The sequence below is a fragment of the Calypte anna genome, chromosome 22 (assembly GCF_003957555.1).
Source record: "Calypte anna isolate BGI_N300 chromosome 22, bCalAnn1_v1.p, whole genome shotgun sequence".
NCBI lineage: Eukaryota > Metazoa > Chordata > Aves > Apodiformes > Trochilidae > Calypte > Calypte anna.
The window spans coordinates 428,112-543,913 of NC_044267.1; the positions used below are offsets into that span (position 1 = coordinate 428,112).

Below are 115,802 nucleotides of genomic sequence, written 5' to 3' on the forward strand. Positions count from 1 at the left end.
GGGGATTTTGAGCACCCTGCTTGGTCCTTGTGCTGCCAGTATCCACCCACTGTCCATCCACAGTGTCACAGTTCTGACCTGTGCCTGCAGGGCAGAGGAGCTGGGGAGTACATCAGAGAGGTTGGAAGGCAGGCAAAAGGATGTTGTTGACAGGAGTGGAGGGAAGACCATGAAAGCCATTATAGTAAATTCAATTTTCTCTCTGTGCATTTACCCTGAAGTAACTCTGAGCTGATTTGCTGCCAGGCTGTAGGAGACCTGTGGGAAAACAAAAGCCTGATTTGTTCTGTAGCATGGATTCATAGGAGTACTTTGGGGTTCTCCACTGATGCCTGGGAAGTAACTTGCCAGTGCCTATTCCCTAAACTCTGCCTGGTCCTGCTCTGCAATGCAGAATTGGATCCTGGACTGAGAGCAAGAACTGTCACCCACTGCTGACATGCACACTCTTCCTGAGTTAAGATCAGGGTAAGCTGATCCAGGATCACTATCCTCTGGTCCCATTTTTGCTTTGTTTCATTTCCACCTGTGCTTTTGTTCCCTGTCCCTAAACTCATAGAACTGTGACATTACAGAATGGTTTGGGTTGGAAGGAACCTTTAAAAACCATCTAGTAGAACCCTCCAGCTGTGGGCAGGAGGTCTCAGTGTGTTCTGGAACGGTGGTCAAAGTGCAGGGACTGGCTCCTGCCTGATCCCCACTGCTGTGCTGACACCTCACAACTGGGAGAGCAGTGAAGGGGAAGGCACAGATGTCTTCAGGCTGCCTCCTGTGTTGCTACGGTGTCCATGCCTCACATCCTCCTGAGTAGGGAACCCTCATGCACTTGCTGGAGCAGTTGGAAGGACCTCAGTACAGCAGTGCTGACTCTCCTGGACACTGGCTTAGCCTCTGTGGATGCTGAATTTGACTCACTGAATGTCTCAGCTGGAGGAAATTTCAAGCAACGTGACTTGGAGAGCCAAGCCTGCTGTCCTGAACTCCCCACAGCAAGGGGACTTGAGGACATGTCCTGGTCTGTCAGACTCATGATCACTCTGCAATAAACTGCAAAAGGTCTGAATCTTGCCTGGGGTAGCAAGGGGAGGTGTGGACAAAGGACTATTTTCTTTGGCCTAAGTGCAGTGTCCTAAGTGTCCCACACTGTGGAGCTGCATTTTTAAAGTACATGTGGAGGGCAGGAATGGTGGGGACTGGGTTAGGGAAACAGTGGTGGTAAAAGAAACTGTGTGGGAGCTCTGTTACTTCTAGACATGAGTTGCCTAAATGAGACTCACAGGGTAGGTTTGTGGGAGAGATTTTGGAAAAGCCTTCTGTGGCACAGTGGGGTTGCACCAGTCTGGGTACCCATGTGCTGCAGCACAGAGCTCTGGCCTTCCTGGTGTAGCATTTTATCTTATCCTAAGAGGGAGGTAAATGAGTTGTTGTGAAGCCATTGCAGATGTATCAGGGCTGGTCCCTGGCTGCTGATGTGCCTAGAGATAGGACAGTTTTGTCTGTACCTGTGCTGTGGTGATGGTGACCACTGGAAGCTCTGTCCTGATGGGAGATTCCAAGTTGCAGGTGTGTGTTGGCACCTTTAAGAGCAGAGCTGGAGAGAGTGTAATTTGTTCAGATCCCATTCTTTGGAGAAGGATTCATCCAGGCTGTGGAGAGGAGCAGTTGTACTGGATTTTTGCTGGTGGCAAGGAAAGTTTCACACACCATGACAACTCCTGTGTGGTAGCTGACAGAGCTCTGGGTTCCAGGGAGGCTTTGTTCCCAAATTTTCACAGCTGAGGCTATGGAAAAGTGCTGATACTGCAGACTTTCAGTAGAAAAGGCCTGCTGGGAAAAATAAATTTGTTATCTCCTTCAATTTTAGAACAATAGTGAACTCCCATTAGCTCTGCTAGGTAAGTGGAGCTCTGTCCTCACTCGGGTGCTGCAGAATTGCTCACCTTCCAAAGCAGTGTTTGGGTGAGTATTGCTGGGACTCTGCTTCCTCATCCAGAGGCATCTTATGTAATTGAAGGAGACCTTAGGAAAAGCTGCTGTGCAATGAAATAATTCTAAATGCTGATCACTGAAAGCAGGGCTGTGGGCATACAGCAGACGTGCACATCTCTTCTGAATCATTCATCAATTACACTTAAATGGAACCCACAGGTTTCAAGATTTCAAGTGTATTTTCTGCAAACCTGAGGGACCCACCAAGCTTCTTGCTGATCCTCCTCATTTTGTTAATTCTGCCCTGTTGTGTGCCAGGTCTGTCCAGAGATAAAACCTGAATGAGTTGCCAGCTTGCAGCTGACTGTGGTGTGAACATCAATTGGAATGATTTTAATTTTTTGTGCAAACCTTCCTGCCTTGTTATTGATATTGGAGCTGTTCATCAAACTCCAGAGTATGTCAGTGTCAAATCACAGGTGTACAGCTAGCTTTGTTTCTTGCTGTGAACACTAAAATAGAGACTTCCTCCTCTCCTCTGTGAGCTCCCTGCAGAACTCTGGAAACCTGGCAGGTCCACTGCAGAAGCAGGTGACAGAATTGTATACTTCAGAGTGCCTGGAGGTTGAGGGTTTTTACTGCTAGTCCAAACCCAGGAGAAAATATTTTGGCAAATGTGAAGAGGTTTGCAGAATTGGTTTCTACATTCTTGTCAAATTGCCTGAGCTAGCAAAACCGAGCAAGATGCTCTTGGTGAGGACCACGGCATCTAAATACACAGCAGACCTGAGAATAATGATACATGGAAAGCTTGGGGTGAGATCAGAGCTCTTGTTCTGCTCGATACTCAGCAGCAAAGCAGAAGATTTCTTTCCAAGAGGAGCAGAGTGCAGCCTGCCAGGTGGGATGATGCATTCATCTGCTCTCACAGGAGGTCAGTCTGCACTGCCTCCAGGCATGCACTGCATCCAAGTGCTGGATATCTCTCCATCTTGAGATCCCTGAATTAACATAACATCTAGACAGCTCAGTGGATCTCTATTCTTGCTGTTACAGCAGGACCAGTGGGGTGCAATAGAATCAATAGCTAGGGTGGGCTAAATGAAGCCTGATAAGGGTCTTGTTACATCTTTCAGATTGGTACCTGCCTGAGTGAAAGCAGAAATATGCACCCTAAGCAGTAATTAAGCAGTGATTTGCCCTTGGCCCATATTATGGGCATAACGCCAAACTCTGAGTTCCCAGAAGTGGGATTTTTTAGATTCAGGCTGAGTTATGTGAACTGCCTGGTCTCCAACGGGGGAAATGAGTGGATGTTAAGCCTGTGGGCAAGATGTCTCCTGGTCTATTGGATAGAAGAGCTGGATGCAGAGGTTGCTGAACAACTTGTACCTGTGCAGAAATCTTTTTTGCAGCCAGCTAGCGCAGAACTAAGCAATAGCATAAACGCTGGGCCATGAATATTCCTTTCCTTTGGGATCTCTGCAGCTCTATTTCCTTCACTCTGGGAATCTCTCTCCCTGAGTTTTTGTTCCTGAACGAGCATAAAATAAACGTGTGATGAATTTTCAGTCGCATTGCTTGGTTCATCCAAATGATGAGCAAAAAGAACACCTTATGACTCATGTCAAAAGGTGCCAGAGAAGCTATGAAGCTGTCTGCCTGTGCAGGGGCATTCAGGGAGGGGCAAAGGGCTGCCTAAACATCCAGATCTGGGGCTTGGACCTCTTCCTCTCCAGGAACTAAACTGTGGTTATGCTGGCACATGCCAGCAGTCTCTGCATCTCTAAAATCATGCCTTTAGAGGCAACAGTGCACAGTTCAAGAACCATAACCTGAAGAACATCTATTCAATGTGTATTTCTGAATTTCCTTTGGGAATTTTACACCTTAAATATGATGTATGATGATGAAACATTTTCCTAGATAAAGAGTATGACCAGGGCAGATTATGTCTATTAACTGACAAGACAGTTGTCAGAGGAAATGGGTTAAAGCTCCACCAGGGGAGGTTCAGATTAGATATTAGGAAAAACGTCTTCACAGGAATGGTGAGGCATTGGAACAGGCTGTCCGGGGAGGTGGTGGAGGCACCATCCCTGGAGGTGTTCAAAAGATGGGTAGATGAAGAGCTACAATGGGTGGTTTAGTGGTTAGGAGTTGTAGGGTGGATGGTTGAACTCAATGATCTTACAGGTCTTTTCCAACTTTGATGATTCTATGATTCTGTGATTCTAACTACTGAGCTTTGCAAACTCATAGGGTTTCTTCCAAGTTTTAATTTGTCCTGTGCTTCTGGGTGCTGGTTTTCAGACTGCTTTGGGGAGAATTACTGTTAAATTAGCTCCCCTCTACTCCCCATAATAAAGGAGGTGGAGAGGCAATTAGGGAGAGAGTAAAGTCTGGAAAACCTGTGCACAGCAAACCTTTGTCCCCCCCCCACCTCATAACATTACACAGATCCTCTTCTGACAGAAAGATGGAGAACAAGTGTCAGTGTGGGCCTTCCACATGCTTCCTCTGTTGCTCAGGGATGATGATTCCAGCATTTTGGAAGATGAGGGATTAGCCATCTGAGAGATGAGGCACCAGCAGCTCCTGTGGCCTCCCTGTGAAATTATGGATCATCAATCCAGGAGCCAGAAATGCCACAGGAAGGCAAGCCTCAGCCCTGCTGTGCTCGAGGACTGCCTGCTCTGAGCTAAGCACTGCAGAGCATTGTTATCTGCTTATTTATGCCTACATCACTGCTGTTCCCTCTTAACCAGAGGAAGCAGCCTGACAGCAGCACTGCTTGTCATCCCAGCTCTCTCCTTGCATGAATCTGAGTACCTTCCATTATCCATGGCTGGGCAGCAGCAGCGGAATTGCTATGGATTTAAATTATTCAGCTTCTGTTGCTGAGTCAGCTCTAATGCTGCATTCACAGGTCTTAAGATAACAGATTGTTGACCAGAACCAGGGACTCTGGCTGCTCCTTGAAGCCTTGCTGGGTGGCAGGAGCATGGGGAGTGTTTTCCTCTGTAGGCAGAAAGGGGATATGACAAACCCACAGCAAGTGCTCAGAGGAGCAGCTCTGCTTCATGACTTCAGCCCTGGACCCATCGTGGCATCGTTCCTCAAACTGCTGAGTGCACCATGGGCTGCACTTCATTCCCTGAGCAGAAGTGTGTGCAGGTTCCTCAAAATATTGAAGCTCACTCTTATATAAAGTGATTTGCTCTTCTCCAAGGTAACATGCTTACTGTTCTGTGCTGCACACACTACACTGTTCCCTTAAATGAAAGGAAAAGAACAGCTGAGGACAGACTAGCAGCAGCCAGCAAAGTGTCTGGGGCTCGGAGATCATTTCTCTAGTTACATGGGAGATAACAACACAGAGGAAGGAGCCTTGCATTCCTTCACAGCCATATCATAGTGCAGCTGAAGAGTTTCTCCAAAGGTCAGAGGCAGAACTTTGTATCTTGAAAAAACACAAGACTCTCTGCAGCTGAAGGAGTATTTTTCTTTAGAGACCTCCTCTTCCTTCTAAAATTCTGATGGAGATCTTCTCTCTACCCCATCAACTGTCTGCAATTGCTGCTGGAATTAAATGTTTTTACCTCTGTTGTAAACCTGGAATGCAGTCAGGGCTGCTGAGGCTCATCCCTGGAGCTACTGCAGGACAGGAGAGAGAGAAATTATTTTTCCTTTGGGTATGATAGACATAGCAGCCAGGGAACAGCACTTAAAGTGTTTGTCCCTCAGAGGAGCTCTGACCTGCAGACATCAGAGGCTCTTGAATTCAGGCCCTTTTCTCATTTCTCACTGCTCTGCCTCAGAGGTGGGGACTTGGGGCAACTCCTTCTCCCTGCCCACCAGTGCTCACCACCACAGTACCCACAGCAACCACAGCCCTTTCCTGCTCTGCACACAGGGGTTTCCCTCCCTCATCGTGCTGTGGCTGTGGGTATGTGATGTGCACCAGGGAAACCCAGAATCCCAGGCTGGAGCCAGAAGATGAGCACTCATTTAGCAAACAGATGAAGCAATCTCATGGGCACTCTTCTACTGCTTTTTTCAGAGGTGTAGTAGAAGATAACCCCAAAAGGATTGTAGGGCACAGGTCTTGTTTCTAGGGCTTTGCCAAGTGTACTCGTTACCCTGGTGGCTGCAGGACCTGGAGAAAATTTACACTATGCTAAGACAGCTACTTTGAATAGGCTCATAAGTTCTGGCTGGTAAGGTCCCGTCTTCAGGGTGCAGATGACTCATATTTGCATTCATGCCATGCAGTTATGCAGGGGAGGAAAAAAAAATAAAAAAGAGAAGAAAAAGAAAGCAGTCTCTGAGACACTGATGATGTTGCTCTGTAGGTTCAGAGCAGCAACACTTTTTACAGCAAATGTAGTGTGCCAGCCAGCAGCCATGGTGCCCATCCTTTTGACAATGCCTGTTTGAGCTCCACCTGAACTGGAGGTGGAGTCTGTTACAGCTCAAACACCAGAGAGATCCCAGACTTCCAGGGAAGTGCTGAATTGCACTGGACAAGGGGAAGGTGTTTTCCTTAGACTGAGGTAAGGACTCTGCTTTGCTCTAATGCTTCAATATAGCCTTCACTCAGCATAAAATTCTCAATTTCTATGTAATGCAAAGCATTTTTGCATCCTAACAGGTACTCTTGATTGACTTTTCCTGCCTCTGAGCTGATGTAAGCTTGCCCAGTGGTGGGCTGGGCTGTTTTATAGGAATTCCCGAGGGAGATCCAGCTGGCAGAACCATTGTTTTTTTCTCTCTGAAGCTGCAGGTGTCACAAGCCATATTTATCTACATGCTGACCAGGCCCTTCCAGGTGTGGTCACCTCATGGCCTTGCAATCACTGGTTGGCTCCAGTGCCTGGGAAGAGGTGCCTTGGCCTTCTTGAACCTGTCATGGTCAAGAAGGGGCAGGTGAAGAGTCACCAGACACAGAAGCCATGTGGCTTCCCTCTAGTCCCCCAGCTCTTTGCCAAGATGTCCCCAGTCGAGTGTCTGGATCCCAGATGGGGTTAGCGAAACAAAAGCAGAAGGACGGTGAGCAGGGCTCTGCGGTGTGTCACGAGGAGAGGGTGGGAGGGGAGCGGTCTCCAGGAGGTCTGTTCCTCTGAACAACTGGTGTGACTCCCTTGCGTGTCTTTCAGAGAGGGCATGCACCAACCAGTGTGGACCCCTTGCCTTCTTGCTGCAAGCAAGGATCTCCTGAAGCGATGCTGGAGCAGGAGTCCACTGTGCAGGTAGCAGGGGGGAAGGGGCGCGTGCGTTGTGTCGCAGTAGGCCCCGGGCCCTACAGAGGGCCTGGAGCTGCTGTCACCAGACTTCATCTGCCACTCCAGTTCCATCTCGGTGTCCTTCCCTTGGGACTGTGCCAGCCAAGGTCTGCAGAGACCAGTGAGCAGCCTGGGGTCTTCTCCTAAGTGCCTCTGGCCCAGCCTGCTTTGTGCAGCACAGACCAAGAGACTGTGTGGTTCTGGCCACAGAGCTGTTTAATTTTGCTTTGTGTTTCTGAAGTTTCATCTTTCCTTGGGCTGCTTGAAGAGCAGGGTTCATGCACGTGGGCTCCTCCCTGTTTACAGCTCACGGGCATGTTTATGAAGTGTGCCTCAGGCATGACACTCACTGAACACTCCGTGTCCAGCCTGGCAGCTCTCCCAAAGCCCCTGACGTGGGACAACCTGTAATCTCCAGACTCCAGGCAGGAGCCTCCCCGTTGTGCCGACATGCAGGCAGGCAAGTGCGAGTGGTGATAGGGTGCAGTCCCACTGCTGATAAACCTCTTTCAGACTGGCTGCTCACACTTGGTTTGGCTGCAGTGCTCAGTGTAAGTGGGTTGACCAGAGCTGCAGACCCTGGCTGTCCAGGGTGAACTGACCTCGTCCTGCAGCGATGCCATGCCTGCGTTACTTGAGGGTGAGTACTTGGGCATGGTAAGGGGCTCGCTGGGAAGCACTGGAGGGGAGAGGCATCAGGTCAGTGCTCAGGGTGTTGGTTCACACCCAAGAGTTTTCGGTATGTCCTGGCCAGTTAACGTGGACTCAAGACTAGTCCAGAGAAAATGGCCCTTGTCCCCAGAAGATTGCAGCTAATGGACCACAGAATGGCAGGGAAAATTGCTGCCCTTCTTAGATTGCTGGGAACTTGCCTAAAGTCATGCTGGGAGCCCACGGCAGTGCCTGGCATGGAATCCAGGAGGCTCAGTCCCCCTGCTGCTGTATGTGCCTTGACCTTCTCACCACTGCTTTGTTGGCTGAAGGGAGGTGCCCCCAAGAACTGGTTTTTTTTTTTGTGCTATTGTAATCATAAATGTTGATTTCTGTGTTATCATCTTTCTTATTTTACCCACCCGGAGCTGTGGGACAGGTGCAGAAGATGACGTTTCTCTCTAGGCACAGTGCTGCACTCACTCTGCTGAGAAGCAGGTGGCTGTGCTGCTATGGCTTTGCTGGCGTGTCCTCACCAGGGATCAGCTGGCAGAGATGAACTGCCAGGCCTGTGCTTCAGGTGCTTTCCTGTCAGTGCTTTCTTCCCTGCATGGCTTCCGGAGGCTGCCCCCCACGTGCTGGCCAGCCCAGCCTGCTGAACGCTGCCAGCAGTAAATCCACTGCAGCCCTGGCATGCAGACCCCAGCAGAGAGCCCCATCTCAGTGCTTTTGCTAGAGCCCTCTCAGCTCCCCCGTGTTCAGTGCACACACAGAGCCATGTCACGGTCCAAGGAAGGGAGTGCATGAGGAAAGCAGGGGATAAAAAGCAGTTACAGTGCTGCTGCATCTCTCCCAGCAGCTGCAAACCCTGCTAGGTTGTTAGAAGAGGTGTAGTGCCTGAGCAAAAGGCTCTCATGTATTGTCTTCAGTCACAGTCTATGTATTTTCTGATGAAGTAAAAATAGCTTTTCTTTTTCAGGATATGCAGAGAGCAGAGGCTCCTGTTAACATCAAAGGAGTGACAGCTTTCCTCTGGGTATATGTGGCCTCAGCTGGCAGGAGCAGTAGCTATGTCAATTCTTGCCTTGCTCTGGCTCTGTGTGAAAGGAACAATGTCCTGGTTTCTAGATCTCTGGACCATCCCCTGTTCCTCTCTCCACTCATTGCTGCTGGACCTAGCACTGTATTTCAGCACTGGGGGAATGATGGTTTGCAAATGAGAGAACAAGATATGGATGCTACTAAGAAAATCCATTAGTTAGAGGTGGGAAATGACAGAGGGGAGGTTCCATAGAGGCCGTAGCACCAGGGGCCCTTATCAGAAGGATCAGTCTGCTGAGTAGGGGCAGCTTCTAAGTCCTTGCTCAATGCAGATAAAGCTGTTTCTGATATCCACCCTCCTCACAGTCCTGAACCTGTTCCAGCTTCAGCAGCTAGCAAACGGGAACTGTGAGGGGGGGAAGAAGGAGCCAAATGGCAACGGAGATGCTGGCCATGGTATCTGACCATGCTCAGCAGGGACCGAGTTAACCTTGGCCCTGAACTGCACCACCAGAGAGAGTCCAGAACTACCTCTCCTGTTAAGAGTGCATAAGAACAGGCTTTCTGAAAGCTAGTTACTCATGATGATGTAAGGATGGAGAACTGTGCATGGCTGAGGAGCCAGCAGGTGCCTGCGCCTGAAAGCATGCCCCCTCTTCAGTATTTTCACAGTGCTCATTGCCTCCCCACAAGCCTACCAGGTCCCTCCTCCTTTTGCTTTGGGATTTCTACTCTTCTAGTAGTGCTGAGTTCTTTTCCTTTCTGAGTTCTTTCCCTGTGGCCAGGGGCATGAGAAGATCTTTCATTTCCCGCATGCCCGAATTCACCCTCTGCGAGATGGTCAGACTCCCCCTTGCCTTCTGATCTGGGTGCATAAACCACTGTGGTACCTACCTTTGGGAGGCCTGGGGGTATTGTGAAATCTTCACTCAGCAGAAAGGAGCGTGGACATGGGGTCTACTCCAGCTGAAATGAGAACAAACTCTCTTGGCAAATGCCTTCCAGGGATGACCTATAGTGCCTTGACTCTGATAAGTCCTATCAAGATCTGTGGCTTGCCCTAAATCATGTGGGCAGAGCTGAGGGTGATTAGAGGATAGAATTTGGGAATATGGATTTACCCTTTTATCTGATGAATTTTCCAGATGCCTTTGCTTTTCTCTTTTATCTGGGTTTGCAGTATGTGCCTTGTAGATGGTTCTCTGTGCTCTGCTGGCTGCCTGCCTGAGGCTTTGCTGCTGTGGCCTCTCTAGAGATGCTGTGCTCTGCTGAATCCTGTCTTCTCAGAAGGCAGAAACCTGCCAGTAGGTTTTGTTTCCACTGCAGGGACCACTGAGAGTGTCAAGTTTCTGTGAATACAGAGAAGAGAGAAGGTTCCTATAAGGCAGGCAGTGTAATTTCTGTTTCTGGGCAAGCTGAATCTCTGATTCAATTTTTCTGATCTTCCCTGGTAATCTTAGAGAGACCCAAGGTGCCATCTTTGACTGATCTTAATCCTAGCAGCTAGTTCAACGTGTTTCCAGGACTAATTTATTCTTTTCATCTGATGTGAAAAGATCCAGGTTAACACCTGCAGACCTGGGCAGGGTGATGCAAGGGATGTCTGCAAGGCAGGGAGATCCAAATATGGCAAAGCTGCTCTCTTGGGACTTGCTGGAGGCAGAGACTTGTTCAAAAGGGCACCCAGGCCCTTCCTTTAGGTATCTTTGGCCCTCAGACCTGTGTGCACATCCTTGCAGCAAAGGGGTCCATCCTCCTCTGGAGCTCCTCAGCTAGGAGCCAGCTCAGCCCTTCCTCTCACCAGGTGCAGTATAAACTGGGTTTATAAGGGGTTGCAGTCAGTGCTTGGGCTGTCTCGTTGCTCCAGCAGGAGACCTGCAGATGGAAGGGACAAAAAGGCAGATAAAGAGGTCAGTGTAGCCCAGGACAAACATGTGCATTTTGCCAGTCTGGAACAGAGTGGTGACTTGCTTCTTGTCTGTCTTTGTGTCCCAGAAAACGCTGTGAGATCAGCACAAGCCCCTGTACTCATTTGCACTTGGGAATGATCTACTTGCAGCATTTAGCAGTTTGTACCGGGAGAGCTCTGGACAAACGTGGGCACCTCTCACCGAAGGAGGCGATGCTGAGACCCTCCCTTCCTTTATCAGTGATGTGCAGAAGGAGCTGCTGGTAGCTCCTCCCTGGAGGCAGTGAGAGCAAGGCACTGCCAGAAGAGATTAGAGCAGTACTGTGACCATAGCCAGAACACAGAGCAAGATTACTGAGCCTCTGACTGCAGCCCTTGAAATCCAGCCTGATCCTCAGGTCTGGGAGAACTTGCCTTTTATTGCCTTTTGCCACAGCTACAGGGCCTGGTCAGGCCCAGGCTTCTCGTGTTGGGGGGTGCTAGGACATCCATCCATGTGAATAGGAGCAGAGAAGCTACCAATGAGGACCAGGAGAAGGAAAAATTTAGACTGTCAGCAGACAAGGAGAGGTTTTTCTTGAAAGAAAAGAGAGGGAGAAAAGAAGCACTGTCCAATGTGCTGTGCTCTGTTTTTTGTTTTTTTTTTATGTAAGGCCTTGGACCACTTGCTAATTTCCAGATGTGAGGCTTCTCCCTCAGGGAATTGCTGGCAGCAGCCTCCTGACACTTCACAGCTTGAATGTCCACAAGTCTGTGGAACACAAAGCCTGCATGGAGGACTCAGCAGCCGTGTTAAGTGTGCAGGAGGTGCACAATGGCAGTGAGGCAGTTTATTTTCTCCCCTGGGGATAGCTCCTTCCTGGAGAATTGCTAGGAAGGCAAAGGAGAACAGAAAGAACCACTGCAAATGCCTAAGAAAGGAAAGCCAGCAGAGGTAATCTCTGCATCTGGAAGAAGTTGCTGTGTATCCTGGGGCACATGGAGAGCAAATAACTGTGTGTGTGTGTGTGTACAAAATCTGGGAGTGCATGTAGTACACCCATGCTATGCTTTGTGCTCACTGGTGGATGGTCACTGTGCAGTGTGTGTCTGTGTCAAGTACATCAGTGTTCTGCTGACTGGGATGTGTGTGTGTATCTCTCTGATACACACATTTGCTTATGTCCACAGGGTCTCCGCATTTCTTGCTGTCACTGCTCCCTTTTGCTGAAATCCAGGGGTCAGCAGTGATCCAACCCATACTTCAGTTCCCTCACTAATCTAGTGTTGTCTTGCTCTCTGTGAAATCCCAAAGTAAAGCGAGCTGTTGTGAATGACTGTCCCCTGAGTAAGAGGTAGGCATGACATCAGAAGGGCAACATGAGTGCAGGTCTGTTTCTGCTTTTACCATTTGAGCTGAGCTAACCCTTCTTCTCTGGCTGCATGTCTTTCTAACTGCTGGTGTCTGATGTTCTGCATCTCTCTGTGTATCCCAGAAGGGTGCACACTGAGCAGGGGAGCAGGAGGAAAATACCTCTGCACAACTCAAGCCACAGCACATTCTCCAAGGTCCTGGCCCTCAGCATCCCACGGGGGGAGAGGGAACTTCGAGGGCTCTCCTGTGAGGCAGGTTTTACCTGTGAAATTCCAGGCCTCTGGGCATATCTGTGGGGCTGCTCTTTGCTGTTCCCGAGGTGGTACCTGCAGCTCTGATCTGCTCCCTGTGCTTGGCAGCAGTCATCTGCTTTCTGGAGGCAGCTTGGTATTAAATATCCTGTCTGACACAATAATGGAGAGAAAATGAACAAATTCCATTAGTGGCTGGCGATCCCTGCAGGGTCTGCATTGGAGCAAGCAAGGAGCCTGTATTTTTAGATAGAATGCAATGTAACTTACTGGCTCTCTCAAAGCTGGGGAGTCGATAACCAAGGAGGGAGAGAAGGGACACCAGGCTCAGGTTTCAGCTGAAGTGCTGGACTATGGCAGCACGAAAGGGCAGGTCCGGTCCAGAAGTGGCTGTGAGTATACCATGCACTTCTCCTTCATGCCCACAGAGACCTCTGCTTTGCTTTCCTGCTTGCTTTCTGCCTTGTAGCCTCTGCTGCTGGGCATGCAGGGGCTTTGGGAGCCCCTCTGCTCCTGGAGCCTGTAGGGTTTCACCATGGGTGTCAGAGCCTGGCTAAACTGTGCTTTGGTTTCCAGGGGTTCTGCTGTCAAAGGGCCGTGCTGTGGCTGGCATGCTGGCAGCATAGCTGAGGTGCTGCCCTCTCACTGATCCCGTTGACCCGACGTGCAGGGGCTTCTGGCAGGGTCTGGAGTCAGAACAGCTCTTTGTCTTCCACCTGCTGCTTGAAGCTGTCACCGTTTCCTCGCCAGACCCCAGGGTTCAGTGCACAAACCAGCTCTCCCAGCCACGGTGCTGGTTCTGCCCTCTGTCCCCCGGGGTGGGGGATCCCCTACGAGCCCAGCACAGTCCCCGCCACATCTCCTCTGTGCTCCCAGCCCTGCACAGAGCTCTGCTCTGACTCTCGGGGCTCTCTCCGAATGGACAGGCCTCTCCTCTGAGCTGGGATCTGTGGTGCCAGCTGGCTCCAGAGCCCATGTCCTCAGCACGTGTTCCCCCCGCAGGCGGAGGCTGCGCAGCGGGACCGGGCACGGTGCTGCCCTCCAGCCCCTGCCCCGACGGCTGCCCCTGAGGGGACGCAGCACCCGGCAGCTACTGCGGGAGCCCAGGCGGAGCTTTGCAGGGGCACAGGGGGGGTCAGGACACCCTTTTTGTCGACATTGATTCTGCAGGGGGGAGTAGGGCGATGTGCCCAGAACGTGGCTGTTCTCTGGCGTAGCAGGGCTGGGCAGAAAAGATGGGCTGGGGGCTGGGCAGATGAAGGGCAGCAGGAGGCAGCTGAGCTGTGCTCCTCCGAGGTCCAAATTTGAATGGTTGAGTCTGCAAAGAGAAGGGCAGAGAAGAGCCCTGAATACACCTGATGCATCAGCCTGCCTAGGGCTGCTCCAGTGCTGTCCTCTGTGTCCATGCTGCTCCCAGCTCCTGTTCCAGAGTTCTCTAGTCCTGAGTGCCCTGCCCCAGACATGCTATGGGCACTGCAGGGTGGCCTGGGATGTCTGTAGGTTCTGATTTCCTAGTGGAGCTGAAGGCAAAGGAGCATGTCCTGCACCCTTGCCATGGATGTCCCACAGGACTTTGCTGCAGAGCCCTTTGTGATAGATGTAGCAGCAAGGCACAAGCTCACAGTTACCACTCTGAGGTCCCAGCCTCACAGAGCCACACCATTCCATTTCCACTGTGTTGTTCTCCACCCTCTGGTGAGCCATCCCATAGTCTCCATTCACTGCTTTAAGCTGCTGAATAGTGTTGCTCAGAGTACTGCTCTGCCTTGCCTGGGTGGGTCTGTTTCAGAGGTGCAGGGAGGCACCTTTTTTTTCTGTCAGAAAAGAGATCTGTGACTTTCCTGGCTGTGGGGACGCAGCTAGGGTCATTGTCCCTCTAACTCAACTCACCACCGTGGCTTCCCACAGTGGCTGGGATGAGCTGCAGTCCCTGGCTGGCTTTCCTGCCCCATCATCTGGAATGTTCTTCACTGTAAGTCCAGGTCTCAGCCCTGCTTCTTCCTGCCTGATTTGGGGCAGCTCCCACCTTTTCCAGCAGTTCCCACCTCGACCTGCCTGGCCTCTGCCTTTTCTGCCTGGTCTCTGTAGTCATGTTCCTTCAGCCAAGTGAAGAGTTGGCCCCATGCTGGTGATGGAGGAGAGCAGAAGAATTCTGAGACTCATGCTTTTTCTTTTTTTCCCCCAAGGCTGATGCTGCAACCAGCTTCTTGAGAGCTGCAAGATCTGGGAATCTGGACAAAGCCTTGGATCACCTCAGGAATGGGGTAGATATTAACACCTGTAACCAGGTAGGTGAAACTGACAGGGATCCTAGTACCATCTCTAGTTCACCCATCAATGTGCCAGTCATGGCAGGGCCTTCCTTACCCTGCTCCCACAGCATGGAAGTGGAGATATGTCCCATGTCTGCTCACTTGCTCTGTTCTGCATAGCTGATTGGAAGCATCTGCCCTGATCCCACCACCTTACCTGCCATGGAGCAGATTATAAGTTGGTTGGTGACACATTGCCTGGCAGAGGAATTTTAAAAACTGTGGGAGAGGTTTACGAGAGTTTAAAAACTCCCTTTCTGTGCCTGGTGTGCCTGGCTCCTGGTGAATCATAGAATCATAGAATTGGCTGGGTTGGAAGGGACCTCAGAGATCATCGAGTCCAACCCTTGAACCACTGTTGCAGTTGCTAGACCATGGCACTGAGTGCCACATCCAGTCTCTTTTTAAATATCTCCAGGGATGGAGAATAAAAGCATGCAGGGGTGGCACAGAGGGGTGTTATGTTAGGTGGAGTGCTGAGGTGATGCTGCTCTGCAGAGCTGATGCCCAGGACCAGTCTTTGGGGCAGGGAGGGCAGCAATAGTGTGGATGTAGTTCTGGGGAGCCTGGCAGTGCTGGCTGAAGTGTAGCAAAGGGCATTAGCAGGTAAGCTGAGAGGGATGTCTGAGGCTCCTTTAGGGTGATAAACAATTGGGACAGCTGGAAGGGGCTCATTTCTAATGACAAGCCTAAAAGCAGAGGGAGGATTTCTGTGTCTGCTGCTGCTTTACCTCTCTAGTGCAGAGGAATACATGGTTCTGGAGAGGACTCTGCAAAGAATTAAAGCAAGACACCCAGCCACAAGCTCTAGATGGTGGCTTTGAACCACCCACTTCCCCACCCAGAGAGCCAGTCATTCATCAGCTCTCTCCACTGACTGGCTGTCAGTCCCGTTTCCAGACATTTCTGATGCTGGTGGGGGGATATAACACCTTGATGGAAGCACGTAGCTGCATCAGTATGAGACACTTCTCTTAGTGATGTCTTTGCACTGGTTCCTGCCATCTCCCTGAGGTTAGATGGCACTTTGGGGTTTCCTTCTGAGGAATATCAGACCTGTGGGAAAGGTCCAACCTCACATGTCCTGTATCAAATGAAGAGGGATATATGTGGTCAGACCTATCCCACAGGCCCTGTATTCTTACTCAAGTGCAGAGACCTTGACATGCCATCTGATCTTCATCCCACTGATTTCATCCCCTTCATTGCTGCCATCTGCATCAAGTGTCTTCATCATCCATTGTTCTCATGTTTCACATTCCTGCATGTTCCCATCTCATCCATGGGGAGCTGGAGGCCTGAAGATGAGCTGCAACAATCTTCACCAAGAGGGAACAGCACTGTGCTGGCACATGGGAGCCAGGAGAGCTGTTGGGTGGCTGGTCACAGCTATGGTGGGTTGTCCAGGTCAGGGCTCAGCTTTGGTCTGGTGCAAAGCCTCTCCTTTTGTGGTTTTCTGTAGGGCTGCATTTGTAGCATTGACAGCCAGCAACCAGGATTTCTGGGAAGCATCAACAGCACTTATTGAGGGGGATACAGCACCTCTCAATCTGAGCACACCCTGTGGCAGTTTTAGGTCAGAGGAGCTGTCAAACCAAAGCAAATGTGCAAACCAACCTGTACTGTTCCTGGAGCAGAAATATCAATGGGCCACTGGGAAATTACCTTCTGCAAACACTGTGTAAAGCCAAAGAATAATTATTCCTCACAGGTTTTCAGCACTCCAAAGGTTATTTACGAATCCCTCATGTAAAAGGGCATGGTGCTGAGGAGAGCAACTGGGCGCCTGTGGCCTCACACTCCAGGAGTTTGCTGTGTGAGTGGAACCAAGAAAAGGTGTGTGTGTGCCTGTGGCCACATACCCAGTGTGTGGGTGCACAGAGATGAGGGTGTCAGTGAGCAGACGGAGTTGTGTAGATGTGTCTTACTCAAAGAAGCTTGGCTTGACCCAGGGGATGGGCTCAGTGCAGCCAGGCCTGGCTGGGGAGCATTTCCTTTTCTGGTTGAGTTCTGTAGATGTTGCAGCATTCCCACTTCATTTACCCCTAGAAGCAGGAATTTTGTGCTTGAGGCTCTAGGGGACTTTGGAGCTTGTGTGCTGAGGATGCTTGTGGATTTTTAGGTTTTTGCTCTTTGTGCTGTAATCAGAGTTGAGCAAAAGAATCTGTGACTCTTCAACTATGATACCGGATAGCTGGTGCTTTGAGTGAGAGAGGATATTTTATATTCCCCTACCTATGTTCTAGTGGGAATGAAGCAATTCTGTGAAGTGACCTTCTAGTGCTTACAGAAGCCAAAACAGATGGTTGAAAGGTGGAGAATTTGGGCAGGACTGTGTGCTCCTGGGGAGCTGGTATCTCTCTGCCACATGACAGCATTACGTAGGGGTGAGTAAACATAGTGCTTCCACCTGGAGAAGTGAGGAACAAGGGAAGTTTGCCTTGTGCAGAATAAGTAACATCTGAAACTGTCTGCAAGTATTTAACCTCTTTGCCAGCAAATATCCCAACCCTTTGGTTCACATCTGCAAAGCAGAACACAGTGTCAGAAATAATGGAGCACAAGCTGTCTTAGCAGCCTCTTGTGTGCTGACTGGCCCGACACATCCTGCTGACAGCCCAGGGATGCTACAAGGACATCCTGGGGAGCCCCAGCAGGTGATTAATGCCCCTCTCCCATTTTTGCTCCTTCCAGAATGGGCTGAACGCCTTGCACCTGGCCTCCAAGGAGGGCCACGTGAAAATGGTGGTGGAGCTGCTGCACAAGGAGATTGTTTTGGAAACAACGACCAAGGTAAGGACAAGGGAGCTTGGTCACATTATTCATGTCTCCCTCCCTCCTTTCCTTCTCCCTCCCTCCACACCCTGCCATTGCTGCCAGACACAGCAGCAGCAGCTGAGCTGTGAATCACACTGATTGCTCAGCCCCTGGAAAGGCTGTGCTGCTGGGCTGAGCCCTGGGGACCAGGCTCTGATTTCACCACTGTCAAAGCCATGCTGGGCACCTCCATGTGGGTGGGAAAATCCTCTCCACCCTTTGGGTCCATGGGGGCCACTGTCAGCTCAAGAGGGGATTAACAGAAGACACAACATGAGCTAGTGCTGTCTGCACTCCCATCTCCTCCTGGCCCCAGAGCAGCCCCTGCTTGCTGCAGCACTGAGATGTCCTTGGTACCACTGTCACAAGCCTGGAGAGCTCTGGTGCTCTGTAAATAACCTGTCATTCTCTCCTTGCATCACCGGGGAGGGTGTGGTTCTTGCTCTGTGACAAATGAGGACAGTGTGATGGAGCAGGGCTGACAAATGAGCATCCTCCAGCACACTGTGAGAGCAGGAGGGGGCCTGGGTGACACCACCAGTGCTCTGGCAGGGCTCAGGCCATGGAGTAGAGCCTGGTGATCTGCCACCCCACCCAAAGGCACAAGTCAGAAGAGCCTGTGTCTGCATTTTCCAGCCTGCTTACCATCCCTGAGCTCTGCTGGGATGCCTTGCCTATCAGAGCACAAGCTCCAGTTTTGCCTGAAGGCTTCCAGCTCAGCTCCCCCCTCCTCCCTCCCCTCCTCAGCTCTCAGTGCTGGATCCACTGAGCCTGACAATGCATACAGCTCTTGCTGCCAGTGACTTCATGCAGAAGATGAAATCACTCTCTTCCCTGGCCAGCAAACGTGAAGGTGTCTGCCTGCTCTGTAGTAGGGATGGGGCACAGAGCAAGAGCTGTACAGCCCCACAGGCTTCCCCTGGCCAGCTGCTCCATTTGCACGTGTGTTAGCACATGTCAGAACCATCTTTCCCTGGCATCCTGGGCTGCTCCAGTCCCTGAGCTCTGCTCCGTGATGTCTTTCAGAAAGGAAACACAGCCCTGCACATCGCTGCCCTGGCTGGACAACAGGATGTGGTCCGGGAACTCGTGAACTATGGAGCCAATGTCAATGCACAGTCACAGGTAGAGTAACCAGGGCTGGGATGAGCAGAACACCCAGCATGCCAAATGGTGGGTTCCCTCATGGGGAGAACTGTGCCAGGCAGGGACATTTCAGCAGCTCTTTACAGTTTCTCTCTGGTCCTGTTCAGGGGTGGAGGCTGCTCTGCCAGACCCCTGAAAGAAGAGTGGTGGGGAGGGAATCCTGAGGAACATGGAGTGACCAACATGATCTCTCTGCTGAGGGGTCCAGGCCAGCACACACAAGCATGCTGAACTTCTCTTGGGAGAATTAAGGGACGATGCTCCCTGAAGCAAGAGAACATAGTGGCAGTGTCTCCTGGGCTGACCATTGCTGTGAAGCATCCTCTGTTTTTTTCTGAATGTGGGGAGCCCTGGGATCCAGCTCTCTAGAATTACTCCACTGATGGCAATGTTTTCCTTTTCCCCACTCACACTGTGCATGCTTTTGCCCCAGTTCAATGTGTGTGTGTGTGTGTTAATGGGGTGTAGGTCTGCAAGGAGCCCAGAAACTTGAGAAAGAGTTGTGTTGATGTGCACAACCCTGTGTTTGCAGAAAGGCTTCACACCCCTCTACATGGCAGCACAGGAAAACCACCTAGAAGTTGTCAAGTTCTTGCTGGAAAATGGAGCCAACCAGAATGTAGCCACAGAGGTGAGATCCTTGGGAAGGGTCTAGGGCCCTGTCTGTTGGGGCTGCTGTTGGATGTGCCGGGTACTTCCGTGGCTCCTTGGCTCTCCCCCTCTCACCTGCCTCTCCTTGGCAGGATGGCTTCACACCACTAGCTGTGGCTCTGCAGCAAGGGCATGAGAACGTGGTTGCTCACCTTATAAACTATGGGACAAAGGGTAAGGTTCGCCTGCCTGCCCTGCACATTGCAGCCCGCAACGATGACACCCGCACAGCTGCTGTGCTGCTGCAGAACGACCCCAATGCTGATGTCCTCTCCAAGGTATGTTGTTTTCTTATCCCATTTCTGGGAGCTTTCCCATGTCCCCAGGAAGAACAGCAGCTTGGTATGCTGTATTTATACGTCCTTTCATCAGGGACCACGTGTATGGCTGGGCTGATCCCTCCTTCTTTCCCCTAGACTGGATTTACCCCCTTGCACATTGCAGCCCACTATGAGAATCTCAGTGTGGCCCAGTTACTGCTGAACCGTGGAGCCAGTGTCAACTTCACACCCCAGGTGAGTGCACAGTGGAGAGGCTGCTGGGGCTGGTACTGCTCCAGCAACAAGAGGAGGATGCTGTGCTGGGTATACTGGTGAGATGAGACCACACAGAAGGTAGCACACTTGATGCTTGTCTGGGGAGCTGGCGTTAATAATCAGCATGAACCTTTTCTGCTCTCTCCTCTGGCTGCAGCCAAGCATCCCTGGAAGCTCTTGGACCTTGTGTCCAGGCTGAGGAAAAGCTGGTGCTGTCACTGCAGGGCAGAGCTGATAGCCCCTGCAGTTGGTGTGCCTCTTCCAGACCCAAGGGCACAGCCAAATCCATGAACTGGTGTTTTCCTGCGAGCTTTGTGCAGCTTCTTTCTGCAGCCTTTAGCTGCAGGCAGGAGCAGGTGTTCACCCTCTCTCCCAGCCCTGTCAAATAAGCTGTTTCCCTGCACCACCCCCTGGCAGGGATTTTGCTCTTCCCTGCCCTCTGTCCTTTGTTAGCTCCAGGCTTCCTTGCAACTCCATGGGGGAAAGAGTCCTAGTCGCTGCCTCTAACAGAGCGTCTGCTGTTCCTTCTTGTCAGAACGGGATCACCCCCCTGCACATCGCCTCCCGACGGGGAAATATCATCATGGTGAGGCTGCTGCTGGACCGCGGTGCCCAGATAGAGACAAAGACTAAGGTGAGACAGCTTCTGAATCACCAGCAAGTACAGGGGACATCCCCTCCCCGAGCCCCGCACCTCCAGGGAGCTCTGCTGTGCTGCACTGCTTGGTGCCTGCCCTGTGAACATCTTGCTGAGTGTGGGAGAGAAACTCCTGGGTGCACTAAGGGCACACACCAGGTTTTATGCTGGTACAGGAAAGGAGAGGAGAGGAGAGGAGAGGAGAGGAGAGGAGAGGAGAGGAGAGGAGAGGAGAGGAGAGGAGAGGAGAGGAGAGGAGAGACTGCATGGCCAGTGTGTCCTGGGGGATGAAGCCAGGACCAGTTTTGACTTCTTTTGCACACAAGTCCAAAGCTCCTGTTGCTCTCCTGCCTGAGGGGATCCCGTCCCTTCCTTGCCCCTGCTGAGCATGGGAACCTTCTCTCTCCCCAGGATGAGCTGACTCCTCTCCACTGTGCAGCTCGCAATGGACATGTGCGAATTGCAGAGATCCTGCTGGACCACGGAGCTCCCATTCAAGCCAAAACCAAGGTACCTATAGGACCCAGTGGGCTGCGCTTGGTGCCAGGTCCCAGGGTAGTACCTGGCAGGGGGGTGGGTAAGAAGCTGTACACAGTTGCCAGATGACACCCTTGGCTGGGCTGGGGGTGAATTTTTGGGCTGCCAAGGGGCAAGAAGCTTCTTTACCTCCTCTGTGGCCCTATCTGGAGCCCTTTGCCTGGGGGTTTTCATGCTTCAAAGGGACCAGCCCAGGTATGGGGCTGGCCTGGTGACAGCCTGCCCCCCTGTCTCAGTGAGGGGGTTCAGGCAGTGCCTTGGGGAACATGTCATCCTTCCTGCCCCAGAGCTGTGACCAGGGGAGTGAGGCAGGGGCTGGCTGGGATCCCAGTCCCCTCCTGACCCCTCTCTGAGTCCCTGCTCCGTGGTGGCAGAATGGCTTGTCGCCGATCCACATGGCAGCACAGGGTGATCACCTGGACTGCGTGCGCCTGCTCCTGCAGTACAGTGCAGAGATTGATGACATCACCCTGGACCACCTCACGCCCCTGCACGTGGCTGCACACTGTGGCCACCACCGTGTGGCCAAGCTGCTGGTGGAGAAGGGGGCCAAACCCAACTCCCGAGCCCTGGTGAGTGAGAGGAGGCGAGCAGAACTGGGGCAGGGCAGAGCAAGGGTGTGCTGGCAAATGACTGTCTGTCTGTCTGTCTGTCTGTCTGCAGAATGGCTTCACACCCCTCCACATTGCCTGCAAGAAGAACCACATCCGGGTGATGGAGCTGCTGCTGAAGACAGGGGCCTCTATTGATGCTGTCACGGAGGTAGGTGTGCTGCAGCCCAGCCCCTCTCCTGATGCTGCCTGTGCTGGGCAGGCAGAGCTGCAGGGGATGGTGGTCCTGTTGCCTCTGCTGGTCCCCAAGCACCTTATTCCTAGTGGCTCAAATCTCTTGGCAGCTCAGACTGCTTTCTCTCCACAGTCAGGCCTGACTCCCCTGCATGTGGCTGCCTTCATGGGGCACCTGCCCATTGTCAAGACCTTGCTGCAGCGTGGAGCCTCTCCTAATGTCTCCAATGTGGTGAGTCCCAACCCTGGCTGGGGGAACTCAGCATGGCAGGAGGTGGGGATTGCCTAAGTCATGCTCTTTCTGCTCTCCTGAGCAATCCCCCTGCTTCATGCAGGCAGAAGGAAGCAGTGAGGGCTAGGTTAGGTTGTGGGCACTGCTCTCCTGTGCTCAGAGCAGAGAAATGACTGCAGAAAGGCAGATCCTCTCCTACCCCTCACGGCTTTATCTCATTCTTGATGCAGAAAGTGGAGACACCCCTACACATGGCAGCCAGAGCTGGACACATGGATGTGGCAAAGTACCTGCTGCAGAACAAAGCCAAAGCCAACGCCAAGGCCAAGGTAGGTGCAGACAGTCCAGCTCCAGAAGCAGTTGATGCTGATTACTTTGCTTTCTCCTGTCCAGACCCCAGCGTGACAGGGCCTGTGCAACAGCAGGAGCAGGGACATGGCATGCCTTTGGCATGGCAACTGAGGGACTGGTCTAGGACTGCCGAAACATCTTCTCTGCCTCCCACACAGGATGACCAGACTCCTCTGCACTGTGCTGCACGGATTGGCCACACGGGCATGGTCAAATTGCTGCTGGAGAACAACGCCAACCCCAACCTGGCCACAACAGCAGGGCACACTCCTCTGCACATCACTGCCAGAGAGGGGCACGTGGACACGGCCCTGGCCCTGCTGGAGAAGGGGGCCTCGCAGACCTGCATGACAAAGGTAGACTGCTGTGCCACTGGCCCTGAAAGTGTGACCCGGCTGGGCAGGCTGGTGGCAGTGTCCCTGTGACAGCAGGGGCAGCCTCCTCCTGTGCCACAGCATGTGCCAGTGCTCTTCTTCTCATCCCTGGACGCCCTGTGATGGGCTGCCTTTCTCCTCAGAAAGGATTCACCCCTCTCCACGTTGCAGCCAAGTATGGGAAGGTGGATGTGGCAGAGCTGCTGCTGGCACACGAAGCTCACCCCAATGCAGCAGGGAAGGTGAGTGCTGCTCCTGCAGCAGTGGGAGGAATGGTGTGGTGTGGTGCAGGGACAGTCTCCCACTCACTGGTGTCTACCCTCTCCCCTCTCCAGAACGGCCTGACCCCACTGCACGTGGCTGTGCACCACAACAACCTGGAGATCGTCAAGCTGCTGCTTCCCAAGGGGAGCTCCCCGCACAGCTCAGCCTGGGTGAGGCTGGACTGGGTGTCCCTGGGGTGTGAGGATGTTTCCTGTGTCCCGTGCATTGCCCCACAACCCTGACACTCAGGGTGCACGAAGGACCCTCTGCACCCACCTCTCCCTTGCACCAGCACCTGCCGGGCGGCCTCCCTGTTCCCGCAGACGGGCTGTGACAGGGACAGTGCCTGCCGTCAGCCTTGTGGCTGTTGCTTGGGGATATGTTTCCATGGCAAGCCCTGCGGAGCAGCGCTCCTGTCTGGCAGTTTGGGAAACCACACACGAATGTTTGCAGGCAGCAGTGAGTCAGAAACCCACGGGCTGGCGAGAGTCGCCCCGCCCTGCCTGAGCGTGGGGAGCATCCCCCCGAAACGCAGCCTGGAGCCCCGGCTCCCGCACTCTTTGCAGCGGTTTTACCCTCAGAACAGACATCGAACTGGTGGTGATGGTGCTCCCAGCCCTGCCGGGTGGGCATGGGGCACACCGGTCCCACCGCCATCCCCCGCGCTCTGCCTCACCGCCGCCATCACCCGGGCACAGGGTGCCTGCTGGCTGCCAGCTGCTCCGCGCCGCCAGTGCTCGGGTGCCTGCAGTCCCTGCCTGAATACCAACCCTGCACACTGCGCCTTCTGCTCCTCAGCCAGACACGTTCTGGAGGTGTCTGTCTGCCCTGGCCTCTTGCAGCCCCAGGTGGCCAAATGCTGCTGCAGAAATTCAAGTGTGGAAAACTCCAGGACGGGTGATGCCAGGCGAATGTGAAGCAGGAGGTCTTTGAAACCCCTGCGTCGCCTGAGCTTGGCCACAGCACCAGGGCTAGTTGCTATCAGGGAGATGGTTCTGGTGTGAACCTGTGTCCCTGAGCTCTGGAGGTGACTAGGAAGGGCAGGCTTAGCCTGGAGAGGCAAGGTGGCACACTCTGTCCCTGCTGGTCTGCTCAGCAGGGGCTGAGCACTGCAATGAGTCTCTCTCCCCGCAGAATGGGTACAGCCCCCTGCACATTGCAGCCAAGCAGAACCAGATGGAGGTGGCCAGCAGCTTGCTGCAGTACGGGGCTTCTGCGAATGCTGAGTCTGTGCAGGGAGTCACCCCCCTGCACCTGGCCTCCCAGGAGGGGCACACGGACATGGTGGCACTGCTGTTCTCCAAACAAGCCAATGGCGACCTCGGCAACAAGGTAAGTTGTCCCTGTTCATGCTGCCAGGCTGGACGTGACCAGCTGGCAGGGACCGGCAGACAGGGTGGTGTCCAGCAGTGTGCTGGCCAAGTGTACAGTGTAATTTGCCAGGATGGAAACCTGACTTAGAGTCCTCACTGGCAGAGCTGCAGTGATGGCCTTGTCACTGTGCTGACACCTCCTCTGTTTGCAGAGTGGTCTAACTCCTCTTCATCTTGTGGCCCAAGAGGGACATGTTCTGGTTGCTGATGTTCTGGTGAAACATGGAGTCACAGTGGATGCAACAACCAGGGTAAAGTCCAGCATTTCCCCTGGCTGTGGTGAAAAACATGGGGGAACTACCTGTAGACTTGCTCTAGGAGGACCATTGCTTTTGGTTTTCTTTGTGCAAGATTCTCCCCTCACAAGCATCCTTACCATCTTGTCTGTGTCTTGGGGACTCTTTCTCCACTTGCCCACACATCCCTGAAGGAATGATTCTTGCCTGCTCCAACAGCTCACCCCTGTACCCCTGGACACAATGTGGTGTGGTCTGCAGCATAACTTCTGCCCTGGTCCTGGGCTCTCAGGCAGCACCCACATGTGTCCCCTGTCCTTCAGCCATAGGGGCTTCTGGATGGGATGAATATACCCAAGCTGAAAGGCCAGGAAACACTACCAAGGGCAAGCTGAGACCTGATCTTGTCTTTCAGATGGGCTACACCCCGCTGCACGTGGCCAGCCACTATGGGAACATCAAGCTGGTGAAGTTCTTGCTGCAGCACCAGGCTGATGTCAATGCCAAGACTAAGGTATGGAGATATTCTGTGGTCCTAGGACTCCTCTGCCCTAGGCAATATTATTCAAGTTGATGGGGAAGGCTTGACGTCCCTTGCTGGGCAAGTGCTGGGTTCTGCAGAGCCCCTTATTTACCCTGGGAAGGTGGGTGCAGCCCTTGTGCTCCAGACATAAAGCACAGTGTGAGACCTGGGGGTGTTTCTGGGGCAGCAGAGTCCCAGAACTGACTGCAGCCCTCTGTGTGTGTCCCCTGCAGCTGGGCTACACCCCTCTGCACCAGGCAGCTCAGCAGGGCCACACGGATGTGGTGACACTGCTGCTGAAGCACGGGGCCTCTCCCAACGAGATCAGCACAGTGAGTATGGGGCTCACGAGTACCTCTTGGCCCTGTGGTGAGCTTGGCCACCTGCCTGTGCTGCCCCATGGCTGCTGCTCACCCAGACCCTCTGTCCTGCACAGAATGGCACCACTCCCCTGGCCATCGCAAAGCGGCTGGGCTACATTTCTGTCACAGATGTCCTCAAGATTGTCACAGAGGAAACTGACATCCCGGTGAGCCCCTGGGGACTGGAAGCAGGACCCCATGGAGGAGGGCTGGGGCTGGGAGCAGCCAGGCTGGGTCTGCTGGGTGCAGCTGGGCAGGGTCAGTGCTGGTAGTGGGGTCCCTAGCCTGGGCATGAGGATGGGGCTGCAGGTAGCTGCACAGCAACGGGTTGGCCTCCTCTGACTTTACTCTGCTTCCACAGTCAGTGGGTGACAAGCACCGCATGAGCTTCCCGGAGACTGTAGATGAGATTCTGGACGTGTCAGAGGATGAAGGTGAGGGGCTGGAACTGGGTTGCACCATCCCAGAGATCTGGCTGAGCCAGTGTGGCAGGCAGCAGTCCCAGGCATGGCCACTGGTGGTCCTGCCAGACAGTCTGGGGGAGCTGTGTGGCCCTACAGTGTTCTTGTGGAGAGGATGAGGGGAGCCCAGCAGATTTCTGGGGTGGCACCGCCTGGCTTGGGTGCTTCCCTGCACTGTGCAGGAGGGATGTGCCTGGAGCCAGAGTGCAGGAGCCCTCGGGCATGTGGAGTCCCCACCGTGCCCTGCTCTGCTGGGTGGTATCAGATCCCAGCCCAGCTGCAGCTGGTCTGCTCTCCTCCTTCCCACCAAGACCTCACTTTTGACTCTTCTTACTTTGCAGGCACTGCTCATGTCACAGTAATGGGTATGAAATGTGTCCCCCTGCCCCAGCTCAATGGCCCATTTCACCCCATGGCCACTAACCATCTGCTCCCCACCTCCATCTGCTGAGCCCTGCTGCTGGGTTGGTGACATCCGCCCTGCCCATCCATGTCCGTGCTGCTTGCTGTGGTGTGACTGCATGAACAGGGACTTCCCCCACTGTGGGGGAGCCCTGGATCCCTGTCTGCCCTAGGCCCCGTCCCCAGTTCTGTGACAAACTCCAGTTCCCCTCCACAACTGCCCCATGCCATGCTGGCCAAGACAGGGCTAAACCTGAGGGGATGAACTTGAGGGTCTCTGTGCTGCTATGATCCCCTCTCTTGTTGCTGGGGCTCTCTCCCAGCTTTGGGTGGTGCTGGACTCTTTCCTGTAGGGCACTGGTGAGATCTGAACCCTGGTGAGACCCTTAGCAGGTGCTAATAGGTCCAGCAGGCAGTGCTGGCCGAGCTTGTGCCTCCAGGTGGAGGTGTGTGGATACACTCAGGGCATCCTTCCCATGTCCCCAGGCCTGCCTACACTCCTGTCCCCAGAGTCTGATGGCAGAGTGTCCCTAGCAGGCCCTGCTCTGTGCTTGGAGTGGTGGAAAAGGGGTCAGCTATCATCTGAGGCTCCTGATAGCTACCACATCTCCTGTCTCTGACCCACAGTGTGGTCCTTGCCCCTGCCAGCAGACCCCACCTGGCCCTGGGCAAAGCTGCCCCATGGCTCTCTGAGGCCCAGGGGACAAGTGTGTGTGGCCAACATTGGGAGCAGAGATAAGCTCTGGCTTCAGCCCTGAGAAGGGATGGAGAGAGGGGCTGGATGTCTGTGCTCCCTTGTCCTGCCTCTCTGCATGCTGAACCAGCTCTTGGTTTCAGAGGAGGAGCTGGCTGCACCGAAGCCCAGGACACCTGATTCCAGGGACCAGGAGAGGAAGAGGGAGATGCTGGAATTTGTGACCACAACAATGCTGGAGCAAATGTAAGAGGCACTGGATAGTGGGGAGGGAGCATGTACCCCTGTATGATCACAGTCCCCATTGGCTGGCATAGCAGGCAAAGCTGGTCCGTGTTGTTCCTGCATCAGAACATGGGGCTGCTGCTGAGTTTACCTTCATCCAGCAGCCCTGGGACTCCCTGGGGACAGTCTGGGGCTGTGGGGCTCAGACCTGCCACTTCAGAGGGCGTCACTGTCCTCTCCTGCCAGGGTGGAGTCTCCAGCTGTCCTGCAAGTCCCCTGCGTCCCACCTGAGACTGTGGTGACCAGAGCAGAGGAGACTGAGCAGGTAGGACCTGTGGAGACAGAAGCTGAGCAAGTCAGCCTGCTGCATGCACCCTCGGTGTCCCCGCAGGAGGTGAGCATGAGACACAGCCTGCTGCAGCCCCCAGAGGCACCCCCTGCCCAGAGCACCCCCTCCATCCCCCGTTGCCAACTGACCCAAAACATGGGGTGGGTGGTGCGAATGACCATGGGGGTACAGGACTGTCGAGGGTGGGCTGTGAGATTGTGGAGGAGTGGGCAAGCTCAGTATCCCCAGATGGGATACTGTGCCCACAGAGGCTCTTCTGTGCCTTACACAGCCCTCCAAGGAGTTCGATGAGGATTCCCTGATCCCCAGCAGCCCAGCCACTGAGACCTCAGATAACATCAGCCCGGTGGCCAGCCCTGTGCACACGGGGTGAGTGCCCAGCCCACACAGTACCTTCCTGCTCTGCGTGTGACCTGTCTGCAAGGTGCCTAACTGTGCCCATGCCTCTGCCCATGCCAGGTTTCTGGTGAGCTTCATGGTAGATGCCCGGGGAGGCTCCATGCGGGGCAGCCGGCACCACGGACTGCGTGTGGTCATCCCACCCCGTGCCTGTGCAGCACCGACCCGCATCACCTGCCGCCTGGTGAAACCCCAAAAGCTGCCAGCACCCCCGCCGCTGGCTGAGGAGGAGGGTCTGGCCAGCAGGATCATCGCCCTGGGGCCCGCCGGTGCCCAGTTCCTCAGGTGAGCACAGCTGAGAGCAGAACAGATGGGGCTGCCACACCAGGGCTGTCCCTTAGGACTGGGGATGGATCCAGGCTCCTCCAGAGTCTCTGCCAACCGGGGCAAGAGCTCTGTCCATCTCTGCTTCTGGGAGTCTGGTGCACAGGAGATCCCACCCGCACCTCAGGACGAGTGTGTTCCTGGGGTGGGTCATTCTGGCATAATGAGGGCTGTGCTGTGGTAGGAAACCATGAGCATCCTTGTGGTAGGCACAAGCACCTTTCCTCTGCTGCCCACAGCCCCGTCATTGTGGAGATCCCACACTTTGCTTCCTATGGGCGTGGGGACCGTGAGCTGGTGGTGTTGCGCAGCGAGAACGGCTCCATCTGGAAGGAGCACCGTAACCGCTACGAGGAGAGCTACATGGACCAGCTGCTCAGCGGCATGGATGAGGGTGAGTGCGCCGGGCTGGCGTGGTTAGTGCAGCTTGGAGAGGGTGATGGGGACAGCTGTGGGCTTGGTGTGTGAGCTGGTGGCTGTGCTACCCTTTACAGAGCTGGAGAGCCTGGAGGATCTGGAGAAGAAGAGGGTCTGCCGCATCATCACCACCGACTTCCCTCTCTACTTCGTGGTCATGTCCCGGATCTGCCAAGACTGTGATATGATCGGCCCTGAGGGAGGGTGCTTGAAAAGCACATTGGTGCCCATGGTACAGGCCACCTTCCCAGACACTGCTGTCACCAAGAAAGTGAGGCTGGCCCTGCAGGTGAGCCCTGGAGAGCTCAGCCTGGGCCCAGATGGGCTTCTGCAGGCAGGGGTAGGCAGCAGACCCAGGGAGGGACCAGCCCTGATGCCCCTGTGTGTGCTCCCTGCAGGCACAGCCTGTGCCCGATGAGCTGGTGACAAAGCTGCTGGGGAATCAGGCCACCTTCAGCCCCATCGTCACGGTGGAGCCCCGCCGGAGGAAGTTCCACCGCCCCATCGGCCTCCGCATCCCACTGCCACCCTCCTGGAAGGACAATCCCCGAGACAGTGGTGAGGGTGACACCACCAGCCTCCGCCTGCTCTGCAGCGTGATCGGTGAGGCTGCCAACCCCTCATGCACCAGCAAGCATACTCTCTGGTGGGGATGGTCTAGGCCACTTCGGTGGGATGCATCTCCTAGGAGCTAAGGTCATGATGGTGGAATCATTGGAGGATGCAGACCCCATGCTTATGAAAGGGTAGCATGTTTATTCTCTCTTTCTGCTGCAGGAGGAACAGCCCAAGCCCAGTGGGAAGATATAACAGGCACTACAAAACTGATCTATGAGAACGAGTGTGCTAACTTTACCACCAATGTGTCTGCCAGGTGAGTTCTGAGTTCTGAGATGCGGGACATCTGCTGCTCCTCAGGCCCTTCATGGGAGGCAGCTTGTTGTCAGGAGGATCCTCACACCCCTTTGCTCATTCTGGTGGTGCCCCATTCCTACACTCAGGGCAGTTGTCTCCAGCCTTTAGACCTCCACTCAAGAACCACTTATGACAGCTGGGTGTGCAGAGGGAAGGGGCTGTTCTTTGTGCTTGGGTGGGTCCTCATCACAGATGGGGTGCTCTTGCACGCAGAGCTCCTGGGGCACTCTCTGTGGTGCAGTTTGCTGACAGGGGTGTGTGGCAGCTCTCCTGGTGCCCCTGAGGAACCAGCTTGGCAGCTCCCTGACCTGTGTCCCCCACAGGTTCTGGCTGGCTGACTGCCCACGCACAGCCGAGGCCGTGCACTTCGCCACCATGCTGTACAAGGAGCTGACAGCCGTGCCCTACATGGCCAAATTCGTGGTGTTTGCCAAGATGAACGATGCGCGGGAAGGCCGGCTGCGCTGCTACTGCATGACTGACGACAAGGTTGACAAAACTCTAGAGCAGCATGAAAACTTCACTGAGGTGGCCCGCAGCAGGGACATTGAGGTTCGTCCCCAGCAGTGTGTGTGTCGGGGGGGAGCAGGGAGAGGGCTGCCTAAGCAATGCCAGTGGAGAGGCCTGGGAAGGAGAGCTGGGGCAGCAGCTCTGCACAGGGTCTGAGCCAATTTTTTTCTCCCTGCCAGGTGGTAGAGGGGATGCCTTTGCATGTTGAGCTCTCAGGGAACCTGGTTCCTGTCAAGAAGGGCACTCAGCCTCGCAGCTTCCTCTTCCAGTCCTTCCGGGAGAATCGTCTTGCCATCCCCATCAAGGTAATGAGAGGGGGGGGGGGCTGGGGAGAGGGCTGGGATGCAACTGGAGACCCTGCACCTTCTCTGTGCCAGGCCACCTCACTGGGCTCTTGGTCCTTAGGTTCGGGACAGCAGCCGTGAAGCCAGTGGCTCCCTGTCTTTCTTGCGCAAGGCTATGAAATATGAGGACCTCCAGCATGTTCTCTGCCACCTGAACATCACCATACCACCCTGCACCAAGGTCAGTGTGCGTATCTGGCACCTCTGGGAAAGGCAGAGGGGAGCCATCCCTCCCCAGGTGCAGGTGGCAGCCCTCGCTGTCAGCATTCCTTCCTCAGCTGCTTCACGTGGCCGTGCCATGTTGCTTTGTGGCTGCAGGAGAAGCAGTGGTGCCAGGGCAGGGCTGCTCCCCTCTTTTCAAGCTCTTGACCCCTTGCCTTGTCCCCATTCTTACAGGGAAGTGGCAGTGAGGAGCGGAGGAGGACTCTAACGCCGTTGTCTCTGAGGGAGCGATACAGCATCCTCAGCGAGACAAGTTTCGGTATGCTGCATGCTGGCACTGTTCAAACCTGCTCCACCACAGTGGAGAGGCTGGGCTGACCCTGTGTACTGCACTCGTGGCAGCTTCTCTCTCCCTGAGGGTTTCCTTGCTCCTGCCTGCAGGGCAGCGCTGTGCCTTCAGAGCTGTGAGACCCCCACAACCAGCACCCCTTTCCCCTCCCCACCCCAGGGAAGGGCCTTGTGCAGCTGAAGCTGTGACTCATGCTTCTCTTCTCAGGCTCGCTGAGCAGCACAGACAAGGGAGACCAGAAGATGGTTGATGTAGCAGAACAGCTGGGCCTCAGCTGGGCTGGTGAGTATACACATGACAGATGACATGGGAAGGCTGGAAACACACTGCTTCTCCTTAGCATGAGACTCTACTGTGCTGGACACAGCCAGCCTGGAGCTGTCCCAGCTCCTGGTCCTGCATGTTCTGCTGTGTTCAGCTGTTTGTGACATGGGGCACTCTGTGCTGAGTCTGGCTGAGCCCTTCACAACATCCTTATCCTTCTTGGCTCCAGAGCTGGTGGTGGGTGCTGGACAGTGTGATGTTGACATGCGGTATCTCCCTTAGAGCTGGCACGTGAGCTGCAGTTTGGGGTGGAGGACATCAACCGGATACGTGTGGAGAACCCCAACTCCCTGTTGGAACAGAGCATGGCCTTACTCAACCTCTGGGTCAGCCGTGAGGGCAAGAATGTCAAAAGTGAGTGCCGGTGGTACCTGTGACAGGCTGGCTACACAGAGCAGCTCTCGGGTCACTGCCTGGCTTTTTGCCACTGCTTCCTGCAGACCTGCCCCCAGGAGGGTGTCTGGGGCATGGCTGTGTTCCCCCAGTGACCAGTTTGCTGATACTCACTTCCCCCTTCAGTGGAGAGTCTGTACATGGCGCTGCGGAACATCGACCGCGGTGAGATCGTCAACACGCTGGAGGGCTCTGGCAGGCATAGCCGCAGCCTGAAGAGCAGCTGGAGGTACACAGAGAGAGACTACTCCCTCTCACCATCCCAGATGAATGGTGAGTCCTGGCTTCTGGCAGGGGCTGCAGGAGGGCCCTGGGGGCAGAGTCTGTGCAGACAGATCGAGGCTGATATCTTGCCTGACCAGGATGTGCCAGTAGCCTGCTGGGAGCTCAGTGGGCACGTGGCCTTGCTCACAGACATGGCCTCTTCACTGGGGCTTATGCTGCAGGAAGCTCAGCTCTGCCATCCTGCCTTCTCAGAAGCTCTCCAGGTGGGTGGACACATGTTCTTCATCCCGACATGGTCACAAGAGGTGCCTGTGGCTGTGTGAGCTGAACGGTGGCAAGGGATCTCCCAGAGTCCCGGCTGTCCAGCTGTGGCCATGTGCCTGGATGGGTCCGAGGCAGAGCATACCTGGGTTGGGGACACACGGGGTCAGATGCAGCACACTGGGCAGAGACAGGGCTTGGTGTAGCACTGGCTCATCGCTCTCTCTCCCTCTCTGTCTCTCCCCTTGTTCTGCTCTCTCAAACATGCCACCCAGTGCCGTCAGGTGTGGGCACTCCTGTGGGTCACTTCTTGTCACATCTCTCCTCTGAGCTCATCTTGGCCTCTCCTTCTCTCATCTTCCTCCACTGCCTGTCTCCACTGTCTCCACCTCAGCTGAGCCCTCCAGGAGCCGTGTCCTGCTCCAGCGACTGCATGTCACCAGGGACTGTCCCTCTCACGGCTGTTGTGCTTGCAAGCAGCTGCCCCAGGCCTTCTCTTGCCTTGCCCTGCTCCCTCCCTGGCCCTGCTCTGCTTGCTGCCAGCCAGGCTCCCACACATGGGAGCGGTGCCCCTGCTGTGCCAGGGGGCCTGGCTGTCCCCCATGCCTTGTCTGTGGCTAGCAATCCCTGACTGCCTGTGGAACAGAACAAATTCTCTGCTGATCTCTGGGAGTGGAGAGGGGGCTTGTGGCCCAGAGCTGCAAAAGGCCACCTGCCTGAAAAAGGCCAGAGCAAAGCCACCTGCCTGGGTGGGAGTGCCTGGCTTGACTATAGCCTTGTTGGTGTGCCTGGGCTGTGTACATGGCCCTGGACAATGAGGACATGCTGCTTGTAGCCTCAGAGACACCAACAGTGTTGCGGGGTCCTGGCTGCATCCTGCAGGACCTTGAGGTTTCATGACAAGTTCCAGGGACATCCCTCCCCACTCACGGTACTACTTCCAGCTTGCTCCTCTGCTGCAGAGAGGGGGTTGACTTTGGGAGTCAGTGCTTGCCACCTGATTTAGCCACCTGAACTCCCAGCTGATTGTCAGCCAGCTGATGCTCAACAGAGGCTGTGGGCAGGGACCTGGGGGCTGATGGAGCAGGGTAGCGAAGAGAGTCTGTGTCCTGCAGTGTGCTTGGGGCATCACATGGACCCCAGGGAGTGGGCACTCCCGGGGGCTGCCTGAGCCATCCCCAGGACACAAAGGGAGGCATGGCAGCACTTGCAGGGACTGTGCAAAGGCAGCAGCTGCTCAGCCCCAACACTGGGTCTGCGGCATGACCATTGCTGTCCTCGGGGCAGGCACCCCACTTCCCTTCTCGCCCCACTGTGCTTGTGCGTGCGTGAGACGGCTGCTGGAGTTGTTGCCTCTGTCTGCCCATATAGGTTACGCTTCGCTGCAGGACGAGCTGCTGTCCCCTGCCTCCCTGCATTACACGCTGCCATCCCCGCTGCGTGCCGACCAGTACTGGAATGAGGTGGCCATCATGGATGCTATTCCCATGGCTGCCACCGAGCAGGATGCCTTGATGGAGATGTCCGACATGCAGGTGTGGTCCTCGGGGCTCACCCCCTCACTGGTGACTGCTGAGGACTCCTCTCTGGAGTGCAGCAAGGCCGAGGACTCGGATGCCACAAGCGAAGGCCGGTTCCCGGGGCAGCTCCTAGCAGACGCGCATGGCCCAGACCACATGGGCTCTATGGACTTGGTTGAGGATGACACAGTGGACTCAGATGCCATGAATGGCCTGATTGACCTTCTAGAGCAGGAGGAGGGGCAGAGGCCAGAGGGGAAAATGCCAGCCAGTGATCGCCAGCCAGGGAATGGGGAGCAAGACCCGGAGAGTGAAGTCTCTTTTGTTTCAGTTCAGCAGAAGGTGCAAGCCAGGATCACATCATCACCTACTGTTAGCCACGTCGTGGAGAAAAGCGGAGACAGGTACTGGGGCCTGGAGCACTGGGGTGGCTGTGGGAGGGGAGCAGAACTGCTTTGCCAGCTATTGCCCTGTGCTGGGCCAGCTGCAGTGATCTCCCAGCTTTGCTTGCTTCTCTGCTGGTCTCCAGCTTGGAAGCCCTGTGGGCATCCCTGGCAGACAGGGCAGTGCCTTGAGCTGAGTGCTTTGCACCTCTCTGGAGATGCTCTGGGGGCTTTATGCAGAGCACCTGAGAGAGACCCCAGGCAGACAGCCAGGTCCTGCACCTAGGTTGTGCTTGTCAGAGGCACCTCAGCCTGGGCTGCATCCTCCCACATTCCCAGGGCTCTAGTCCCCTGAGCTCCATGGCAGAGCCCAGCGATGCTCCACAGCCTTGCCTTAGACCCTGGCAGCCAGGCTAGGAAGCTGTGGGGTGGGCAGGAGCATGGCAGGGAGGAGGCCTGTGCCCTTTGTGCATTTGTGTTGTGTGCTGCTTGTGCTGGGCGCCTGGCAGTGCCGGGGAGCCTTGTGCCTGGTGGGTGCTGGCTGTGCTGGCGTGCCTGCCGGTGCTCAGCTGGTGCTCAGGGTGCAGCACTCCACGGCAAAGCTGACTGCCTCTCTCTCTCTGTCTCTCTCTCCTTGTCCCTGTCCCTCTCCGGTGCCCAGGCTGAGGGACTGGAATGCAGAAGGCTCCTTTATCTCCTGCCTACAGGACCTGACAGCGGGCTCCTGGCAGGAGGGGGTCACCCGAAGGCTGCTCCCAACGCACACCACAGCCTCCGGGGCACAAGGCCAGGAGCAAGAGCAGGTCCTGGTACCAACCGTGGAGCTGATGCGGATCAGCTCTGCAGAGGACAGCGACTGGCAGCCCCAGCACCCTACGGGCAGCTGGCAGGAGGAGGCAGACAGCCGCTTCTTTGGGCAGGTGAGGGTAAGAGCAGGGGGACATGTCCCACAGGAGGTGGAGGCCCTGCGGACAGCCCTGTCCTGAGCATGCCACAAAGCCAGCAGGACAGACTGGGTGTTACCAGAGGCACAAGTGCCCTGGCAGGTTTCCTGCCCCCTGCCCCTGGGGGTGCCTCTCAGCCCAGAATAGCCTGCTGTGCTGGATACCTGAGCTCTTGCTCTCCAATTATAACTCAGCCAGCCTCCCTGCCTGCTTCCTTATCGAGTGTCTCCCCTGGATTCCGGCCCAACAGTTCTCTAGAGCCACAAATAGAGCTGGTCGTGGGGCCAGGCTGGGTGGTGGGCGTCCTGCCACAGCCACAAAAAGGCTGCAGGTACAAGGCAAGAACCTTTCCCAGGCCAGGGCATGCACGGCTATCCCAGCTGTGCTCAGAGGGGGTTGCTCAGCTCTGCAGTGAGTGTCCCCTAAGTCACATGCGTTTCCAGTGACACCCCAACCCCCTGGCTCCTGACCAGGGTCTAATTTGTCCCGTGATGGAGGACTGCAGGCTGCCTCCCACCGAGGCCAGGAAAAAGGAGTTGTTGGTGAGCTGGCAGAGAAGGGGGACAGGCCTGGCTGGGAACAGGCAGTGCTGTCGCAGTCCTGGCCCCATGACTTTGAGCACAGATGACTCCCCACCTGCCTGCTGCCTTCTCACCGCCCACAGCCAGCTGAGCTGCAGCAGCTAGGGTTACAGCAGTCCTCCCACAGAGCCGCAGGGCTGCCTGGGCAGCATGGCCAGGCTCTGAGCGTGGGGCGGGATGTGGGCTCTGCTGGCCCAGCTGCTGATCGCCCTGGTGCTGCTGGCCTTCTTCCTGGTCAGCTGCCAGAACGTCATGCACATCGTCAGGGGTTCTGTCCGCTTTCTGCTCAAACATGCTCACCATGAGCTGGACAAGGAGCTCGGGGAGAGCCCGGGGCTGGTGGACGATGAGGAGGTCCTCTCCACCAGGGTTGTCCGTCGGCGTGTCCTTGTGAAGGTAACGAGTAAGGATCTGAGAGAGCAGCCCTGGGGCAGACTACTCAGAGTACAGCAGTGAAGGGGCTGGGCAGGGTGGAAGGCAGAGGCTGTGGGGTGTGTGTCAGATCTGCTGTTCTGTTCTGTTCTGTTCTGTCTGCAAAGGGGCTGTCCTCAAGCCTTGAAATGTCCTGATGTCCCTCCTGTTGCTACAGGGGAACGAAGTCCTTCATCTCCCTGGAGAGCAGGTGACTGAGGAGCAGTTCACAGATGATCACGGCAATATCATCACCAAGAAGGTGAGTGATCTGAGGGATGGTGTGGGCAAGGGCAGGCTGCAGCCCTTCTCCTCTCCCCTTTGCCCTGCTCTTCTCTGCAGCCCAGGAGCCCATGCAGGGCACCCCTGTCCTGCCATCTTCAGTTACAGTCACAGCACTTCTTGGGCAAGCCCCTGCGGGTGGGACAGGCTGCACCCCACGTGTGGTTCAGGGCCAGACTGGGCGAGGAGGGAGGGACAGTGCCCCAGAGCGTGCTGTGACACCCGTCTGTGCGGGGCTCCACAGGTCATCAGGAAGGTGGTGAGGCAGCTGAGCCCTGGTGACATGCGTGACAGGCAGGAGCAGGAGGAGCTGATTCTGGAGGGCTCCCTGCAGGATCCCCAAGACCTGGAGGCTGAGGATGATCACTTCATGAAATACTCCATCCTACACCGGGACGGTCTGGGGGCCAAGGTACAGTGTGGCTCATAGCCCTGCCCAGGGCCAGCACGTTTCTGCAGGACTCACAGGCTCTGAGGCTTTGTCACCCTCTGTCCTTTCTTCTGCCCTGCTCTCCTCCCCTGGTTTCCCTCTAAGGCTTCCAGGGGCAATTCTTGCCCACTGCACCAGTCTACTTGCTCAGTGTCTTCTGCCAACTGATTCTGCTTCTCCCTCTCCTGTCCTCTTCTGTATGTCTGTCTGTTCACCTGGGTGATGTCCTGCTTCCTGCCCCTGCGGCTTCCTCAGGAGGAGATGCAAGTGCGTGTCCCGAAACCAGAGGTCTCTGGGGGCAGGATGGGGGCTCAGATAGTGAAACGAGCCAGCCTGAAAAGGGGGAAGCAGTGACCCCTCAAATGGCCTCTTTGGAGGTAACCCCACCTACCTTTACTCTTCTCAGCTCCCTATGCTGCTTCCTGCACTGAGCTGCTGGTCACGCACGTCCTGCTGGGGATGATGCATCCAAGCTGATGAGACCAGCTATTGGGTGAGGGGTGTCACAGATCTGTAGGGCCATGGCTGCTGCTGGCAGCACTCCTGGTGGCTGGAGATGGTGTCAGTGAGTGCTGCTGGAGTTCCTCTGCAAGAGAGGGGATGTGAGGAGGGAGAAGGGGTGCAGAAGCATGGTGCTTGTAGGGGCTCAGTGCTACTGCCTTCCCTCTTGGATAGGACTATGCCAAGGTGCTCAGCACACGGCAGGGTGCTCAGCACAACACAATTGTACCCAGATCTGTCTCTGTCCTCAGCATGCTCTCTGCTGTGGCAGTGTAGTGCTTGGGGCAGTGTGCTCCTCAGCTGCCAGGCAGGGGTCCCATGACCTGTGCTGCACGGGCCTGTGCATGGCTGTGTCTGTCTGTCCTCCCTCTTCCTTCTCTCTGCTGTGTCATGCAGGTGCATGACAGCCAAGAGGCTTGAATTTGTGGATGGTACCCCCACCCCACTGCCTACCCCCTCCCCAGAAAGTCCCTGCTTTGTCTCTCTGGACAATGCTGTCACTGCTTTGCTCTTGCTGTTTCCTGTAGCATGGGAAAGTGGCCCCAGGTGTGCACTGGCAATGTGTGGGGCCTTCCCCACTGCTGCAAGAGTGAGGTGCAGTCACTGCACCCTGGTTGAGGCTACAGCAGCCTCCTCAGCTCAGCTCCCATTTGCTGCTGCTCTCTGCAGCTGGGACAGCACAACCAACACCCTTTGTGCCATCACTGCTGCTTCCAGACAAGGCACTTACTGGTGCTCTGACAGCCCCAAAAACTAGTTTTGTGGTAGCTGGGCAGGTTGGGTGCATATGGGACAAGCACAGGGTGCAGAAGGGGCTGGGCCTCATTTATCTGGCTGTCCCCACCCATTCTCCTGGCTGTGCTACCATGAATGCCTGGTAACCCCATTGCTGTCTCTCTGTGTCCCTCCAGGATCTCACGTCAACACCAAACCACTGAACTCCACACATGTTCTGACACATACCTGAGAAGAGAAGAGAGGAGAGGAGAGCAGAGAGTGGAGGGGAGCAGGGCTGGCTGTACATGTTTCTATAGGCTAATGGCATGATTTCTGTATGAGACATACTTACCGTCCTATCCGCATGACTGACTGACTGCAAGACGCATGAGCTACAGTACTTCAAACTGATGGGGGGGCTCTGTCCCTGCCCTGCTGCTGCCAGGAGCCCCAGGACAGCAGCACACACCAGGGGCATCCCTGCAGCTCCTCTGGGAGGCGAGAGCTGGACTGGCAGAAAACCAGAGGGAAGGAGACTCCACCCTGGTGCTGGTGTGTGTGTATGCATCCTCGTGCTCCAGCTGCAGGAGGGGATCTGGGGCAGCACAGCTCTGCCCACCGTGGAAGGAGAGGGGCGTGATCCCCATCACCCCTGCTGCCTCTGCAGGACCTGCTTCTCATCCTTCTCAGTGAGTGCTGGGCCATGGGGGAGTGGCAGTCACCAGGGGTGTGTGAGAGGAGGGTTTTAGGGAGCACAGCTGCCCTGGGCAGAGTGGCTGGTAGTGCAGGGCTGCCCTTCCTCTCCCCAGCACATGCAACGTCTCCCACCAGGGCAGGGCTCTGGGCTGAGCACTGAGCTCGTTGCTTGTGTTGAAAGTGTAAACTGTACAGCAATCAGCCTTGTGTATATGAACCAATAAATACTATGCAAACCCCTAGGGACACTCTAGCAGTATGTACAAAGCACTAACAGCTCTGCTCCCAAATACCTCTTCAGGCTGCAGGATGGGCAAAACCTTTGGAGTAGCTCTGGTGAGTGGAGCTGGGAGGCCACAGGAGGAGGGGGGCATCAGACTGCCCCCGCTCTGTGCCCCTGCAGCTGAGCCTGGTCCCCTCCTGGCCTGAAGAGAGGGGCCCACCAGTGCAGTCCCATGGGCCTGCCCATGGTGCAAGTCCCAGTCTGTGTTGGCTCCAGCTGGGGTGAAGCTGTAGGCCTGTGCTGAGGTGCTCGGGGCCCAGGGAGAATGGGTAGTGAGACAGAGCAGGGGATGCTTGTGCCACACAGAGGGTTGTGCCTATCTCTACTCAGCACAATATCTGCTCAGGAGATGAGCCAGGAGCTGGCAGGAGCCAGCAGCCCTGCACCACACCCCATGCAAGGGCTTTGCAGGATCCCCTGGCATCCCTGCAGGGGCACAAGTGAGGAGAGCCCAGGGACCTGGTGGATGCTGACCCTCTCAGGACCACCCCCAGAGGCATGGGGGGACTGCTCCCCCCGTGGCTGTGCTTTAGGCCAGGCAAAGCCACCCCGGGAGCACAAGGCAGCCCAGGCAGGAGTGCAGCAGTGGACAGAGTTGCCCAGGCAGCTCTGAGGTGTGCAGTAGGTAACAATACTTGACCCCAGGAGGGCAGGATGCAGGTAGTGGCAGCAAGTTCCACGTGCCCCACTCTGTCCTTTACTTAACTGAGGTGGGGGCTTGGCCTTTGTAGCACAATGGGCTGGGGACTGCTCTTTCCCATGGAGGTGGCCGTGGACCTGCTTTACAGGGTCTGAGTCTGCTCTCTGTGGGTGAGTGCAGAGTGAGCCCAACTCAGGCCATGCAGTGGTGGCCCTGGCAAGGCCTGGCAGTGAGTGAGCATCTGCTGGGACTGCGCCTGGCTCCCCGCAGTTGGGAAGAAGCCCAGCTGCAGCAAATCAAATGACCCAGCTTAGCCTTGGAGAGCAAAGCAACCCCTTCCCCACCCCCAGGTTGAGCCATATAGGCACAGACTTTACATCATCACCCTTGCTATGTACAATAACCTCCCCAGACCCACTGTGACAGCTGACTCCGTAGCATCACCGTAGAGTTGTGTGTGGGTCTCGTGCTTTGGCCTTGTAACCACCGTAGGGAATGTGCTGAGCTGCGGCCGTACCAGGCACCTGCAGTGACATCGCTTTGCGCTCAGATTGCTCGTAGGGCTGGTAGCGGGGGGCTGCACCCGACATTGAGCCTAGAGAATGCTGCAGTCTGCACACTAGAAGCTTTTTAGAAGTTTTAAAAATTACTTTTATTTCCTTTTTTTAATTGTTATGGAAACAAGCCTTTTGGATCTCCCTGTCTTAGCCCCTGATGTATAGATCATTTCCCTGTACACCAGCTATCAAACTATGGATTAATAAAGAAACCAACACAGACCGTGTCTTGTCTCTGCTTTTCCAGAGGTGCGGGGAGGGCTGAGGCTCGGGGGTGTCCCCAGGAGCAGGGGTGTCGCCGGGGGGGGGGGAGAGGGGGGGAGGTGTCTCCCGCTCCATCCCGGCACCGCATCCCAGCCCAGCCCAGCCCGCCGGGCGCTGTCCAGCATCCGCCGCGTACCGCGTCCCATCCCGCCCTGTCCCATCCCGTCCTGTCCCGCGTCCCATCCCATCCCATCCCGCCCTGTCCCGTGTCCCATCCTGCCCTGTCCCGTGTCCCGTCCCGTGTCCCATCCCGTCCCGTCCTGTCTCATCCCGCCCTGTCCCGTGTCCCATCCCATCCCATCCCGTCCCGTGTCCCGTCCCGTCCCGTGTCCCGTGTCCCGTGTCCCGTCCCATCCCGTCCCGTCCCGTCCTGTCCCATCACGCCCTGTCCCGTGTCCCGTCCCGTCCCGTCCCATCCCGTCCCGTCTCATCCCGCCCTGTCCCGTGTCCCATCCCGTCCCATCCCATCCCGTCCCATCCCATCCCGTCCTGTCCCGTCCCATCCCGTCCCGTCCCATCCCGTCCCGTCCCATCCCGTCCCGTCTCATCCCGCCCTGTCCCGTGTCCCATCCCGTCCCATCCCATCCCGTCCCATCCCATCCCGTCCTGTCCCGTCCCATCCCGTCCCGTCCCGTCCCGTCCCATCCCGTCCCGTCTCATCCCGCCCTGTCCCGTGTCCCATCCCGTCCCATCCCATCCCGTCCTGTCCCGTCCCATCCCGTCCCTTGTCCCTCCCCGGTCCCTCCCTGTTCCCTCCCGGCCCCGCCCCTGGCGCTGTCCAGCTCGCGCTACGCCGCGCTCAAAGCGCGATTTGTCTGGGCCGGGCCAATCGCGGGCTGGCTCCGCGCCGCAGCCAATAGCAGCCGAGGCGGACGGGTCCCCAGCCAATGGCCGCGGCCCGCGGGCCTGCCTAACCAATGAGGGCCCGGTATTCTAATGACCCGCTTCTTTATCAGAGAAGTGTTGGCGCGAGCCAGGCAAGTTGAGGGTCCGGAGCTGGGGACGCCTCAGGACCTGCGGGGTTCGCCCGCCCCCCCCCCAGCCCCCGGCCCACACCCAGCCGCTGCTCCGGGCACACTGACAGGGCCCCAGGGCCACCCAGGTACCGGCTGGACAGGGCGGACACCGGGGCTCAGTAGCCCCCGGGCTGGCAGGGATGGGTTGGCCTTTGCACCCCTGTGGAGCTGGGCTCTGAGAGTCACCTCGACGCCACAGCCATGGACGCCAACTTGCCGGGCACCTTCCTGCTCAACGGCCCCGCGCTGGGACCCTTCCCTGAGGCCAAGGCGCCCGTCTGTCAGTACTCGGTGCAGAGCTCCTTCTACAAGCTGAGCCCCCCGGGGCTGGGCACCCAGCTGGCTGCCGGCACCCCACACGGCATCTCCGACATCCTTGGCCGGCCTGCGGCGACGACGAACAGCAGCATCCTCCCCGGCTACCCTCATGTGGGTGGATTTAATGGACTAAGCTCCCCGGGTGTCTATTATGGGCCCCAGGTGGGGGCCCTCCCCAAGGCAGGCAGTGACTACCTGCCGCGGGGCCGGAGCTGCTGGGCAGAGGCAGCCCCAGACTGGCGGGGTGGCCGGCAGTGCGACGGCCGTAAGTACAGTGGGGCTGGGTGGGAGGGCTGGGTGGGCACCCTGCAGAGCCCCAGCCCCTGGGTGCTGGGCATGGGGCAGCTGCCTGGGACTTGTCTTCTCCATCACCCTGCATGAGGCATGGCTGTCACCCTGTAGGCTGCCCAGGACACCAGGAATGGCCCTGGCACCAGAGCTGCTGGACCTCAACCAGCCACAGAGGTTTTGGCTGAGAAGCAAGAGCAGCTCCAGAGGCAGGGATTAACTGTTTGCTTAGCCCCCCAAGCAAGCCGCAGCTGGCAGGGACTGGCAGAGCTCCTTGGTTACAGACATCCCCTTCCCTCCTGCAGCCTGGCAGGGCAATGCCTGGCCCAGCTCAGGGCAGGGACAGCACTGGGCTGGCAGCACTGTCTGCCTGCTGGAGAGCTTGCAGCAGGACTGCAGAGCTTGTTGCTGCTATGCTAGAGAGTGGGTGGGATGGGTGTACCCTCTGTCCAAAGGAGCCCAAGACACTCTGGGCTAGGTGCCAGCTGCTCAGAACCCAAAGCCACAGTCCCCTTTCCCCCTTCTCCAACTCTTGCCCTGGGAAGAGCTGGGTCAGGCAGCCTGGCCATGCATTCCCAGCACAGCTATGAGCTAACCAGCTCTGCCTGCCTTCCCACCAAGCTTCCTGCAAGGTGCAGGGCTTGGGGGCACAGTGTTCCCTGTGCTGCAGGTCTCTGGGTCAGACACTGCTGTGAAAGACCTTTTCCTTCTCAGCACATCAGACGAGTGCTGTGCTGAGCAGGAGATGCACAGCCTGGCTTTGTGGCCACCTCAGGACTCCTGGGATGGGGCTGAAGCCTTGAAGCCAGAATGTGGCTTTAATTTGGAGGGGAGCCAGCGTGGGGGGAATCTGTGGGCACAGGTGTGCCAGTGCCATGCTCAGGAAGGGGAGAGCTGCCCAGAACTGTGCACTGCACAGAGCCCAGGTGCTCATCCACCTCTCCTCTCCCTCAGCCCCTGCTCACTTGGCCGACAGCATCCACAAGAAGAAGCACACGCGCCCGACTTTCACGGGGCACCAGATCTTCGCCCTGGAGAAGACATTTGAGCAGACCAAATACCTGGCAGGCCCGGAGAGAGCACGACTGGCCTATTCCCTTGGCATGACTGAGTCCCAGGTGAAGGTGAGTGCTGATCCCTGTGTGGCACAGGGTGTGTGGCGTGGCAGCTGCTAACCCAGCAGGAGCGACAGGTCTGGTTCCAGAACCGACGGACCAAATGGAGGAAGAAGAGTGCCCTGGAGCCCTCCTCATCCTCACAGCGGGCGGGGGGCTCTGGTGGAGAGCGGGTGGTCTCTGAGGCTGAGGACGACGAGTACAACAAGCCCCTGGACCCTGACTCAGATGATGAGAAGATCCGGCTGCTGCTCAGGAAGCATCGTGCGGCTTTCTCGGTGCTGGGCTTGGGCTCACACAGTGGCTGAGTCCCTCCAGGCCACGGGGTGACTAGCCCAGCCACCCTCTGGTGACCCCCCAGCAGACACCCAGCTGTGGGGATGGGGCAGCTGCCACTTCCCTCCTGGTGGGTCCTTCTCCGGGCTGGTGGGGCTGGGAGCAGAGCGCTGGGCAGTGTCAGGAGCAACCATATTGTTGGTGTTGATGAAATAAAGGCCCCAGCCCCAGCCAAGTCCCAGCACTTGCTTCGTGGGTGCACAGTGAGCCCGGAGAAGGGGCTGGGACAGCACACGTGGGGCAGAGTCTGCATGCCAGGCAGGGGAAGGGGCCGTGGCTGTGGTGCTGTCTGGGGCAGCAGAGCCCACAGGAGCAGGGCAGCCCTAGGGACATTTCCCAGGGTTTTCCCCAGTTTGGGTGTGTGCTGGCAGCAAGAGGTCCTGGTTCAAAAGTCACTCTTTGGGGCCTCTTGTTGGAACCTATTAGCAGCAAATAAATATCATTTGTCTTAACGGTGTGAGTGAGAGCCCATTCACCTGTCGGGGCTGCAGGATTGATGTGGCTTCAATAGCCCCGGTGTGTTTGCCTGATAACCCCCTTCCCCTCCCCATGCTGCACCCCTGTATGCACACGTGTGTTCTTGTAGGTCTGCACCCCCCTGCTGTGGGTCAACCTCCGTGTCCCAGGGGTGTGGGGGGGCCCGTGTGGGCTGAGGGGCTCCTTCTGGCTCTGGCTGTCTTGGCTGCTGTGGAGCCCCGTGCCAGCTGGGTGTGAGCAAACAGACCAGCCATGTCCTGGAGGAAATCGATGGGAGATAAGGTGCTGCCAGCCCATCTTACACCAGTTAGCAGCGTGGCACAGGCACGAAGGGGATGGTGGGGGCTGCAGCTCAAGCTGCCTCCCTGTGGTGCTGCAGGCAGCACCTGAGGACAGGCAAGTGGCCAAGTCCACCCCTGGGGACACCCAAAGCACCAGCACTTCAACATGTGCTGTATTGTGGTGCTGCAGACTGTCACCATGTCACTCCTCTGCCTCATGGCCCACACTGCCCTTCAAATCATCTCCACTCTGTCACCTTTTCCCACATGTTGGGCTGGGTGGACTTTGCAAAGAGCTGTGACTGCTCAGCAGCACTTTCCCAGGACTTAGGGAAGACTGACCACCCTGGAGATCCCTGTCCAGCCCCACAGCAAGCAAGGGGAAGGTAACACATCACCCCCCCCACAAGTCATGCAGCCCCTCTGCTGCTCCCCAGGACACTCCAGAGAGTGATAGAGCCACCAGGAGGACACGAGGCCAGGTCCCAGGTGTGATCCTGTGCTGTGCCACTCACCCTGGCACCACGGCATGGCTGGAGGAGCCTCAAACCCCATCACTGTCCCTGGGAAGAGCCTGTGCATGGCCAGAGCCAGCTCCAGAGTGAGGGGCTGCTGGCAGGATATTTTTTTTGACATTTTCTAAGCGGCCCAGCGTGGCTGACAATTTCTAATGTACTAACTGCCTGGTCCAGTGAGCTGATTAATTGGTGCTGTGGAGATCAATACAAAACAGAAAATTAAAACAATTTTAAAGTGATTAAGTAGTTTAACACCTGTCTGATGCCACGTCAGGGCTCAGAGACAAATAAAGCAGGTGGCAAAGGGCCTGCTGCATCTGGGGAGAGTGACAAATTGCAGCCACAGCCTGGCTGCCCCGTGCATCCCCCCACAGGATGGACCCCGAGCAGTGCTGGGACCCCCCTGTGCTTCTGTCTGCTCTGCCACTGCTGCTCCCACTGTGTCCCAGTGTGTCCTGCTGTGTTCTAACATCTCCCAGTGTGTCCCACTCCTCATGTAGGTGACACTGGCCACACACTGTGACATCGCTGGGGTCTGGGCAGGTGAGCACTAGCTCTGCACTCCCCAAACCCAAACCCACCTTCTGCCCCCAACCAGGGGTCCCAGCAGTGCAGCAGAGCTTGGGGCTGGCTTCTTGGGGGTGTGGGGGTGCCAGGGCAGGCAGGAAAGCCTGGCAGGCAGATGGATGGCAGCTCCGCTTCAAATCCACATCCCTTTTCTCCCAGACAAACCCCGTCGGATTTTCATAAATCAAAGAGCCACACTGTTTAATAAAAATTTATTGACTTACAAGTGATTATTTATCAAAAGGCCATTAATAGCAGCTCCGGGAATGATGTGCTACTGGGTGGTGCGTGGAGACTAATAGCAAATCAATGCTGGCAGCCGGGCAGAATGCATATGAGGGCCCCTGGCCCCAGTGGGCTGCACGGCTGCAACAGCCCCAGCCAGCAGCCCTGGCTCCCCCCCACCATCCCACCCCCCCCACCCCCAGTTATTTATTGCTTACAAATGAAATGATCAATACTTTTAATCTAGAGGTAAATTTATTAACTTTCCCATTGGAGAGAGACATATTGACTGGGGGCACGGGGAGGGGGAGCTGAGGAAAGATGGATGTGAGTCTCCTAACCTGTCCAGCAGCTCCCTGCCCGCTGCGGGCAGCCTGGCCACAGAGGAGCTGGGGGAGGGTCCCTGAGCATGGCACGGAGGGGTGAGGGTCCCACACACACCCCCAGCATCTGTGCCATGGGCCAGGGAGCAAGGTGTGGGTACAAGACTTGTGGGCACCCACAGGTGGGTCCGGGAGTCTGGGCATACACAGGGGGCTGTGCTGCTGCAGGCACCAGAGAAGGAATCAGAGCAAGTAACAGCTCAGGAAATGTGATGAGTAAATGGTACAGGTGAGAACTACAGAGCAGCAGGCACCTGCCTGGTGACTGATGCCTAACATTACAGGTCAGCTCTCATCAGGTGAACGATGTACCCAGCATCAAATAAAAGATGATGGGGAAAAACTCTGCAGAGATGTAACAACTGCAAAAGAGACAAGGGTTGGGCTTTTCTTTTCTTTATCTTGTTTTCTTTCTTTTCTTATATTTTTGGGTTTTTTAGTTTATTTTTATTTCCTTTTGTTTATTTTTATTTATTTTTCAACTCTTTTTTCCTTGTTTTTTGTTTTTTTATGAGTAGCAAAGCAACATCCCCATTGGGTACCAAACATGGATGGAGGCTTGGTGAGCTGGAGTCAAGAACTGTACCTAATAAATTGGGTAAACCAATTAAATCAAAATGCTGATGAAAAAACCCCTAATGCCATAATAAACTCCTAATGAAGGAGGATCCCACCCAGGGTAACTGTGCTATCTATTAGTAATTAAAAGTTGTTTTGTCTTCTATCAGTAGCAAAGAATAAGCAACACACTCCACCCCCATGGATGTTGTTAACTATCTCCTGCTTGGCTTCAGCTGCTCCTGTTTTGTTACTTTATTTATTTGTTTGTTTGTTTATTAACAGAAATTTGAGGCAATGAGGAAAGGCATGGGGCCAATTAAGGGCATCTCCATCACTGCTGGTTGCTCTTGGTGGGGCTGGATGTTACTGGGGACCATGTGTAACCCCTGACTGCAAGCTGAGGGCTGTGATTGTGTAGGTGGGTGTCTGTGTTTGTAAAGGATCTCACTATATATGATTCACAAATATGATTCAAATTGAAAGGAGTTAAATTTAAGGAATAATGTAACTTGCACAAATAGCTGACCTGACCCAGGTGTAGCAGATGCCCTCCCACCGACCACCCAGGGTACAAAGGGGGCACTTGAGTGTTGCCTTCTCTGGCACTCCAGAAGATGTGAGCTGCTGTCTGCTGGCAGCAGTAAACCTGTATTTGCTTAAGGGAGGATGCAGAGGACCCATGAAAGTGCTCAGGTTTGTAAGAACAAAGGGAAAATTGGGACGTACATGTGATGATAAAATGCAAGTTGTTTTACTGAAAAAAAGTACTTCTGGAGTTGAAAGGGAAATGAGTAGCACCTCAGGCATGAGATTTCTGCTTCCATGCAATGAACTGAGGTTATGTGTGTGTGATGCTTTCACTTGGGTGCTGGAGAAGCAATGGTCTGGGTCAGGCTATGACAGGAGGGTGGCAAAAGAAAAAGGGAAAGTTTCTCCTGTAAGTAAAGCTAGATATGGCCTGAGAGCCCACGTACAGCTCCTAAAGGGTTGATACTGCAGATGTGAGGCACAGGCTCATGCAGGCTCCCTTAGTTGTCAAGGCAGCTAATTTCAGAACAGCTCACCAGCTTCTGTGCCGTGGGAGACTTGTGACTGACACGCATGCACATCAACACACCAGTCCTCCCCCCGGGCCTGTAAACACCATATGGAGGCACACGACACCATAAGTGTTTCATTTAATAATGCCCCTGCAAGAGGCTCCACTGTAACAGTAACAAGAAGGCATCTGTGCCAAGAGCTGCCCAGCACCTAAAGGCTCCAGGCAGTAATAGTGCCTCTGGGAAAGAACGGCCAGAGGATGAAGGAACGAGTCCAAACAGCCCTGGAGTATCCAAAGTCCAAAGATTTGCAGCTGCTTCAGACAAGCCCTGGCTGATGCTGCAGACAGAGGGCTCTGGCCAGGCCCAGGAGCAGCGTGAGAGGCAGAGGGCTCAGGAGCGGCTCCGGTCTTCATGATTGCCTACAATCATTTTGCTGTAGAGTTTCTGTTGCTCCTCCTTGAATGTATCTTTCACCTTCTCCCTCTTCAGTCCTCCATCCCTGGGGAGAGAGGCACATAATCAGCAGAGCTGCAGGCCAGCATTGTCTGAAACTATAGTCTGGTCTCTGCTGCAGCAGAGCAGCTGTGGAAGTCACAGGTCTCCGTTTCTCCATGGGCCTGCTCAGCCCAAAGCAGGACACAAAGTTAGCTCTACAACCCACAAGCAGGACCCAGGATGAAGGTATCATCCCAGCACCAGGAAGAGAAAAAGCCTGACTGGACTCACCAGAGCAGATCCACAAGGCCCCCTGCCTGGCAATGGCTGACTTCACTCGGTTGGCAAACTGGACAGCATCTTCTTCAGGCTGTGGCAAAATAAACACTGTTCAGCAGAGCACGGGGCCAAACAGTCAGCAAATCAGATGGCCTGTGTTTACCTTACTTACCTGCCTGGTCATCGGGGGCATGTACCAGACACTGCAGACAATGGCCCAGCTGGTCATCATCCTGAGGAGGTAGGTCACCATGCCATACTTGCTGCTGTTCCAAAAGGCATCTCCAAACTGTGGGTCATACTGCAGAGGCAGAAGAGCTCATGAAAGTCAGGCAGTAGCTGCACTCTCCCTGAGGCTCCAAGATCCACTCCAAGCCCAGCTACAGGCCAGCCCTCCCAGAGCACTGCACAGAGTGGCCTCAGCTTCCCCATGCCCTCAGAGCAGCCTGCTGACCCAGCAGTGCCATGACTGAGCTGCTTAGACTGAGCAGGGGGCTACTTGTGCTTCAAGAACGTTTGCCTTCTCATACCTTGATGGCTACAGGGTAAACTGTGGCTCCAATTTCAAAGCTCCCCTTTTTGAACATCATCACAGATGTGTTGTTGATGCAGGTTCCTGTAAGAGGCAAGCACAATCTTCTCAGCTTCCCCTTGCAAGTCATTTCACAAGTCTCAGCTATGCACCTATGCACCCCTAACACTCAAACCCTACTCTCTGTGCACAGGGTGTCACTGGGACACCACCGGGACTGCTACAGTCTGGGTTCAGTCCCATAAGGACTGGGTTCAGATCCATAAAGTCAGCTTTATGGATGTGGTGTCCTCTTTGCCTCTGTGGAGGGTCTCAAGGCCCTTGGCTGCTTAAGAAGGGGCAACACAGTGACACAGTGCTGTTCAAGTGTGCCCTCCCACCAGCTGCTTGCCTGTCCTGGAGCCACAACTCACCTTCTGGAAAAATAAGAATGGGCAATTTGCTCTTGTCCTGGACGTGCTCTGTGAGCCTGCACAGAAGAGTGTCACCAGTTAGCACAGAAGCTGTCACCAACAGCCCACGCAGCAAACAGTCCTTATCTGCAGTCACTGGGGACCAGCTGGCTGCAGCAACACTGCCACAGTCTCCCTGCGCCCACCAAGCACTGCACCACCCTGACCCAAGGGATGTGGGCAGCCCTTCACCTGTCCCTCCCTCCAGACCTCCCCCTGTCACACCTTCTGGCGACCAGGTGACGATCTTTGACCTCAGAGCGTTCAAACCAGACGTGGGGACAAGCCTTCACCATGGCTCTCTGTATCACACCCATGAGCCCTCCATGGATCTGACCCACCTGAAGAAGGCAAGAAGACACAAGTCACAAGGCCTGGGGACACATGAAAGCCCAGGCAGCTCCTTGCTCCACCAGGGTGCAGGCAGAACTTACCATTGCGTAGTAGCCATCACTGGCCAGGATGATCACATCAATGGGAGATGTGTGGTTAGCCACACAGATGCCTCCATTGCGGGGTCTGTTTTCTCTGAATGCAAAAAAAAAAAAAGAAAAAAAAAAAGGTACACATGACAGCAGGGGAACAAAGCATGAGGCCTGCAAGAGGCTCAGGTGGGAAGGGACCCTGGAGCAGACAGAGCCTCCTCACCGGTCATGGTAGGTGATGATGGCTGTGAGGGCACGCACACAGATCCGGTAACACATCAGGTGAACGTGCTTGCTCAGGAACTCCTTACACCTGCAGACCAGGACAGAGACCATCACCCACAGTTCTGCCATCTCCCTCATAAGGGTCCCCCTCAGCCCACCTGCCCCAGGCCACAAGATCCAACCGAGCCTCAAAACAAGTCTCATCCCGGGTTTTGCTGCCAGCTTATGCCCAATGATTCTTAAAACTCTTGAGATCCAAACCTTGCCCTTTGCTCTTTTTCTTGTCTTATTCCCTTCAGAAGCTAAGTGAGCTGCCACAGCTTAGTGCTGGCACCTTGGCCCTTTGTTAAGAATTAACAGGAATCTGTCCCTGAGAAGCTACAGAAGCCAAGCCCAGCTGCCTTGCCTGCAGCAGGCAGAACAGGAAGGCCTTGCAGGGAAACAGCTTCAGGATTACCAGGTCCCAGCCTGCACAGGGGTCTCCCCATCCTCTCCTCCCTCACAGACAAGCTCACCTTCCATTTGGCAAATATCCCACCACTGTAGTTCCAGTTACCAACAAGCTGATCCCAGTGAATGCCAGGGCTATCCTGCAGGGAGAGAGAAGCCATGCACTAGCAACACGAGGCTCAGCAGGCAGCCTGTCTGTCCTGGTGATGTGAACAGGGTCTATGCTAGAAGAAGGGGGTCCAAGCCACCACCAGGCTGTGGTGGGCTGTGGCAGCAGCACTCACCTGAGGGGCAGGAGGAAGCAGTAGCGGATGAGCACACCCAGGCCCCAGAGCACTGTGAGGCGCAGGCTGATGTACTGGAAGTTGTAGTTGGTCCTGCTGAGCAGATTCCAGGACTCCAGCTCTTCAGCTGAGAACCTCTTGGTCACCTCATCATCCATGATGGTCTCGATGCCTTTGCGGCAAAAATAGAAGATATCTGAGAGCTCAAACTCCGGGGTGTCCAGGGCTTTGCCACTGCCACTCCGGCGGATCTCCTTGATCTCCTCTTCCAGTGATGTTGGCTCCTTTGCAATGATACCTGCAACACACAGCAGGCAGCTCTGAGCAAGGCTGGAGGACAGATGAGAACCAGGGCTCTTCACTCACCACCTGTCCCTTCCTGTCCCCCATGTCATTATTATCTGTTTGAAAAGAAACTATAAGAATAATCCATTGTTGATTGCAATAAAACAGTGTTAAGGGTTAAAATTTATCTAAGCATCCCCACTTGCTCAAATTAATCCTTTTTGTAAGTATAGGAATTACATCATCACTAAAAGCATCCAGCTTCCCAATGTCTTAAATACACACTGTCTTAACATCTAAAAAAGATCATGTAATTTGAAAAATATTTAAAATATAATAAGCTCTAAGCAAACTGACTTTAGACAATGCCCTTCCTGTCCCCCAAACTAGACAGACCTCCCAACTACCTAGAAATGAAGCATCCCCTGGTGCTTCCCCCTTCCTCACAACAGGGACCTCCCCATTGCTTCTGCAATCCATCTACATGGAAAAGACCTCCCAGCACACCTCAGCTGCTCACCACCCTCACCCCATCTTGCACAGAGAACTTTGGACTTTGCATATGCCCAGGCAGGGCAAAACCTTACCATTGACATAAGGCTTGTACAAGGGGTGGTTCTTCTCCTTGGCACCACGCTCTATCCTCAGCGTTGCCCACTGCAAGACACAGGACAAGGCGTTTGTGTGCACCACAACAGAGCCTCAGTGGGAAGCAGGTAGTGCCAGAGGGAAAGGAAACGCTCCGTGGTGAGATGGCACAACAAGATCTCCTGCAGCCTCCCTGTCCTCTGGGCTCTGGTGCAACTGGCTTGTAGTTGACACTGCAGAGGCCCTGGGAGTACCACGCATCCTGCTGGGGAGTCTGCGCTGCAGGAAGCCAATCCTACAACTACTACTATTTTTCAACCTTAATTTCTTCCAAGCTCAAAGCAGAGAGTGTTTTCAGCCTGCTGGCCAGCCTTGCTCTAACAGCAGTGGCTGTACAACAAATCCTTCAGCAGGGTGAGCTCCACATTTAAGAGCCTAAATCCTCCCTGTCAAGCAGAGGGCACCCTCTTCCTTCTGCTTGGGCTGCTGTGGAAAGGCAGTGCACACTTTATCTGCTAGGAAATTAGCAAAAATTCTGGTCTTGACAGGGACTTGCTCCAGGGAGAGGTGCTGGCTGTGGGACAGCCCATAATATCAGTCTGCCAAGGCAGACAAGGGAACAGAATGACCCCAAGTTGGAAAATTCCACTTGGCCTCCCTGTGCCAAGGGCTGCTGGTTGTCCTCAGAGGCTGCTGGTCCAGACATTTGGGCTGGGCAGATAAGCAGGTGGCACCCTGGGGCAGAAGGGTTCTGGTCACAGAGGCTTGGAGCTCACAGCACAGCAGGTCCTGCCTCACCTCCCCTTTCTGCCTCACCCAAACCTCTGCTGAGCAGGGCAGCCCAAGGAGTGCAGCCTTGTCCTGGCTGGGACATCACCCCCAAGCACACATCCACAGACCTGAGATACTGCACAGGCCATGCTACCCTGAAGACCTCCTGGAGTAGTTATGGGGGGAAAGCAGCCCACAGACAGATGTCTAGCAAACTCTGTTTGACCCAAACAGGTAATATGGAACCAGTACCTGTCACCAACAAACCAACCTCCCATCCCAGCCACCTGCAATGCTCTGTTGAGGTTGAAAAGCCCCTCTCCTAGCACGACTGTGCTTGACAATACCCTACAAACACACTGAAACTTCTGAAAACGTGACTTACCTGAAAAATCTTTAATAATGTTTTCATGTAAACCTTGCGGATGCCAAAGGAGACTCCAAAAATTGCTGGCACGATGATGAAAACCAGAAGCAGAGTGAAGAGGACAGTTATGGAAATCCCCAAGAGATTAACAACCAGGCTGTCAAAGGGGAGCAGAAGGAACATGGTGAAAGGCCCAGGCAAGGCTGGTGCCCTGCAGGCAGGCAGAGAGGCTGCCTGTGGAGATGAACGAGTCCTCCTGTCACTCAGGAACAGTCTTGCACACGCACTGAGTCCACAGCCTGCTCGCAGACCCCATTCCAAAGTTCACATCCTTTTTGGGCTCTGTGAGAGAGGGGATGCAACAGGATCTGGGAAAGCAGTCAGGAGAACAAGCAAACAGTCTGCCAGGAGCCCAGGTGAGCTTGGACCACGTGGGCTGAGACGCTCAAAGAAGATGGAAGGTGGGCAGAGGTTCCTCCATGGGTGCGTGGCAGGCGCTGGGGTGGGACAAGGACAAAAGTGGGAACTGTCCCCGGGCACCGCTGAGCCCGTCCTGGTGTGGGGCAGGAATCCCCAACTGGCTGTGCAGAGCATGCAGAGCCTCCTCACGGGGACAAGGTGGAGTCCATCCCTGAGTCTGCATTGGAGAGTAAGGGAGTTGGCACTGTGGGAGCCGACGGTGTCTGGAGCTGTCACTGTCCTGGTGAGGACACGGGTGCTCACACAGATCCTCGCATGATGCCCGGAACAAGTTCAGTTCTGGAGGCCCCTGGCACCCACTCACACTGAAGGGTCCTCACAGACACAAGTGAAGCCCATGTCCCTGGAAAGCTCTTCAATAAAAGCGAGCTGGCTTCTTGGCAGAGCAGGCACTCAGATGCCACCAGCACAAGTGCAGGAGAGAGAAATCAGTCAGGAAAGTCACGCAGCTCGGAGAGACGTCAACTCAGAGAGGGTGGCAGGAGGCCAGGGACAGAGTGGGCTCTGGAACCTGGAAGGCAGTGCTTGGGCTGAGGTCACATCACTCAGAGCAGCTCCTGAGGCTCAGCAGACTCGGGCTGGTGCTGCTCGGCACTGTCACACGCTCAGGAATCACCCCTGCTGCCACTCGTGTTTTCACACCATCCACACCTCAGGCTGAGCAGACTCCTCCAGAACCACACCTAGAGCACAGGACCCGCAGTCAGGCCCCGAGTACCGGGAAGGAGCCAACGGAGGGGCAGAAAACCCCTCCCCATGACAAAGATCTCACATCCCAGCTCATGCCAGAGGCATCCCGCAGCACCGAGCTCACGGGAACCGGATTCCTGGGCGGGGATCACTTCCTCCGCTCCCGCACCTCACCCCGCCACCTCACCCCGGTCACAGGAGGGACAGGAAACTCGCCCAAAGGGACAATTACTGCCGGTGACGAGCCCGAGTGGCACTCCTCGGGTCACGGGGATGTCCCCGCAGCACCGGGTCCAGCGGGGCTGAGTCTTCTCGGGACAGCATCCCCGTGGAACGTCACCTGGGACGGGGCTGATCCTCCCGCTCCCCGGTCTGCGGGCTAGGGCAGAGCACCGCCGTACCGGGGTGCTGGGTGCTCCACGGGACCGCGTACACCCAGCCGGGCCGGGGCTGCGCTGCCCGCCGACCACACCGGACACCGGCGGGGCTGCCGCCGCTGCGGCCTCTCGCTGCCACCCGGTCGCGACCCCGGGACAGGCCCGGCAGCAGGCAGGATGCACGGCCGGCAGCCGGTGCGACGGTCCCCGGGCGACCGTGGGCAGCCCTGCCCGCCGGCCACCACCAGGACCGGACCGGACCAGACCCGACCCGCGGGGACCGCGATCGCATCCGCCCCGGTGCCGCTCGCACCATCTGCCTAACGGAGAGACGGGGCCGATCCCAGCTCTGCCCCCCGGGACACGCGCAAGGAATCGGGGCAGGGCCGAGCTCCGCTCTCCGCCGGGCCGAGCGGCGGGGCCGGGCTGTGGCACCGGGGCGGGGCGCGGCCCGCTGGGGCGGTGGGAGGCCGCGTTCCCCCGGCGGGTCCCGAGTAACGGTCCCGCGGTGGGGCCGGGGCCTGCTCTGCGCCCACACCCCGGGCACAGCGGGCTGCGCGGCCCAGGGGTAGCGGGGGTGGGGGGGGGCACCGGTGCCGCCCGGTTACGCACTCACCTCCCGCCGCCGCCGCCGCCGCCGGGCCCCGGCCCCGCCCCCGCCACGTGCCGTGCGCGCCACCGCCCAACGCCGCGTGCACTGACGTCAGCACGCACCCGCGGGGCCGCGCCCGCAGCATCACCGCATGGCCCAGCGGAGGGGGGAGCCCGCGAGCCCCGGCCCGGACACCGACACCGAGACCGGTACCGACACCGGCCCGGACACCGACACTGGTACACTCACCGGTACAGACACCGAGACCGGTACCGACACCGGCCCAGACACGGAGACCAGTACCGAGACCGGTACTGACACCGGCCCGGGCACCGACACCGCTACCGAGACCGGTACCGACACCGAGACCGGTACTGACACCGGCCCAGACACTGACACCGGTCCCGACACTGCGGGGCTCGCCCCTCGCCGTCACTTTATTGTTCACTCCCGGTTACAGCAGCAGCCCCCGCGCCCCCCGCGCAAGGCACTTGGGCAGCACCGGGACCGCACTCTCGGCTCCCGGCCTTGCCGTGACGGCAGGAACCCGTAGGGGAGAAGCTCCCGCCGGACCGGCAGCTTTGGTCCCAGCAGCTCGGGGCACCGGAGGAGTTCACGGAACCGTGAGCAGCATCTGGTGCTGCCGCCCCCCTCCCCAGAGACCACCGCAGCCCCAGCAGGGCCCGCACCTCCACCCGCTGCTCTCCTACCAATACGGGGCCTGAGACTCGGAGCGCCGCCAGCTCTGCAGCTGGGACAGGACCAGGGCGGCGGCCCGGGAGGTGCCCAGGTGGTCCCAGGCCCTGCCGGCAGCCCGGAGAGCACGGGAGGGAGGGCGGATCGTGCCCACAGGGCAGATCCTGTAGTTATTCCCTTGGTTGTTGTCCCAGTGGGTCTTCTGTCGGCACTGGAAGAAGATGCAGAACTCTGCAGGAGCTCTGCAGGAGACAGAGGGCTTAGGCAGGGTGAGCTCAAAGGAGAAGGTGTCTGTGTCAGCAGAGCCGTAGGTGCTGTGCACGTACTGGCAGAAGACATCCTGGAAGTTCTTCCAGCCATCAAAGGTGATGCGGACCATCACTCTCTTCTCGTACTCGATGTTTCTGACCTTCACTGTCCCTGACAGGGAACGATCCTGGATCAAGCAGCTCTCCAGGCAGACGAGGTTGCTGTGCAGGCGGCTGCGGAAGGTCACGTAGTCTGCAGAGGGCTGTGGGAAGCCCAGCACGAACCTGCACCCCTCTGGCTCCGAGTCCCGCATCTTGGGGCTGCAGCGGGCCAGGTCAGACAGGGCGTGCTGCAGGTCACACAGATCCTCCTCGAACTTGGAGAAGAAGCGGACAGCTGTCAGCGAGAGCCCCTTCATGTCAGCAAACACGACTTTCTTCTTCTCCTGCCCCCGGGAGCTCCTGGTGTTGTCTCGCCGCTCGGGCTCAGGCTCCGCGTTCAGCTTCTGGTTGAGGCAGGACCGGAGGGGTTTGCGGCCCCGGCTGACCCGCAGCTCCTCGTAGTTCAGCAGCTTGCAGATGGGGGGCGAGTGGCTCAGGCAGAGCCGCACGGCCAGGTCCACGGGCATGGCTGGGGGACAAGGGCCCCGCTGAGCACCTGCGAGAGCCCGGGGGCGAGGAGAGGGTCAGGCGGCGAGACCTCGGCCGGCCCCGGCTCCCCCGCCGCCCTTCTTCCCCTCCCGCTCCGTTCCCGCCGGCGGCGGCACCGTACGATCAATGGGGCCGTGGGAGTGCCGGCGGCCGGGACACCTCGCGGCGACCAATCAGCGCCCTGCCCCGCCCCGAGCAGCCAATGGGAGTGGAGCCGGGCACCGGAGAGAGGAACCGGGCACCGGAGAGCGGAGCCGGGCAAGGGAGAGAGGAACCGGAGAGAGGAACCGGGCACCGGAGAGAGGAGCCGGGCAAGGGAGAGAGGAACCGGAGAGAGGAACCGGGCACCGGAGAGAGGAGCCGGGCACCGGAGAGAGGAGCCGGGCACCGGAGAGGGGAGCCGGGCACAGGAGAGCAGAACCGGGCACCGGAGAGTGGAGCCGGGCACCGGAGAGTGGAACCGGGCACCGGAGAGAGGAACCGGGCACCGGAGAGTGGAGCCGGGCACAGGAGAGAGGAGCCGGGCACAGGAGAGCAGTACACAACCAGCCCCAGGTCCCGGTAGAACGGGAGCGGTTCGGGGCTGTCCCATTCACTGAGGCTGCAGAAGAAAAGCAGCGAGTGCCCCTGGCTGGGATCTGAGCTGCTCAGCCGGGCCCTGCCCCGCACTGCTCAGGGACTCTGAGCACAGGGAACACTGAGATACCCGCGATCCAAAGTCAATCAGCTCCTGAGTTTCTTATCCCAGTTCCACACCTTGAAAATGAAACTCGCTCACACTGCTCTGTCCCCAACATCTGTGCTCAAAATCACCTTCACTGATGGCTCACGTGTGACTCCCTGACTGACAGGGCTGTCACCCCAGCCAGATCACCCCTGCACAGCCCCTGCCACCCACTAATCCCTCCAGAGCTCTCCAGCCACTTAGGTTAAGCAGCCCTGATTCTTCCTGCTGACGGCACGGATTTCCATCAGCCCTGACACCATCGACCTGTCAGGATTTACACACAGCTTCCCAGGCCCCTGTCCCACCACAGCACCCACTGGCAACACCCTGCAGCTCAGAGATGGCTCTGGGCAAGCAAAAAGATTGGGAAAAGAGGCAAGAGAATCAAAGCAGCAGCATCCTCTGAAAGGATGTGTGGCACTCACACAACTGCTGAGCAGACACTGCTGCCTGGGGAGGAGCAGGACAGCCACCTCTGTGGGTGACCAGGAGCCAGACACACTTGTCTGGCTGGGCCTGCAGGAGCTGCTGGTGGCTACTGGTGGCTGCTGGTGGGCAGCTCTCCACCCCCAAAGGGGAGATGCAGGGTCAGCCACAGAGCACTCCTCCCCCGAGAGGCTTCACAGTGGCTGCAGCTGCCCAAGTGACAGCTCCTGAGGTCATGACAGAAAGCTGTCCCCTCTGTCCCCTTTCCTCTGAACTAAGGGCTTGTGGCCGTGCAAGCTGTCTGCTCTTCAACCTCTGAATGTTTGAAACTTCCCCACAGAATTTCCAGTTGTTTCCCCACCGTGCACAGAAGCCTGGGGAGGCAGCTCTGGCTAACCAAGGAACAACCACCCTCACTGAATCACGGTATTTATTTGAGATCACTTTCCTGGAGGCACCCAGGAAAAAAAAAGAAAGAGAACTGCCTTTGATTCCTTTTCTAGACAGGACCTTCAGAAGGACAATTCCTGTGATTCCAGCTGGGTGGAATCAGACCCAGTTAGGGCCATGTGAGCTGCAGAGGCAAGGCAAGTGCTTGCTGCCTGGACAATGGTTCAGTCAAACTTAAGAGGGCCAAGGAGAAAGTCTGCCAGACGTGCCACTCAGACACTCCCCAAGCAGCTCTTCTCCAGCATGCCTGAGATTACTGACAGCTTTGGCTGGAGCTTCAGTCACCTCTGCAAAGCTGCCTGGGCTGTAGATATGGGCAGGACACAATCCCCAGCCCTTCCCGAGGGCAGAGCTGTTCTGCTGATTCCTAAGGATTAAAGCCAGCCTCCTCTTAACATCTATACTTGAAAGAATCTTCTTTACCTAAATGGATTCATTAGGAGCATGATAAACCACGCATGCAAAGCCACTCACACTGCCAGAGACACTGAATGAGCCTGCACTGGACAGAGGGAGTGTCAGAGGAGCAGAGGCTGCTCCTCACACAGCACCATTTGCTCCTCAGCTGCAATTTCCACCCTTAACATGTTCCAGATCCCTTCTGCAAGAACCAAGATTTGCTCTGCCAGCAAGTATCTCTCCACATGGTGAGGGTTTTTTGCTCAATTAACCACGTGGCAAAGATGGCACAGAGGTGTGTGTGTCCCCCTGCAGCTCACCTCAGGGCAACTGTCCCCTTGCACAATGCCCAGAGTTGCACCAGCTCTGTGACAAGATCAAAGCTGACGGAGGAAGGTGGAGTTTCCACGGGTGGGTTGCCACACAGTCAGCCAGACATCTCCCACCCAACAGCCTCACTTAACCAACAGCGCTGAGCTGGAGACCCAGGGGACACAGCACTGCAGGGGTAGAAAGGACACAGAGCCCGGGGAGGGGACACAGAGCCCGGGGAGGGGACACGGAGCCCGGGGAGGGGACACGGAGCCCGGGGAGGGGACACGGAGCCCGGGGAGGGGACACGGAGCCCGGGGAAGGGACACGGAGCTCGGGGAGGGGACACGGAGCCCGGGGAGGGGACACGCAGGGACACAGCCCCGCCCCAGTGCCCTCTGCCGGTCTGTCAGAGTGGCAGCCACAGTGTTCACCCCACCCCCCTCGCCCCCCCAGCTCACTCACTCACCACTCCCCCCTCAGATGAGCTGCACAGCTCCCGAGGCCACCAGGGGCGCGATGGCTCGGTACCGGATCAGGTGCTGTGAGCCCTCCTCCAGGTCGATGGTGTAATCCCTGCAGGAAGGGGCAGGGTCAACACCACGGCTTCTGTGCAGCCAAACTGCTACCCTGCAGCACGAGGGAAGCACCCACCTACCCCTTGACCCCCCACCCTACCCCTGCTCACCCACCCTCTCCCCCTGATCACGCCCCCAACCCCTCATCACCCTCCCTACCCCTGCTCATCCATCTCTGGCTCCACCAGGATGTTCTCCTGACGCTCCAGCACCCTCAGGAACACGAAGGAATCCAAGTTGGGCTTTGGAACTGCAGAACAGGGATGAGGAGCATGAGCTCAGGGCCAGCTGATGCTCCTCTGCAGGACACCTGGAGTCCCCCAGAGCTCCCCCCAGGCCCAGGTCACTCACTGGATTTTAGGAGAGACACTTTCTGCAGGTTGGGTGGCATGTGCTTCAGGGCCACGTTCTTCAGGTAAGTCTCAGTGTTTGCCATGTACCTAAAAGAAACCATTGGAGCATTTACTGGTTTAACTACACACAGATCTGCACAGAGTGTCCTGACTCACAGACCCAGCAAGGGGTGGTCAGAGACAAGCAATGAGCTCAGAGTTACCAGAGCTGTTTCATTTCAGCCCTTTACTTGTCTTGGTAAAACCCCTGATTCTTACAGACAAGGCAAACAGTCCTAAGAACTGCCAGGCACAACCCATGGGTGAGTTCTCCAAGCCACGAGAAGGGAGATGCATCCAGAACATACTCACTCCTTAGCAAAAGCAAACTCCTCTGGTGACAGAATGGAAGGTTCCCCTTCAGCTCGAGACTTCTCCTTCTCCAGGACATGAGGGAAAAACTTCTCTATCTGATATTGGAACAAAATCCCACAGACTGGAACACACCTCCCCCTTCAATCCCCACTCCAGAGGCTTCCCCTGGGAGCAGGGCTGCACTGCTGCCCAGCCAGGCTCCCCCTGTGCCTGCCCTGGGTACCTTCACGAGCCTGCAGCGCAGGTAACTGCTGAGCACGTAGCGGATCCTCTCCACCTCCATCCGGTGAACACTGACCTTCAGGTCTCCTCTCTTTGCCCGTTTCAGGTTTGCCTCCTGCAAGGAAAGGCACAGAGAAGTTAGATGGCTGAAACCCCAATGGGGTTTGTACACAGGATGCACAAAACCAGCTCTGTGGCTGTTTCCTTGCAGGTGTTTCCTTGGATCTCCCAGTCCCTTCTCCAAGACAAGCTCCAGGAGGTGTGGTATACATGTGGAACTGAAAATATAAACTATGTCTCTTGGTCCAGGTTTTTTTCCTTCACCCGGCTGGTAATTACCATATCTTTATCTCAAGGAATGCCTCACAGACACCTGGTCGCCCAAACCTAGCAGGGTTCCAGAACACAAAGATAAGAACTGACTCATCCCAGGAAGCCTGGAGATTTGTATGTATCAGGGCCATCTTGAATGAAGTGACCCCCCCTTTCTTTTTGGGGGATAAATAACCCTAGGAAAAGATGGGAAAAGTGAGTGCTTCTTCAGCTCGACGTCTCCTCAGCTCGTCACCCCGATTTCCAGCTACGGAAAGACAGAGCAGCGACTCAACAGCGAAAACAGAAGCAGCCTCAGCCCGAGGAACCAGGATCAACTCTCCAGCCCGAGGCCTGGCCCTGCGCCAGACGGTGACATTTTCTCTCTTTTGTTTCTCCTTTGTTACTCTTAACGACCACCGATTAAGGTGGTTACTTTATACAAAAGGTCTTGTTGCTAGTAAAACGGCTTTCCCTGTTTAGAAATAAACTTTGTAACTCATTTTAAATCCAGCAGTCTGGTTATTTGTCGATTCAAGCGTCGTCTCTGAGTCAGTGGCTGAATGTTCCTCGCAATCAAAATATAAATAATAACTCGGATCGTAACAGGAGGATTCCCAGAACACCCTGATCTCAGGGACAGAGCAGGAGGCAGTCCTGGCAATCCCAGAGGAACCCAAGCATGCACTTCCCAGGCCAGGCACCGGGGTCCTGCCGGTACCGCCCCCTGGAACCCACCATGTGGTCCAGCTGCTCCACCACACACTCAATGATCTCGGGTTTGCTCTCCAGCAGCTCTGGGGCGAATTTTTCATTCAGCCAGGCCTGAAAGAAGCAAGATTGTAAGAAGCGAGGGACGCGCCTGCCATCCTCCCCATCCCCCCGAATCTCGTCCCGTCCCATCGCCTCCGAGAGCCCAGCGGGACCGGCACCCCCCCCACCCCTCATCCGGACAGCCCGGGCCTTTGCTTCCCGTCACCCCGCCAAGCTCCCCAGCAAACCCCACCTGCTCCAGGCTGCGGATGAGCTGCGCTGGCGTGAGCACCAGCTCCTCGCTGCCGCCGTCAGAGTCCGCCTCGGCCTCCGTCCCCATCCCCATCCCGGTCCCCTCGCCGCCCGCTGCCGCCATCCCGCCTCGGCTCATGGAGCAGGCGCAGCTCTGACGTCATCGCCCGGCGCAGCCCAGTGACGTCACTGCCCACCCTGAGGGAAATGGCGGCGATCGGCGGAGCAGCGAGGGAGGAAGCGGGGGGAACCGGGGGGCTGGGAAGGGACAAAGAGCGGGATCCCGGAGCCCCGGGAGGAACCGGGGGGCTGGGAAGGGACCAAGTGCAGGAGCCCGGAGCCCCGGGAGGAACTGGGGGGCTGGGAAGGGATAAAGAGCGGGATCCCGGAGCCCCGGGAGGAACCGAGGGGCTGGGAAGGGACCAAGTGCGGGAGCCCGGAGCCCCGGGAGGAACCGGGGGGCTGGGAAGGGATAAAGAGCGGGATCCCGGAGCCCCGGGAGGAACCGAGGGGCTGGGAAGGGACCAAGTGCGGCAGCCCGGAGCCCCGGGAGGAACTGGGGGGCTGGGAAGGGAACAAAGAGCGGGATCCCGGAGCCCTGGGAGGAACCGGGGGGCTGGGAAGGGACAAAGAGTGGGATCCCGGAGCCCTGGGAGGAACCGGGGGGCTGGGAAGGGACCAAGTGCAGGAGCCCCGGGAGGAACTGGGGGGCTGGGAAGGGACAAAGAGCGGGATCCCGGAGCCCTGGGGGACTGGGAAGGAACAAAGAGCGGGAGCCCGGAGCCCCGGGGGGCTGGGAAAGGACCAAGTGCGGGATCCCGGGAGGAACCGGGGGGTCTGGGAAGGGACAAAGCAGCCCCGGATCCGCCGCTTGGCAAAGCACGACACAGACAACGGTGTAAGAAAAGATTTACTGATCCGTTAGAAGTTCCGCCAGTATTGCAAGAGATGTGAAAGGCAAACACTGTTACAGGTTAGAAAAAAACCCCAAGATTTATACAATGAAAACATGAAAAGAAAAAACAAATCAGTGGCTGAGTAACAAGCCTGGAATTTCAGATCCAGATTAGCACCTACAGCTCCACCAGCAGCCAGAGCACTGTAATCACCTCCTCCTCTAAATGCCCAAATTCCTTCTCCAGTTGGACAGCAATGCTCCAAACCCAGACCAGGACATCCTTGCTTTGATAAGGGAAAAGTATGAGAGGAAAATATCAAGCCAGGTTGGTTTGTGGGGACTTCACTGCTGCAGGAACTGCTGAGGAATGGTGATGAGTGGGGGACACTAAATAATGCACTGCTCTACTCTGAGTGTGCAGCAGAGAGTTAAGAAATCACCTTACACAACATCTAACAGTTTGCCAAATCAGTTTTTTTCTTATAAATTATATATAATAAATCCATAAAGAAACAGTTTTACACTTCACATATTAACCAGAGCAGGGTAGGAATTGTTGTGTTTATTGGTTCAGCATCCATTTTATTGTCCTTACTGTTGTATGAACAAACAGACTCCCCTCTTCTGGTGAGCATGGACAGATGCAACAGCACAGACACAGCAGTAGAAAAAACACCAGTATTAAAGTCCAGCTGCTCCTCTCCTTTCTAGGAACAGCCAAAAACTTTTTTTTTTTTAAAAAAAACAACACTTTGCCTTCTGGTTTTCCATGAGAATCAGCAGAGGGAATGCAAGAGGCTCATGGCCTGCAGTCACTTCTCAGCAGGCAGAGGCCCTGGGGATCCCCTCACCCCAACAGGGACTGGAGAGAAGGGAAAAGTCCCAAGTCTGCCCTGGCTGATGCAGGGGGGAGGAACAGCCCTGTGCTGACATGACTAAAATCAGAGTGCTGCTGGGCCAAGTGGCCTCTTTCTTCCAGAGGAGAACGTAGTTTTACCACTCCTGCTTTTCCTTGGAAAACAAACAAACCAACCAACCAACTAAAAAGTGATCTCATTGCTTAGAAGTTTGCCAGAAAATGGATGCTGACCAGCTGGGTCACCCCCTGGGGAGCAGTTTTAGGAAGTTAGTCCTTGTAAGAGATGGCACCATGGATCTGGCAGCAGAGAGGAATGATGCTCTAAAGTAGGAGGTAGGGGAAGAGCAAGTCCACTGTCTGCTGGAAAAGAAGGTTCAGAGTATTAGAAACTATTACTAAATAAAACCAACAGAACCTTATGACAAAGGCTGCAGAGTAAAACAGAAATGATTTTACAGAACAGAGAAAAAATTTGGACATCATAAAACACAAGTAAGATTTATGCAGATTTGCAGTCTGTAATTCTTTAAAGATAAACCCAGTGCCATCTGATCTGTGTGAACACCCAGTGGCACAGTGCCAGGTGTTGGTGTTTCTACTTGTCCTGTGCAGCCCAGATTGATGTGGCTGGGCTGGGATCAGCTCCAGCTGTGGGGAAATACTGCCTGAGAGGACAAGGGGATGGATCCAGTGCAGGGTGAACACCCACCCACCTGAAACTCCTCAGTTTTATCTTCCACTGCTCATACCTCTGTCTTCATAAATGGTGATTTCAATCTGCACAGAAAAGTTGTTAGGGAAACATACTATGAAAAGGTTATGAAAAGAAACAAAAATGGCAAAAAAAAAAAAAATATTAAGGTTTTAGAAGCTTTGGATTTTCCTCTTCACACCTGTGGTTTCAGGGCACAGGGGAGCAGCCTCACACATTCTGTTTCCATTGTTGATGTGCCCAAAATTTAAGTGTTAAAATCTGACCAGAGATGGCACAGCCAGCAGTGACCAGAGCCAGGTGTCCTGCACGGGCTCCTCCTGGTCTGTGCACCCAGGGGAAGGGTCCCAGAAGGATACAACTCGTAGCCCTCTCTCGATGGGGTCTGTCAGGAGGAGGCCCTGAGGAGCATAAATCTTCTCGTTCTGTTCCTGAATGAACTTGGCAATTTTCTTTAGAACCTGGAAGCAGAGGAGCAGAGAAGTCTCAGTTCCAGCTGGAGACCCCAGCCCCAGCAGTTTTGGGGGAGCAGAGCAAGAGGCAGAGCTTGCAGAGCTCCCCTGAAGCACAGCAGGGGATGAGGTGACTCAGAGTGACTGACACACCAGTGTCACTGCTCTGCTGCAGCACCCAGAGGCTGGCTGCTGTTTGGAGGACAAACTCCTACCCAGCCCCAGCACCCCCCAGTTAACACCCCCCCCCACACAACTCACCTTCTCATAGTGTGTCTCCATGCACAAGAAGATGGTGTAGGCAGTCAGGCAGGCCAGGCACCCCTCCAGGTAGGACTGGCCCCCCAGCTTTTCAGCTTCTGCGTAGAGGTTGTTGAGTGTCCTCACAGTCTCCTCAAACTGCTGCCTGTCAATCTGCAAGAGAACTCAGCTTCAGCTGAGGACAGGACCCACACTTCTGCTGATCTTGAGAGAAGTTAATGCCCTCGGTGCCTCGTTGGCCTTGGCAGTGCCTTGTTTTTAAAAGCAAGATCTGTGCTTTTAATTATCATAGAATCACAGAATGGGCTGGGTTGGAAGGGACCTCAGAGCTCATCAAGTCCAACCCTTGATCCACTCCCCCCGTGGTTCCCAGCCCATGGCACTCAGTGCCACATCCAGGCTCTTTGGAAAGATCTCCAGACACGGAGAATCCACTCCTTCCCTGGGCAGCCCATTCCAATGCCTGATCACCCTCTCCAGAAAGAAATTCTTTCTCATCTCCAACCTAAACCTCCCCTGGCACAACTTGAGACCCTGCCCTCTTGTCTTGCTGAGAGTTGCCTGGGAAAAGAGCCCAACCCCCCCCTGGCTCCAACCTCCTTTCAGGGAGTTGCAGAGAGTGATGAGGTCTCCCCTGAGCCTCCTCTTCTCCAGCCTCAACACCCCCAGCTCCCTCAGCCCTTCCTCACAGCAATTCTGCTGGATCCCTTCACAGCCTCCTTGCTCTTCTCTGCACCTGCTCCAGCACCTCAAGCTCCTTCCTGAGCTGAGGGGCCCAGAACTGGACTTCTCCAAGACAGAAGATGTTGACACTGCTGCAGTGGAAAGTTACAGGAATCCATCCCCTCAGGAGTTAACCCTGTCAGGGCCTTTCCCTGTTTCCTCTCCTGCCCTGCACTCTGCAGAGCTCACTCTGGTATCCACCTCACTCCCCTCCTGACTGCACCTCCACCCTTGGCAGCCACCTCCACGCTCAGACACAAAGCTTGAAGGACACTCAGGATACAGCCCTGGAGCTCTCTGTTAGATTTCTGCCCAGTGATGAGATTCTGTGTGAGATTCCAACATGAGGTGAACACAAAACAAGTGAGAATAACACAGTAACTAAACAAAGGTGCAGCTCAACAGGAAAAATAGCCAAAAAACCCCTAATTGACAAACGAGGAGTAGAGAGAGCAGTGAGGGAAGGGAGGGCAGAGCTCTTACCAACAGCCCCACTGCTCAGACAGGCTCTCAACAAGGAGAAACAAAATAAAGGAGGAAGAGAAGTGTGGTGAGCAATCAAAAAGGTGCCAGCAAGAGGAGTTTGTTTTGCATTCGGTTGGATGAAAGCTCTTGAGAGGTCCTTGTGAGGGTTGGGCAGAGCTGGATCTCTGCACCAGAACCGGCCCGGGCAGGGCAGAGCCAGGGACACGGCCTGTCCTGCACTGACACCCCCGCTCCAGGACCCAAGAGAAGCACTAGAACTCTTTTTCCTGCAGCTTTTCACCGGGAACCGGAAGCATTTTACCATCGCTCGGAAACACAACCGGGACAAACAACAACGTTTTTGTGCCAGGAAATAAAATAAACATCACCCGAAGCAGGGTGACCGCCTGGGCTCTCCTCACCACGCACAGGCTGTGAGAACAGACAGGAGCAGAGAGCGCTGGCAGCCCCGAGGGCTCCGGTACCGCCGGGCCGGGCGGACCTACCGGCACCTACCGGCGGCTCCGGTCCAGCTGCGGGGAACCCACCGCCCGCCCCACAGGCACCGCCGGTCTGTGCGGTCACCCCGGACGCGGCCCTGCACAGCCCGAGCCGCCGGTCCCGGTGAGAGCGGCACCGGGAGCCGTGAGCGGGCCCGCCCCGCTTTACCCTGTTCTCCAGCTCGGCCGGGAACTTGCTCTGGAACTGGCAGCGCGTCCCGCCGCTGTAGTCCCGCTGGATGAAGACTTTTCCCGACACCGGCGCCTGCTGCGGCCTCATCGCTCCGCTCCGCTCCGGGGCAGCCGCTGCCCTGCGGCTCCGGCCAAAGCGTCGCCACCGCTCCGGGCAGGGAAAGGGCGGAAGTGCCGCACTGCGCATGCGCCGCAGCCTCTCTCGCACGCAATGCGCAGGCGTAACCCCACCCCCGCCCCCTCAGTGCCAGGCTCTGCGCATGCGTCTGCGGCGCTCGCCTCCCATTGGTCACCCCTTCCCCCAATGCACGCGGCTCCGGACCCAGTACGGCCCCGAACTTCCGGACGCCCCCGAACCTCCCCGATTCCTTCCGAATTCCCCCGATCCCCTCCGAACCTCTCCGATCACCTCCGAGCCCCTTGGCGCGGGAAGGTCTGTGGGGAGCTGTCCCGCCCGGTCGTGTCCCGGGGTTCGTGTCATAGAATCCTAGAATGGGCTGGGTTGGAAGGGACCTCAGAGCTCATCAAGTCCAACCCTTGATCCACTCCCCCCGTGGTTCCCAGCCCATGGCACTCAGTGCCACATCCAGGCTCTTTGGAAAGATCTCCAGACACGGAGAATCCACTACTTCCCTGGGCAGCCCATTCCAATGCCTGATCACCCTCTCCAGAAAGAAATTCTTTCTCATCTCCAACCTAAACCTCCCCTGGCACAACTTGAGACCCTGCCCTCTTGTCTTGCTGAGAGTTGCCTGGGAAAAGAGCCCAACCCCCCCCTGGCTCCAACCTCCTTTCAGGGAGTTGCAGAGAGTGATGAGGTCTCCCCTGAGCCTCCTCTTCTCCAGCCTCAACACCCCCAGCTCCCTCAGCCCTTCCTCACAGCAATTCTGCTGGATCCCTTCACAGCCTCCTTGCTCTTCTCTGCACCTGCTCCAGCACCTCAAGCTCCTTCCTGAACTTCCTGAGGGGCCCAGAACTGGACACAGGACTCAAGCTGTGGTCTCCCCAGAGCTGAGCACAGGGGCAGAATCCCTTCCCTGGACCTGCTGGCCACGCTCTTCCTCAGCCAGCCCAGGATGCCATTGGCCTTCTTGGCCACCTGGGCACACTGCTGCCTCCTCTTCAGCTTCCTGGCAATCCAGACTCCCAGCTCCCTTTCTGCCACTCTGTGCCCAGCCTGGAGCTCCCCATGGGGTTGTTGTGGCCAAAGTGCAGGACCCGGCACTTGGAATGTTGAACCTCATCCCCTTGGGATCATCCCAACTCTCCAGTCTGTCCAGGTCCCTCTGCAGAGCCCTCCTGCCTTCTAGTTGATCGACACTTCCCCCAGCTTGGTGTCATCTGCGAAACTCCCTGTCCCGGGGTTCGTGTCCCGGTGTTCGTGTCATGTCCCGGTGTTCATTTCTTCCCCACTCCCTCAGGAGCCGTGGGCAGTGGGAGCAGTGCAGCCCCCTCAGCCTTTATTCCGAGAGGATTTTGCGGATAAATGCATAATTTCCAGGCCACTTGAGCTCTGCCCTTGCTGAAGGCACAGGGGAGGTCTCAGGGCATGAAGTGTGAGGAGCAGCTGAAACCCAAAGATGGGTTTTGCACTTCAGGTCTCCACTCGTCAGGAAAAGTCAGATGGTGGCACCTAACTGACCTCTGGGTCCAATGACATTGCTTTAAAACATTTTAAATGTAAACATAAGGTGGAATGCTCATGTTCAGCAGAGCAAAACCTCCCTGAGAAATGGCAGCGTCCTGTATGCAATGCGGAATGGAGGGGAACGGGGCGATAACAGGAGGGACAGGAGATTCCTGGTGTCTGTGAGAGGCTGTGCCCATGGGACTGGGAAAAGCAAACAGAAATTATGGCACAATTGCTGAGCATGGTCCCCAGGGAGTATTTTCTGGGGTCACACTGTAAAGAATAAAGGTTTAAAATTGTAATGTGTTGTTTTGTTGAGTGTGTCTTTCTCCGGAATGTTTGGTTTAATGATGTTTGCAATAATTAAGGTTTTGCTTAGGCTGTTTGTTGAAATAGCATGTTATATCCTGTTACTCTAAAGTGTATGTTTATGTTTAAACGTACTCATAAAGAGGAAAAGTCAGAAAAATAAGAAGAGGGAGACGACCGCAAAAGCCACGAGGAAGACGTAACCATTGGCCAATTCCCTCAGCAACAGGACAAAGCCCACGAAACAAGAACCAATGTTGGGAAAACCAGTGATAAAGTGATAAGAGACTGAGGGGAAGGGGGTGACAAAAGGTATAAAAGACCTGGTTTTACCTCATTGCACTTGAGAGCCGATTGGTAGAGCTGCGGCTCCCCGGCACCCAACGTGCTGCTTTTCTTATATCTCCGTCAATAAAGAGTTTTATTGCTGATACATCGAGTCAGTCTGTTTAACAACACATGAGAGATTCGGAGCAAAGCTTCCTGCCAAAGCTGCCAGTGAGCTGCTCAGTGTTAATTAACAAAGAGCTCCTGAAGAGGCATTGCAGAAGCTGCAGGTCCAGGGGAAGTGAAGTCCCAAGGAGAAATGAACCCCCGTGCAGCCCCGGGCCCTGCTGTGTCTGACCAGACCGAGGGACCTGACCTGCTCCCTGTCACCCTGTGCCAGGAATTGTCCCACTCCAAGCCACGATGGTTCTCACAGAAAGCCAGAACCAACCCGATGCCCAGGTCCCCGCTGGCTGTGAGCCTGGCTGTCACCCCTCACTCTGCAGTGCATTTGTGGGGAGCACCCGCTGCCCGTGCCCTCTGTGCTCTTGCTGTGTCTTGGACAGATTACTTCTTCCTAAACCTCTTTTCTTGTGTGAGAGGATGACTGAGGTCCCAGCCCTGGGACACTGACCTGGAGAGCAGTCAGCACTGCCTGCCCGGGGATCTCCTGCTGGCTCAGCACTGTCTGGCTTCGCCCCAGTGCTCCCAGTGTCCGTCTGCCCCGGGACTGGCATGTCAGGAGGAGGTGAGCCAAGGTCCTGGGCTGCCTTAGCTGATGGGAGTCACTGTGAGTAACTCTCCATTATTACAAATTATTGGGAATTATTACAAATCGGGAAATAAACATAAAAAAAGCAATGCTTCCACACTCCCACCCTCACCCTGTGAGCCCCTCGAGCTGTGTCCATGGGAGATGGATTTGGCACAACCCAGCCTGCAAGGGTCCTGTGGCAGAGCAGGTCTGGAGTGTGTTCTGCTGCTCTGGACTGCTGGGAGCCAAGAGTTTATTAGGAATTGTTGGTGCACTTGTTGGCAGCTCTGCAAATGTGCATGGAGCCAAGTGCCACAAAGGCAGAAATGAGCTGACCCACCTCTCTGGAGGAAGTGCTCTGTCTTCATTACTTCTTGGCATCATCCTGCTTGAAGCACTTCCTGTTTTCTCCTGAATCTTTTTCATTCTTGCTCAGAAAAGGATTATGAAATTTTACAATGCTGTAATAAACTGCTATTATTTATTAAATAAGAAAGCCTTGTAAAAAATAGGAGAATTCAATCCAGATGCAATCTATTGCAAGGGCACTTGAAATTCCAGATGTTTGTAGTAAAATATGGTCTCTAATTCATGCTCTTTGAGACAAAAAGTGCTCCTGGCTGGGCACCCTGGCCCAGCTCAGTGTGGCTGTGCCTCCTCCCACAGGCTGGCCCAGGATTAGGAGCAGCTCTGGTGTCTAACTGTAAAATTCAACATCCCCCTTGGTTGTCCCCATTTGAGGGCTGGGACAGCCTGGGCTGCACAGGCTCAGGCTTGGGGAGACTTTTTCCAGATCTGCTGTCCAGGCAGTGTCCAGCACCAACTGGCTCAGAGCTGCTCCAAGGGCTGGTGAGCCTATGGATCACCCCTCTCCCACAGCCTGTCAGTGTTTCTAGAGGCAGCAGGCTTCTGATAAAAAACAAACAAAAATGTATATACACTGAGGTCAGCTGGAAGCAGAAGGTAGATGAAATCAGGCTGTAATGGAAGCAGCCCCATCACTCCTCATCTCCCAGTTTCCAGGCTGGGAGACCATAAGTGTTGGTGTAGGAGTCATGTGTGGGCTCTCTGATTTATAAGGGTTCAATATCCTTACATCCCACCTGGAGCTGAGCCTGATGGATCATTTGTTGTCTCCCTCACCACAATTCAACAAGGAAGAAATAAACATAAGAATGATTTACTTAGGTTATTCTTTTACAGAATATAATAGACAGAATATAATAGACAGCCTCTAGACACATCTGCCTCTAGACAAAAGCAGCAGTTTTGCAATCACCCAATATGTTGAGCAGAGCTGTCACTGTCCCCAGCTGCATGCTCCAGGGACACATCTGTGATGTTTGGCTCCCCAGAAGGTCTCCAGGGCCTGGCAGAGACTGAGATCTGCTGCCACCTGGGGAAGGGACACCCTGATCCCCTGTGGATAAAGCCAGGACAAAGGGTGGAACCTGGGTATTGGGCTGCTGCTGATCCTACCTCACCCTCCTGCCCCTCACCTCCTTCCACAGGAACAGCCTGAACTAATTAACCCTCTAGCACTTCATAATGAAGACTAATAAACACCTAATGGGTTTGCTTGAACAAACAACCTCGGCACAGGCCATAGGAAACCCCCAGTCCTGCAGAGCCAGAGATCCCCCAGCCCCATCTATCCAGTGCCTCAGGTATTGTCTCCTCTTTGGGGACCTGGGTTAGAAACGTGGTGAGAACAAGTGGGGCTTGTTCTTCCTGCAGACCCTGCCAGCAGCATCCTGTCCCCTGTGTCACAGCATGCCTGCTGGAGCTGGGTTTGTGCAATATCATAGCCCGTGCTCTGAGGGAAGCACACTCAGAAGTATTCTGCTTTAAATGTTGTACCAGATGGGCTGTGTTTTCCTAGCCTCTAGCTGGTTCCAATGTGCAAACAGTTAAGATCATAATGTTAACATTTTCTCAGATGTTTTATGTGCATATAAAATATTCTCAAAGAATGTGCTTTTGAATGCAAGGTTTTATCCTATTACACTTTTACTAGAATTTATAAAAACATTAAGAATATGTTTTCAGGGTCTATGAGATGCTGCTGGCCTTTGGAGTAAACTCTGCAGCTCTTGCAGTGGAATATAACTGCTACTACATGGGAGATGTCTCTGCAGTTTTTATGATCAGGTAAATGCCCAGTTCTGCAGTTCCATATCTGTCACCTGGTTAACAAAGGGGCAGCTAAGAAGAAGAATGTTCCATCTCTGCAACAAAACCTTTTGCTTTCTGTCAGGGGCTAAACTTTTGGCTTCTGCAGGCTGAAATGTGTTCAGATCAGGTACTAAAAATACAACTAAATAGCTCAGGGCAGCTCTTCAATGGACTGAGTTGTTTAGCTTATCTCCCAGCAAGTGCAACAGCAGCAATTGCAGCCTCCTGCAGGCAGCTGGAGATGCTCAGGGTTAACTTATTTCTTCCTGGCTTGACTGAAAACCCAATTCATGAAAGGAGATAAATGGCAGCAAGTGGATGTTTATGTAAAGACATCTATGTTTCTGGAACAGAAAAGATGGCAAACTCTGTAATCCCTGGGAATCTGCCTGAACACAGAGGCTGAGCCTGGAAGTGTTGATCAGGTAATCTCTCCATTTCAGAAAGATCCATGTGATGCATTATTCCGTTTTATGGTTCCACACGTAAGTAGTTCATAATTTTAGCAGGCTTTTTTCTATTCAAAGATGGCCAATTAGAAAAAAAGCCTGTTAAAATTATATAGCAAGGGTGCATGAAATCATAAAGAAAGGTTGTAAATCACTGCCAAAGAGAGAGCTGCAGGCTCTGTCTCCAAGCTGCACACCGTGAGCTGACCCGAGGTGGCTCAGCCCTTTCCAACAAACCTCTGGACTTTGGGGGGCTGCACTCTCAGAATCCCATCCTGCCAGCACTGCTGCAGGGGAGAGAAACCCTCTGTGCATGCCCTGAGCCCAGGGGTGCATCATCCCTCAGCCATCCCAGACACACAGTGCTGAATCTGCAAGTTGGGAAGCTTGAAGGGTTCTGTTTGAGTTGTGTGTAAGGGTTCCTTGCTGTTCCTGAGTTTTCCAGCCTGATGTGACCAAGCACAGAAACTTTGGGCTGATGGAAGAGACAGAAGGATACGAAACAAAGAGTCTTTCAGGCCACCTCATGCAAGATCCAAGAGGACAAATCAAATTTACAGGCATAGCTTAGATTGGGAGATATGCTTGCAAAGCCAATTTGTTTCATTTTATAGGCTTGAAAGATTCTAAGTCAGGGCTCCCTGTATGGTTTGAATTAGGTTTGGATAGTGGCATTCTGGAAAGCTGGATCTGGAGAGGTTTTCACTCAGGGTGCTTGGAATCCAGCAGGGCCAGGAGCCGGCGGGGCCGTGTCCAGGCAGCCTCGGGGCTGGCTCAGCTGAACCCAGGGAGATGGTTCTGGGCCAGAACCTCCAGAACTGTCTTGTGCTGCTTGGCCACGGACCTCAAGACACCAGCATCTTCCTCCTGGGAATCCTGCTGGGAATCTGTGTCACTCTTTCTCCAGCACAAGGAGCCACCGTGGCTCCCAGGCCCCTAAGCTCTGGGATGCTTTTGGTGCCTTGCAAGCAGCAAGAAGAACATTTTAGCAGGGGGATAAGCTCCTGGCTCCCACTGCTCAGCTCAGCTGCCAGAAAAGTTCCCCGGGAAGTAGCACAATCTTTGTTTGGTCATTAAAGGAGAAAAAAGAGAGAGGGAATCTTAGGAAATGCTTGAAACGATTAGCTGATCTTAACTCTAAGGAGCTAAACAAATGCAAAGCAATCCTCCCCCCAGCCCCTCGTGCTGCTGTAGAATGTAATCTCATTTCTAAACACACAATTACAGAAAATAAAAAGAAAAGAAAAGAATAATTAATTTCTGCTTCCTCATGCAAATCCTCTGACCAATCATTTAGGGATCAGGGGCAATTCAGCTTCTTGTGCAAATTCCAAACTGAAGGCCTGAAAAAAGCAAGTGAATGGATTTACTTTTCTAAGAACCAGAATTAACAAAGGTTCCATTTTCCATGGTTATGTGCCTGGCCAGACAGCCCTTGCTGACAAGCTCTCAAAAAACATGTGTTGGCCTGTTGAAAAGGCCCCAGTGTTGACTGACAGACAATTGAAGTGACAAATTGTTTCATTGTACTTCGGAGGGAGAGCGCTGTATTAGATAATTATGGTGAGGAGGGAAGCGACAGGTCACAGGTCAGAAGACACGTCTGACCCTGTTTTCTGAAAGCTCTGAAAGGAGCCTGCACTCGGGGGAGCAGTGAGACGCTGCCAGAGGTTTCTTTTCCCCTCGTGATGATTAAGAGCTAACGAAGATGGAGCAGGGATGGGATGGCTCCCAGCTGCCAGGTGCCAGGGTAGGTGGCACATCCTGATGCCAAGTCCTGATGACACATCCTGGTGGTGCATCCACGGGGCACATCCCAGCTCTGTGGTGGGAGCTGCTGTGAATGCCCAGATGGTTTTGGCTGCTGTGTCCCAGCCTGCACCTCCTCCCAGCCTTCACACATGTGGTGGCTGCACCTTTGGGCAGAACCAACCCCTCTGGCACTGGGCAGCACCTCGGGTGGGTCTGTGTTTGGAACTGCAGCACCTTGAACCCTGCTGGCACCTTTCTGCTCCAGCCCCCAAACACCAGCAACACTGGTGTCTGCTCACTGGGGCCTGTTTTTCCTTGCTGGCTGCAACAGAGTACAACTAATAATTATTGAAGCCTCTCTCCCACCATAGAAATAAAATATGGCATGGAATCACAGCACAGCTACTCCATTGAGAGCGCTGCTCAACTGAGTAATACCAATAATTCAAAACAGATGAGCTGAGGGCTCAAACACTATAGACTTAGTATCCCGATCTGCCCTGACCCCTGGAACTCGCTGAAAGTTACCTTGAGACTTGCCAGAGCTCTTTGTAACTTCTGTGAGGGTTATTTATTGCAAAGTCATAAATATTTGTTATGGATTTTCTCCATCAATCTACAAAATGAATTGGGTTAGAAAAAATTTATGTATTTGGATTTGGGGCATGTGTTTCTCAGGCAGGGGAGAAGAAGTCGGATCTCCATTGTGCAAGGACAGACTGCTGCAGAGCTCTGGGCTCTGCTGCCTCTGTTAATTCCTTTCCACAAATGGTTTAAAAGGCACAGCACAGTGGAGAATGGGAGGAAAAAGATCTTCTTTAAATCTCTCTTAAAAATACCTCTTAAAAATATTTGTGGGGGTAGGAAAAGTCTATTTCCCTCTCCTCCAACCTGGATGCCCTGCCAGCCCATTAAAAACCTGAAATTCAAGGGCTCAACCAACATCTCCCAGTCTCCTGAAGAAGCTATCACTGTCACCTCAGGGTACAACAGGGACAGAGGGAGAGTGCTCATCATCCCTTCCCACCCCAAGGCACTGCTGCTTCCAGGCAAAGCCACTGCATCTTCCCACTCCTTGCAGAAAGGAAATGGGAACAGGGCTGTTCCTGCCCTGCACGCACTTTTCTGGTGAAATTGAAAGTTTTTATTCAGGAAAACGCTTAAGCAAGACCTTAATTTCAAGAATGCTCCAGCAGTTTCCAAGCTGTCCTCATGGCCTCTCTTCCTCCTCCTCTCCTGCTGTCCCTGGGTCCTCTTCCCTGGTGTGGTTTCCACTGTCTGCAGCCACCCAAGCCCTGCCAGATGCCAACTCCAACCCCTGCTGTGTTGGTACCTGCCCTGCAGCTCTGCAGGAGCAAGGCTGGAGCCAGCCCCTTCCCTGCTGGACAGACAGACAGGTTTTTACTGTCCCCTCCAAACTTCTGAGCTCTTTCTCAAGCTGGTAGTGGTCCCTGCACCCTCAGTTTTGCTCAAACCCCCACGGTGAGTGCAGGATCTTTCACCTCCTTCCAGCAGTGACCATGGGGGATCTGGCAGCCTGTGTGTCCCCACTGCCAGTCCTGCCCTCCCATGTCTGTCTGTCCAGCCACCCAAAAGCTCTTGAAAAGGTCTGCATGAATGAGCGGGTCGAGCTTTGTTCCTGCTCCTGTGCTTTGCCCTTTACCCTCTGGCCTTTGCCCAGCTCAGTGGCCAGGGGAGCAAGGCTTTGGCCACAGATCACTGCACATCTGGCCAGATGTTCTCACAGCAGCACAATGGGCTATGCTGGGGGCTCACAGCTCCCTGGCCTGCCTGGGAAAACACCAAACACAGCATTTTTCTCCTGCTGCAAAGAAAGCCTTTGGTGTGGGGCCGTTCCTGCCCACTGTGCATCTGTCTGGGGCTCCGTCCTGTGCAGGTGATTCCCCTTTCCCTGCTCACAGGTGAGAAGCAGACCAGCCAGTGTGCCAGGGACCTGTATGGGTTTCTGTGGATGGGTCCATTGGGACCCAGACTGCAGGGACAGCCCAGGACACACATGCAGACCTGGTTCTGTGCAGGGCTGCTCAGCTCAGGCACGTGCACACAGGGACCAGAGCAGATGATTCTGTGCTCAGTAACACAGTAGTGGAAAAAGTTGGCAGAGGGAGCACGACACTAGGAGCTAGTTGTCTGATCAATGATTTACCTGATGTGTACACTGTACTGAAGGCTTGTAAACATACTTTAATGGCCAGCTGTAAATCCAGGCAGTAGCAGTGCCAGCTTCATCTCCATCTGATGTTTTTTAGGAAGAGGAGTGTAAGAGCTCTGAATCACTGTGTTATAGGCTCTGTCAGCTCTGCAATTACGCATGTAAATCAAAGAACCAATATCCTTAGATCAAAATTATTTGAATGTCAGGAAAGATTTGATAACCAGCAGCTTTTCCTCTCCTGGGTTCCCCTGCAGATTCTTGTCTTTCACAAATGGCATCTCCAGAACATTGGGTTTCCGTCCCAGTGCCCCAAGTGCGTGGCTGTGTTTTCACTGACTATGTTGGAAGCCTCCTTTGTTAATCACTGAAGCACAGCGTCATTAGTGAGAAGTGCAGAGTGTACACAAAGAGGAACTTGCCAAATTACTAATAAGCAGAAACTCCATCCATCTTAATGAGACAGGGTTAAGAAAATAGCAACCTAGAATGTACACAATGGAGCCTCTCCACACTGCTTATTCACATTAAAAGTAGCTCAGAACTCCATCTCTGGTGCTGCTCGGAGATCACCACGTGGTTTACAAACCACAAGCTACTGAGGTTCTTGTAAATCATTAAGTGTGAGAAAGATAAATAAATAAGTGGAAGGATGGCTCAAAAATTATGAGAGAAGATAAACATTTGTCCTCCAGATGTATGAAACAACACATGAAGTGCTGGTTCCCAGCTCCCTGCACTGCTGAGCAACTCAAGTGGGCAGTGGGCAGTAGATGAGGAGTGCACAGCCCGTGGTGGGTGTGAAATCCTCCCTGTGAGCTGGGGCAGGGTGCTGGGCACACTGTGCTGGTCAGGCAGCACCCACCACAGGCACCTGGCACTCCTGGGGTGCTGCCACGCACAAGGAGATGTTTTCTTGTGGTGGGCAGGTCTCCGGATCCCTTCTTTCAGGGTCCTCAGTCATCCTGGGGCTGATTCTGGGATGAGGCCAGCCCCGGGTGCTGTGATCTGTAGCTCCCCGGTGACTCGCAGCACTTCCCCGGGTTACTTTGGCAACACAGAAGGGGTTTGCAGCCACAGCGAGGTGCCAGCACACCTGTGCCCCCCAGCCACGTTTTTCCTTTGTTGGGGAAGGAATGACTTGCAGAGCACTTCACACAAGGAGCTCAGCTGCTGGGGATTTTATTGAACGCCAGCGCTGGCTGTATGTTACTCAGACAAACTTTATGCTTGCTACAGACCCACTCAGCAGCCTGCACCTGGTCCAGGGCAAAGCTGAGCCTCAGAGAGAAGAATGTGCTGTAACGCAGCGAGTTATTACAGGATAAATATTTATAAGCCCCTGTAAATATTTGCCATCGGTTCCCTCCTGGGACGCGGGGCAGACGGTCAGCGTTTCAGCAGCGCTGAAGGCATTAGCTGTTGTAGTTCTTTATATGTTATCTCAGCTAGTAAACCCCTTGTTGATTGTGTTTAGTTATAGCATTTAATGGTGCTAATTTCACACTAACAGGAGGCATCGGCTGGAAGCGCTGCCTGCCTTGATCCCGGCCCCGCGGCGGGCTGGCTCTGGGTGTCACATCATCTGCGGTGCCGGGCAAGGGGCAGGGGTGGCAGAGGGGGTCACCCCAAAACCTCCCCGCGCAGATCCCCGGGGCAGGGGAAGGGCCCCCGGATGCACCAGTGTTATTGGAACCTCGGAGCGTTCCGCTGAGAAAACCAGAAAACAACCACGGCAAATCCAGCATCCATCCCCCTGGGCAGCTGGCGGGACGGGGGCTCTCGGCGGTGTTCCTCGGGGTGCCCCGGGGATGTCCCGCTGCGGGAGGTCGGGCGGGAGCCGTGTCCCTGCAGGGTGGCACAGTGGGGTCCCCGCGTGGGAACGGGGGACGGGCTGCCCGCGCCCTGCTGTCCCCTCCGGGGGGCACAGGGGCCAGGGCAGGTCTTGGCGGTGTGGCCGCGGGCGGTTCCGTGCCCGGGGCAGCAGATGCCGGCGGGTCCCGGCTCCCCCATGGCCGCGGCCTCTGCGGGGCTGAGACGGGGCGGGCGGAGCGGTGGGAATCCGGGGGAGAAATGCCAGGGCAGGCAAGGCCGTGACTCCTCCATGCCCTCAAACGCAGCAGTAAAACAATGGGCCCCGGGCAATAGCGCTCGCTGGATTGTTGCACGGGACTCTTTGGGGGCTCCACTTTGCTGCTCATGCAGGAAAGCCAGTCATTTGGCAAAAATCAGCTCAGTTAGCAGCCATTGTTCCTAAAGAGCCCGGGGCTGAATGGGCTCGGGGCTAATATATTCTATTATCCCACGCCTGCCTCTTTCGCGCGGTAGCGTGGAGGGAACCGCACATTCCAGGGCCGGGGCAGAGCGTGGCCGGTGCTGCCCGCAGAGCACCTGGGGGGGCCGGGGAGGGCACCGGTGCCACCGAGAGAGGGGGGGGGTCAGCCTCAGCCCCCAGCCCTCCCTTGGAGGCTGAGTTCCCTCCTGGGTGGATGTGGAGGAGGCTGCGGTGGGGACAGAGCCCATCGTCCCGCAGACTGCGAGGAGCAACAATGGAGGCAGAAATGAGCCCGGTTAATTGGGCTGGGCTGTTCAAAGGGTAGGAGAGGACTGGGGACGGCAGAAATTGGGCACGTTGCAAAGCATCTCATTATTCAATAAGAATATGTTAGCCTCTGTGGGAGAGGCTGTGATAAATGGCTATAAAGCAAAGTTAAATTATGACATTAGAGACTGTGAAGAGATTTAAGAAGCAGTGGGCTGCATAGTTCTGAATGGAAATGGCTGCACAGGCTTCGCTCAGAGAAGTTAATGCCCAGTTTAGAAGGGGTTTGTTGGAAGAGTAGCCCTTTTTGGTCAGCTTCTATTTAAGGGGACTTGTTCTGTGTATTAAGCAATTTTGTGGTCTAGACCCGAGATGCTGGCTTTTCTCTCTCTCTCTCTTTATTTTTTTCTTTTTTTTTTTTTTTTTTTCCTTTTTTTTCCCACCTCACAGAGAAGTTATCTCTTGTTTACTGCTGAATTCTCCACTTCATTAGCGGTGCTAACTGGCTGCTCTCCTCTGTTGGCCCTCAGGTGAAAGTGGCTCTTTCATGCTTCCAGGCTACAGAGCCTCTTCCATTTACCTCTCAATGAGGTGTAGTTCCTGCATTAAATCACAAGCTGCTGAAGCAACAGGCAGTGAGTTTTGGGGAGTTTTGTAGGAGCCCGGCGGAGGGAGCTCAGCAGAGCTCGGGAGAGCTTCCTGGACGTGGAGCTGGGCACATGTCCTGTGCTGCAGGGTGCTGCTCCCCGGCGGGGCTGCGGCCAGGTTTCTCAGCCGATACCTCTTTAAGAAACAGACCGGCTCTTTCTTTTTCCTGCTGGGTTTTTAAATTTATTTATTTATGACAAACACCATCGTTTTTGTTGGAATTTGTCCACAGGGAAATGAGGTCTGCACGATCCACTCCAGGTTCTCTGAAACATCTGCAACCTGAGAAAAGCCGCTCAGGAGCTGCCCTGGCTCCGCTGCCCGGCTCGGTCCGACGACGGAGGAGGCAGCCGCGCGGGGCTCCGGGGTGCGCTCCCGGGCTCGGGGGTCTCCCGGTGGTCCCCAGCCCCCTCCCGCAGCACCTTTCCGGACCCCGTCGGGTCGAGACTCCGCGGCCGCTCTCCCGCCCGCGCTGCAGGTGCCCGCGCAGCTCGGTGGGGGTTGGGCGGGGCCCGTCCCGTGGCCGCCAGGTTCCCCCGTGTCCCCCGGTCCCCCCGTGTCCCCCCGGGGAGCGGAGGGGGGCGGTGCTATCCGGGCCCGGCCGCACCGCGATTGGCTCCGGCGCCGCGGAGTGACACCGGCGGGGAGCGCACGGCAGGAGGCGCCGCCCTGATTGGCTGCCGGGGGGTGACAAACCCGCGGCGCGCGGCGGCGGGGCCAGAGCGGGGCCGGGGCGGCGGGAGCGGCGGAGGGGCTCGGCTCGGCTCGGCTCGGCTCGGCTCGGCTCGGCTCGGCTCGGCTCGGCTCGGCTCGGCTCGGCTGCCTGTGTCCGACGGGGAGGCTGCCGGCAGCGGGCATCGGGCAGTGCTTGGGCCCCCCGGGCTGGGCGCAGCGGCGGGGACCGTCGGCGGGGTCGCGGAGAGGGTCCCCGAGGGCGGCCGCCGGCAGCGGTCTCCCGGCGGGGAGCGGCGGGCGGTTCCGTCGGGGCTGCCGTCGGCGGGCGCGGCAATGGGAGGCGTGCGGGGCCCCCACAGGGCCGCTCTGCGGGCCCTGGTCTCGCTGGCCGTGGGGCTGCTGGCGAGCGGAGGGGCCAGCGAGTACGACTATGTCAGCTACCAGTCCGACCTGGGGCCCTACCCCGGCGGTCGGTTCTACGCCAAACCCCACCAGTGCGTGGCCATTCCCGCTGACCTGCGGCTCTGCCACAGCGTGGGCTACGACAAGATGGTGCTGCCCAACCTGCTGGACCACGAGACCATGGCCGAGGTGAAGCACCAGGCCAGCAGCTGGGTGCCCCTGCTCAACAAGAACTGCCACATGGGCACCCAGGTCTTCCTCTGCTCCCTCTTCGCACCCGTCTGCCTGGACCGGCCGGTCTACCCGTGCCGCTGGCTCTGCGAGGCCGTGCGTGACTCCTGCGAGCCCGTCATGCAGTTCTTTGGCTTCTTCTGGCCCGAGATGCTCAAGTGTGACCAATTTCCTCAGGACGATGTCTGCATTGCCATGACGGCTCCCAACGCCACCGAGGTCTCCAGGCCCAAAGGTAAGGTGTGACCGGAGCTCCAGTGCTGGTCCTGGTGCTTTTCTCTGAGCTGATGGGGCAGAAGGGACCGAAGGAGCAGGCTCACCTCTGCACCCCGGCAGCAGTCCTCCTGCAGCCCCACAGCACTCTGTGAGCACTCCTGCCCTAAGGAAGGCAGGACGCCCCACCAGCTCCTCACCTCCATCCCGGAGCTGAGCCCTGGGACACAATGGATGCACGGCTGCCCAGGTCACTGCACCGGGGCTGGGCTCCATCCTCCAGGTGCCCCAGCCCCGCTCAGCCCCGCTCCCGAGAGGCAGCAGTGGGACACACGGTCCCAGGAACATTCTGCCTGGACAGGGTAAATAGGGACATTGTTCAGTCCTGGGGGAGCTGCAGGTACAGTGGAAATCCATCCCTGCCCTCTCAGGTAGGCTGTGTGCTGGTGAGGGACCGCGAGGCTTAGCGAGAAAAGAGCAGGGAAAGTAGATGAGGTTCTTGTTTGTTTTTATTACAGTCTTTTTGGTGCCGGAGTGGTTTGTTTGTGTGAGTTGCAACGAGTCTGGTTTGTTGTTAAAACTTTTAAAAATAAATAAATAAACATCCTGCTGCCTCTTCAGCATTCTGCACCGGAGTGCTTTGAAAGGGTGGCAGGAGGGATGTGTGTGTGGGGGGGAGGCAGAGGGCTGCAGTGTTTCCCTCTGTCACTGAAAGGGATGAGCACTCCCCGTGTTAGAGGGATCTTGCAGGAGTTCAGGAGGAGCTGAGGGATGGGCCAGCTGTGCACTGGGTTGACCAAGTGCTTTGGCCTCTGCGCTGTGTCCAGAGCTCAGCTGGGGGAAGATCTCCTGCAGCAGCCCCTTGCCTCTGCTCACCTTCACAACAAAAGCTTTTTGCTGTGCTCTGCTGGGACTGTGCAGTGTTATCCCACTCAGCCCAGCAGGACTCATACTTCAGGGAACCCTTTAGTTATGGGGCAGGAAGGGAGTGCACCCTGCAGCAGAGGGGTGACACCTTGGGGGTGTCCCCAGGAGTCAGTGCGGGGACACACGAAGCAAGTGGGGAGTGCGGGCTGGCGTGGGGCAGGGCAGTGGCTGCAGAGAGGGATGCTGGAGCTCACAGCTGCCACAGCTCTGCAGGGAAACACTGTCATGTCTCAGCAGGGGCATCCAGAGGCAGGTGGGGTGTGAAGTGTGTACCCATCTCAGGGGTGAAGTTTGGTGGCTGCTCTCTCCCGGGCACCCAAACTCTTCCAATGCAGCACTGCTGGCCGTGCAGCCACACTGACAAGTGCAGGTTGTTCGTACTGGTGTGATTGCTGGAGGAAGCTCTTTGTTTTCCAGGAAAGCTCTATAATCATCTGCCCTAAGTGAACCTAGACCCTTGGTCAAGACTGCAGTCATGTCCTGTGTTGCAGGTACAAGGGTTGCTTTTATTTCTGGGAGACTTGCAGCCAAGTGTGATGCTGGGGCAGCTGGGTCTGAGCTGCTTGCTGTAGAGTTGCCCACTCACGGGTTTGAGACGGAGTTTGAGCTGTTTGGAGATAATTAATTTTAGAGACATTAGTGACACAGGACCTGGGAACAGTCTTCTAGGTGAACAGCATCTGCTAAGTTTTCCCTTGTGTAGTTTAACAACTAACTTTCTGATCCCCTTTCAGACCTGTCTTGACAGCAGCATTGGGGTGGGACAGTACCCCTTTCTTTTGGTGCTGCTACCGTGCCCATCAGCAGAGAAAGTAAGTCTTTAAAATTGTCGTGCAAATGTGAACTTCCTTCAGCCTTCAATGGAAAAGCATGAGCCACCATCCTCACATCCCCTGGCTGCTTGAAAGTCTCTCAGCAGCAGCTCCAGAGGTCTCAGGCCAAGGTCCCTGTTCGCATTGCACTGACTGGGGCACTTCTCCATGAAGGGGACAAGCAATCTGGCTGGAGAACACTGCTTCGAGGCCAGAAGACCAACCCCCTGTAATCTGTGGCCCTCAACACTGTGTGTGCTGGGTCCTTCCCTCCACCACAGGACACCCTGTCGACAGTCTGTGTTTCCTGTGAGCCCCTTCGGTCTGGGGCACTGGGGTGTGTTTCCTGTTGATTCCGAGAGGGTCAGAACCCAGCAGTGTCCCCCCCTTTTCTCTGAGCACTAATAAGAACGAGCCCTTTCAGTATTTTTCCCCATTAACACCTTGAAATTGGAATTTGTTTCTGCCTCTCAAAGAGCTGACCTGCTGAATTCCTTTCTCCTTAAGCATGAGGCGGTAAAGCCTGCAGGCCCCCAGGATGCATCAGGGGAGTTGCAGATTAATATAGCACTACACATTCCTTCTCCTGCCCCTGCAGTAAGCTGGTTCTAAAGCCAGGCATTGGAAAATGGTCAGCAGGAAAAAAAGCAGGCTGGAAGCAGGCTAAGGCTGGAGCAGGGCTGTGATCTGCAGAGGAACTGGGGTGTCCTGTGTGGAAAGGAGCATTTCCCTTCCCCACTCAGCAAGGGACAGTATCCCTAGCCCTGCTCTGATGGGAATGGGGGTCACAGGGCTGGAGGACAGTCCCTGGTGGGTAGGGGAAAGATGCCCATCACAGCTCCAGCCACTGGCTCTGGACCCTTGCTGTAGTGAGGAGGGGTCCCTGGATTGCAGGGGTCCCCGCTGTCCCAGTACTGTCAGAGTATTCCTGTGTCTGCTTGCAGTATAGCTGAAACAAAGCCTGTTTGCACCAGGGAACAATGAGTCTTATTTTCCTATTATCTGTTTTTGGTTTTTTTTTTCCTTTGGTTTCCCAGAAAGCTCACAGGGTGGACATGGAGGTGGCTTTCATGTTGTTTGCATGGGTATAGAAGCACCTGGACATGGTTGGCACTCTGAGGTGTTCAAAGATGAGCTGGTGTGTGGCAGGAACCCCCTGACTTTAAAAATAGGGTTGGGAAAGTCATCATGTTCCCAAAGGTTGGCTTCTGCCTGTGTCACTCAAAGTCAGACAGGAGAAGTGGCAATTGCATGTAAGGATTTTGGAAGAGGATGTTACCCAGGTGATGGGTTAGGTGTGAGAGCACCAGCAGTGGGATTGATGAGCTGGGTGCTGCCAAGGTTGCGATTGGAAGGGCAGTTGCTTTGCATGTGTGACTAATAAAGACATGGTGCATGACCCCAGGAATTAGCATTTGGCACAGAATGTGTTTGGAGGGGTGGGGGTGAAAGCGGAAAACCAAGCTGTACAAAAAGTCCTGAAACCCCTGTGGGGCATCTGGGACTGCAGAGAGTCGACTCCATGGTTGGGACAGGTCGTGGCTGTGCCTCCCTCCAGCAGTTCTGGCTCTGCACCCTCTTGCTGGGAGACCTCCCTGTTGTTTCCATCCAGCAATGCTGTGGGTTTTGCTGGCCTGGCAGCACACAGGGACCAGCTGACGTTTTGCTGCAGCACCATCCCCGAGAATAACTCTCTTGTGTGGGAAGGAGCCCTCCTGGACTGGGAACAGAAGGAGCATCTCCCAGTCCAACAAATTAATCCGTCAGTAGCACAGATCTGTGTCTGTGCTGCTGGGTGGTCTTCGTTCTGGCTGGAGACAGGAACCTGGAAAAAGATTTTTATTCTCTGGGTGGTGTGAACTTTCCTCCTGGGATGGATCCCTATGAAATGTCCTGGGCTGGAGTTTCCCAAGAGGAGGATGTTGGCCAGCAGCTGGTGAGCAGAGCCAGCTCTCCTCCATTGGAGCCATGAGGCTGCTCTGTGGGGTGTAGCTGGACTGAAAACAAAAAAGAGAAGACATCAGCTCCCAGGGTTTTGCTGGAGGGACTTCTGAATGGGATGTGCTCATGTGAGACGTTTGTGGGTCCATCACACACCAGTGCTGCTCTAGAGCAGGAAGAGAGGCGAAGGGCTTGGTGTGCAGTGCTTGGGCAGCCTGCGGGGTGGTCCCAGCACCGAGGAGAACCTGCACTGAGGGGCACACCCTTCCCAAACCCCCTCCGTGTCTCCAGGGCAGCCCGTCAGCACGGAGCATCCCTGGGCACTGTCCTCCAGCTGTGCCAGGGTTTGGGCACTGTCCCTGCCTTGACACTCTGCTGGGAGGGACGATCAGTGGGCTGTGGGCCACAGCCAGCAGCTCTCCTCAGCTGAGTGCCTGGCCCTGGAAACCTCTCTGTGTGCCAGCGCTGTCCTCCTGCTCTTGGCAGCTGCCCACCCCTGCTCGTGCCCAGCCCTGGAGCTGCTGGCAGCACCAGAACGGGGCTGGCAGGAGCCTGGGGAGCTGCTGGAGGGCTCCTGACTCCCAGCTGGGAGTCATCCTACTGTCTGGGGGACCCTTGGCAGGGTTCTGGGGGCGGGCAGTGACCCCACAGCCCTGTGCTGGCTGGCTCCGGGGATGGTTCCTCACCACCTTGTCTCTCCTCTTGCCAGGAACGAATGTGTGCCCTCCCTGCGACAACGAGATGAAGTCGGAGGCCATCGTGGAGCATCTGTGTGCCAGCGAGTTCGGTAAGGAGGATCTGGGGGGCAGGGAACGGGGCTCCGGGGCTGCTGCCTGCCCGGACACTCTGCCAGCCCTTGGCGGGGCCGTTCCCGAGGCCACCGTGCCTCTAGGTGTCAGTGTCGGTGCGCTGAGCCGACGGGACCAGGCAGGACGGAACCAGTCCGGGATGTGCTGGGAGCCCCCGGGGTGCCGGTCGCGGTGCTTCTGCATCACCCCGGCAGCTGAGCATCTCCCTGAAACTCCGTGCAGGACGAAGCTCCATCAGCACCCGAGGCAGCAATGCTGCGGGGCCAGCAGAGAAGCAGATGGGTGGTGCTGGTCTGGAGTCTGGTGGCCGGGCAGAAGTGGCAGTGGTTGGTCTGTGGTGAACTCCATGGGATTTGTCACTTAACCCTAGTGTTCCCGTGCCCTTGTGTGCTTGCAGGGATGATGCATGGGATGGACCCTTATTCTGCTCGCTGCCATGAAGGAGCAAGCCAGCTTCCTCCTCCCCCCAGACTGCTTGTACCCCTGGGTTTCTTATTAGCAAAGTTTATGCTGCTCTTGTCAAGTTTAGGTGTAAAAACCCAAAACCAGTCCTTGTCTGGCTAGGGCCAAGCAGCGAGTCTAAAAAACACAGAGCTATTTGAAAGCTGTTTCCTAAATATCTTGTGACTGAGTAAGTGAGGCAGACACTCATAGGTAAACAGAACTTCACTTAAGAAAAAGTATAGTTGGGAAAAATATTAGCTTTCTCAGATCAAACCCAGAATTAACTGGTTTTGACATCCTTGCTGGTGTGTGTAACGTTCCCGGAAGGTTATTAAAGGCACATTGAACAAGGTGTGCATTCCTCAAGGATTAGCACTTGAATGTGCCCTGTGCCAGAGTGCACTGTGCAGACCCAAACCTGCTCTGCATGTCAGTGTGCTGCCCTTTCTGCTGCAAACGTCTTCTCAACTCTCCTGCAGACTTGGAATGCCAATAGCCCTAAGTTCAGGACAGACTTTTTCTAAAAGGTAAAAAAAAGGCATCATCAGGAGCACTCAGGTTATAGTTTGCCAGGAATGAGTGTGCCTTGAGCTGGCTCAGGTGGCATAACCAGGGACTGGTGTGGCAGTGGTGGCTCTCTTGTCAGTGGTCAATCCCATACCTGTCACCTCCTCGGAGATGTGTGAGGACCCAGGAGAGATGGGATTCTGCCAGTGGGCAGGAACTGGGAAGGGAAATGGAATCCTAACCACATGCTTGTCATCAGCCTCTGCTGCTGAGTGTCCTCCCTGTGTGCTGGGACAGTTACACAACGGGGAGCAGAGACCAAACCAGAAATGTTCACAGCCTCAGTGGAGCAGCTTGAGACATTGACTTGTCCACAGACAGAGTTGGTCATTGGGAAATTCTGTGGTGACAGCTTCCAGGGGATGGAAAGGTTTCCTGTCAGATAGATCCCTGGGCTGCACTGTGGCAAATGGGAAGAGAGTGTCCCTGTGTACCAGAAGCAGCAGGAGGGTTCATGCAGCTGCATTTTGGTGTTTTCTTCCTTCCATTGGTCACTGTTTTTCCTGCAGGTAGCACTGCAGAGGTGCCCAGTCAATGCAGCTGGGGAGGGGATGCTGTGCAGGTCTGGCCTGTGCCCTGCAGTGTGGGCAGGACAGGGAAGGTGCTCCAGGGGATGTCCCCACTAGGGAGAGGGGAGGAGAGGAGAGGAGAGGAGAGGAGAGGAGAGGAGAGGAGAGGAGAGGAGAGGAGAGGAGAGGAGAGGAGAGGAGAGGAGAGGAGAGGAGAGGAGAGGAGAGGAGAGGAGAGGAGAGGAGGAGAGGGGAGGGGAGAGGAGAGGAGAGGAGAGGAGAGGAGAGGAGAGGAGAGGAGAGGAGAGGAGAGGAGAGGAGAGGAGAGGAGAGGAGAGGAGAGGAGAGGAGAGGAGAGGAGAGGAGAGGAGAGGAGAGGAGAGGAGAGGAGAGGAGAGGAGAGAGGAGAGGAGAGGAGAGGAGAGGAGAGGAGAGGAGAGGAGAGGAGAGGAGAGGAGAGGAGGCTGTGGGGGAGGCAGCAACTTTGGGAAGTTTCCTAAAGCACAGTGCCTGGCTCTTGGGTCTTTGTTTAGTCTTGGGGGGTTACTGTCATGGGGCAGATTTCTCAAGGAGAGCTGTTTATCTGGCACTAAAATAAACTCCCAACCCTTCAGACTGAGACTTTTCATGCACATCCACCAAGGTAAACACTGGCAGCTGACAGGTTACAGATCTTCATCAAAGCCAGACATGTACAATAAATGTTTAAACTAACATGTGCTGCACAGGGCAGCTGTTGGTGGTTTCTGCCTTGATTTCAGATCATGTAGGAGCTGCCTCTTCCTCTCCAGCCTAGCTCTCTCCTTTGAAGCACCAGCTCAGTGTCTCAGGTTTTGACCCAGCATCTCAGCACTGCCCCTGGTTTGCTGCTCAGCTGCTTGCCATGGCTGTGGTCCCCTGTCCCTGTGGTGTGTGGCAAGGTCCTGTTGTGGCTCTGACTGTGTGAGTAATGTTTCCTGCCTGGGTGCTGAGGCTGAGAGTGGACAGAGGCAGCACAGAGCACAGAGGGTGTTGGTGGGTGTGCAGGGACCCTCACTAGGGCACAGACTGGCTCTGGGGCTGGTCTGGTGCAGTGTTGGTGTGCCAGGGGCAGCGATGGTGCTTGATGGAGTGGGAGCTCACTCTGTGCCCTCCCCCAGGCCCCTGGGCTGCAGCCAGGGTTTACTTCTTGCTCCTGGTGCAGGCTGGGCTGTCCTGGAGTTCATTCCTCTCTCTGTTTCTCTTAGTGATTTTATTTATTGTTTCTGCCCTTTCTCTGGGGGCTGAGGGGATCCTGCTGCACGGCTCTCGCTGCACTGGAGACTGCAGTGCAATCAATACATGCTGTTTATTTTTTCCTGTGACTGACAGCTCCTTGCCTGCAGCCTTCTCCTGTTACAGCCCTAATGTGTCTTCTGGCAGTTTTCCTCCTTCTGAGTGATTTCTAAAGGAAGGAGCAATGAGGCTGAAGGAACAGCAGAGCTTTCCCATCTCTCACATTCCCTTCCCAGCCCCTGAGGTTCTGGAGTGGGGCCCCTGCCTCTGCAGGCAGGAGAACAGCAGTGACCATGCTGAGGAGTGGGAGTGGAGGTGCCTGTGGGGCACAGCCCCACGGGTGGCACGGTGAGACACGGGAGGGAGCCCAGAGCTCTGGAGCTGGTGTTGGGAGGGAGGATGCCTCTTGGGAGGCACTAAAGCCATGGTCTTGGCTTGTCTGTGAGCCTGGGTTTCCTCTTTCCCTGTGCTGGGGGTGGGACTGGAAAGCTGTAGGGACATTGATAAGATTTGTTTCAAGTGATGAAATGTGAGTTGTGCTTTGTCAGGCTGGACCCCAACCAGCTCTGCAGGGCCTTTGCTGCTCTTGGAGCTGCTGCTGCCAAGAGTCATTTCACTCCAAGTGAGCAAACACTTTCATATACCCTGTTTCATATTAGCAGAAATAAAAAAAGACATTTTTATATCTCCAGCACTCCCCACTCTCTCTGTATTACAGATACCAGAGCTGTGCTACCATCTGATATGAGCCGTTTATAGTCAGGGCCAAATTCCTGGCTTGATCCAACAGGGCAGTGGGAGCTGTGGCTGGTGATGTGGCTGCTGCCCCTCTTGTGTCCTGCCTGGGCATCCCGGAGGCAGAGCAATCCGTAGGGAATTGCCAGGCAGGAGAGGAGAGCCTGAGAGGGGAGGAGGCTGCCGATGCTGGGCTGGTCCAGCTGGATGCTGCCCTGGGGAGAGGCAGGGCTGGGTGATGCAGGGTTGTGTGGGGAGCTGGGGGGAGCTGCTGGCTCCTCACAGGAGTCTCTGTGCTGTTGGAGGAGGCTGTGGCTGTGTCTGTGTCTGTATGTGGCAGCTCACTGTGGCAGTGAATGCGGCTGGCGAGAGGGGTCAGTGCCTCTGCAGGGCTCTTGGCACCGCCTCTCCTGGCCATGGTGAGAGCTGGCGAGTGGCTTGTGCCTGGAAAGGTGTCAGCTTCTCAACACTGGGGCTGAGCAAGGGCAAGTGTGGGTTTAGCACCCTGGGAGGATTTCTGCTATTGTAAGCACAACATGTCTGAGAGCTGTTGACTCCCAAATTAAATCCTGAAATCTCCTTTGTTGTGCTTTGTTTCTGTGTTTTCATCCCTGGGGATGCTGCTCCCCTCCCAACCCCAGCACCCCGAGGCTGCAGTCCTGGCACCAAGCTGTGCCGGGTCCAGCACCGTGTCTCGGCATGTTGCAAGCAGACCTGAGACAATGCCTGGCTGGAAAGGGCTTTCCTGGGTTTATGTGTGCTGCTGGCTGCAGCCGGCCACCAGCTTTGGTAAGAGGTTTTGCTGGAGTGTGTCTGTATCCCACGCGGGAAGGGCTGTGGCTGGCAGGACACCAAGGATGGGTGCTGCTCCCGGTGCTGGCCTGGGAAGGCTGCACAAGTTCCCGTTCTGTGGATAACGCCCGGCGTCTCTTCCCGGGGTCAGCTCCCTCTCAGCACCGATTCAGTCCCTGCCAGTGAGCGCATCCCGGGGGCTGGGAGTGAACTTCAGCTATTCTGCCACTCAGCGCCGAGATGGATTTGGTGCAACGCAGGGGGAGCGGGGAGGCTCCCAGGGAGGCTGTTTGCTTTGGCAGCTCTGGCAGATCCCAGAGCCAAGTCTCAATCCGTCCCGCTCCGGCCCGTCCCCACTGCTGGGCGGAGGTGTTCCCGGGGCCGGGGGGATGCCAGGCCAGTCGCAGGACGGTCGTCCCTGCCAAATCCTTGATGTTTCCGGAAAGCCACAAGCCGAGGGGCTGCCTCCCGCTGGTGCTGTGCTTCAGAGCCGGGCATGCAGCCGGGAACGGAGGAGCCCTCGGGCGCCGCGTCTCTGATCTGCCTGGAAAATGCCAGAGATGCGTGTCCGGCCCCGCTGCCCGACCTGCCTCTGCTCCCCGGGACTCTCGCCTGGAAATCTGGTCAGAGTTTAAGGAACGCGGCCCCAGAAAGGAGGGATGGGGGAGACTGAGGGGCCAGGTCACTGGCAGAAGGGTGAAAGCTGAGCCTTGATTAAAATGGCTTTTATTTTCATGTTTTTTCTTTGCTCATGTGACTGCTTAGTCCCCAGCTCTCGGCTGCGTTTTTCCTGGGCAGCGCTGTAAACTCTTGGTGATGATGATGATGCCAAGGACATCGGTGCTGGGAAGAGCAGAGTCGTACAAGAATTATTTGCACCTCTGGCCAGCCCCCTCGTTGCTCCTCCTTGGTCTGACCTGGCCTTGGCTCTGAGCTCTGCTTTGCACCAGTGAGGTTTGCACAGTTCTAGTTTGTGTTTGGATTTATGGTTCACCTGGGTAGCTCCCAGTTGCCCTGAACCTGCATTGCTGGCTTGCAGATGGATGATGGTGCAGGGAAAGGAGAAGCTGGGAGCTCCCACAGCACAGCATTACCAGACCCTCTTTGTCCTCCCTGGACTTGGAGCAGAACAGCACCTCTACAAGCTGCCAGATTGCTTTCTTCATCTAGAAAAAAAGGATCTAAACTTGCAGCAATCACAGCAAAGCAATTTGCAAATAAGACATTTAGTAAAAAGCCTGCTATTATTGGTATCATACTATTCCTCCTGCACCGTGCTTAGAGCAAGAGTTGAAAGTCAGAATGGATAAAGAAATCGAGGTTCACATTGAGGGATGCTGCTACTGCTGCCCAATTGATGGCATGGAGCTTCGAGCTGCCTGAAAATGACTTCTTCCATTTTCCAAATTTGTTGAAAATTGATCTGGTTCAGCATCTTTAGCTCCTTAAAGCATGTGTCACTTTAGCTCCTTAAACATCCTGAATTTGGAAAACAGATGGAATGAGAGTTCCACTTGGGTTTCCAGTACTGGATTAGTTTCTTGTACAGTAACAGTGCAGCTCAACAGGGCTCTTGGCAGGTCTCCTTGGCATAGGGCAGATAAATACCATTCCTCCTGTTGCCAGCGCAGTGTCTGGAAGCAGGAGGGTGACATGGAGACTCTGCTGCCTTCTCAGGATCGTCATCGCACTGTCCTGCTGCCATTCCTGTCTGGAATGCTGAGCAGAGCTGCTGCCCAGAGAGCAGAGTGTGTTCCCTGCTGCGAGTTCCAGCAGAGCAAGTCTCCAAGGGGAAGTGCTGCTGGGACCCGAGTCCCTGCCAGAGCCAGGAGCTCCCCCATGCCGTCTGCAGCACATGCTCTGGGAGTCAAATGAGAAGGGACAGCAGACAATTAATCACCTATCCGAGCACTATTTATCTGCAGCTCTGAAGTAAACTCCCCAATGGTGGAAATATGTTAGCAATTTTTGGCCATATGTGCTTTTTCCCAAAAATGAGGCAGAGCCAAATGGCACAGAAGTGATACTTTAATGTACAACACATTTTCATCATTTTTTCCCATGTATACCACATTCCTCTTCATGGCTGTGGCAAAAGAACGTTTATTATTATTATTATTATTATTATTATTATTATTACTATTGTTGTTGTTGTTGTTGTTGTTATTATTATTATTAGAGTTGCGATTAACTCAGGAAAATGCTGAACCCAAAGGGGAAAATATTTTCCATGGAAGTTTCTTTGGGATTAACTCCCTTCTCCTGGGGCAGGTGCAGGTGTGGGGCTGCTGTCCTTGCTGGGGTGTTTCCACAGCAGGGAACAGGAACACGGAGCAGGTCACTGGGCACCTGCAGCTGGGCAGAGGTGCTCCTCACCCCAGGCTCTGGGTCAGCGAAGGTTGCTCAGGGGTTGTGTTGATTTCCTCTTTCTCTGCCTTGGTTTTCAGCTCTTAAGATGACCATAAAGGAAGTGAAGAGGGAGAATGGGGACAAGATGATCATTCCACGGAAGAGGAAGGCGCTGAAGCTGGGCCCCATCCGGAAGAAGAACCTGAAGAAGCTGGTGCTGTTCCTGAAGAACGGCGCTGACTGCCCCTGCCATCAGCTGGACAACCTCGGCCACTACTTCCTCATCATGGGCCGCCAGGTCAAGACTCAGTACCTGCTGACAGCCATCTACAAGTGGGACAAGAAGAACAAAGAGTTCAAGAAGTTCATGAAGAAGATGAAATCTCCTGACTGCCCAACATTTCCGTCCGTCTTCAAGTGATGCAGTGGGTGGTGGCAGAGCCTCCCGGACCTGGCGCAGCAGCTGGGACCCCCCTGCTCCTCCCTCGTGCTCCTCGGAGCTTCCCTCGCCGCCCCCAGCCCTCCCACCTCCCCGCTGCTGGCATTTTCCTGCTCGCCTGGGCGTGCAAAGCGTGACACACGATGCTTTCATCCAAAGCCCTGCTGCTGTTGGGGCCTGTACCTGCATTTAAATAACAGCTGGTGGGGAAAGGGCAAGGGCAGGGGTGTGACGTTATGTCAAGAGGTGACACGATAGCAGAACGGACCCTCGTGGCCTTGTCTACTCCCCCTTCATGGTTGCAGGATTGCCTTAAATTGATTCCTGTTTGAACCAGATTAGAAAAAACAACCCATCCTCAGGATAAAAGTTAATAAGTGAGTAGTGGATGACCTCTGATAAAACCTCCTAATAGCTAATTGCCCTCACTGTAAAAAATTCCCATTGTAGTCTCCACCTTAGTTTAATGAAGCCTTAACCCTGGGTTCCTTGTGATACTTTGATCGACCAGATCAAGGAGCCCTCCCTCACCACCATCTCCTGTTAACATGTCACTGGGATGATGGTCCTGGCCTCTGCACACCTCCATAAGCCCCATGGTCCTCTGTCACCATCCCCTGAGCCCCATGACCTCCCTGAGCCTGGAGGAGGTTCCCCTCCTTCTCCAATCTGTGAGTCCCTGCCTGGTCCTGGTCTCTGTGCAGCCACCCCAGCACAGGGCTGGGGCAAAGGGGGCTGCCTCCCCTGGACCCTCTGCCTCCCTTCACCTCCCCCTGTCCCTCTGGACACTGTTTCCCCCCAGACCCCCATGGCAGAGCTCCCTGACACCCATGTTGCCTCTGCCTGGACACATAATTCAGTTTTAGCCACGTGCCAAGGCATCCCCATCCCACTCCTCCTGCTAACTCCTCCAGCCTGTGGCTCCCCCTCACTTCACCAGGGATGGTTTTGCAGTTTCCTCAGGCTGCTGGCAGAACACCAGACTGCAGAAGGCTGAGGACTGTTCCCTACAGAGCCCCGTGGGAAATGCATCGTCTCTGCCTTTCCCTCTTTGTGGTCTCTGTGGGACTGATCAGTTTCTAGGTTTTTGTCCGTTTTGATGTGTGACAACTCAGCTTTGTAGCATTCTGTTGTGGTTTTGTTTTGTTTTGGTTTGTTTTCCTTAATCAAAATGTCATGTTAGTGTGAGGTCAAGTAGTTTATGAAGGACAAAGAATATCACATCCCAATGATTACATTTATCGACCAAGCTGAAATTCATTATCCCATTAATTGGACAAGTTCTCTTTTCCATAGACCCACGTTCCACATTCATTGGACTGTCCTGCTCCCATTCAGTGTCCTCATCAATCACGGTTACTCCGGAGAGAATGGATATCTTGTGATCTGAGATAATCCTGTTGTATTGCAGTTAAGTGAAATAACAAATCCTCCTTTTTGAGGTTTAAACCAACCCCACTGAAAGCTGGTGAATTAATTACTCTTTAGCTCGAGAGTGCTGTTTATTCCCCACGTGGGGACAGAGCTGCAGACTTGATTGTAGAAGAATTCCATGAAGAGGCCAAGTGCTCTGAGGAATGATGTTTTACAGCTAACAGACAGATGAATTTAGGACGTGAACTCTGTAGAAAGTCCCACTAGATTGTCTTAGACCACCATTTGTAGTAGTGTTGTTTCTTTGATGCAAAATTAATCATTGTAGATAATGTGCTTTATCACTGAATTAAAGAAATAAATAAACCACAAGCTTTACTATCACAGATTGATGAGGTGAAATGGTGGGAGGGCCGACAGACCCAGCTATGACAGAGGCAGGGGATGGCCCAGAGCTGGGGCACGTTGAACTTCTTGTCTTGAGACAGTGAAAGCTCCTGGCAAAAGCCCTGTGGGGGATTTCCATGGACCTGCAGAGTGTTTTACCATTCTCTGGCCAAACTGCTCCTTGATTTGCCAGCTATTCCTGTGTGGATCCAGTGGGTAGGTTCACTGGTCAGCACTCCACTTGTGCTCTCTTGGAGGCTTTTGATTAAAAAAACCCAAACATCACTAAAAAATGCATTTGGTTAAGCATCATGTTTTAACATCTAAGGTGTCTTTACATATATTGTTTTATTTTAGATAGTTAATTCAGAAAGTGTGGCAAATGAGAGGGGACTGTGTTTATATTTGGATGTTTTGAGAAAGAGGAAATGTGAAAGATGAGTGAAAATCATCACTGCAGGAAACAGCCTTCTTTGGGCAGTGAATAAAAGCACGGGGCTTTACTCTAGCTGCTGTGATTTCTGTTTTCTATGAATATTCATATACCTTTTAAAGGCTCACAGATACAGTGTTCAGGTGTATGAAAGCTAATGCAGCTCTTACTCTAGAAAAGAAATCTGGCATGGCAGCAGGTGTCAGATGTCTGGAAATTGGACCTTTTTCTCTGTCCTGTCACTTCAGGAGCATCTGGGCTGCAGTGAAAAGGTTTGGTGGGTGATATTGGGAAATCCCCAACTTATGGAAAGGTGAACATGGAGGTGAACACCTGAGGAGACCCTGGCCAGGCTGATGGGTTTGGGGAGAGCAGGGTCTGGTGTGACCATGAGCATTGCCCAGCCCTGCTGGATCTCTGCAGAGGAATGGACCTGCCCTGCCTCTTCTGCCAAGAGAACATTTCCAGCAGGTCCCAAGCTCCCCAGAACATCACTGTCTCCTTTAGTAAACATTAATTAAGAGCTGTGGATCATTGGGAATGAGAGGTAACACAGGGATGCCTGCCCAGTGGTGCACCCTGGTGTCTCCATGGATGGGCAGGAGCCAACCTCAGCTGGGGCTGGGGCTGCCACTGGGGACCCCTGGAGCATCCCTGTGGCCTCAGCACCTTAATCTGCACCCCTGAGAGCAACAGAGATCTCGTTTACCTTGGGGATGTGAGAACACCTCAAGCTAATTGAAAACTGCTTCTTGAAGGGCAAATAATAGAAATTTAATTGCACTGGATCTGGCAGCAGCACACAGATCCAGGAGATAGTGCTGTCTGTGGGAACTTCTTGCAGGAATACAATGCCACTGCTTTTCCCACAGCATTTCCATTCTTTTGATGAAGAAATCTGTATTTGATTGTGTCAAATTTGTGGTTGATAGGAACACATTCTGGCTTCTGTTTTCTCTCTTCTGTGACTGGATCAAGGAACCCCTCAATAAAATGATGTTTTATTTAAAAGCTATTTTTATTGTTACCTTTTCTGTCTCAGTTGCATTACTCCTTTCATTGGCATCGTTGTAGCTGGTTACAAGGCACATGTCCTGAAAACCTCCCTGCTTGGCAATCCAGTCCTGGACTGTGCTCTGAGGGTTTTTTTTGATCCCAGTAATTAATCAGGGGGGATTTGCTGGGTCCTGGGTGTGGGTGGGAGATTTTGTAACTGGGGGAAGCAGCAGCTCAGCTCCTACAGTGCTTTTAGCCAGGGACCTGGGCTGCAGCACTTCTGGCACCATGAAAACAAGTGGGTCAGCACCCCAGGGCTGCTTCCTGGGGTCTCTGTCTTTTTCCTGATGAGGAACTGGTGTCTGGAGCAGTTCAGAAGCTGGGGTGAAATATCTTTGTGCTTTGCTGCTGCTGGTGTCAGGGTTTTTTTGTAGTTACTCACCAAAGTGTCAGCCCTAGCAGGGGCTGAAGTGACCAGGAGAGTGGTCTGTGTGTTTGCTGAAAATGTACAACCTCTGTTCCATTACTGACCTCAGTAACACCTGTATGGGAAAGGGAAATGGTGCTTCTTGAAGTGTTTTCATCTAAAAAGACTCACAGTCAGCTATTGCATGTGGGTGCCCCTGCTGCCCTTGTATTTGTTGTTTTGCTCTCTGATGAGAAAAGTGAAACCTGAAACATGGTTCGTGTAGACTGTGGGGGAACTCCAGACCCCAGAGTTATGTTTGTGCAGTGGAAAAGCAAAGCATGAGAGTCTGCTTAAATCAGAAACTGTGTGTCTGCTGATGTAGCATTCCCTGGCAGCAGAACAAGGGGGTTTGTGCAGTTCATGGGTCCATTTTATGTTCTAAATAGTCCAAATGCTAATTGTTACAATGAGTCCTAGCTTAAAGTACAAGCATTTGTGTAACTGCTCAGTCTGGACTCAACATGCCTTGTTTTGCTGGGGGACAAGCTCCCATTTTGCCTCCCTGGGGGCTGCAGGGTGTTCTGAGAGGTGGGCAGGGGCTGCCTGTGGTGGGCCAGAACCTGACTGTATCATCTTGGAGGTACCTGCTGAAGTACCCCCTGACTGTGGGAATGTTTTCGGGTGCAAAGCATGGTGTGTGCTCAGAAAGAGATGCCTGAAGTTACAAAGAGCTTCAGCAACAGAAGCCTGGATGTGCTGTTTTAGTCTCCCAGGCTCAATGGGAGCAGGGCCTGACCTAGAGAGAGGGCTCACTATTCAAGGAGGCAGAGGTTTGAGATTTAGGGATGTTTGGGTCTTGCTGGGCCACTTTGCAGGCTGCTGGGGCTCCTAGCAGTGCATGTATCCTGTCTCTGGGTTGTCCCCTGTGGAAAACTGCTTCTGACTTGTGTGGGGGTTGTAGCAGCTAATTTGGGAGGATGCTAGCAGCCTGGCCTTGTCTGCAGTATGAATCTTGCCTAAAATAAAATTCTGTCCTTTTGTGACTCAGTTCATCCTTCCAATAATGTTTATTTTCATTGCTCCAGCACTCCTTCTGTTGAGTACTGCCTGTTAATTGAGTTTCTGGCCTCCAGTTTGTAGTGAAGTTATAAACAAGTATGGTTTTCTTTCATGCTGTACAAAAGTAATCTCAATTTTTTACATTGCTGGCTGTCTGTGTTCTGCTTTGACCCCTGCTGGGAAATTCAAGGCTGGAAAGAGCAGTTGAGCAATTAGGGAGGATTTCTACTCCTAGAGCTGAGCAGATACCAGCCAGGTGTGTCTGATGTGGAGCTCTATTACTGTGCAGAACAAGGGGGTAACACACCCCAGCTGCTCTGGGCAGCCTGGTGACAGTGTCTGGAAGGGAAAATGCCTCCTGTGTTTACCTTCTCCCCCATGAGCAGAAGGATGGTCCCAACACGGGGCTTCTGCTCTCTCAGCAGAGCCTGGCAGTAATTCCCACCAAAGCTCTCCTCCCTTCTGGAGGTCCTTGGCCTCTGCTCAGGAACAAGATGGGGCTGCAAAATGCCAGCTCTCCCTTCTCACTCCTGGATAAGGATCTAATGGCCCCCAGGAGTGGCAGAGAGTTCAGTAGATCAGTTTCACAAATGGGGAAAACTTGTGCTCTCCTGTAGACGGTGTCTTTCCACGTGTGCCTGTGCAAAGCACAGACTAGGAGAGATGTACAGAGCAGGAGCAGAGAGCCTGTAATGTCCTGAGACGATGAACAGAGCAGGAAGTGGGAGAGAAATGGTTCCTTTCCTTACAGACACTTGTGGAATAAAGATCAAGAAGAGATGGATGCAAGGATCACACCTTGGGCTGAGTGAGCCCTGAGCTGTGGGGAGCATGTGGCTGTGTCTGCTCAGATCCTGGCCACTCGTGTCCCCTGTGCCTTGGCCATCCCTCGTCCCTCCGGGAAGCCAGGGCTCAGCCTTGGAGTGGCAGCTGCCCCGTGCTTGGGTAGTGGGGGTTTGGAAGTGACCCTGCAGGTAAATCCCCCTCAGCCTCTGTTCCTGCTGCTCCCTGCTGATGTCCCATGGGTGTCAAAGTCCTCCTTCAATCCCCTCTTGGAAGGAGCGTGGGGCGTGCAGGCTCCTTTAGCTCTGGAAGGCTTCTGGCTCAGGTTGCAGATGGACCCGGTCGGAACCAGGGCTCTGCAGCTTCCCGAACCCGGCCGCACCCCGCAGAACCACAAGGGCGGGAGGGAGCGCTGAGCAACCTGCCAGGGTGGCCGCCCACCCCGTGGAGCCTCCCAGACCCTGGAAAATGAGGGCTTTGTTTCAAGACCTTTCCCAGCGGAGGCAGGAATCTCCTCTGGACCGGCAGCCCGCCGCAAGAATGCTGTCTGCGTGCGGGAAAGGGCTCTGCTGCCCCTGCCACCGGGCGCGGGCTGTGCCAGGGACCGCCAGCGCCGGGGGGGACCGGACCCGACCCGACCCGACCCGTCTCCTCTAGGCACGTCAGAAGGATGGATCTGCCGCCCAGCGGGCTCCTTGCTGCCTGCCAAGATTCCTGGAGCTGCGAGCAGCCGGCAAACAGTCCCTCTTTTCTACAGAAACCCGCGCGGCCTGGAAATTCGCTGCTGTCTGTGATGTTTTTTCCTTTAGAAGCATCCAGGAGGTACTGCCAAGCATATGTTAATATCAGGAGAAATGTTTATAAAAGTTCCTCCTCTTGAATTAATGCCTGATGGAGAGGCACAGTTATGAGTGGTCCTATTGGTGCTGCCCAGCTGAATCACTGCAGTTCCTACCTGCCTGCCCCGGGGTGTTTACAGTTTCTTCACCATTTCGTATTCTTTTCTCTTCCTCACCCTAGATGTTTATTTGATAATCCTGGGAGACCTTTTAAGCTTCCTGGGTTTCCTGTTTGCTAAACACCCTGTCACTTCTCCTCTACTGCTAACTGCTGAGCAGGCACAGGAGAGCTGAGCTCTGGCTGTGTCCCTCTGCTGTGAGATGGAGCCATAGGTCGGGGCAGCCTCCAGCCCCATGGAGCTGGATGGGGACAAACAATATGGGGCTGTGGGCAGCCAGACCCATAAGGATGGGCTGTGTGGGAAGCTGCCCAACAGCGACAGGACAGGTTGGTGCCACACACCCCTTACCTGCAGTGTCCCCACGCAGGATGAGCCGTGGCAGTGCCCTCCGTGGGCCGTGGGGCTGTTCCTCCCACCCGGTCTGACACATCTAAGGTAGCCGTGGGAAGCCAAGGCTGTGCAGAGCTGAGGAGAGGGCTTGTCAGCTGCAGCATCTCGCCTGCACGGTGCCCCGGCTCTCCCCGGGCTCAGGCAGTATTAGTTTCAGCAAATTCATTTTCCTTCACAAAAGCTTTTGGTTACTTTGGGATTAGGGACTGTTTAGAGTTCATTGTTTTCCCGAGCTGCCTTGTTCTGCTGTAATGTTTAGATGCCTGGTCTGCAGGAACTTAATCTCCCTTCTCCTCCAGCAGTCCTGGTCTGTGAAAATCTGTTCTCTACTTTAGTGCAAATTGTTGATGGGAGATAGCAGGGGATCTTTCTGCTTCTATTTAACGTGTCAGCAGAGAAAGACATCTGCTTGCAATTATGGGCACGGCCTTGCTGAAGGATTGGTGTGGTAGATTTTATAAGATAATAGGAAATCTTGACGAATTCGTGATTTCTTATGTCATACAAAGGAATAGGTTTCATTTAAAATATTCATCTTTTAAATTTTATTTTACAAAATTAAAGGATAACTCATGAGATTGATATCAAGGGAAAGTGCCTTGTGCTGTGTGCAGAGTGAGTTCTGGTTTCCCACATGAAAGCCTCTGAGTGGGCAAGGGCTGGGGGAGTTTGTGTCCTCAGGGAGCTCAGGGGACACAAGATGCTGGGACAGGCTTGTGGTCACACGAGGGTCTGCCCTGCACCTCCTTCCATCCCAAGATGACAAGGGGGCACCAGGGAGCCCCCTGCCCAGGGCACAGGGAGGGGACTGCTCTTGGCAGGGCTTTGGTGCAGCTATTCTTGGCCTTACTCAGCTCTCTGGGAGTCTGCTGTAATCTCCTCTGTGATTAAGGGTCTTGACGTATGTTCAACGTCATTAACAGAGCAAGAAAATAATAATAATAATAATGATCTGTGCTCAGGAATGCTCCTGAGTGAAGTCAGAGTTGTGCTCAGTGCTGTTCAGCTCAGCAAGCTGCTCATGCTTCAGCCTTAGCAGATTAACCAGGGCCATGTCCCTGGCTCCAAGAGCTTTCTGTGCTCACTGCTGGCAGCTCCAGCTCTTGCTGCCCACTGTGCAGACCTGGATCTTCATCTCTTGGGGGTGCATCTGACTGCAGAGGTGCTGGCTCCTTCCCGTGAGTGTGGGAATCAGCTGGATACCAGCTGTCAGGAGAGGTGGTGGGATCCAGGTTCTGGCAGCTGCTCTCCTTGCTGATGTGGAGATGCTCTCCCTGGTCACAGCAGGACAATTAACACAGGGCTGGGACAGGAGTAGCTCTCAGAGGGACCAGCCCCTGGGCTGGCTGCCATCGAGGACAAGTGTCACTTCAGATCTGGGGACATGAGAGGTAGCTTCTGCATTACAGTAGTGATTTATAGTGTGATTTTTGCTTAACTGAGGCTTGCTGAGCTGTTTGATCTGGATCCCACCGAGGCAGTGCTGCATCATGGAAGTTTCTGGCTGCAAAGTCCCTGGAAGGCTGAGGAGGTTTAGTGTTCAGAGGGGCCTGGAGCCCTCTCCTGTGCTGCTGACACCCAAGTGTGCAGCTGGCACAGCTTCCCTCAGGACACAGAGCAGCCAGGATTGGACAGACTTTAATTTTTCATCATTGAAAAGACAGGAATCCTGGAAGCAGGAGCAGAATTCCTGGCAGACCCCAGCCCCTCCTCTGCTCTTGCTGGGGTTGCTCCTGGGAAACGTGGCTGCCAGACTCGGTCTACTCACCCTGGAGAGCAACAAAGAGGGGCTCAGGGACTGTGGTTTGGGGTTCCTGCTCCCCCAAGCCCTCATAGCAGGGCCAGGGGACCTGTCTGCCCGACAGGGATGAGCCCGAGGTAGGAGGTGATGTGTCTGGGGAAGGTGTGGGCTGTCAGGCTCACTCCCTGCCTGCTGCTGATTTGGAGCAGTGGATCATGCAGGGCTGAATTTGAGTTCTTCCCCCCCCTCCTTGGATTTTTAGTAGCTGACAGTTGTTACCAGCATGAGGTACTAACTTTTTATTTTGAACGCATGGGTTCGGGCTCGTTAATCACTTCCAAATGCCCTCCTCTAAAGGCGATATTGTTTCAGCATTCAGCCACTAATTTTTTGAAATCTCTGAAATAAGACTCTGCTCTTGAACATGTGCTGGAGAGTCGTTCCTTTCCGCTGTATTTCAAAAATATACATGTGGTTTAATTCAACGAGAGGGCTGGAGGGGACATTTTTCCACCAGTTTTTTTCCCCCTCTTTTTCTTTGGACCTGTATCTGCCAAACCGCCCGGCTTGGTGCCAACAGCAGCCCCTGGGATGCTCCCAAGTGCAGCTGGGGGTTAAAAACTGTGTTTCCTGGGTAGCAGAGCAGAGCTGCCTGGGGATACAGATTGGGAGGTGCCCCAGGGGCTGGTGATCCTCACCCCAGGAGCTCCGGGGTGTGGGCAGCAAGGAGAAGTGTCTTTAGATGGGGGTCTGTTCCTGTGACTAAACTTGCTTCCATGTGCCCTAGCTTTGGGAGGACTCTTGGAAAGATCTGGGTGCTCCATAGGGTCTGGAAGATACAGGACTTGCTTTAAGCCTGGCTGTCAGTCAGAGAGATCTGGCTTCAAACAGAAAGAGACATTTTTTGAATAATTACTCCTTTATTTGTAAAGAAGAAAACTGGGAAGAGAGACAAGGAGAAGCTGTTGGTGCAGGATCCAATGGATCCATGGTGCTGACGTATGGGTGAGGATGAAAGTCTCCCAGTCTTCTGGGAGCTCTTCTCCCAGTCAAGCTGCCTCCAAGTGTGGCCACTGCCCATGGGCACCTGAGCCACGTCCCCACGATGGGGCTGTGTCCTCTGCAGCCCCCGTGGCACAGCTGGGGCCACCACAGCACCCAAGCTAAGCCAGGTCTCCTGCACATCCGTCTGCAGCTTGAACCACAAAATCCTCTTGCCTCTGCCCGGGAATTGCTGCTGGTGGAAACCTTTCTCTGTCTGAAGTTCTTGGATGCTCTGCAGTGTGTCTGAGGCTGTTATGTGCTGTGGTTTTGTTGGTATTATAAATAGATGTTACAAGTGAACATGAATTTGTGCTGACCCAGGGTTGTTCTTATTAGAGGCAATGAACGAGGAAGAGCTAATTCCTGACAGGCTCCATCCCTCACCTCACATTGTCCTCCAGTGGCCTGAACACCCCACAGCATCCGGAGCTCTCTGAAGATCCAGCAGCCTGGAGACTCATTACATGCTGGTGCTGAGAGAGCCTGATGTGCAGCTTGCCCAGATCATTAAGCAGCCTAAAGGCTGGGACCTGGTGTGTTCTCCTCCTGTTGGAAATGCTCGGTGTGTTCCCAAAATGCCCACTTTGTTTCCCTGTAATTTGCTTTCTGGGCTTAAGTATCTGAGTCCCTCTGTGCAGACAAGTTCTGTGCAGAGTTCCAGTGCCACCAGCACTGTCAGAAAAGCTTCACCTGTAGGTACTGTGTGCCAGGTCTGTTCTCACCAGCAGCCCTTGCCCAGGCCCTCAGGAACAGGCACAGGTTTGTACAGGCTGAGAGGAAAGCCAGGAGGGATCCAGCCCTAACCCAAAACAAATCCCAGCCCTTCCAATATTTTTTTTGGTTTGTTTTTTTTTTTTTTTTGCTTTCCCAGCAGACTCTCTGGCTGGGCTTGCAGTGGATGCAAATGTCATTGTTCATCTTGACAGGAGGTTAAACACAAAGGAACTGGTTTGTTGTACTTCTCTGTGGCTGTCTGGGCAGACAGCTCATGGTTCCCAAGTCAGGACCTGGCCTGTTGAGCACACCCATGGGCTGCTGCCTTCGCTCAGAGGCTTCCTGCAGCTGTCCAAAGGAGGAGGCTTTGGCTCTTCTTGGTAAATGTCTGAGCTGTTCTGATACCCTGGAGATGTTACCTGATGTGCTTGCTGCTGGTGGCAGGGCTACTGCCTGAAATGCTTGTGTGCTCTCTGCTGACATGTCCTGTGCAGCCAACCCTGTGTCCAGTGGCTGTGCTTGGGGCAGGGATGTGCTGCAGGGGAAGGTACTGGATGTGGATACAGATGGCTGGATGTACCCCTGAATGGGAAGCTGGTGGCACTCTGGCAGCCTTTCCCTGAGCACATATGTGTAGCGGGAGGAGCCTGGATATAGCAGGATAATGCTATAGCAGGATAATATGAGAACATCTTGCGGGGAGAGCCTTTCTTGCTCCTGAGGCTCAATGAGCTGCTGACCTCTCCCTTGCCTTGCACAAGAGTGAGCTGAGCTTCTCTCTGTGGGTGTGTGTCCCACCTTTATTGGCCCCCCGGTAATAGGGGGCCTGCCCTAACCAGGCACAGGTGGACTCACACCCACTCTTTGGCAACTCGAGGCACCTGGTTTATCTTGTTTCTCTACACATATGTGGCTGTCCTCTTGTCACTCTCTCCAGTTTGCTCAGGAAACTGCCAGTCCCTCATTTGGTGCAGAAAATAATGATTTTCTGTTTCCTAGAGGAGGAAACTTCTCAAGCTCTGGAGGGCTAGGGAAGCTAAACAGAGTCACTCAAAAGTTAGAAGGCAAAAGAGGAATTTATAATATAGAGGACTCAGGATTTAAAATCTGGGTTTTTTTGAGTCTATGTCCACATTTGTGTTTTCCAAGCATCTGGATTCAACATATGTGGCTAAGCAGGAGCAGAGATGCTTCCACTTTCCTGAAGGTGTTTCTTGGCTCCCAGAAATGCAGTTTAAGGGCTCAGGTGCTTGCAGCCAGTGGATTGCGCCTGTGATTTATAGTATGTGCTGCTGGTGGTTTTGGTTGGGGTTTTTTGGGGGGGAGAGGGGCTTGTTGGTTTTGTTTTGCTTTCTTTTGTGTTCCAGGAGATTCACAAAAGCCTCCTCAAAAGTAGTTCAAGCAGAGCAGAGAGGAGCTTCTGAGCAGCTTTGTGCCATTGCTCATTCTGAGCAGGAGCCATGAATACATGAATTCCCACCAGCCTTGACCTGAAGAACAATAAAGAAGAGGATTAAGTGGTCCTGCGTGGGGACAGCGTGTTCAGGCGTTGTGTACCGGGAGGAAAGAGGATTGTGCTCTGCTGTGGCCCTGTCCCTGCAGGGGGAGCGGGGCCGGGGACACCCCGGTACCTGCTGCCCCCCCAGCAGCCCCAGCCGCGGGAGGTTGGTGCCATCTGACGGTGATGGAGGGAACGGGAGCACAGAGAACCCCCTCGGAGGGTCCCTCTTCCCCTCTCCGGAGCAACCCCCACTTGCCCCGGGGCGAGGAGCATCCGAGCAGCTTCTGCTCTTCTGTTCTCTCTCTGGAGCCGATCGCTCCGTTCCCCCTCGGACACTTTCTCTGGCAGATGCAGGGATGGAATGGCTGCTCCATAAGCACGGGAGGTGCTGCCCTGAGCCCTGCGGTGGTTGCTCTGTCCCTGGAGGATGGACACGCACCCGGTGATGCCCTGGGAGGGGGACTGTAAATGCAATCCCCAGTGGGACTTCCAGTGAGGAGGGGGCTCGGGTGGGCAGTGTTGTTGAGCAGCTGAACAGCTCAGCACCAGTTTTAGGATTTTAGCCGTGCAATATCAAGGCGACTGAAGGGTTAATATGGAAAATCTCCTCCACATCCATTCCTAGAAATGACCTCTGCAGGACTCTCCCAGAGATGCAGCTATCTTGTCTCCATGCTCTAGGAGACACTGCTTATCCTGAGGCTGACAGTTTGCTGCTGTCTCCAGACGCTGCCTCAGCAGCTGGTTTTCATTATCATCACTACATGGTACCTCACCTGCTCTTGCAAGCTTGGCACCATAAACTGCTGGGAGATTGAAGGAGTATCATGGGATGTCTCCACCAGATTGGACTGGAGTTTGTACTCTGGGTGTCAGCATGGGAGCTGTTGTGAGGGTACAGGGGTAGGAGAGTGATTCTGGGGAGAGAAGAATGATGGTTTAATCCAAGGAAGAGCCTGGCTGCTCTCCCACTGCCCACATGCCAAAGCAATTGATGGGCACAAGGCTGTTTTCAGCACATCCCTGAGGTGGCAGAGCATGTGAGAGCTGCAGGGTGCTGATCGGGAGGGAGGTGCCTGCATGCTCTATAAATCATTTGCAGGAGCAAAGGGAATTGCAGCAGATTGTCCTGGGTTTGCCAGGTAGGTGCTGGAGGTTTTGGGATGAAATGGGAAGCAGAGAAGAGAGCAGCACACCCTGACTGCCACACTGCTGCCCCAGTCCATGTCTGCAGAGCCAGTCCCTGGTGTCTGACCAGGAGCAGCCTGGCTGTGGAGGTGCACGCAGGGCTCCTGACATTCCCTCTGTGCTGTTAGAGCCTGGGGAAGCACCTTCACATGGCCCTGGGCTGGCAGTGGGGCTGGGATCTGAAGCAGAAATGCCACCCCACCAGTGTCCTGCGTGGTGATGGACACCGGGATTACGCAGCGTGGCCGCGGCACGGAGCCAGGAGCTGTGCTTGCTCAGCAGAGAGCTTCATCCCCTGTCTCAGAAAATCTGTAAGAGGAAATTGGATTTAAAATTGTTCTGCCTGACGCCCGGGAGAGGCCCAGGAGTGGAGGAGGGCTGAGGGAGGGGTCACTCATCACCAGCTCATTATGGGCAGAAACTCAAAACCCGGGGGGGAGCTGTGCTCCCAGACAGCCCTCTGCAACGGGTCATCTGCACAAACTCCTCTGCAGCTTTGGCAGCTGTGAGTGTACACTGTGCTGTGCCCCAAAGCCATGTCCAAATCGGGATGTTTTTATTATTTTTAGCATTACTCACAAAGTATCCCCTATTTTCATCCTGCAGGACCAAATCTGAGGTGGTATTTACTTTTGGAGATGGAAACGCTGTTTCTGCAAGGTCTCTTGATAGATTTGGGTTGTATTTTCATTTGCATTTTTCATGTATAACTCGGTGTGTGAGTCATACAGTGAATGAACTTTGTGCTTGAGAGTGTGCATTGCCTGGGGGCAGGAATGTCCCTCACCGATATTCCCGTGGCCTGGATGTGATGAGAACAGGACTGGAGCTCCTGGCAGAGGGAATGGCAGGAGGGATGGATGCAGGATTGGTGTCCTCCTGGGGGTGGGAGGGATGCAGAGGGAAGAGGCAGAGCATTCACCTGGCAGCTCACCCTGGGTCCCCTCCCAGCAGTGTCAGCACCCTGCACCTGCAGGCACCCTGCCCTGGGGACTCCAGCTGAGGAGCTGCTTCTAGCAAGGAGTTTCCCTTTTCCCCCGGGGAGCATTCCCTTGCTCTGCCCCTGGAGTGCAACTGCTTATTTCCCAGAAGGAAGAAGCCACTTGCACTCTGGAGTCACCCTTGGTCCCTTCTCCCCACTGTCACCATTTGCAAATCAATGTGCTCTCCCTTGTGGGGTGAATTCAGAAAAGTCACATTTGCACTTGAATATCCGAATCACACATGGGCCAGCAGCTGACATCTCAATCCACTTCCAAGGCTCCTGCTCCAAACATTTAACTTTACCCTTGCCCAGATGTGCTTGCGTTTTATGTGCTGTGCATAAAAGGCAGAAATTGCACGGGGTGGAACGCGTTAGAATTGGCACTTTGGAAAACGCACACTCTGCTGGAATGTGCTAACATCCAGCTTGTACAGAAGGGCAATTAACTCTATTTATGTTCCTGAGACTGCAGCTAAAACTGGCTTCAGAAAGCAGCTCACTTACATTAAAGGGCTTTATAATCATTATGCTAAAGTATTTCTTTTGAAAACATTTTCAGTTTCTTAAACATTTAGGATATTTATAAAATATGGCACCAATTACTACATATTTCTTTATTCACACTGATTATACAACCTATAATTATACTTAAGCCTCTTATTTGTATATCATGGCAGCATTAAGCAAAGCTCTGTGATATGTCTGTGTGTTATTCTTTGCAAAAAGCAGAGGGCTGCAGCCCTCCACCTTCCTGTGGAGTGAACTGGGCTGTGTTGTTCTCCAGCAGCAGCACTCTGGGTGTCTGCCCTGGCAGAACAGGCAGGCTGAGGCTGGCAATTCATCATGACAGGTAATGTTTGGCTTCCTATTGTTTGGCCTCCAAACGCTGTGTTTACAGCCAGCTTCTCACAGCCATTTACTCGCAGGAAAATATTTTCCTGGGTGCCTTTTTCTTGCTGTAAAACACCCTCGGTGTTGGGATAATTGAAGTCTCTGGGGTCTATCACTAACACAGGTGGGGCGGGCTCTCTGGACAGAGGGAATATTCAGCAGTGGAAAACAACCCTGTGGGTTTCACCACGATTTTCCTGTGCGTGGCACTGCAGGGGTTAAGAGAGCAGAGCACTGACGTTTCAGTGCATAAAGAAATTCCCTGGCAGTGGATGAGGCTGGGATAAAGCTTTCCGTGTTACGCTTGACAGATGTGCAACAATAGACAATGGGTTAAAGTGGGGAGCCAGAAAAAGGGCTCAGGAGAAAGCTGCTGAGAATGACTGGCGTGGCCAGGAGAGCAAAGCCCTCCCATAACAGCATTTTTCTCCTGGATATAAATCTCAACTGACACACAAACACCAGGCTTCCAAGGTCTTCCCAAAGGTGGAATGTGCCTCATCAATAACCACACCCAAGGTGCAGAATCCCATCCATCACCTTTCTGCTGAGGTGTGAAATCCCCAACCTACAAGGCTGGGAGGACAGACTGACTTCCAGCTGGTGCTGCAGTCGGGGTGAAGCCACAGGAAGGGCCGGAGGAGGAGGAGGGCAGAGGATGCTGTTCTTGGTAGAAGCAATGGCCAGGGCGTGTGCCTGCAGCTTTCCTGATAAATCCTCTCTGCACGGGAAGCTGTGCCATTCGCTTGTTCTCCCTGACTGCTGGTGAAAGTTTTTGGTTGATAAACATGGCTTTGTAGCTCCTCACAGTGACTGTTCCCAGGTGGCAGTCTGGAATTCATACTGTGCTGGCGAGTTCCAAGCTATTGTTTCTCTGCTTGCCAGAACGGCTGTGTGAGCCCCAGCACAGCATGGGCCGGGGATTTTTGTTCTGTTTATGGCTATAAAGTTTTGCATTGTTTCTGCTGACCTCTGTGCTCAAAATACTTTTCCAATCTTGTGAAACTGGTGCTTTTCTTCTCAGAAAACAGGCAAGATCAAGCAGGCTGTATAAGGAGGAAACTGAAAACCAGTTTCATTTTTCCTCCCTGTTTTGCTTCTGCTCCACTCCGTGATGAAATAGTAAACCTGATGACAGATGAATACTCAGAGCAGATTGGTCCAACAGAGAACTTGAGTCGCTTCCAAAATCCCTATAATGTGTTTCCTAAACCACATTTTATCCTTGAAGCTCCTAAGTTTCTAAATACACTTTCTCAGCCACCCACAGTCACCTTACCTGTCTTACCTGGGGCTCTCTAAGGGCCCTTCTATGGCTCATTTGGCTCCTGCTGTGCATGTTTGGTACAGACTGAGATACTTCTGGAAGGGAGAAGGGCATCCTCAGTTCATGCAGGCAGGCACACAAATGCCCTTCCTCATCTGAACAAAGTCCTTGCTCCTTCAGGCAGATTAACTCAGCTTCAGCTGGGAACCCAGAGGTCCTGCTCTTTGATAAGAATCTCATAATACTCGAGCTGTTTCCTCAAAGGGAAAAAAAAAGTCCCTGGAAGGGACTTAATGGGGGGATACTTGTATCGTTTCTGTGCAAATATCAGATTACAGCCTAGAAACCAAATTGTCTGCAATTACATGGCTGAATTAAAGGGAAGACAGCAGCACATAAAATATGAACAAGCCTCATTGTTTGCCCCCAGATATTAACATTTATTCAGTTCAGTCTCAGAAAAGCACTCTTGTGTTGTCCAGAATGGTACAAAATTTGATCTGCTCCTGCTTTCAGCTTTGGGATGGAGTCCAAAATGAATTCCCTGCAGATCACCTTACTTTATGAATAAGAGGAGCTCCTCCTGCAGTACCTGCAGTGAGAAAAAAAGAGGAACACTGCTGGGGCTGCACACCGGGACTGAAAGTGATCTTGGAGCTTGGCGATGCCTGTTCCAGCCTGGCAGGGTGCAGACCAGATGCCTGGGTGATGGACGAGCTGCTTGGGGAATGGGCAGCACGCAGCTGGTGAACTGCAGTAAAGCAGAGAGCTCCAAACTACCTGGTTTATGGTCGACACTCCAAAATGCAATTTTCCCTGTTCGAGCCATAGAGGAGGAGAAATTCTCTAACAGCAGGAAAGCACAGGAGCAGTCAGATGTGTTTTGCCCTTAATTATTCTGCAGCTTTTGACTGGGGTCTCTTGTGCTGCTGGGACTTTGACGCTCAGAGCTCTGCTCAGCAGCCCCCCCACACACAGATCCTGCTGGAGGCATCTGTTTGAAGCAAAGAGACTGGAAACTTGATCTGTAACTTTACTGGTTTCTCATATCACTTTACAAGGCTGTCCTGGGGCACCGGGAGGGCTCGGGGGCAGTGCCGGGGGGCGGCTCCGCATCCCCCGGGCAGCGGCAGCTCAGAGGAGGAGCTGAGATTTTCCATCTTTTCCATCTTTTCCATTGCCTTAGGCTGTGGTGCCTCCTGCTGACAGGGCTGCGCTGGTGTGTGTGTGCGGGGGGGCTTCTGCGGACCCCTGGGCTCCGGGCAGCTCCTTTCTCCCTGGGCTCTGCAAGTGACGCTGCTCCGGGCGGAGCCACCCGGGGGGTCCGATCCTTAGGGAGTGTGTGGGGGGGGGGGTGGGGTGGCGGCTCTGCCCTCGCTCCCTACCCTGCAGTGTCGGGAAGGGCCATTCCCGGGTGCTGGAGTTGCGATTTGCGACGCGGAGCTGCCGCGGGGAGGCGCGTTTGTCTCGGGAACGGGCGGGATGGGGAGGACAGGAGAAGAGAGGAGCCCCCAGTCCTGTTCTCCTTCCCCTCGCTCCGTACCCCCTTCCCTCCTTGTCCTGTGCCCCCTCCTTTCCCCTTCCCTCGCCCCCCGGTGCGGGGAGCGGAGCGGATGCTGCAGCGGGACCTGTGAGCATCTCCTTGCCATCCCGACTGAGCTCTGCACCTTCAGAGTTGTCCTCTCTTCAACTTGGGGTCTTTCTTTGTTTTTATTATTATTTTCAGTTGCAGTTCTTGAGAGGATCTTGGTAGGATTAGGTTGCCTTAAACACTGCATTTTAAAAGTACAAACTCCACAAGCAGCTCGTTGTGTGTCCTCTTCCCGGGTAATGATGTCTGAAATCATTTGTGCTGAGTGCTCGGTGGTGCTGGTGAGAAATTGCTTTGAGTTTTGCACATCTCCGAGTTTGCAGTATCAGGTGCAGGAGGCAAAAGCTTCCATTCCGGTCCAATGAGGATGGTGCCTCTGTATGACATGGTCAATCTGGACACAGAAGCTGCTTCCTAATTCATTTCACTAATTGCTTGTGGCTGTTAAAGCTTTTTATACTTACAAAAAAGGTAAAAGTCAATTCAGAAATTGGTATCAGTCTCTGTGCTGGAAGAAATGGAGATGAGAAGACTTTTGATTTGTAATTTGTGGTCTAGTAAACTAATTAGGAAGGAACAAAAAATAATAGAAACTTTGCTGCTTTAATTCAACATCTAACAGAAAATCTGAGTTGGTGCCTTGAGCACTCCGTTCCTCTGAAGTCTCCTGGCTGTTCCTGTGATGTGAGGGGAATCCACAGATTGTGCCCAAGGCCTCTGCATCCCTGTGGCTGCCATCCCACTGCAGCAGCTGCTTTGGAGTGACCTCCAGCACCTCCTCATAGCCCGTTAGGATCAGCCCATCTGTTCCTCTAAAGCTTGATGTGTAGCTGGGATAAGGTGCTGCAGCATCCCTGCTCTGCCCATATTCCTTGGGGCAGCCATGAGTACAGACAGGAATAAAAGCTTGTGGTGTAGGTGTAGGGCACTGAATTACAACCCTGTGAGAAAAGAGGGGCCAGGCCCTGAGATGTGTTCTGATTTTGATCCTTAATTCATTCTCTGTGTTGTTTCTCCTTACCCCATCTCTGATACGAGCGTGCTCTTACTGGAGAACAGGCTATCACACCAGAAGTCATTAAGTTATGGGGTCTGCAGCAAGGCTTAATGACAATTTAAATTAGGAACCTGAGTTGTGGCATGGTAACACTAGAGTGAATGCTATAATTAGGAAGGCAGCAATTTGCCTGTGACCTTTTATTTCTGAAGTCTTTAAAATGACCCAGTCTCCTCTGCAGAGCTCCCTCTGTTAGAAGTTTCTCTCTAATTTGGGTCGTGCCTCTGCTGTTTTCAGGTGGCACAGCACAGAATCTGAATTGTGGTGGTTTTTTGTTGTGTTTTTTTTCAAAGTTAAAGTGTCTTTGAAATATGATTTTGCATCTAACACGGAATGTAATAAAAAGACTTTAAAGACCTGCTGACGCCTTGTGGAAAACTGAAAAACATTCTATTGAGAAACAATTCTGCCAGGCTGTCTTATCTGCTGTTCCCTTTGCTCATTTTTGATAGCAAGGGGCACTATAAATATACATAGTTATACATAAAAATGAGAAACCTTGGCAACCAAGTAGAAGGTTAGTTGTTTTTCTGGTGCTCATGCACTCCGGGCAGGTGGGTGAGGGGAGATGGCTCCTGGCATTTCATCTTTGCAGAGGCCATTTGCTGAGTGTTGGCCTGAAAGGGAGTCATGTAGCAGTGGATTATTTTTCCTAGATGTATTTGTCAACCTAAAAATAGTGGCAGTGGTTTCTGGGGCACTCTGACAAGGTCGCTGGTGGAACAGAGATGAAGTAATGGCTTCGGAGCTGGAGGACAGGAGCTGCCAGATGGTGGTGGGGGCTGAGCCCCTCTCGGCACCATGGCTTCCTGGGGAAGGTGTGAGGAACGCAGAGGTGAGAGGCTGTGGGATGCTGAGTTACCTCAAAGCTGTCCCAGGTGGTACTGACCCTCCACAGTGTCACACAAGCCTGCCCTGACCTGGCAGTGTCCCCTGCAAGGTGCTGGCAGGGCCATGCCCAGTGGGAGTGGGGGCTGCAGGGACCCTCTTCCTGGGCCAACACCCCAAACCCACAGCAGTTCCTTTACCCTGAGGCTGAAGGGTTTGCCTTGTGGAACTGGTAGAATTGCTAATGCCCTAAATTAGGCTCAACAAAGGGCAGGATCTGTGCTGCAAGAAGCAGCTCGTGTTGTTTCCAAGAGACTGGGGAAAATAACTTGTCCCTTGTCTCCTGGATGCCCTTGCACAGCCATGCTGTGTCCACAGGGCCCTTCTCAGCCTCCAGCACAGCGGGTGAAGAGTCCCAGGCATCCCAGGGAAGATGAGCTGTCTGCTCCTGCCACGTCGCTGGGGACCTGCAGATGGAAACTTTCAGTGCTGCAATTGCTGAACAGAGTGCTCCTTGGCTGTGAAGTTTCCTAGTAATTTTACCAGGCAGATTATGCACCTGTCATGTCCTCAGGAGAAAACATTTTTGCCATAGCTATCAAGCACTCAAAAAATGGAGTAGTGTTTTGGCAATAAAATACTCTACTCCCCTCTGAAACTACATCATGTTCATGCTGTCATAAATGGGAAACTTAAAATACAAAGTGCAACCTGGTGTTGCAAGAGATGCTTTCCTAGTGTTACTGATTTTTTTTTTTAAAGTTAGAGCCCTTTAACAAAAATTCTTTTTTGTTGCACTGTTAGCTTCCAGGTAAAAGATGAGGAGTGGTGCAGGGATCAGTCTTGCTGTGGCCTGGCTAGTGCAGGTGTGTGAAAAATGCTCCTTTGCAACAGGACAAAGCAAGCATCTGTTTACTAAATGAGGCAATCTAATTTAAAACCAAGGGATTGGTTTTTAACCATTGGGATGCTGATAAGAAAGGGATTTTTTGTATATTCAGAAGAGGTGGTTCTTTGAGGTGGTACAAACCACAGATACTGTTTACCTGGAAATGCAGCTCTCTGAGCAGCCATTCAAAACTGATAGGATTCCTTTAAGTAACTTGGAGTGGATAAGGTTTCCAGATGTGTCCAATTGAATATTAAGGAATGTTGTTTTTTGATTTGGTGCACTTGTGGCTTGATATTCCTTGGAATTGTGAACTGACTTGTGGGTATGTTCTATGCAGAGCAATCCAGCCATGCACTGGGGCAGTGGGTTCAGACCTCTGCAAGGTAACATTCCCTTGTCACTGACTAGTGGTATAATTAGAAAAGCCATTAATCCTTGCTCAGCAGTTCTAGAGACTATTTATAGCAAGGCAGAAAACCAGCACCCTGGCTGCTGGTTTAGGGGGGTGTGGGTATTCCTCCTGGTGCCATGAGTACCGTGAGGTCCAAAACAGAAACTGAAATTTGCTTCTGGGAGGGAAATCCCCTTTCTGGCTGTATGTGGACAGATGCAAACTGCCTGGTCTGACCAAGGTAGCTTTGTCCTGCCTGTGTCTCGTGGGACCTCCCAGCAGCCAGTGTAGAGCACAGGGCTGGAGCAGATCTCATCTGGGAACGGTAATGGATCGACTCAGCTCTCCTTTTCCTCAGTGTCCCTGGGGACAGGAATTGAAACCAATCAAAGTGGCCCTTCTGATCAATTAGCAGTGACAAACAGTACCTGACAGCCTGTTGTTAACTCGTGGCTTGGGACTGGGCTGGCTGTTTGCTGGTCCATGTCCATCTTGTCCTTGGAGCTGCAGGGCCCTGGTCCATGGGTTTAAATAATGCTGGGCAGCAGCAGCAGCAAACACCCTGAGCTCCTGATACCCAGGTGGGGCAGCAGTGCCTAGTGAGCTGCAGGCCAAGAAAGGGTGTTTATTTACAAGCTTCTCAGATGCAGCTCAGCCTGGGCTAAGGTCCATGTTTTCCCTCTGCAGAAGCCAACCTTCCTGCCAGCTTTCTGCTTGAGAGGTCACTCTCGGTGCCAGACCTGGGCTGCCCACCCCATGCCTCCCAGCACAGGGGCAGTTTTTGTGCTCACCTAAGAGGGGGTGAGAGGAACTCCAGACTTTCTGAAGTGTCAAAAAAGGGGGGTGCAGTGATGGACTGCTGGATGTAAACAGGGAGGTGACGGTGGGGGAGGTTGCAGGCAGTGACAGGGGTGGGTTTTGGTGGTGGCTGGGGAGCCTGTGACATTGTGCTGGGGTCAGCTGAGGTGGCAGAGCTCGGGAACCCTCCTATTGTCAGGTGAAACACTTCACTGGGCTTTGCCTAGCGAGGCACAAATTGCATGTCTGTGTGCTGGCAGCCAGGCATCAGGGTAACCACAGGGGAAATATGTCTCTGTCTGGGCTCACTGCATCTTCCACGCTTTGCTGGAAGATTTCTCAGAAGAAAGCACAAAATTATTTTAGCCTCCGAGATTAGTGGGCCAGGGCTCCCCCTCCTCTGGGATGGGACTAAAATCCCTTGAGGGGTCCTGGTGGGCAGCTGTACTCCCACCGTGTCGTCCGTGATTCAGCTTCCAGGATGTGTCGGGAAGGTGGGAGAGGACCTGTTGGAAACCTGGGGCCCCGCTGCTCTGCATCCGCGGGAAGTCCCCAGCTCTGCCTTTGGTTGACAAAAGCTGCGCTCAGGCTGCTCACCGCTGTGCCTGTGGTTTGCCTGGATGATAAAAGGTGACCTCGGAAATTGCATTTCCAAACATCTTCCCCTGTCTGTGAGCGATGGCATTGTTCCCAGTGTTTCAGGCTGGGACTGCCTGGGGCTCTTTGTTTAAGCTCCCTGGGTGCTGCAGTTCTTATGCATAGAGCTAAAGATGCTCTGCCAGAGCCTGAGATCCTGGAAGGCGGCTACAGTTCAGCCTTTTGTTATCCCGAGGATTAGAAACTGCAGTTGAGGATGAGCTAAGGAAATCAAAGTAACCTCTCTAGGGACATTCCGCAGGCATGTTTTAACAGTGCCACGGAGCCAGGGTCAGCCACTGGTTCAGGTTGCTGGCAGAAGGACCCCGAACGTCAGGGAAGCAGCACGGAGTGCTCTAGATATGCTCGGCAAACTTTGTTCTGTGGAAACCCCTCTGCTCTCAGGAACGGAGGAATCTAAAGGGCACCATGCCTCAGAAGAGAATCTGCATCGCTGCCATCTCCAAGGAGCCTCGGGCCCGGGGCAGGCTGGGTGCCTGCAGGGTGGGCAGTGCAGGGAAAAGGGAAAAGCCGGGAGTGGATGTGGAGCAGCAGGGCAGAGAGCGCCTCGTGTGGGGTGAGCATCAAGAATCTGGTCAAGGCACAGCGCTTCCTGATGGGAACTGCAGGGGCTCGTCTGGAGAGCCAGTGTGCTTGTTCTGGAGCACCACCAGCCATGTGTTTTCTTCCAGGGAGGTGCTCTCCTGCTGAAGGAGGTGGACAGTTCGGGTGAGGTTTGGCACATTGGCATCGCTGTGAATGGGCTCCTACCCTCTGCGTGGCCGGAGGGTTTCTGAACTCTGACACGAAGCTTGGCTGGAGCCTGCGTCTCCTTTCTCCAGACACTTGGAGCAGCTGCTGCTCCCCGAGGCTGCTGCTTTGGGCTCTGCATTAGTCTGTGGTCTCTGCTCTAGTCAGAACCAAGAATTAGGTTTGGGAGAGAAGTGGCAGCAGCTTCCACCTGCATTTGGCCTCCGGCACTCCTGGCACAGCAGCGAGCGCCAGCAGCTTTGT

At 54.5% G+C, this 115,802-nt stretch overlaps 7 protein-coding genes across 20 annotated transcripts; 3 read left to right on the forward strand and 4 right to left on the reverse strand.

Moving 5' to 3' along the window:
• Window positions 1-7,105: 7,105 nt before the first annotated feature.
• ANK1 (ankyrin 1) lies at window positions 7,106-40,478 on the forward strand. Of its 9 annotated transcripts, none has more exons than XM_030464184.1 (44): window positions 7,106-7,181; window positions 14,607-14,708; window positions 17,427-17,525; window positions 18,576-18,674; window positions 19,228-19,326; window positions 19,439-19,624; window positions 19,763-19,861; window positions 20,418-20,516; window positions 20,931-21,029; window positions 21,431-21,628; window positions 21,720-21,818; window positions 21,975-22,073; window positions 22,304-22,402; window positions 22,583-22,780; window positions 22,942-23,040; window positions 23,134-23,232; window positions 24,197-24,394; window positions 24,588-24,686; window positions 25,087-25,185; window positions 25,428-25,526; window positions 25,631-25,723; window positions 25,918-25,990; window positions 26,359-26,382; window positions 27,257-27,359; window positions 27,585-27,732; window positions 27,959-28,056; window positions 28,147-28,371; window positions 28,650-28,804; window positions 28,905-29,116; window positions 29,226-29,430; window positions 29,605-29,701; window positions 30,066-30,294; window positions 30,432-30,557; window positions 30,658-30,777; window positions 30,993-31,077; window positions 31,315-31,389; window positions 31,654-31,785; window positions 31,951-32,097; window positions 33,682-34,234; window positions 34,875-35,133; window positions 36,328-36,411; window positions 36,676-36,843; window positions 37,117-37,238; window positions 38,274-40,478. In XM_030464184.1, exons 1-43 carry the CDS (start codon window positions 7,155-7,157, stop codon window positions 37,213-37,215), a joined length of 5,805 nt encoding a protein of 1,934 aa, XP_030320044.1. In that variant the 5' UTR covers window positions 7,106-7,154; the 3' UTR covers window positions 37,216-37,238; window positions 38,274-40,478. The 9 variants fall into 9 exon arrangements, with proteins under 9 accessions (XP_030320044.1, XP_030320045.1, XP_030320047.1 ...); XM_030464185.1 differs by lacking the exon at window positions 7,106-7,181 and adding an exon at window positions 7,632-7,854; XM_030464181.1 differs by lacking the exon at window positions 7,106-7,181 and adding an exon at window positions 7,900-8,901.
• Window positions 40,479-41,516: 1,038 nt separating this feature from the next.
• NKX6-3 (NK6 homeobox 3) lies at window positions 41,517-44,010 on the forward strand. The gene is made up of 3 exons (XM_008501421.2): window positions 41,517-42,118; window positions 43,096-43,265; window positions 43,334-44,010. Exons 1-3 carry the CDS (start codon window positions 41,737-41,739, stop codon window positions 43,562-43,564), a joined length of 783 nt encoding a protein of 260 aa, XP_008499643.2. The 5' UTR covers window positions 41,517-41,736; the 3' UTR covers window positions 43,565-44,010.
• Window positions 44,011-47,764: 3,754 nt separating this feature from the next.
• GPAT4 (glycerol-3-phosphate acyltransferase 4) lies at window positions 47,765-54,963 on the reverse strand. Its single transcript, XM_030464191.1, is given in 14 exon segments — window positions 47,765-48,146; window positions 48,374-48,398; window positions 48,401-48,452; window positions 48,534-48,662; window positions 48,892-48,977; window positions 49,307-49,362; window positions 49,571-49,686; window positions 49,780-49,873; window positions 49,994-50,083; window positions 50,511-50,585; window positions 50,730-51,027; window positions 51,602-51,671; window positions 52,759-53,903; window positions 54,904-54,963. Coding segments are annotated over 13 exon segments (1,365 nt in total). The 5' UTR covers window positions 52,924-53,903; window positions 54,904-54,963; the 3' UTR covers window positions 47,765-48,037.
• A 327-nt stretch (window positions 54,964-55,290) lies between these two features.
• Window positions 55,291-61,759, reverse strand: GINS4 (GINS complex subunit 4). Of its 5 annotated transcripts, none has more exons than XM_030464118.1 (8): window positions 61,614-61,742; window positions 61,346-61,432; window positions 60,297-60,410; window positions 60,071-60,168; window positions 59,718-59,806; window positions 59,526-59,616; window positions 59,258-59,364; window positions 55,291-56,481 (listed from the first exon to the last, which is right to left on the reverse strand). In XM_030464118.1, the coding sequence occupies exons 1-7, from the start codon at window positions 61,734-61,736 to the stop codon at window positions 59,268-59,270; spliced, it is 699 nt and encodes a 232-aa protein (XP_030319978.1). In that variant the 5' UTR covers window positions 61,737-61,742; the 3' UTR covers window positions 55,291-56,481; window positions 59,258-59,267. The 5 variants fall into 5 exon arrangements, with proteins under 5 accessions (XP_030319978.1, XP_030319980.1, XP_030319977.1 ...); XM_030464120.1 differs by having other exon boundaries at window positions 56,408-56,491; window positions 61,614-61,735; XM_030464117.1 differs by lacking the exon at window positions 55,291-56,481 and adding an exon at window positions 58,041-58,444 and having other exon boundaries at window positions 61,614-61,759.
• On the reverse strand, window positions 55,562-56,475 carry LOC103535373 (protein phosphatase 1 regulatory subunit 3C-B-like). The gene has a single exon (XM_030464116.1). It carries the CDS (start codon window positions 56,450-56,452, stop codon window positions 55,586-55,588), a length of 867 nt encoding a protein of 288 aa, XP_030319976.1. The 5' UTR covers window positions 56,453-56,475; the 3' UTR covers window positions 55,562-55,585.
• Window positions 61,760-62,504: 745 nt separating the features above from the next.
• Window positions 62,505-66,846, reverse strand: GOLGA7 (golgin A7). Of its 2 annotated transcripts, none has more exons than XM_030464135.1 (5): window positions 66,652-66,846; window positions 64,795-64,947; window positions 64,441-64,542; window positions 64,083-64,146; window positions 62,505-63,726 (listed from the first exon to the last, which is right to left on the reverse strand). In XM_030464135.1, exons 1-4 carry the CDS (start codon window positions 66,760-66,762, stop codon window positions 64,099-64,101), a joined length of 414 nt encoding a protein of 137 aa, XP_030319995.1. In that variant the 5' UTR covers window positions 66,763-66,846; the 3' UTR covers window positions 62,505-63,726; window positions 64,083-64,098. The 2 variants fall into 2 exon arrangements, with proteins under 2 accessions (XP_030319995.1, XP_030319996.1); XM_030464136.1 differs by having other exon boundaries at window positions 62,505-63,729; window positions 66,652-66,843.
• A 13,519-nt stretch (window positions 66,847-80,365) lies between these two features.
• Window positions 80,366-92,636, forward strand: SFRP1 (secreted frizzled related protein 1). Its single transcript, XM_008501425.2, has 3 exons — window positions 80,366-80,916; window positions 85,284-85,361; window positions 92,132-92,636. Exons 1-3 carry the CDS (start codon window positions 80,382-80,384, stop codon window positions 92,452-92,454), a joined length of 936 nt encoding a protein of 311 aa, XP_008499647.2. The 5' UTR covers window positions 80,366-80,381; the 3' UTR covers window positions 92,455-92,636.
• Window positions 92,637-115,802: the final 23,166 nt, after the last annotated feature.

Bases quoted from the DNA above. Each gene is read 5' to 3' on its own strand.
- ANK1 (XM_030464181.1), top strand. From the start codon at position 8,848: ATGCAGAGAGCAGAGGCTCCTGTTAACATCAAAGGAGTGACAGCTTTC. The intron at 21,629-21,719 runs GTGAGTGAGAGG...GTCTGTCTGCAG, and splicing joins AACCCAACTCCCGAGCCCTG to AATGGCTTCACACCCCTCCA. The intron at 35,134-36,327 runs GTGAGGGTAAGA...CTGTTGCTACAG, and splicing joins ACAGCCGCTTCTTTGGGCAG to GGGAACGAAGTCCTTCATCT.
- NKX6-3 (XM_008501421.2), top strand. From the start codon at position 41,737: ATGGACGCCAACTTGCCGGGCACCTTCCTGCTCAACGGCCCCGCGCTG. The intron at 42,119-43,095 runs GTAAGTACAGTG...CCTCTCCCTCAG, and splicing joins TGGCCGGCAGTGCGACGGCC to CCCCTGCTCACTTGGCCGAC. The intron at 43,266-43,333 runs GTGAGTGCTGAT...CAGGAGCGACAG, and splicing joins TGACTGAGTCCCAGGTGAAG to GTCTGGTTCCAGAACCGACG.
- LOC103535373 (XM_030464116.1), bottom strand. From the start codon at position 56,452: ATGCCCGTGGACCTGGCCGTGCGGCTCTGCCTGAGCCACTCGCCCCCC.
- GINS4 (XM_030464117.1), bottom strand. From the start codon at position 61,751: ATGAGCCGAGGCGGGATGGCGGCAGCGGGCGGCGAGGGGACCGGGATG. The intron at 60,411-61,345 runs GTGGGTTCCAGG...CTTTCCTTGCAG, and splicing joins TGGAGCAGCTGGACCACATG to GAGGCAAACCTGAAACGGGC. The intron at 60,169-60,296 runs GTACCCAGGGCA...TTCCAATATCAG, and splicing joins TGCGCTGCAGGCTCGTGAAG to ATAGAGAAGTTTTTCCCTCA.
- GOLGA7 (XM_030464135.1), bottom strand. From the start codon at position 66,762: ATGAGGCCGCAGCAGGCGCCGGTGTCGGGAAAAGTCTTCATCCAGCGG. The intron at 64,948-66,651 runs GTAAAGCGGGGC...GTTCTCTTGCAG, and splicing joins CGGCCGAGCTGGAGAACAGG to ATTGACAGGCAGCAGTTTGA. The intron at 64,147-64,440 runs GTATCCTTCTGG...TTTTCTGTGCAG, and splicing joins TCGAGAGAGGGCTACGAGTT to ATTGAAATCACCATTTATGA.
- SFRP1 (XM_008501425.2), top strand. From the start codon at position 80,382: ATGGGAGGCGTGCGGGGCCCCCACAGGGCCGCTCTGCGGGCCCTGGTC. The intron at 80,917-85,283 runs GTAAGGTGTGAC...TCCTCTTGCCAG, and splicing joins CGAGGTCTCCAGGCCCAAAG to GAACGAATGTGTGCCCTCCC. The intron at 85,362-92,131 runs GTAAGGAGGATC...CTTGGTTTTCAG, and splicing joins TCTGTGTGCCAGCGAGTTCG to CTCTTAAGATGACCATAAAG.